We start from the raw sequence: 127,944 nt of genomic DNA, 5'->3' as shown, positions 1-127,944 counted from the left end.
TAAGAGAGATGTGAGTTCTTTGTAAATTATGCACTAATAAAGGTATTATGTTTCTGTGCTGATCTAAGTGCAATGAATACTGAAAGCATCGGAAGGTGTGGATGAGTCATGTTGGTTTTTAGAGTTTCAGAGTGATGGCTTGGAAGAATAGGGAAGAGTTAAAACTCAGCAGGTGTTTGTTTACTCTAGGTTGCTAAAAGCAGAGCTTGCTTCACAGCTGTTCTAGGCATTGCCTTCTGCTAGGATTTGAATGGTACATATGGTTCTCTGGACCAGGGAAGGACCCACCTGCCCCACTGTAATAGGGTCATGGTTTTCATATAGTGCCTTTATGGAGATCCTCAATGGTGTTTTTTTTTGTTTTTTGTTTTTGCGGTACGCGGGCCTCTTACTGTTGTGGCCTCTCCCGTTGCGAAGCACAGGCTCCGGATGCGCAGGCTCAGCGGCCATGGCCCATGGGCCCAGCCGCTCCGCGGCATGTGGGATCTTCCCGGACCGGGGCACGAACCCGCGTCCCCTGCATCGGCAGGTGGACTCTCAACCACTGCACCACCAGGGAAGCCCCATCTCAATGGTGTTTTTATGGTATTTCCATAAATAGAATTTCTAGTCTGTATGTATACACACACACGTATAACTGAATCACTGGAAACTAATACAACATTGTAAATCAACTATACTTCAATAAAAATTTAAAAAATAATAAAAAGACATTTCTAGTCTGTTGCTTCAGATGTGTTCATCTGACTCCTAAAAACATCTATTTGTAAAAATTTTCTCATGTTTATACAGTCGGTTCCACACATGCTTTACTGTAATTCCAAAGTCTGCAACATTCTGAAAACCAAAAATTTTGTTTCTAACTCATTTGGGTGGCAAAACCTGGCCTGACTTGCATCCATTTTGTGGCAAAGCCAGAGGCGACGCTATTTATAGTCTTTGTTAACTCAACCTAATGTTAATAGTCATGCATTTTACTGCAGAAACATAATTGTGTTTATTATGGGCTTGAGACCTGCATATACATATCAGATAATAAGAGTTTCCAACATTTTGTAGCTTCTAATAGAAAAATCTGGGTGATGTGTCTTTTTACTCTGAATATTATTTGGTTAGTGTGCTAGTGTGTTTAGCATAAGTGAGAATCATTATAGGGTACATGAATTGGACATATCAGAAGAGACAAGCCTGTTGCAGCAAAATGAACAAACAAAAACCCCACCAACCAATTTCATACATGCATTAAGATGCACGCACTTTTCGAAATGGTATGAATAATTATGTACATGTACTCATACCTGGTATATACTTAATTATATATATTTAAATAAACATAATACTTGTTTATTTTTAAATCCTTAAAAATCCAATTGTCTCATAGTTCCAGGAGTAGAAATACACACTAAATTTGTTTGTGAGAATGGAATATTTTCTAAATCTGTTAACCTGACCTCATATACCCTTTAGAAGAGGGACAAACTTACCATTTTCCTTTTTTGTGGCTTAGGTTGACTGAGCATTTCATTACGTTGTGTTCATTCATTATTATAGAAGGGCTTATTTATGGAGAAATTATTTGCAGAGGTAACTCATGGTGTCAACTTTGTAATCTGGTTATTGGCCCTGAGATCCTGTGAGACAGTGCTCCCCGTGACCCCAGAGCACCTTGTGGGTAGGGGAGGTAAGCACTCGACCAGGCATTCACAGTGTGGCTTTTTTATTTTATTGAAGTTTTGTGAATTCCAGACTGGGTTCCTCTGTATATGCCTGCGTGAAGTCCAGCATGTAAATAACTTCATGTTTGAATTTTAAATCTTCATCCCATACATGTTCTAAACAGCAAGGGCTGTGTACGACAGAAACGCCCCCACTGAAGGTAAGTCTTTCATCCTAATGTAAGAGGGCACCAATATCCTCCCTTCACACAGTCACCACTGCTGCTTTAGATGGAAGACAGAACTGAAATGCAGTTTGACCTCTGATAAAGAATGCCTTGAGGTGGGACTTGGGTGAGAGAAGTGCCTTGAGACTAAGTCTCTGAAAGCCTTGGAAAGAATTTGGAAATGGAGTAAAAGACTTGAATTCAAATATTGGCTCTGTTGATTTTGTAGCTGGATGTCCTTTTTTTTTTTTTTTTTGTCCTTTGATTTGCTTCTTAATTTCTCTAAATCACAGTTTACTTGGCTCCAAAATTAAAGCACTAACATCTACTCTGCATGGTTGTGAGAGAATTAACTTGGATACCATCCCCTCACCCCGAAAGCACCTAGTATCTAGCAGATCATCAATAAGTTAAGCTACTTTGGTTAATATGTTTCCAGAGTTTACAAGGTGTTAAGTTCTGGGCTCTTTGCTCTCAGGGTTGGGCAGAAGACAGGAAAGGAAGTGGAAGTATGGGAAATAAAATGAACAAGGAGATTGGTCATTCTCAGGTAATTCAAGTGGGAACACCACCATCTCTATGAAAAACAGTCAAAAACTGAGAAAAGAGGTGGTTTCTCCAAAGGCACAAAGAATACAGGAGTGATGGCAGAAGGATGGAATCAGGTCCAGGGACTTTTCCGGAGGAGAGGACTTCTGTGCCTGGTGTGGAAGGAGGAAGTGGATTGGCTGTGGGGAGGGTGGGGTTAGGGTACTCAAGCCGTGACTGGGGAAGGACCTCAATAAATGTCCCTGAGGGATATGGACCGGGAAGCTGGGAAGCTATATTGGAAGATAAAAAGTGTGAAAGGAGGAAGTTGCAGCTACTGGTGGAAAAAGGTGAGTGGTTTGTATAGTGAATATAATTGGAGCCTCTCTCCACACCCTCAAATGCCTCTGCCCACTGAATAACAGATATTGGCTAGACTGTTTCAATGGACTTTGGAAGGTTAAAAGAAAACAAAACCCAACTTTAAAAAGAGAAAGGTAACCCTTGTAAAACATTTGAACAAAAATTGAACAAATATGACCAAAAAAGATTATCTAATAATTCATGGCCCCAGAGGTAATCACTGCTGACATTTTGATGTATTTTCTTTCAGCTTTTAAACACATATTATATCACAGTTGTACACATTTTGTATTCTGCTTTTTTTTCCCCCAAACTCTCATGTTTTCCCATGTAAATGTCATTAGATACTCTTTTGAACATGTTTTTATAACTATTCCTTTGAACAGACTACATTCTAATTTATTGAATCAATAAACACTCTGTGATTTGGACATTAAAGTTGTTTCCTTTCCTGGATTAGCATCAGGAGTGTGGTGATTAATATTACCAAGATAATTTTCAAGTTCATAGAATCATAGACTCCTCTTTTCCAGGGGGGATTCCATCCTTTCATCCTCCTCAATTCAGCATAGTAAAGGACTCAGGACTTCAGGGAAGCTAGAGACAAGTTTCCAGAATGAACGACAAGGGAATTCCCTGGCACTCTCAGCATCTAGGGCCCCGGGTTCAATTCCTGGTCAGGGAACAACGATCCCACAAGTCTTGCATGTGGCAAAAAACAAACAAACAAACAAAAGCCAAAACCAAAAAACACAAAAACTAGGTGAGGAACTTGTGGGGTCCTGAGAGAATGCCTACTCAGATACTCCCCTACATAAAGGCCCTGCTGGGACGGGGAAGGGTGTCCTCTGGGCACTCAACCTTGCCAGGACCATGAAAAAGCACCGAGACCAGAGAGCTGACCTAGCCCATAGACAGGGCACAGAGACAGGAAACTCTTCTTTCTAAAGCAATCTGGGAAAATTCTCATCCATATGATGCTTTTTCTGCTGCCAGTAACTTTACAGACACATTTTTGATTCTGCCCTGCTGAAAGAACGGCAGGTCACTCAGAGGAGGGGTTGTTATCATTTTCAGTGTTTAGAAATCCTGCCCCACTCTCTTCTTCTCTTCTGCCCATTTTCTAGCTCAGTGGTTCTCAGCCACTCCCTAGGGAACAGTTTGAAGATTCGTGGGCTTTCTTTTTGTAATTACAGTGATGAGGGGGGAACTGTGGGCCCTTATGGGTAGGGTAGGGGAATAAGATACTCTTCAAAGCACAGCCTGAACAAATGAAGAACTGTCCCTCCTCCAGATTCTCAAATGTCCCCTAGGACATTCATGTAGGTGAAAACTTGTGTTTAATTATCGGAGCCTAGAATTTAATACAATTTTAAAAGTGGTTTTAATATACAATGAACTTTCTAGGAATGCAATTACGGTTCTACGTGAATTCAGGGAAGGCTGACTTTGCTATCAAGAGTTGTTCAACATTTCGTTAAGTCACCTCATTGATGGCGACGTGCTGGAGGTAGTTGAGTCACCAACTCAGCACCTGTATCATCCCGCATTTGTAGCAGTTCCAGCCCCGTAATTCTATGGATAAGTGCAAGTATCTGCCTACTTCATCATGACTTCAATACTCGTTAAAATACTGTTTATGTTCTTTTACTACAAATTACTTTTTTTCTTATGTCACAGACAGGGAATCATGTTGATTTTTTTAAAAGTTCTGTGTGTAGGTAGGTTATTTCCTCTATGAGCTTCAATTCAGCACAGTAAAGGAGTCATGACAAAATGTTTCAAGGGTTGAAGGTTGAGAACCTCAGTTCTAATCAGTCTCACAGCATTTGGCTTTTCCCCACCTCCTTCCCAGAACAAGCCAGACAGAAGCTTTTTGTTTTACCCCATCCTCCAGAAGGCGCCCTCTCTCTCCTCTGGCAGCCCAAACTCATTCCCATGAACAATATACACATGTGCATGCGCACGCACATACTCTCACTCTCTCTCTCTCTCTCTCTCTCTCTCTCTCTCTCTCTCTCACACACACACACACACACACACACACACACACACACACACACAGGCACACACCTTCCATCACCAGACAACAGCCTGGAGCCTCCGGAACTGTCAAAAGGCCTGCACTTCCCCCACTGTCTCTAGAGCTCCCAGTTCTTCCTTAGTCAAGAAATATTGATTGCTAGGCCCTGCTGGAGTAGAGATAATGCTGGCTTCTGCCCACTTGGAGGTTCTTTATTTCCTGGTCTTTTTCTTTCTTTCTTTCTTTTTTCCCCTCCTACTTCAATTTCTCTCCTTGATGCTACCCTCTCCATCTTTTGCTTCCCATCCTCTCTCCGCCTTCCCTCCCCGAAGCAGGCGAGTAGCATTGCTGCTGGACCCAAGGAGCAGCTCTGGTCTCCAGCTCTGCCTTCTCCACCCAACTCCTGTCGCGCTGAGGCGGCTCCCGGCCTTCACCCCCTCCCCTCCCCGCCCATCCCCTGTCTGACCCTGGCTTCTCCTTTCTCTCCCACCCGTCTCGTTCTCTTCCTGGCCCTCGGCCTCTGCCTCTCTCGTCTCACCCCGAACCAGGGCTGCCTTCTCTTTGTGCAGCCGTCTTTCTCCACCTGCATCCCAGATTCCCTGTCTCAGCGCCAGCTCCTCGGCCTTTGGCTCGGGCACCCTCGCCCCCACCTCAGCTTCCAGTGGTCTAGCCTGCGGGTCCCCGCGCGTGTGTGCTTGTGCACCGGCGTCCCTCTCCCCTACCTCGGAGCCCCGCTCCCTTGCCGCCCGCCCCCCGGCGCTGTGGGCGGTCCAGGGCGGGGCTGGGATCCGGGCGGCTCCCGGGGCTCGGGTTGTGGGAGGTGCCCTCTCCCCGGTCTCCCCCCGCCCTGTCTCCTCCCGCACCCTCCTTCTTCCCTCCGCCCGGGAGCTTTCCCCGGTCCCCGGCGCCGCCTCCTTCCCTCCCGGCTCCCCGCTCCCGCGGCCGCCGCTGCCCCGGGGAAGGAGAGACGGGGGTGGGGTTTGGGGGAGGTGAAAGAGGAGGAGAGACCCTGGCCGGCGAGGAGCCCGGATTCGCGGGGAGGAGGGTCGGGAGGAGGGGGAAGGTGGAAGAGAGAGGAGGGGGGAGCGGGGAGGAGCGGCGGGGCCTGGGGCCTTGAGGCCCGGGAGAGCCGGGGAGCTGGGCCGGAGCGCCGAGGTAAGAGCCAGGGCCCGGGGGAGGCAGTGCTTGGAGAGGGGCGCGCGGGGAGGGCCGAGCCGGGGGTCTGGGGGCCGCGGGAGAAGAGGAGCGGCGGGGAAGGAACCGGGAGCGGCGAGGCGGCCGATCCGGGGAGCGTGGGGAAGCCGGGCTCCGGCGAGCCGCGGGGGCCGGGGGAGAGGAGGTGGTGAGAGGTGGAGTCCCGGGAGGGTGGGGGGGGCCGAGGGAGGCAGGAGGAGGGTGGGGACAGGCTCTCTCTCCTCCTCTCCCCCCACCCCGCGCCGGGCTCCGCCCCCGCCTCCTCCACGGGGCGCTTTTCGGGTCCCCGGGCTGAGCCGGGTCGGAGCCCGGGAGGCGACCGGAGGGAGGCCGGGCCGCCTCCCGGGTCCGGGCCAGCGCCGGCGGGGCTCGGTCCGGTCCTCACGGCCGCCTCTCACTCAGATGCTGCTGCTGCTGCTGCTGCTGCCGCTGGCGCCACTCTTCCTCCGCCCCCCGGGCGCGGGCGGGGCGCAGACCCCCAACGCCACCTCGGAAGGTGCACCCTTCTCCGGCGACCTCGGGCACCCCTCCACTCCACTCCCCCTTTCCTCACATCCCCTCTACTATCCCGTCGGCCCTACGTAGCATCCCGGCCTGGCAGCCCCGTCTCCTCGGCCCCACTTTACTACTCCTGACCTCTTTTCCATCACCCCGCATTATTACCCAGCACCCGTTTCTCTGGCCCCCGGTTACCACACTAGGCCCCCTTCCTGTGACCCCGCATTATTCCCTCAACCCCGCCCCTCTTTCTGGGCCCCCCATTGCTACCTCAGTTCCGCCTTTTCCTTGGTCCCACCTTGCTGCCCAGGTGGCCTTGTAAGACCCCCCCCCATGCTAATTCAACTCAGATTCTCCTTTAGCCTTTCTTAGCAAACTCACTCGCATAGCATACCCTTTCACGATTTCTTAGTTACTTTTCTCCATTACCCCAACCAGCACCCTTCCCTTCCCACTTGTGAGCTCCTTGACCCTGCCTCATTCCGCTGTGTCCTTCCGCCCAGGGTCTGTACCCCTCCCCACTCTCACCCTCTCGCACCTCATCCCATCCCCTTTGTCCTCCACCTGCCCGTTGACCACGCCCTACCCTCCCCTGCCTCCCGCTGCTGACTCTGCCTTTTCCTTTTTCCCCACCATCCCTCTCTTTCCGCCTGCCTCTGGACTCACCCCCTCAGGTTGCCAGATCATACACCCGCCCTGGGAAGGGGGTATCAGGTACAGGGGCCTGACTCGAGACCAGGTGAAGGCTATCAACTTCCTGCCCGTGGACTATGAGATTGAGTATGTGTGCCGGGGGGAGCGCGAGGTCGTGGGGCCCAAGGTCCGCAAGTGCCTGGCCAACGGCTCCTGGACAGATATGGACACACCCAGCCGCTGTGGTGAGTAGCCTCTCAAAGCCCCTCTCCTCTTCAAGCGAATTCTTCTTCCTGTCTCAAACTTAGCATCATTGCTTGCAAGTCAGCACTTTAAATCCATTGTAACTAAATTCACAAGTACATTTATTGAACAACTACTACGTAAGAGGGGCTTTGCTGTGTGCAGTTGCAGGCAGCAAAGTTAGCAGCCTGCACATTTTATTTCATCCTCCCTTCATTAGGCCACTGCCCATTTGAGAAAATAACTTGGTTATTCATCTTGTGAGTTAGTCTCTTTGAGGATTATTAGTGGCAGATTATGCAAAAATATTCTAAAATGATTTCATCACATTTTCGAATACTTGTCTCCAACGGAGAGACCATATACCCCCAAACTAAAACCCAGTTTAACGTGAGTATAAGCCAACGATAATAAGGCAAATCTGACTGTGCATCTAAAGTTACATACATCCACACATTTCAAAGCCAAAGAACCGCCCACTGTAGCTGACTCTGAAGAGGTCCCATTTTATGTGCTTATAGCTCCATCTTGGGTTCCTAGGATGGAAATGCTTTTTCTTTTTCTTTTCTTTTTTTCTTTTTCTTTTTTTTGGAATGTGTGGATGCTTACAGGGTTAAGGGAGGAGTGGCAGCTAGAGAAGCTAATCCTTTTAACACCTGATTTCCTGCAGAGTAGGATGCTTGTGGACCCAAACTCAAATCTGAGCCCCCTCCCTGCTCCCTAGGGGGAAGGAGTCTTCTCCAACTCGCCTGTCTCTATTTTCCTGTCTCCACAGTCCGAATCTGCTCCAAGTCTTATTTGACCCTGGAAAATGGGAAGGTTTTCCTGACGGGTGGGGACCTCCCAGCTCTGGACGGAGCCCGGGTGGATTTCCGGTGTGACTCCGACTTCCATCTGGTGGGCAGCTCCCGGAGCATCTGTAGTCAGGGCCAGTGGAGCACCCCCAAGCCCCACTGCCAGGGTGAGGGGAACAGCTGCCTGCATGCAGCAGATGAGGACGCTTGTCAGAGGATGGGAGTGGGGTGGGAATGGATGGTGGGGAAAAATAGGGTGCTATACAAAATGGGGGGCATGGGGGAGGCAGAGGTGAATGCTTAACACTTTCCTCCATCCACCTGCCTCAAACTTGCTGCTGCAGTCCCCCGTGTCCACTTTATCTATGCTGGGGGCTTCCTTCCTTTACCTTTCTCTTTTTTAATATCTTCCCCGTGCTCCCAATCCTTGGGTCTCACATTTTCTCCTTTCCTGTGAATCTCTCCCTCCATCACCCTTCTTAAGGTTTAACTACTCCAGTTTTCCCCGGCCTCAGTTCCTTTCTCGAAACTTAGAACTTTCTATGCATAACCTTCTTCTAGAATTGATCCCTCTCCCTTCATTATATACCTGAATTATTGTAAAGACTCAGCAATAAATCATATATCATATTTAGAAAAATCGATAATATTGAAAAGGCTATCCGGGGTGGAAAATTATCAGGGTAAAAATTTAAAAGACTTAAAAGTGGGGGCAGAATTGTCAGAGTATTAAGGACTACCGAGGGATGGGGTGGGAAGAGGACAGTCCTTTTCTATACCTCCTGGACAACCTCCATCATTCCCCAAGGGAATCCGTCTTGTGTCCACCACCCCCTTTTTTTCCATCTAGTTCTGCAAACTTCCCCCTTTCCTGGGCACCCAGATTCTCCCTCTGCAGTCTTCTCTCCTGGGATGCAGGCATACTTCATGCTTCCTCTACCTTTGTAGACACTCTGCCTTTCAAGATCCTTGGACCTGGCTTTCCTCACTAATTATTCTGCTTGTAGTTTACCATTCCATTCTGGAAAGTGGGACTCCCAGCCAGGGGTGGATTTACTAAGAAGCTAATGAAGTTTAAGCTCCAGGGTTCCTCACTTATACAGGCCTCTTCTTGTGCTCGAATAATGTAGAAGGTTCTAATAATGTGTTCACATGGTCATAGGTTTTTGTAAAAATTGCAAAAGTAAGATATTTTAACAGCAATAGTTTAAAATCAATTGCATTTGTAATTTTTTTCGCTTAAAGAGAGACCCCCAAATTTTATAATATTTAGGCTCCACAAAACCAGGATCTACCCATGTTTTAGCTGTTGGCACACCTGTCTCAAATTCTGTTGTCCTATGAGAAATAAAAGAAGAAAACCAACAAGTCCTGACCCACAGCCCCACCTTGCTCTTATCCCCAGGCACCTTCCCCTCAGAAACGCAGGCTTCTGCTCCCCCCCCCCCACCCCGGTCTTCTTCGGCATGGACAGGTGTGGGAGGGGGCTGGGGATCAGGCCTGGGAAGCTGGGCACCACTGGTAACTCTTCTCTGATCCCCGTCTTTCCTGCTGCCAGTGAATCGAACGCCACACTCAGGTGAGATCGGAAACCCTCATCGCGTGCACAGCAATCCCCTTACCCTTCACTCTTCGCCCTCCACCCCCAGGGATTCTGCCCCTAGGCTCTGAGTTCTCATCCTTCCCATTCCTCCCCCACCTTCCCTCACCCACCCCAGTACGCGGCTGGCCCTTTCTTTCCCTACCTGTTTCCAGCCTCCAGTCCCGGTTTTCTGCGAGGCTGCGGTCCCTCCCATCTCCCCGCTTGGCTGCACGCCCCTCGGCTCCGCCTCCTCCCAGACTCCGCTTCGGCCTAATGGCAGAGCCCCAGCAGGGGGCGGCAGAGTGCTGGGAGACCCGGAGCTTCCACCTCGTCCTCCCCTGTGGGGTTCCTTCCGACCTTCTCTGCCTGCCCCCTTCCTAGGATTTCACCTGCTGACTCCATCAGCCTGGCCCAGCCATCTCACCCATTGCCAGGCCTCACTCTCCCTCCTTCAGCTCCTCCCCACATCCTTTCCTTCCCTACGCCCTTCCCCTTCTCTTTTATCTCAGTTCCTTCTCCCACCACCCTTTCTCAGCCTCTGTCCACCGAGCCCCGTGTTCCCTTCCTCTACCCCCATCACCTCCCCCTGTACCACAGCCCTCCCTCTTCCCCACCCAGCTCTCCCTCTCTCTCCAAAACCTTTCCCATCGCCCTCTCCCTCACCACCCTCAGTCCTTCACCCCAGCTATTCACACGCCCATTAAGACGCTTAGGCGCCAGCCCCTTTTCTCTCGCGTCCCACTCTCGTCCTCCCCTTCTCCATCGCTCGCCCCTCATGGCTTCAGCCTCCCGCGGCTCCCTCCGCCCACCCCGCCCTCCCGGCACGCCCCTTCGCCTCGTTCCTCCTCCACCAATGTTCCCTTAGGTGGGATCCTTCCCTTCCTCGTCCATCTCTTTCACCCTAGGGGTCGCATCCTCCCTCTCCTCCGCTCCTCTCACACTGGTTCCCACAGCGGCGCTCGCCTCCATCCCCGCCCGCTTCCTCCCTCCCTAACTCTGCCCCCCCACCCCGGCTGCCGCGCGCCGCCCTTGACGTCAGAGCCCCCTCCCAGCCCTGCATCTCCCTCCTCCTCCTCCCCTCGGTCGGTCAGTCAGTCCGCGAGGAGAGTCCGCGGTGGCGGTGGCGGTGGCGGGAGCTAGAGCCGTGGGGGCCGTACGAAGCCAACCCCCCCTGCTTCCCCGAGGCCCTATCCCCCTCCTCCGCACAAAACCAGGAATGGAGGCGCTTCCCCGACATCCCCTCAGCAGCCCTCCCCGGGAGAAGTGTCCCCCCTGAGCTCCTCCTCCTCCCCCAGCAGCCACCCCCGCCCCCTGCCATGGGTCCGGGGCTCCCCTCTCCCCAGCTGGGGTGGCCACTGCCTCTCCTGGTGGTGATGGCGGCGGGGGTGGCTCCGGTGTGGGCCTCCCACTCCCCTCATCTCCCGCGGCCTCACCCGCGGGTCCCCCCGCACCCCTCCTCAGAACGGCGCGCGGTGTACATCGGGGCGCTGTTTCCCATGAGCGGGGGCTGGCCGGGGGGCCAGGCCTGCCAGCCCGCGGTGGAGATGGCGCTGGAGGACGTGAACAGCCGCAGGGACATCCTGCCGGACTATGAGCTCAAGCTCATCCACCACGACAGCAAGGTAGCCCCGGACATGGGAGTGGGTGGGAGGTGGGGGGGGCAGGGGGCCAGCTGCATGTACCTTAGCGTGAGTCGCTCCTGGGGTTGCCAGGCAGACCCCTCCCATGTGTGACTAGCAGAAGACAGGCTGGGGGTGCGCGAGCTCGGGGAGAGTCTCAAGGGCTGGAGGTTCAAGATGAGGGTCTAGGGGTTCAAGGTGGTTAATCACGCTGCAAGGCTGACCCTTCTGCTCCCGGAGACCCTTGGAAGTGCCGGGGTGGGGGGTGGTTGGAGAAACTGGGGATGGGTTTGGGGTACGAGCTGATCCAGTTCCTCCAGAGAGTAAACTAACCCTGGGATGGGTTGGGGGATGGAGGGAATGAGGCGGGAGCTGGATCTGGGGTTTACATTTACCATGGTAACAAGGTAAATCTTGGCAGCAGGTTGGAGCTGGAAGGAATAGGGACCCAATGAGCAAAATTTGGAGGAACTTGAGCTCTCTAGTTTATTTATCACAACAAACAGCAAGGTAGCTGTGGTCCCTACCTGACTCTTTCTCATCCCTTCATCCCCAGCCCTGTCGCAGATTCCTGGATTGTGGGACTATATGGCATATTGTGGTTGGGGAAGGCTAATGGTCAAGGGATGGGCAGAGGCACTAGGAAAATGGTGGGATTACAGGTCCACACAGGAGCCCCCGCAGAGCATGGGGATGGTGAAGAGTCCGGACGCAAGGAAGAGAAAGAGAACAGGAAAGAATGGCAGTGGGGAAGGGGGACCAGGAGGAGGGCTGGGGACAGCGAGAGACCCTGGGGCATCGTGTGGAACTCGGCTCCTAAGTATCTTCCCTGCAGCACTGTGGCCTCTGAGATGTGAGAAGGGAAATGGGATGTAGGGTTAGGGGGGTGGGGAAGAGGGAGAGGGGGGAAAGTAAGAAAATTTGGGTCCAGGGGTAGTAGGGGATAGTCCTGCAAGATTCCTTTCCCACCCCTATCCCCTACATGAATGATTGGGAGTATGGGGGAAGGATGTGGCACATGGAAGGAAGGCGATTTGGGACCTCAAATCTATCTTCTCTCATAGGAGGCCCTGGAGACTTAAGGGATTGGGGGAGAGTGAAAGAGCACAGAGGGGAGCCCTTGGTGATCTAACACCTGGGGTGGACTGAGGATTTATATTCGTTCTTTAGAACAGCAATCTACACCTAGATATAGATATGTGAGGAAGGAGCGGGCAGAAGCGGGGTTGAAGATAGGGCGCTTGGGGAGAAGACGGCACAAGGACTCTTAGGGAACTTTGAATCCCTTCTGATGCTTTTACAGTGATTCTCAAACTTCAGTGTACCTAAGCATCCCCAGAGGAGTTTGTTAAAAATACAGGTTCTAAATCCTTGGTCAGGGATGAGTCCCAAGGATCTGTACTTTTTCCAGTCAAAATCCCATGAAGCTAACCCCAGGATGCCTATAGGAAGGGCCGCAGGGCACAGGAAAAGAATTAGTTAGGGTAGGAGAGGCAGGAAGAGAAAGAGGGTCAGATCCCTGGAGGAGTCAAGCTTAGGAGAGCAAGAGAGGTAACTGGCTATGGGGGTTGGGGGGAGTATGGGGAGAGGGACAGGGAGGGATGGGTGCAGGCTTTAGAACAGGGGATTGAAGGGAGCTAGGGGAGCCCTGGGTGTGAGCTCAAACTCATGCACCATGACAGGTGATTCCCTGGAGGTGTTGGGGAGCAGATGGGGACCCAAGAGAAGGGGGGCTGGAAGAGAAAATAGCAGAGGCAGCGAGGGGGAGATGGAAAGGCAGACAAACTGGAAAGTGTCGTTTCCTGCCTGCAAATCCGGATCCTTGCTCCTTGTGAGAGCAGCAGCGGAGGAAGTCTATTGGAGAGGGGGTGAGAATCACGCGGTGCAAGGGATGTGCGGTGATGAATAGGGCGTGGAAGGGGAAAGGGTGTAAGAGAAGGTCGGGAAGGAATGAGGAGACAGGAGAGACACTGGAGTAGCGTACATTGCCCTGTTTGCCTGTATCTTATGTGTTCTTATCTGTCCTCATTGTTTCTATTAACCTTCTCTTCAGACAAGAAAGAGAGGGCCACGGAGGGCCCTTGGGAGAAGCTGGGGGCAGGATCTGGAGTGATAGATGCGGGAAGGTGGGACGTGAGAATGGTAAAGATACACAAAGATGCCCAAGTGGGAGGGATGCAGAACCTTCCAAACACGCAGTGGAGCAGACACTGAACGCTGCCCTTAGCAGGGGTGTGGGTGGGCGGGCAGCAGGGAGCTGGTTCTTTGGGCCAGCCTCCCCTGGCTCCCCCTTCTCCAACTTCCCACCGTGTCCCAAATGTCAGGCCTCAGTGGGAAGCGAGGAGGCCCTAGGGGGCCTTCTTTATTTCCTTCTGCTTGCCCCCACCCCCATATCACCCTCCCCAGTCCCCTCTGTCTCCTGTCTGTCCCCTCTGCCCTGGCTCCCCACTGGCTTCCATTTCTTCCCCACTTCGTTTGGGGCTCCAGCAGCTTCTGAAATGTCATATTTCAGCAGGAGGGGAACAGGCAGTGGGAGCTCCATGGCTGGCTCTTCCTCCCCTCACTTCCCCTCCTCCCCTCCTCCCCTCCAGCGCCTTGTTTACTTTCCCAGCTCCATTCTTCTCTTTCAGGCACCCCTAAAAGCATCTGGTTTCTTGAGCATCCCATTCTATTTATTCTCCCCAGCTCTTCCCTCATCCTTGTTTCTCCCCACCCCCTTTTGCCCCTGAATGTCTTCTTTTTCTAATGCACCCGTCAAATGTCAGAGCCCAGCAGGAGGACATGGATCTGCTGAGCCAGGATCCCCTGGTGGTCTTGTCCCTGTTCTCTCCTGTTTATTTATCTCTAGCCCTGAAAAAAGAAGAGGGAGAAAAAATAGTAGGTGGGAGAGGGAGTTTGCAGAGGTGAGGGAGGACTCTTCATAATATGGCTTTGAGGAGGCTGTCTGGGGACTTGAGGAAAAATTTATTCATATTCCTGCAGACTCTTTTCTACTCACAGATGTTTGGAGCATAGAAACCTGGGGAAAGGCGGCGGGGTGATGGAGCGAAGGTGGGCTAGGGGATGTCTGAGGATGCGCTGAAAGGAGGGAAGGCAGTGTTTGCATACACACTGATGGCGGGTGTGCAGCAGAGGGTGTGGGTAAGGCGCCAGGTGGAAGACAGAGAAGGGTGTTTCACGAATGAGGGGAAAGGAGACTCAGGAAGGAGAAGAAATGGTGATAATGACAAAAGGGTTTCAGCAGAGGGTAGTGGGGGAAGTAACTAGGTTGTTGGGGGAAAGAAAAGAGTAGGTGTTGCAGGGAGGGTAGGAGCCCTGGGGGAGCTTCCCTCATCCCCTCCCTCCTCGTTCAGTGTGACCCAGGCCAAGCCACCAAGTACCTGTACGAGCTGCTCTACAATGACCCTATCAAGATCATCCTCATGCCTGGCTGCAGCTCCGTGTCCACGCTCGTGGCTGAGGCTGCCAGGATGTGGAACCTCATTGTGGTAAGCAAGGCCCTGGGGGCCAGAAGGTGGGGCTGTCCCCTGGGCTGTACTAAAGAGGGCGGGTATTGCAGACCACAGTGGGCCCACTTCCGAGATAGAGTCCTTTGCAGACCTGAGCTAGTTGGCCTCCTAGCAACACTGCCCTGCCAGGGCTGCAGCTGACCTGCTCTCCATTAGAAGGAGTGGAAGTCAGCTCAGTGAAAGGGCACCCTGATGGAGGGGGCTTTTGAGAATCACTTTTCCTTGGGCAGAGGTAGGGAGGCTTGGATAGAGAGAGAGAATCCCAGAGGCGGGGAGGGTTGAAGGAATTCTCGGCAGCTCTTAGTGAGGCCGCCATAAACACGTCACCCTGTCCCCATCTCTCGTAGCTTTCCTATGGCTCCAGTTCACCGGCCCTGTCAAACCGGCAACGCTTTCCTACGTTCTTCCGAACTCATCCATCAGCCACACTCCATAATCCTACCCGGGTGAAACTCTTCGAAAAGTGGGGCTGGAAGAAGATCGCCACCATCCAGCAGACCACTGAGGTCTTCACCTCGGTGAGGAGGCACAGGGTGAAGGGAGCCTTTGCTCAAATCCCAGCACAGAGAGATGTGACACGGGATTCGTTTGGGGGGCAAAGACCTTGATTCTTTATCAAAAGAGAACACATTCCGAGTGGGTTAAGTGCATGTTCTTCCTGTAGCCAGAGGAATGAACAAGTTGAGTTTCTGGGACCCTCTCCAACTTTCTGGTTTTAGGATTTTTTTTTTTTCCTGCTTTGAGGCTCTGTCCCGCAGACAGATTCCAAGTGACCCAGTTCTATTAAAGTAGGTTCACTCTAAAGTTGAGGCAAGATAAGGGAGAGAATATGAGATAAGAACCTATGGAAGTAGTAGATTCCAGAGGCACTCAAGGGGAGGTGGTGGGCGTGTGTGAAGGGAAGAGAGGGAATAGAGAGGGAGGACGGAGGGAGAAGGAGAGAAGAGAGAAGAAAGAGGCAGACAGACGTGTGCATGTACATGGTCTGGTAATTGATTCAGAGATGCGGACATGCAAGGAGAGGTGGAGGGGAAGAGGGAGACTTGTGGGGGAAGAAAGGAAACACCTGGCTCTGTACCCAGAGAAGACAGTCTGCTCCCTCTCTTTAGTTCTGTTCTTTGGGTCCTCTATTCACTCTCATGTTCAGTGGCTCTTTAATCCTCCCCCAACCTTCTCTCAGTGACTCAGGACATTCTTTGAGCCTTTGTCTGTCTGCCCACTTGCCTCTTGAGGTTGACATCATCCTGCCTGTACTAGACCCTGCCTTGTCTTTTCTGGTTCCTCTCTTTTCCTTTCCCCCATTTTGGCTGTCAGGTAGGAGTGGGGTGATGGGGTGACTTCCCTGGGCACAGATCCTCAGGAGGGGCTCACCAAGCACCTTCCCAGCTGGAAGCTACATCCTAAGACTCCAGATGCTTTCCTTCGAACTCTCCCCACCGGGGACAGGGCTGTTGAAGGGAGGTTCAGAACGGCTCTTCCTTTGCTCTGAGAACGCAGCCCCCTGTACTACCTCCGGTCTTTACTCTTTTGTGTACCCTGTGTCTTTTCTATTTGCTCCTCATCGCCACCCAAGACTCTGGACGACCTGGAGGAACGGGTAAAGGAGGCTGGAATCGAGATTACTTTCCGTCAGAGTTTCTTCTCAGATCCAGCTGTGCCCGTCAAAAACCTTAAGGTGGGATGGCAGGGGGTGATGTGCCCAGCCTGCAAGGGTCTGGGTGGGGAAAACAGTGGTGGGTTGGAAAGGAGAGTCACGCAGGGACAGGTTTTGTTTTTTGTTTTTTTTTTGGTATTGAGGTATAATTGACATATGACATTGCATAAGTTTAAGAAATACAATGTGTTGGAACCTCCCCGGAGGTTCAGGGGTTAAGACTCCGCGCTTCCAGTGCTCCCACTGCAGGGGGCGTGGTTTTGATCCCTGGTCAGGGAACTAAGGTCCCACAAGATCCCACATGCCTGCACGGCCAAAAAAAAAAAAGTACAATGTGTTGATTTGGTACATTAATCTATTGCAATTTATTACCGCTGTAGCATTAGCTAACACCTGCATCATGTCACAGAATTTCGATTCTGTGAGGCAGTAGCATCTCCTGGGGAAGTTTAGCTCCATCTTCTGGCTGACATTTATCTACTACCCCTTGAACGGAACCCTGCACTAAGCACTCTGGGACAGGAAATCAAAGCTGCGAAAGTGCTTGGCTTAGTCCCCTCCGGCGTCCCTCAGAAGCTCTGTTCTCTCTCCCTTCTGTAGCGCCAAGACGCCCGGATCATCGTGGGACTTTTCTATGAGACCGAAGCCCGGAAAGTTTTTTGTGAGGTGGAGTTGGAATCTGAGGATGGAGGGGCACTGGGTGGGCTCTTTGCCTTGGGTGTCTCCTGGGCTCTCCCCTCTGCATCTCTGAACGAATGATCGGAGGTGAGGATTAATACGAAATCCCTGTCTGTTGGCTCTGACTCCACCCCTTGTCTTCTCACACATGTGACACTCTCTCCAGGTCTTATTTTCCTATCGCTTTGTGTTTCTGGAGGAGCCTGTGAATCCCATCTTCCCTGTCTGGCTGGAAAAGACCACTTAAAAATAGAGGCTGGGGAGGCACTTAGAAGGAGGAGGAGTCCAGCCTTCCCTACTACCCCCAGACTTGTAGATTTCTTGTTTCAATTCTCTGTTCTTCTCTGAATCTGAAGAGGCTGCATAGTGTCAAGTGAGATAAGACAAAGAAACAAAACAAAGACCCAGCCCCCCTCCTCCTCTGCATTCAGGTGTACAAGGAGCGGCTCTTCGGGAAGAAGTACGTCTGGTTCCTCATCGGGTGGTATGCCGACAATTGGTTCAAGATCTATGACCCGTCCATCAACTGCACAGTGGACGAGATGACCGAGGCGGTGGAGGGCCACATCACCACTGAGATTGTCATGCTGAACCCTGCCAACACCCGCAGCATTTCCAACATGGTGAGTGTGTGAGGACTTGGAAGCTGGCACCTGGGCAGATGGAGGGGACTGAAGGGGTCTCTTAGGTGAGGGGAGCAGGTATGGAGTTTGGAGGTCTAGGAAGGCAAGGGGCCTCTGCCTACCCAGAACTTGTTTGCATCGTGTTTCCTGTGGATTCCACCTCTGCTGTGACTTCCTTGGGCAGAAAAGAGAGAGTTATGAGAGTGGTGTGTTCAGTGGGCCCCTGATGAGTTGCAGAGCTGTTACCATGGAAATAAGGAGCAGTCGGCAAGAAGTCAAATGAGGGAGAGGCGTTAATGACAATATAGATGCTGTATCTGCAAGCACACCTTTATAGGAGCGCTGTTCCTGGGCAAAAATTCGTTTTATTTTCTTGGTGACTTCAGAGCACTTTAGAGTTGCTTAATATTCACTCCTGACTGATACTCAATTAGCTTGGCTTCTGATGCTTTTTTAATGATTCTCTTTTAGAATTTTAGAAGTAGAGGGACTTTTTTTTTTTTTTTTTTTTTTTTTTTTTTTTTGTAGAGGGACTTTTGAAATCAGTTAGCTCCAGATAGCTGGTTAGTGACAGACCTGGAGCTAAAAGACACACCCTCTGGTGTGGGAATCAGCCTACAGGTGAGGGGCACAAGTGAGTAGGGTGTGGTGTGGCGGGGAGACCGCTTTCTTGCTCTGCACTGCATCTTAAAGAGTACGAGAATCTTGGGTGAGCTTGATAAGGGCAACCTATGTGTCTGCTTATTATTCCAAGTGTAGCCCCAGGTCTGGAATACCTGCTTTGGAGAGCATGCTAGGGGTGAGTGAATGACTGTAAAGCCACCCTAATATCTTATTTGTTAAAAGTTGTAGTAATAATCACTTTTATGTAGTAAACCAGGAGCTTAGATCCATGATTTCAGTGATCCTCATTGCAATACTCTGATGTAGACTTTCATTTCCATTTTATAGACCAGGAAATTGAGACTCAGAGAGGTTAAGTGATTTATTGCAGGTCACCAGCTACTGAGTGGTGAAGCTGGAATTGAATTCTAGTTCAATCTAACTCCAAACCCTCTGCTCTATCACCTCCCATGGAAAACCCTGAAGTCTCACTAACAAGCTTGTTATCAGCTAACACTGTTTAGCAGATGACAGTTTTTGAGCAAGGGAGAAATAAAATCCAGGAATTTTATTCTGCAGTGGATTGTGATGGAAAGGTCAGTTGCCACAGGTACTCTGATCATGGATACTGTCCTGGGACATTTCCAAGGGATCTTGGTTGAAAAATACGATGGAAAAATTCTGCAAGATCACTTCCCTGTAGAGCACCTGAGAAGTGAGTTGTCCTCGAGAACCTGTGAAGGTAGAGGAGCTGGTAATCAAAGCCAGAAAGGCTTGTTGGTACCCTGAGCCCAGGACCTGCCAATAGTGGCTTCTGCTCCATAGCAGGGAACTAGAGGAGCTCCTGATAGGACACAAGGATTTGGTTGGGGGTATAGGGGGACTTCTGGGCTTTTGAACAGGATGAGCTGGAGGGTCTCTTTCTGGCTCTTCATCTCTAGAGAAAGATGGTGTCTGCCTTTGAGGTCTAGAGCTACTGCTAGGCCTGCTCAGTAGCCTAAAATGCCAGGTGAAGAGGCCAAGATTTTTCAGAGGGTAGATGCCATCTTAACAATTGACTAGAGAAGAGGTTGTAGATGAATCAAATAGGATCAAGAGAAGTGGACCAGAAGCAAGGGTCGAGTCTATGGCCCAGAGCCAAGGAGATTTAGAAAAGAAGCAGAGTTGCCTTCACTCTGTAAGGATGGCCTTAATGTTTAGATCAGTAGTTCTCAAACTTTAGCTTCTGTCAGAACCACAACTGGGCTCTTCCCTTGGAAGTTCTGATTCAGTGGGTCTGGGGTGGGGACAGGGACTTCACATTTCAACGGGCTCCCTGGGGATGTAGATGCTACTGGTCTGGGGAACACACTTTGGGGACTCTTAGGGCGGTGGTTTTCAATCAGAGGTTGCAATGTTTAGGGACAATTTTGGTTGTCACAACTGGTATCTAATGAGTAGGCCAGGAATGCTTCTCATCAACCTACAATGCATAGGATCGTCCCTACGACAAAAGGTTATCCTGCTCAAAATGCCAGTAGTGCGGACATTGAGAAACTCTGGCTTAGAGAAAGCGTTTTTAGGAGCCAGATATGGGAGAGTGGATTAGAGTGGTTTTGGAGAAAAGTAGCTGTGGGTTGGAGCTGTACTAGAGATCAGGTGCGAGGCAGCACACCTGGGGGTGAGATCGTCAGTAGATTCTGGTTGGGATAGAGGTCCCGTCAGACCTGGGTATGATAGAAGATAAAACTCTACCTCAGGATACACATTTTAGATCACCGTTGGGCACCTATTCTCGTGCAGAGAGACAGCCAGACAGGGCTGTTAAAAATTTAGGGTCGCAAATTTGTACTTGGTCATTTCACTAATTTCTATGGGTTGCAGAATTTGTGTTGTTCAGTTTTCCTTAAGCCGCCTTGTAACATTTGCATTTGAAAATTTACAACCATCTTTGCTGACCCAAAGGGGAGAGATTTTTTGGTAATTTTAGTCATGGGTGGGGACAGTGGTGCCCCCAGTGGCCAAGTGTGTTAGTGGTGGTGACCTGGAGCCAGCAGAGAGTATGAGGATCCGGGCAGGGGACGACAACATGCGGAGCAGATGATTCTCTTCCCATCTGGGTGATTTTCGGATGCAGTGTTTACTTTGAACTGAAGGTCGGATGGACTTGGAGGCTGAAGCATGACTCAGAAAGTCTCAGGCTATCTGCTGTCTGTCAACGGGTGCTCTCGGAGAGAGACATTTCAGCTTACAGAGACAGTGTAGGGTAGTTGGAAGAGTAAGGACTTTGAATGGGTTTGAATCCCAGCTCTTCCACGTACTAGCAGTATAACCTCAGGCAAGTGAAACTGTTCTGTGTCTTAGTCTCCTTATCTCTTTCTAAAATGGGCATATAATAGTATTTACCTCATTGGATTATTTGAGAATTTAGTAAGTTGATATATGTAAGGCCAATATAAATGTTAGCTATTGTTATGATGAACATTATTCTGTTTAAGGATTGGTGATATTAATGAAACATTTCAACGAAAGAATTAAGAGGACTTGGAGATTTCAAAGAGTCTAAGGTGATTCTAAGGTTTCAGTCTTATAAACTGGGGAGTGTTGGAAAGATAGAGCTTATTCTTAGATACTTATAATTTCAGGTTACTGATTATATAGTTACAAATGCCTTAGAGACAGTTCGAGATTCAGGACTTGAAATACTGAGCTGGAATTATAGATTTCAATGTTAGTAACAAAAATGAAGTTGAAAGAGAAAATGTAACTTACTTCATACCCAGCATTTTATACATGTTGTTATTTCATCCTTATAATGACCCTTCAAGGTAGTTAATATTATTCCCATTTTAAAGCTGAATAACTGCATAGTGAGGTTTAATAACTTGTTTCAGATTATACAGCAGGTAGGTGGCTTAGTTAGAATTAGGAGCCATCCTTCCATTTATCCATCCAATGGACATTTTTCTTAAAGACAATTTTTTGGAAGCAGATTAAGTTCACAGCACCATTGAGAGGAAAGTACAGAGGTTTCCTGTCTGCTCCCTGCTTCACTCATTGATAGCTTCCCCCAACAGAGTGGTTATAGCTGATTAACCTACGGTGATATATCATTGACACTCAAAGTCCATTGCTTACATGAGGGCTCACTTGGTGTCGTACATTGGGTGGGTTTGGATAAATGTATAATGACATGTACCCACCAAACAGAGCATTTTCACTGCCCTAATCTATAGACACTTATTATTTGTCCAGAGTGGGCTGGGCATAGTGCTGGATGCTGAGGTTTAAGAGCAGAATGGAACCTGGTCCTGTCCTCAAGGGGAGTAGAGCCCAGGCCTGCCTGTCTTCAAAGCCCAGGCTGCTTCCACTGCACCACACTGCCCGTCCTTTGCATTTCCCACTCCCCTGTGTCTCCAGAAAGTTGAATAGAAGGAAAAGTGGGCAGGGCACCAGGAACAAAGATTTGTATGTATTCTTCATTCATCTATTCATTTCTTCATTAGAGTATGTTTGTATATTAATAAATTCCAAATCTAAACAGAGTTGTGTAGTGCCCCTGTGTATTACCTGTGCCATGCCAAGAGGTGGCCACTGAACCTTTCCTCGTACAGTTTCTGGGAGATAAAGAAGGGAGAAGTGATTTTCCCCATTATATGGAGGACATTTCCAAAAACTGAAGCAATTTACTTACAGTCATTTAGCTAAACAATGTTACTGCCAGGTATAGAAATTCAGGTCTCTTGATCCATTTCATGACAGAGCTAAAGGAGCTATTATTCTTTTTAGCTTTCTTGGAAAAAAAAGACGGAGGGTTGGGAAGGGTGTGGGTAAGGATTGAATAATTGACTTCAAATGTGTGAAGGGTGTTCCTGCAGTCCCAAGTCTTCTGAAAACCCTCCAAGAGACAGTGAACTGAAAGCACACGAGGTTGGCAGGAAGTTAGCATGCTAAAGAAAAATCTTCCTGGTTGACAGAGTGAGGAAGGCTGTGGTGTCACCTTTTCCGGGCTCTTTCAGAATTGGAGGAGCTGTTAGTTCCTGCGTCAGCTCTATTGGGAAAGTCTGAAGGCTGACAGAACACCAACGCTGCCACTCGTCACTGGCGTAGCCAGGTCTTTGCTTTGCCCTCTCTGCTTTCTATCCTTTGCTGTTCATTATGCAGAGCATCTATTTATTAAACTTCTCTGTTTGCAGTTCTGAGCTAGCAGCTGTGCACACTAAGGCCATCGGACCCAGCTAACTCCTGCTCTAGTCTAGTAGCTTCTGATCTGAGACAGACACGTGGGTATAGTTAAAGATGTTGAATGTGCATACTGTCAATCTGACAACATGCACGCAAACCATCCTTTCAAGTCGAAGTGCCGGAGCAGAATCAGAAGCCCACCCCCACTCCAATCCTTTCCTCCTGTTCTTCCCTCCCCAGACGTCCCAGGAGTTTGTGGAGAAACTGACCAAACGACTAAAAAGACACCCTGAGGAGACGGGAGGTTTCCAGGAGGCACCCCTGGCCTATGATGCCATCTGGGCCTTGGCATTGGCCCTGAACAAGACGTCTGGAGGGGGTGGCCGTTCAGGAGTGCGCCTGGAAGACTTCAACTACAACAACCAGACCATAACAGACCAAATCTACCGGGCAATGAACTCCTCGTCCTTCGAGGGTGTTTCCGTGAGTTACAGCAGCCCCTCACTTGCCTCTGTCCCCCCATCCAGAGAGACCCCTCCCAGCTCCTTCTCCTGGAGACATGCGTTCTGTCTTTCTCAGTTACCTCTCTGCAATAATCGGTCTCAGACCAGGGAAGTAGGAGCCCCCAAACCAGAAAGCCCCACGGAAGGCTAGAAGGGAAACGGTATATTCCGTTTCTTTCAACCTCTCCCCTCACTTCTCTTCAGTCCCGATATTTATGAGTCAGATGAAAATTATAGGATTTTAAAAGAGGAAACAGCCTGAAAGATCATCTACTTATTCCTTTTAAAGTGGGGGAAAACAGCGTCCAGAGGGATTTGGTAGCTTTCTCGGGTCACACAGCCAGAAGCCAGGTCCCCTGGTGCTCTATCTGGGGATTTTTCCCATTCAAATCTCCTGGGTGAAGCTTCTTTTCAAAAGAATAATGTTTCTAAAATCTAGGGTATAGGCATCTGGGGTATGTCCTATATGCAGGCAAATGCCATAAATAGAATTCATTCAGAAGCTCGATTACATCAAAAACATAAGGATTCAAAGAGTTCCTGATGTTCTTTTTTGCTCTTGCTTTTATCGCTTTGCCTTCCTCCACATGTTTCTCCCCCTCAGGGCCATGTGGTGTTTGATGCCAGTGGCTCTCGGATGGCGTGGACACTCATCGAGCAGCTACAGGGTGAGCACAGGGGGGTGAGGGAACGGGGAGGTCGGGGGCCAGGCTGGGGCTGGGCTAGGACACCGTCTGGGAGGAGAACACCAGGAGGAGACATCAAAAGATTGCCTTGGTGCCTCCCTACCTCCTGCCCGCTCCTCTAATTGTTTTCATCAAGCTTCTAAATAATAATAATAGTAATAATAATGATAATAAAAAGCTTAGCTATGGGTGGGTTTCTCTGAGTTGCGGTGATTGTGCATGCAGATTGAAAGCAGCCACTCTCCTTCCCCAGTGGCCCCCATTTTGATTTGAAAGATTTCCCTTCGGTGCTTGAGTTGAGGGGTTCATGAATTGTTAGTGGCGCACTCATGGACTCAAGAAAAGCCGAATCTGGGAAACCTGCTATTTTTAAAGGGAATCCATTGCATTTCCTTGATTTGTAAACAATTATTTCTAATTTTTCTGTAGTGTGTATAGTTTGGCTTTTCTAGATGGTATTTTCTTATACCTTAGCGCACTTCATGTATTTGCAAAACTTCTGAATTAGTTTTTCAACTCCACCCCCCTCTCAGCCTCTTAGAGCAGGGCCAAAAGAACCATTTCTTGGCCTCCTGTGAAAAGTTTCTTTCTTTCCTTCCCCCCACCTCCCACACCCTCTCAGATCTTCTTTGTAACCAGGACAAGAGGGAATAGACTTCAGTCATGGTCAAAGGGGTGTGAATTGGCTTTAGAAGGGAGAGTTATGGTAACTGGGGCAGCTCTAGAAATCTTAGGAGTGACTGAATTTCACTTCGTGGCTTTTTAAGAGGCAGATGCAACTTGTCTAAGGAATTAGAAGCCAAGTCAACGGAAGAGAAATTTCTAAAATTAAAATGAAAGCCTCTGGGAAAATAGATCCTGTGATTCTGTCTATCATGAGAGGGGGAATAAACAGAAACACTTGAAAGGTTTAGAAGCCAGAATCACAGTGAGAGACATCGTGCTGAGGTGTGAGCCTGTGGAATGGGTGGCAGACATACTGTACAGCCTTCTTCACTGAAGGGCTTTAAGCATATAAGGTATTCTTATTTGTTTGCGTTGCCTTGGAATCCACCCTATAGTGCTTTTAAGTCAGATTGCTGATTCAAGTGACCCCCAGGTCCTCCCAAGTATCCTTCAGGGGCTCAGGTGAAGGGAAAATCAGATACGACCATGGAGAACTCCTTTAGGGAAGTGGGAGGTTGAGAATGCCTGGGATCGGCTCTTCACCTACCTGTGGTCCCTCCTATGATCGTCCATCCAGGTGGCAGCTACAAGAAGATTGGCTATTATGACAGCACCAAGGATGACCTTTCCTGGTCCAAAACGGATAAGTGGATTGGTAAGTGGATCCTGTTTATATTTTCCTTCAACCCCTCTGAACAATTCAGAAAAATGGTGTTTGAATGAGGGTGGGGTGGTAGGTGCCATTAGGTTGAAATATGCCGGGAGATGGGCCAGGGGCTGGGTTTCAGAGAAAGGGAATAAAACCACCAAGACGTGGGTAGGGGAGACTGGTGTATTTGGAGAGGGAATAGGCGGTTGGTAGCAATGCACTCTTAAAAATAGTACATTGCTGGGATGACTGGGGATCAGAGGCAGGGGGTGGGAAATGGAAACTCCATTTGGGTTTCCCAGATGTTCTGGTGACTTGAGGTATCTAAACCAGCTACTTTAATCCTAGAGTTGCCTCTTCAGCTTTGATAGGAAAATGGTTGCTTAAACTGTAGGAGAGGCTGCAAAACCTCATTGAATTGTCTTCTGCTAAAATGTGCTTTTTAAAGAGAAAAAGGGAGCAATTATATTCTTTGTGTGCTTGGTGAGCTAAATGATAGGAAATGGGAAAGATACTCGAGGTGGGCGAAAGGAGGTCTCTATTGATCAAACAAAGGTTTGGCATCTTGAGGAGGGAGGGGAGACACAGCCGTGGAAGACAGCTGCCATCTGCCCTGCCCAGCTGAAATCTAGTAGTTCTCAGTACTGCTGGAGTTTGGAAATTTTTTTTATAATTTGAATTTAGGACAGTGTCTGTATTGCTATAAATGCTTCATGGCCTAAATTATGCTTTTTTTTAAAAAAGCTAAGCAAATTGAAATTAGTCTTTTTTTTTTTTCCTTTCTTTGAACTCTTTGACAAGTTTGAGCTTCCTTTTAATAATAACTGAAAAACACCGTTGGGAATATCACCCTGACAGCAGTAAAATCATGGATCAGTTTTTGAAAAAAATTTCCTCCTGAGGTTAGGAGGCCAGACTCGGTACTTTGAGGGACTTTAGCTTCATGATTCTATGATTGTCTTTTGCAGCTTTCGATTTGAGTTGTAAGAGACCTCATAAAATTTATTTCTCAGTATCCCCTTCTTTCCCCTCTGTTTTCCTTTGCCACAAGAAAGACAGAAAAACACAAAGAACAAACAGTAACGAAAAAAAAAAAGACTCTACAACTTCAGTGATACAGCTCAGCTTCTAGCTCCATCTTCTAGTCTCATTTCTGATTGTTTCCTAAGAGCCCCAGCATCAAAGAGCATTTGACCTGCAGCGGCCCCTATTCAGGGCAGTTAGGGCCTCCTGTCCTCAGAGCTAAGGCCTGGGTGCCCATCAGCAGCTTTGTCCTTCTTCCCTTTCTCCCGTCCCACCTTCATCCCTTTGTCCTCCCTCCTTTCTCGTCCCCCTCCCCTCCCCCTCCCCTGTGCCATGCAGGAGGGTCCCCCCCAGCTGACCAGACCTTGGTCATCAAGACGTTCCGCTTCCTGTCACAGAAACTCTTTATCTCCGTATCCGTTCTCTCCAGCCTGGGCATTGTCCTAGCTGTTGTCTGTCTGTCCTTTAACATCTATAACTCCCATGTCCGGTAAGTTTCTCTTCTGACATTTCCCTGTCCTTTCTGCTTCTCCAAGATAACAGTCATTTGCTTGAAGGGAGTGAGAAGGAAACTGTGTAGCTTCTGAGGCTGTGCATCCTTGAGGTTTCCACTCTGAATTATTGCTTTCCCAGTGACCAATGGGAACAAAAAAGGAGAAACCAGCTATAACTCCCATCCTTGCTCCAAAGCAACTAACGGAAAAAAAAAAAAAAAAGCCTTTGGGACCGGGTAGCACAGTGTGCAGCTCTAATAGATTGTGTATGGCGGGGTCCCGTGCAGGAAGCCCTCTGCAGCCCCGCCAAGACCCAGCTGGCTTTGTCTCTCGAGGCTCCGCTGCCTGGTCCAAGCCTGCCTTCCTCTGCCCCCGGCCCTGAGGTTGGGGTCAGGCCCTTGTAGGGCGTTTGGGGAGCTGAGCCTCCCTGGAGAGGAGGGGTAATTCTGCTCTTCTCCCTTTCCCACCCTCTGCCTCTGCCCTAGTTACATCCAGAACTCACAGCCCAACCTGAATAATCTGACTGCTGTGGGCTGCTCTCTGGCGTTAGCTGCCGTCTTCCCCCTCGGGCTGGATGGTTACCACATCGGGAGAAGCCAGTTCCCCTTCGTCTGCCAGGTGAGGAGGGGGTGGCAGGTCCCTTGCAGAGCATGGCTCTCCCGGCCCCTCAGGAGCGCCTTCTGTGATGCGCCATCCCCTGCCTGTCCTTCTCCTTGTCTTTCCCTGACCCTTGTTCCAGTTCCTTCTCCTGGCATCGCCCCTCTGGTCTCTGTCTGGCTCCGTCCCTTCTTTCTGTGCCTCCAGAAGTTTTCATTCTGGAGCTCGCTTGTCAGTTCCAAGGTTGCCATGGCATGTCTTGCAGAGAAGAGGGGGAAGGTATCGAAGGCGAAGGAAGGGGGTCTTGCGCAGAGAACCCTTGGACAATGGTGGGTGGCCTGTCTGTGGCATGGGGGCTGAGAACAAGAACTGGGGACTTCCCGTGGGAGCTTTAGTTGTGGTTCGGAAGGACGGAGGCGGGGGATCTGAACCAACAGCAAGGAGAGCTGGGGGAAGGGACCACTCTCACACAGGGAGGAGGCCTTGTGGGACTCTTGGTACGTGGAAGGTTCTGGGGCTGCTTCAGCAGCAATATTTGTTTGGTTCTCTCTTATGCTGTGGGAAACACCCACCCTTTTCCCTGCCCCTCCTTACTCCTCTCTCCTCTGCCCTGTGCCTGTCCTGATCATGCATCCATGCACATGGCATTCGTGCACACATACACCTACAGTTCCTCAGAGGCTCTCTGTCCCCAGTGAGACCTAATGCAGGGGGAGAGCAGACAGTTAGCTGCAGTGACATATGAGAGGCATCTGCTGTGGGAGCAAAGAGAAAGCAGCTCACTGTCAGAGTAGCCGGGCGGACCTCACCAAAGGCGGCATTTGAATAGTGCAGGATGCAGGGGATTTTGTCAGCTGGAGAAATAAAGGATGGTTACTCCAGGAGGAGAGGGAGCATCCTATGGGTAGCAAAGACTCAAGGGTGAGGGCGAGCAAATGAGCAGTTCAGCAGGGCTGGAGCACGGGGCAGGTGAGGGCCTGGGGGGAGAGGAGCCTGGGAATTTAGGTGGGACCGTGTTGTGAAAGGCCTCTTGCCACATCTGGAGGTGTTCAGGCTGCAACCTGTAGGCACTGGAGAACAGTCAGAAGTGACTAAAACCCAGTCTTTTAGCACGATCACCCAGGTGGCAAAGTAGCAAAGGTGGATGGGAGGAATTTATGAAAGGTAGGGAGACTTGCCGCCACCCCGCTGCTCCCCTTACCCCTGGCCCCCCTACCGGCTGCGTCCCGCCTGCCTTGTCATCTGTCACCTCCTACAGCCTGCCCCATCCTGGCACAGTCCCACCTGTTGCCCCGCCCTGTTCTTTCCTGCCCTCTCTCCTTTCCTAGGCCCGCCTCTGGCTCCTGGGTCTGGGCTTTAGCCTGGGCTACGGCTCCATGTTCACCAAGATCTGGTGGGTCCACACGGTCTTCACAAAGAAGGAGGAAAAGAAGGAGTGGAGGAAGGTGAGCTGCTTCCGATGCCTCGGTCCCTAGCGCCTTGGCTCTCGGGGTTTGGAGGACCCCCACCCCAACACGCCTGTACTCCATGTGTTCACCCAGACCCTGGAGCCCTGGAAGCTGTATGCCACGGTGGGCCTGCTGGTGGGCATGGACGTCCTCACCCTCGCCATCTGGCAGATCGTGGACCCTTTGCACCGGACCATTGAGGTACCGCTTGGGAGAAGGCCCTGTGGTCAGGAGGCCGAGGGGGGCTCAGTGGTGGAAGGGCCTCCGGCGCTGCGTGTGGTCTTGAGGAGAAGAGCCGCTCGTGGGAGGTGTTTTCCAGCCCAGTGCGTCTCAGCAGCTCTACCTCCTTCCTGGAGGGAGCTGCACCAGAGGCTCTGGATTCCTCTGAAGAAAGGAAGTGGTGGGGAGCTGGCAGGATGTGCAGACTTCAGATATCATGGAAGGTGGGGGAACAAGCACTTTTAAGGTGTTTAGGCAAGTGCTCCTGGGATCTGTCATCAGAATTGAGGATCTCATCAGAAAGAGGGGGCAGAGTTGGGAGTCAGGGATTGAGCAGAGGTGGGAAGGGGAGGATGGCAACCATCTTTGTTGTGGCCCTGTCTCTCCCTTAGACTTTTGCCAAGGAGGAACCGAAGGAAGATATCGACGTGTCTATTTTGCCCCAGCTGGAGCACTGCAGCTCCAAGAAGATGAATACATGGCTTGGTGTGTGGGACGTGGGGGAAGATGCCACTAAGGCAGGGGGTGGGGTGGGGCAGGGACAGTAGCTTTGGAGGGAGAAGTGTCTTTGGAAAAAGGCAGAGAGCTCATGTCCACCCAGTGCGAATGTCCTCCTGTTTGTCATTGCACTAATCTTTTCTGAGAATGGGGAGAGCTGGTCTTTTGCGTGAGGAGCTTAGGTCTAACGCAGGGATGAGGCAGAGCTTGTATTCATCAGAGGGATCAGTGATGATGCCTCACCCTCATCTCCAGACCTGACACCATCTCTGTCTGGTCAGCTCCCTGGAGTAAGACCGGGGCTGTGAGGGGTCAGGCCCCCTTTGGCCTTTTTAGCATCCCTCTGACCTGTAAGCACAAATGGCAAACCTACCCTCAGCGTGGAAAGCCGTCTTCCCACCTGGAGAATAAGGGAGTGAGACACTGTGTGAGTGAGGTCGGGGCGAGTTGGGTGGACAGTGGGGGCAGCGGACAGGGAGGGGTGTGCTAGGTCAGAATGGGTGGATTGGAGAGGAGGCCCCCTTTTCCTTGTGGGCGACCAGGAGGAGTAGCAGCAGGTAGAGAGCACAGAGAGCAGGGGAGTGAGTGCAGCCTGAAGGTCTGGTCGCCCGCGTGACCCTTTCCTGCCCTCCTAGGCATTTTCTATGGCTACAAGGGGCTCCTGCTGCTGCTGGGTATCTTTCTTGCTTATGAGACCAAGAGTGTGTCCACCGAGAAGATCAACGACCACCGGGCTGTGGGCATGGCCATCTACAATGTGGCGGTGAGCTCCCCAGACCCCTGGCATCGACCCTGGGGACGGACTATAGCAATCCAGGTGGAGTGGCCTGGGATGAATCAGGTGCCAGATGTGGGGTCAGCTGGGTGGAAGTCTTCAAACGTTTTTTAATGTCTCGGATTTGTTAAGCACTTTACAGTCTATAAAGCACACATTAATCTTCATACAGCCACCCAGTGAAGTGGATATTAGCATCCCCACTAGATAGATGAGGAAGCAGAAACAGGTGAAATTAGTTGTCTGTGGTTCACAGGCTGGAATCTGAGTCGAGATTTCCTGCCAGGGATGCCCAGGGACTGGCTCTCGGGGACTCTGATGTGTGTATAGAGGTCCTGGGAGCTCCTGCCTTGAGGGAGGGGTTGACCTAGAGCTGGAGCTGAGCTGGAACAGTTTGTTTGGCATTCTTCTCAATCTAGAGTTGAGGACGATCCTGACTTTGGGTCCTTTTCAAATGGAAACTTCCCCAGGAACCTGTCCCCATAGACTCTCTCCCGGGGAAAGAAGACCTCGGCTCTCGTCTGAGCTGGCAGATCTGCAACCCCAAACATGTTCTGCCCCCAGGTCCTGTGTCTCATCACGGCTCCGGTCACCATGATCCTGTCCAGCCAGCAGGATGCGGCCTTCGCCTTTGCCTCTCTTGCCATAGTTTTCTCCTCGTACATCACCCTGGTTGTGCTCTTCGTGCCCAAGGTGTGGTTCTGGGTGTCCTCCCACCCTCTCCAGCCCGTGTCCCCTCCATGCCTTCGTCGCATGTCCCCTCCTCCCACTTCATCCCTTGTTTCGGGCCCAGCTTGTTCCTCTTGTTTTCGTTCTTTTCAACTGCAAGCCACCGTCAGCTAAGCACTGACACTGTCCCTGCTCGGCCATCCATGCCCCTAACCTCCACCCCCAGATGCGCAGGCTGATCACCCGAGGGGAGTGGCAGTCAGAGGCGCAGGACACCATGAAGACGGGGTCCTCGACCAACAACAACGAGGAGGAGAAGTCCCGGCTGTTGGAGAAGGAGAACCGGGAACTGGAGAAGATCATTGCTGAGGTGTGCGGTGAAGGCAGGGCTGGTGGCGGGTCGGGGAGGCCCATGTCTCAGGTCCGGCTTCTGGAGGCAGAGTCTGAGATCAGCCTTCCGGAGCCTGTGGTTTACCAAGGGAGGGTCTCAGGAGACAAGCGGCCAGGGAGTGAGCAGAGGAGGATGGGGAAGGGGAAAGGGTGGAGCTGGCTTCAGGTAAAATCGGGTGCTGGCCTCGGCAGGTGGGGGCGGCTGTGGAGCACAGCTGCACGGTTGGCTTCACCTGCCGAGGAGCCGAGGGGGTGGCCCTGGGCTGGGGGTGGCTGGCTGCGGGCCTTGAGTGTACCCTCCAGTGAGAGGGGTCTGGGCAGGTCCCCAGGGTGTCCACTGTGCCCCCGCTGTAGCTAGAGGCCAGCGCAGTGTCAGGCTGGGGGGTGCTCAAGCTGGGTTGACACTAATCGGTGCGTGAGTTACTGGAAGCTGTGTGCATGGACCTGTGTCCCCTCCCCCCAGCCCCTGTGTCTCCCTGATCTCTTTCCTTCACCTGGTGCCCCACTGTGTTCTTTCGGCTCTCCCTGTTCTTTCCCCCATGCCTCGCGTTACTTTCTTCTGCCAGTCTGCCCCTGCGTCTCCCACACAGTTTCCTCTGCCTGTCTTTCCCTCCCCCAGCCCTTCCTGACTTCCTGTCTCCCACTCGCCCAATTGTTTTCTTCCTCCAGAAAGAGGAGCGAGTCTCTGAACTGCGCCATCAGCTCCAGTCCCGGCAGCAGCTCCGCTCCCGGCGTCACCCTCCGACACCCCCAGACCCCTCGGGGGCCCTGCCCAGGGGGCCCCCTGAGCCCCCCGACCGGCTTAGCTGTGATGGGAGTCGAGTCCACTTGCTTTACAAGTGAGGGCGGTGTAAGGGGAGACAGGCCAATAGGCGGAGGGAGAGGGAGAGGGAGAAGGGGAGGGGGGTTGGGAGGAAGCAGGGGATACCAGCCCCAGGTGGGAAGAACACTACTCCATCCCATCTCTTGTAAATACCTGCCCCTCTGCAAGCCCCGGGGTTTTCTGGGTCTCCAGTACTCCCGGAGCCAGGCCCTGTTCTCTCATTCGTTCGTATGATTTTCTATCTCTACTTCATAACCTAGTTTGTACCTGGCCTGAAGCTTCTCACTCACTGGCTCCTCAGCAGCCTCACTACGTACACCCTCTTCTTTTCCTCTGTCCCGTTGCCACGGCAACCCCACAGCTCCCTTGCCTTTGTGCTCTGCTCCCATCCAGCAGGGGTCTCCCCAGAGTGCTCTCTCTACCCTAACAGGGCCTGGCCATTCCTCGCACCATCCTAATCTCCTTCCAGCCCACTTGCCCCTCCACACATGCACACGTTTTGTTCCTCTTGAATTTTGCTGCTGCAGGGCACTCATTCTTGTTGCCAAGGCTCACATTCTCCTCTCTGCCAGACACACATTCATCCTCCCCTCCCCTGCTCGTCCCCACTGCACAGGCTCCTGTGTGCGCACGCGTTTCACACGTGCTTTCTCCACCCTTCCTGTGGCCGCATATGCTCCATTGTATTCCCTTCCCTCATGGCTGTGTGTGCCCCTCTCATGGTCATGGGTGTGTCCTTGTGAGGGCGTGTGTGGGTGGGCGTGTGCCATTTGTCTAGCATGTCTTCCCTGCGTGCACACATCCAAGCTTATCCATGCACTTTCCCTGTGTGCCCTCATGGTGCCTTGCATACCCTCTTCTTTCTGCACCTTAAAATCATTCTATTCTTCTAACAGAGTCGTACACACCCACCCTGGCCACTGTTACGCACTTTTCCCCAATTCATGTTTGGTGTGGCTGCCCACATCCTCTCTTTGTCACACTTGGTTTCCGCTCGCACTCTGCAGCCTCTCCTTTGCGCTCATGGACCACCCTCGGTCCACACTCACAATCGTCCTCTCCCAAGAGTGCTCCCTTTGGTTTTGTGTTTTTCTGGGGGAAAGAAAGGAGAAGAAATGGGGGCAGGTTTGGGGAGCTGCTTCCAGTGGATATTCGGTGAGAATCCTGACCAAAGGAAGGCACCCCTGACTGTTGAGATGGAAGATGGTCCTGTGGGGCGGGAGGTGGCGTCCCTTTTGCACTGTGGTGTCTCTTGGGGAAGGAGCTCCCCAAATCTCAATAAACTAGTGAACGGAGTGACTCAGCACCTTGTTCTTTACTGTGAACAGAGTGGGCTTCAGCCCAGGGAGGGAGGCTCGGGAGACTCCACGTTGATGAAAAGGCACTGCAGTGGAGGGAATGGAAAAAGGTGTTTTATTGATCCATTGAGGGCTTAGCAGGGCAAAGCAGGACACTATTAGGACTGAGATTAGTGAGGGATGACATTAGTGGTTAAAAGTGTGGGCACTGGAGTCTAACTACCCGAGCTTCAGATTCTACCACATGCAAAAAATTTCCTTTATTCTCCAAGTTCTCACTTAACGAAGATAAGACTCATCATCATCAGCACCATCTTCATCATCCAGCCCTCCGCAGGGTGGTTGCAAGGACAAGTGCTCACGATGGTTCTTGGCCCATGGAGCATGTTGGGTAAACACTAGCCACTGTTGCTACTGTTTAATGAGTTCTCTGACAGTGATGGGCAGGTGTGGGAGCCTGGAGCATTTGGCTGAACAGATGTGAGGAGTCTTCTTCCTAGGAATTAAGAATAACAAAAAAATATGACTGCTAGGAGGCAGCAGATGAGATGGCCCCTGAGTGCTTCCAGCCTTAAAAGTCTTTGTCTAAGAACTCTGAGCATCTTGGCAGGAACTGGATATCCACGTGAAAGAAAGTATTGAATGGCCAATGGAAAACAAAACAAAACATTGCTTGGGACTTTTGTAATTCTTTGGGTCCTCTTGGAGAAGTGCCTTTTTGAAGCTCACTTTTTCTCTTTCCCCATAGCACTGATGTTTTTAAAGCGATTTTCATTGTTTTGCAAAAGAGCTACAAGGATTGGATGGGCCCTCTCATTTCACCATCCTGTGGAAGACCCAAGTTCTGAAGTTCCCTGAGAGCATGGGTGGTTAAATCTTGGACCAGCAGTACTTGAAAACCATTCTACTGTGATTATCCACATTGGACCAGTAGGACTTGATTTGAGTTTCCCCTCTTCCCACAATAGAATATTCTCGAGAAAAGGGGAAGAATCCTGTGGATTAGGTAAGCCTTTAGTGTGGAAAGTGAACAGTTGGCTTCAGAAGCAGCAGCAGGAGCTATATCCCAGCCCTGGGCAGAACAGAAGAGACCAGAGTTACCACCTTGAACTTTCTTTGCACTTAGTGGAGCTGCAAATTACAGAGGGTCAGTTCTACTGTGCCAAGGTCAAGCCAGACCTTCTTTGCTGGCAGGAGCACAGACAGGGAGCAGGTCAAATGGTAGGGCCAGCAGAGGCTCCTGGTGTGATGAGGATGTGTTGCCGGGTGGTGCGACCACCACTCAGCAGTTCTGGGAGGAGCTGTTCCCTTGGCCTCTCCAGCCCTGCCTCGGTCAGGATGGGCTTCACCCTCAGGCTTCAGATCTCCTCCTGACTGTAGAGCACTGTGGGCTCTAGACTGCTTGCCAGGCCTCAGTGGCCCCAGCTCTGCCCTGACTTGGCCTCTTGCCTCCCTGCCCTAGTCATTTACTAACAGAAAGAATTTTGTGAACACTTTGCTACTATGTTAGTTTTGTTATTTTTTCAATCAATCAAAAGTTGTTTTTTTTTAATTTTTTGGCTGCATTGGGTCTTTTTTGCTGCGTGTAGGCTCTCTTCAGTCGCAGTGAGCGAGGCCTTCTGTAGTTGTGTTGCATGGGCACAGTAGTTGTGGCACACGGGCCTAGCCACTCCACAGCATGCAGGATCTTCCCAGACCAAGGATCGAACCTGTGTCCCTTGCATTGACAAACAGATTCTTAACCACTGCACCACCAGGGAAGTCCCAATCAACAACTTTTGTTGGGGAAGTTACTGTGGCAGGTGCTTCTAGGCCCTGGGGTAGAGCAGTGGACAAGATGGGCTTTCGTGGGATGTACATTCTCAAAGAGGGAAGATGAAGTAAGTAAGTAGGCAGGTGAAATAAATCAACAAGGTAGCCTGAGAGAACAGCCAGGAGTGTGGGCATCTTGCAGTCGTTACCTCTGCTGCTCCGGACAGTGCTGTGGGAAGGTGTTGTGCACTCATGTCTGTTACCTGGCAAGGAGACTGCAGCTAGGAGAGGAAGACTCTTGTCCAGGGTCACAGCTGATGAGGAGAGCCAGCATCCAGCCTGAGTGAATTATTGTCTGTTGCTGCACAACCTGTTACCGTAAAACACTGGCTTAAAACAATAATCATTTATTATCTCTCACGGTTTCGTGGGTCAGGAACTCGGGGGACAGTGGGGAGATTTGAAGGCTGGGGGCTGGAATCATCAGAAGGGTCTAAAGATGGGTGTTGGCTGAGACTTCAGTTGGAGCTGTCAGCTGGAACCCCTACCCCTAGCCTTTCCATGCAGCCTGGAATTTCTTGCAACATGGTGCCTGGGTTCCAAAGGCAACTGTCGAGAGAGAGAGACAGAGAGAGAGAGACAGAGACAGAGACAGAGACAGAGACAGAGACAGAGAGACAGAGAGAGAGAGAGACAGAGAGAGAGAGAGAGATCCCATTGGTTTGGGCAGTCACAAGGCTGTGCCCAGATTCAAGGAGAGGAAACGTGGACCTCACGTCATCGTGGGCTGAGCATCAGTCCCACTGTGAAAAGAACACGTGGGATGCAATAAATATGTTGCTGCAGCCTTCTTTGGAAAGAATGATCCACTGCATCTGGTCTGCCTGCTCCAAAGCGAGCGTTCACTGCACCTCGCACGCTGCTGTCTACCCTCGCAGGTCCATCACCCAGTCTTGTCTATTTGCTGACTTTCAGCCTCTTCCCAGGTCTTTGATTTCTTCTGGATGCTTCAAGGCCAGTGGTAGTCCCACACCTCGCCGTTTCTGCCAATTGTGGTTCCTCCCACGGTCCATTGTAATTTTAGGACACTCTGGATAGAGTTTATTCTCTCCGGTTTTTGAAGCAGGGAATTCTGTTACTTTGTACTTCAGGGTCCATTAACCTGAGGGGAATCGGAGGCTGGGCTTCATATCAGACAGCTTTCCCTCCCCCAAACAGGGGTGATATTCAAAATACTTAACCAATGAGGCATCCACTTACGCGGCCCGTGGGGCCGGGAAGGGAACACTAGAGACGGTCGTGGGAGACGAGACCTGTGTTGCTGCCGTGAACCGCACGGAGGCTTCCGCGAGGGGACGCTGTGCCGGAACTGCGACGTCGTGGGGAGAGGGAGCCGAGGGGCAGTAACACTAAGCAGCGCACAGAGTGTTCTCGGGGGTGGAGGGGAGGACAAATAACCTTTCTCCCCAACCCATCTTAGGTTCTTTATTTAGCTGGGGCCTTGCAAGTGGAGACCAGCAAAAGACAGATTAAAAAGAGAAAAACTGAAGTTTATTAACACGTGCATCGCGAATATGCTTGGGAATACTCAGTGCTGAGGAACTCGGAGGGGCGGCTAAAACTGGGGCTTATATACCATTTTGAGCTAAACAAAGGAAAAGGGGTTAAGGGGTTTGGGGCTTCTGGGTAGTGGAGGCCAGCTTTGGGAAGGTGATCAGGAAAAGTGTGGTAAATAGGGATTGTTTAGTAAGGTTTGTTATGCAGATTTGTCTGTGCCTTCTCCTTAGATAAGAGTTAAGAGTCCTCCTCTTCCTAGTACAGGAGAGGGAGACACCTTTAGAAAAGTAAATTTACAAAAAGAAAACTTGTGGCCTGTTTTAGAGGTTTTCTTGCAGCTGCTGGTTCTCAATGGGCCTTTAGCTTAAAATAATCCATATGCCAAAGAGACATATTTTGGGGTGGCATATCCTGGTACCCTTCAGGCATGAGTGACTAATTCTGCACAGGGGAAACAGAAGCTGGGCCCTGTGCTTCAGGGCCTATTCATGGTTCAGTGAGCCCTTCAGAAGTGAACTGATTACACCCGGAGGTTCTTGAATAATGTCCCCTTAAGTGCTTCCAACTCATGTGTTGTATTGGATAGGGAAGTGCCCACACTCACAGGACCTAAATCCTGTAGTCTTTAATCATCTGCAAGGGATCCACTTTTCCACTTGTATCCAATTCAGTAGCTTCTCTATATTTCTAAAATAATCCATATTTTCCCCTTAAACCATTTGGCTCCCTGGTGTAACTCCTTCCCCCACATCTTCCCATCTTAATGCACAACATATGTATGCCAGCTCTTTCCACACAGTAAATCAGCAAATATTTCATATCAATATTGTTCCCTCTGCTGTGTTTGAAACCTCAGGGAAGAATTCCCTGATGCCCACACCACCCAATGCTCGTACACTTTATTCTTTCATTCTCTATGCCTTTGGCCTCGTACTTGCCCCCAACTCAGTTGTGTAGTGGTTACTTATATTGGAATTGTGTCTCTGACCATCGTGATCTGCTTTGGACACTTTGAGGGTTGTGACTGAGTAAGCTTGTGCTGGGTTTCCCCCTAGGGTATCCAGTAGATAACTGTCCACATAGACTGAATGCATTCAGAATAAGATGTTAGTCCTAAAACCTCTGTTAATCCACTTATTCAACAAATCAGTTTTCATTAAAACAGATTGTTTACACTGCTTCATTTAATTCTCTGTTGTATTTCCCCTAGAGTCTGTCTAGAAAGGATTTTACTGTATGAGAACATTAGGGCCTCTGGGCACAGGGAGCTGATAAACAGGCCAAAAAGGTAGAGGTTTCCAGGTCCCAGTGAGAGAAAGAGGATAGAGGTGATCATGATAAAAATGTATTACATAAGTGATTTGAAAAGTAGAACTGGGGTTAGCATCTCTTGTAGGGTTGAGATTGGGATTATTAAATATAAAATAGGGGATCTACATTTAGTATAGGATACAATCAAATTAGGAGGTCAAGGAGGCAAGAAGATTTGTACATGAATGGCTAAAATGAAGATTAGGATTAAAATAGAGTTAATGCTGCTGTTCTGTGCTGATGCCAGAGTAAATGTTGAATCAAAGCCATTTTGTGTTGGGACTAGAATAAAACTAGGATTTCCCTTTTTCTTATTTCATCAGCATGTATCCGAGAGAATTTGGTATTGTTGCCACTGCCATGGGGAAAGCTGGGAGACAGCATCTGTGAGATTAGGACCCCACGAAACTTTACACATTTTTTGGAGATATTTATTCATTCATTCACTCACTCATTCATTCATTTATAGAACTAATTGGAGGCCAATTTTCTGCAACATTCTGGTCCTTGCTTCTATGAGTCTGAAATCCAGTGGGGGAGTTAAGCCAGGAACACACTACATGAATTACCAAAACTTCCTCCATGCAGCTATTGTTTCTTGTTCTCAGGGGATGCTTTGGAGCACCTGATAAACTCTTATTCCAGGGAAGCAAACCTCCTTCAGCTGGGGGGTCTAATAAATTAGACATATTTCTAGAGTGGGATGATTTCCTCAAAGTTTACTGAGAGATATGAGACTTCTCACCCGTGCTGGGGAGACACTATATGTATTCAAGCACAGGGTTAAGAGCCTGGAGACTTGAATCAGCCCTCCTGGGTCCAAATGCCTGAAATTGTTAAGCTGCTACTAAATTCTGTGTCTCAGTTTCTGCATCTGAAAAAGGATGGCGATATTACCTCTTTCATAGTGTTGTAATAGGGATTAAATGAGTCAATGTGTGAAAATTACTTTAAATGGTACCTGGGATATCATAATCACTATATAAATACCTAATAATAACAATATGATAAATCACCTTTCTGAGCAAGAGTACAAACCTGATGACCTTAGAGAGGTCTTCGGTCAGGAGTCTGGAATGCCAGTTGTAATACCACATACTGCCAGTCGATGGCACCAAAGCCCACATTGTTAAAACTGTCCTGCCGGCATAAACATTTTGAGGTCTCCCTCTCTGTCTGAGCTGTTTTCGATTTGTGGGTGCCGTAGAAGATGAAACACTAGAACTGAAGAAGTTAAGCTTTCTACTAAGGCTCTGTTCTGAATTCCTGCCTAAGGATACTGAAATATTTGACGACGGTATGAAAGCAACAGTGTGTATTTGAGAAGTTGCCTGATGGAAGTCACCAGGCCTGGGTTTTAGTCCTAACACTGCATGTCCTTGGGCGAGTTTCTGAACCCCTGGACTTCAACTTCCCCCCTTCCTTGCTGTCATTTGGGGCATAAAATAGAACAACAATGCAAAACAGACACTTAAGGAAGTGGAAAAAAAACCCGAGGGAGAAGTAAAGAAACTATGGTAGAAATGAGAAGTGGAGGTAAAGAAATTGTGATGATGTGACAAGGAGGTGAGTTGGAAATGGAAATGATAAAATTGGGGAGATCACCATGGAGGTGAAATGTATGAAATACAAAATAGAGAAAATATTAAATTTGATTCATATGTTTCATACAGAGATAAGTACTTCCCCTTAGCACATTTTCAATCTCTGTGTCTCTGTGTCTCTCTCTCTGTCACACACACACACTCACACTCACACTTGCATGCATGCACACACACGTGGCTGTCATCCATTTCTGTGACATGACGGATGTGAGGAGAGCAGAGGTGCGGGGAACACAGACTTCCTGACAAAACCATGAAGAAGTTGCTCTCACTTTTCACGCACATCAAGCAGTTCTCGCTCAGCTCTCCCTGGAGTCTTCGTCCTTCCCCAGCAGCCTACTGAGTGCTCTCTTTACCTTCTTGTTCCTCAGGGTGTATATGAGAGGGTTAAGTGAAGGAGTGCCCACTGAATAGAAGAGACCAAAGAACTTGCCCCTCTTCTGGGCATAGGGATTTTGGGGCTGGAGGTAAACGGAAATGACTAAACTGTAGAAGATGGTGACCACAGTGAGATGGGAGGAGCAGGTCCCCAAAGCCTTTCTCCATGCTATGGCAGAGTTAATCCTCAGCACTGCCCAGGCAATGGCACCGTAAGAGATAAGAATGAGGGCGAGTGGCATGACCAGGAAGATGACACTGGACACAGCTAACTGAATTTCATTGTAGGTGGTGTCTCCTCCTAACTACAATGAGGTACCACCTCACACCAGTCAGAATGGCCATCATTAAACAGTCTATAAATAACTAATGCTGGAGAGGGTGTGGAGAAAAGGGAATCCTCCTACACTGCTGGTGGAAAACAGTATGGAGGTTCCTGAGAAAACTAAAGAAAAACTGAATTACCATGTGATCCAACAATTCCACTCCTGGGCACATATCTGGACAAAACTATAATCAAAAAGATACATGCACCCCATGTTCATAGCAGCACTATTTACAATAGCCAAGACATGGAAACAACCTAAATGTCCATCAACAGATGAATGGCTAAAGATGATGTGGTACATATAAACAGCGGAAAACTACTCAGCCATAAAAAAAAAAGAAATTCTACACGTAACTTTACAGTCCGCCCTCCATATTCGCAGTTCTACATCCTCCCGCAGATCATGTAGTATGCAACAATTGAAGAAACTCTGCATGTAAGTGGACCCACATATTTCAAACCTGTGTTGTTCAATAGTCCACTGTATATTACTGCAGTGATGCTATCTATAGACTGTAGACAAGCGGTGACACCTAAAATAAGAGACTGGTATACACCTGGGTTTTTTCAGTGATCATACAACAGATATTTATTAAACATGAATCATATGTCACTGTGTTCTAGGGATAACTACAGTCCCTCGCTTCATAAAGCTCACATTCTAGCACAATGCTTCTCAAACCCTTTTCTCTTCTGTACCCTATACATTTACTCAAACATAAAGCCAAATATTTTATTCCCATTTTATCTCTGACCCTACTCTCACAACACCCTGTACCTGCTTCTATCACAGTATTCATCACACTGGACTGTTATCACAGATGTCCTAGTCTGTTTCCCCAACCAGACTGAAGTACCTTGAGGGCAGGAGCCAAACGTCCTTCAACTTTATATCTCTACTGCCCAGAATAATTATCTGGAACTAAAAATATATTCAACAAATGTTGTATGAATGAATGCATGAATTAAATGCATGAATAAATAAATGAATGAATTGTTTAGCATCTGCTCCAGATGTACAAGGGGCTGACAAGGAAAGCTGGCCCTATAATACTGAGGGCTGGCCTCTCCTCCCATAGATATATCAGGTATAATACAGCCCAATGTTCACTTAGTTCTATTTTTTTTAATATTCATATGTATAACAACTAAAAATCAGTTCTTGGTACCATAATTTCAAAGATATGCTCTGGCTCCTTTTCCACCAGAACTCACCTTATAAGCAGGATGACTGCTAGCTCCCCACCTCTCTTTTGCAGGACCCAAGAAAAAGGAGTGACGTTTTCAGGCTGGATGACTATGGGCCAATGTTGAATAACTGGTGAATCGAAAGCTGATGCCAAAATCTCACATGACAACCTCTGCCCTTCCTGGGTACTGGATGGAACCTAGATGTAGGAATGTCGTCAAAGGGAAAAGCAAAAGGGATTATTTACATGTTAAAATTAAAATCCTAGGTAAGATATGACAGAGCAATCTCTCTGGACTACAGAGAAAGGGAAAATCCAATTCTCGTTCCATTTTAGAAAAAGACAGAGGAGATGCACAGTCTTTCCTACAAAAGCATGCAACTTTAAAGACTATCAATACAGTCAATAACAAAGAGGTTAAGGAAGAAACTCAATTGAGGCACTTAGACAGTATTTTCTTTAGCCCTTAAGAAAACCACATCATTCACTGTTTCTCTTCCCTCGACAGTAGAAACACTGCCTCCTCTTACCCATTCTTCTCCATCCAGATCTCGCTCTTCATCTCCTATCACTACTGTGACCTTCTCTCTGCTAGGTGAATCATGTACCCACATCCAGTCCCATCTCTCTCCAGGTAGGACTTCCAGGGCCTGCTGCTCAGGACAGGTCTCCTCAAGGGGGCCAAACGCCTGGGAACACCCAACAGAAGTAACTGCCTTCTCCCAGTGACTGACATTTTGAGCCAACGGGCAGGAGCTGCTCTGCATTTTTTTGTCCATTGGCAGTATGGCTTTAGATATCAGTGAAGTTCAGTGGCTCCACTCTGCATTTTAGGTTACTGGCCTGAAAGAAAAGGGCAGGAAAAAAAGAGAGAGGGAGGGAGGGAAAGTCATGAATGGGAGTAGTACCACATCAACAAAAATCACAAAAGAACCAAGCAGCCCGACGGGGAAAGAAACTGGCAAAGAGGAAGGAAGTTAAAGCTCTGATGAGAGTTTCAGAATTCGTGAGAAAAGCCTAAAAGCACCATATCGTTTGGGTTTCCTCTTCTCACCTTACCAGCTACGCGACTGTGGGTAAGCTTTTAGCATATCTAGGCTTCAAGTTGCCTATCTAAAAAGTGGGGTAGTGATAGTACCTACCTCATTGGGTTGTTTGAGAATTAAACGAATGAATATCAATATGTATACTACACTTAGGACAAGCCCTGACCCAGAATTAGCGCTATATTCACCAGTTTGCCAAATAAAAAAACTTTAATTGTAATATTAAAGGATGGCCTAAAGAAGGAGGAGAAGGAGAGAAAAACAGATTAGAAGAGGTAAAGATAAAATATGCTCCAGCAGGCGGGCCCTCCTACGTCCCAACCCATCCAATCCCACCTCCGACCGCAGGCCCCGCCCCTCCCCAGAAGGCCAGCGAGGGGCTCCCGCCAGAACCCCGGGCAGGGCCTCAGAGACCTGCCCCGCAACCTCACCTTCTCCGCCGACCTTGCGGGTTCTGCCTTCTCCGCGGTGGGGCCGAAGGAGCGCAAAGGCCTCCTCAGGTGAGGTCCAAAACACCCCACCCGCACCTCAGAGACGAAGGGCTGAACTCCAAAGTGCAGACAGAACCTTTCTATTCCGCGGTCTCCATGGTAACGCGCGGCTCGCCCTTCTAGGACCCCCGGAGGACTCTTCTCTTTGGTCCAGCACTACAAACCCTGAGAAGCTGGACGGTTCCGGTCCCTGCTTGCTAGTTTGGACCTGTTGCCACATGGAGAACAGATGAGCTTGAATATGAAATTGATCTTCTTCAGCGTGTGAAGAGGGAAAACAACGACAGAAAATGGAAGCACGAGTTAATCAGAATTACGTGAACGTAAGCTCCACCACGCAGAGATCTTTAACTGTTTTGTTCATTCCTGTATCCCAAGCTCTTATAACAGTTGCTGAAGAAATTCTTGTTAAATGAATGAATTGAAACGATTCTGAAAAAATATTGCTGCAAAGCATCATTGACTAATATCAGTATTTGCCTCTGATCAGTAGCTTTATTTAAAAGAGAACTATGTGTCACATACATTTAAATATCTTATAATTTGGGGATTATGAAAACCCACAAGCATGCATTATAAGTAATGTATGCTGTATTTTCCAAAATATTATATTTCTAAAGTATTATATTTTTCTATAATATATTTTCAGTATGTTATATTTCAGTATAATGATTAGCAGTAGAAACGTGAAGTAATTAAGTTAATTACTTAAGTAATTAAGATAAGCACAAAAGATATATTTAAAAATTTGAGGAAGTGGCAAATACTTTTTAGATTATTCTTTCCTACACTAGAATATGAACTGGCTAGCATAAAATTATGGGACATAACCTTTTTAGGAGGGGAAACTCCAAGAAAATTATTTCAGAAAGACAGCCAATATAAACAAAATGAAATCCATAAACTCAAAGACAAAAAACAAATACTTGCTAAAGTTCTGAGTTGAACTGAAAAAATAATCAGAATAATGAACAAGGCTGTTGGAAGGAAAATGAAAAATACCTGTGACAGATAAGATGAATGAGCTAAGGATACATTTTTCATTAAGGATATATCTCAAAACCATGAAGTTGAGTATGTACAAAGTACCTAATAACCTCTATGAAGCATTCTTGCCAAAAATATTGAACCTAAATCAAATCAAGCCTTTCAAACTTAAATATGTACAGAGTGAAACTATTTGTATAAAATTAGGGAAACGTAAATTATACTATAAAATGTTTATGGCTACCCACATATGTACTAAAAATATATAAACATGCATCGGAATAATAACATCAATATCAAGATAGTAGTTAACCTGAGAAGGAAGAGGAGAGGAATTGGAGAGGAGTAGACAAGGGGATATAATTATATCTGTAATATTTATATCTTAAGATAGATGTTAAATGTTTTTTTTATTATTGTTTTGTATGCCTGAAATACTTGTTATTTTTTTAAAAAAGCCCCTGGAAATGAATTTGGTAATTTCAACAGACAGCAGAGGGGCCATAGAATTACTCAACACCAATCAGGCTTCTGTTTCTCCATCAAGGATCATGACCTTCAAATTGGGAATGGTAGGACAAACATCAATATGAGGAAATTAAATTTCAGGACATACAAGGAGATAGTAAAAGAGTAACTACTTGCCTTAAATGAGTGCAAGTCTTCGTACCCAGATAAAATTGCTTGAAGGATCCTGAATTTCAGGCAGATTAGCCACAGGGCCCCTGGAGGCCATTTTTAAGGAGTGTGACTCATGCCTAAGACTGGCAAATATCCAAATTTTCAAAAACTGAAAAAAGATGAACTGTGGAATTAGGCTGAAAAGCTTGACATGGATCCCTGGCAAAATTCCAGCATTAATTATTTTAGGAGATTATTTATGAGGTTTTATGAGATTGGGGTTAACCAAGAAAAATGTAAATAAATTATATCTCAATTGGACTAGATTATTAAAGTCATATACTAAGGATCTGCTGTGGAAGTAAAGTATCTTCAAATCAGCAAAGGTTATACCAAAGTCTCTCATAAATATACCCTGTGAGTATATGTGTACTGGACGCTAGTACTGTTAAGTAGATTGATATCAGGAAGAAAGACTACAGTCTGAAGAGTGGGTGACCATGCATAGCATCTTTCCTGCAGCCTCTTGCTCAGTGCCTTTGTGCAGTATTCACTGAATTCAGTTTCAGAATTAGGGACTTAGGGATCAGTCTAATCAAAACCCAATTTCCTTTAGAGGAGAAGAATACATTTGTATTAAATTGGAGGATTGAAGGAATTTTTTTTATATAATGATCATTATTTAGCAATTATTATGAGCCAGGCACTTTCATAAACCGTATATTGTACTTTCACTCTCACACTGAGCTGAGATTAAAGGATTTATTGTTACTGTTTTACAGATGCAGCAATTGAGATGCAAAGGAGTTAAATGACTTGACCAAAATATCAAGCTAGTGAGTGGCAGAGCCAGGAATCAGGTCTTCAGAACATAAGATTGATGAACTTTCCATAATACCATTTTATAACTAATGTGCCTAGTACTTTCTAACCTCTTTTGTTTTTGAATAAATAAAAGCCCTGATCAGGCTGGAGGGACTGCTTTTTATCAAAATAGCCCAAGTGTGAGATCCAAGACTCTGGAGTCATTAGTTTCTCTTCTAATCTTATCCTCCTTTGTAGTTTTAGACAATATTTTAATCTCTTGGCCCTCAGGTTTCTCAAGTGTGAAATGAACAAATTGTACTTGGTCATCACTGCGGTATCTTTCAGACTTGCAGTTCTATTATTTTAATGATGAAATTTGATGCCAGGTGATGTGTTAAATGATTTCTGTATATTGTCTCATTTAATCCTCATAACGACTCCGAAAATTAGGTATTCACCCTGGACCTATTTTACAGTTGGGGAAACTGGGGCACGATGTATACCTTGCTTAGGTTCTTATGCACACAGGTACCAAGTGGTTTAGCCTGTATTCAATCCCATAATTAATTTTATTTCATTTTGATAAGCTTTAAAAGAAGTTATGACCAGTCACAAAGCTATGCAATCACTCTTCCCTATGAAAGGAACCAGGACTCCTTGGAGAAATGGCTGATTCCAGGTCTGGAGCAGGAAATATACAAAATGAGCCTGAAATATCTTGTGCTGCCAGAAGGCAAGAAAACCATCAAAGACTCTTAGAGTTAGATGAAAAGGGCACAGGAAATAAAATAAAGGGACTCCCACTGGCCAAAGATGGAATCATTTGAACATCAAGAAGAAAAAGAAAAAAAAAAAGTGCAATTGATTAAGATTCCTTGAATGTTCTTTAAAAATCCATGAGTTAATGATGCTCAGAAAGAGGAAACAACAAAAAATATTAGTTACCAATTGCTGCATAACAAATTACCCCCAAATTTAGAATCAAATATTGAATATTTATTTTCTCACAGTCTCTACAGGTCAGGAATCTGAGAGCAGTTTAGGGGTTGGTTCTAGTTCTGTCTTAAGGTTGCAGCCAAGATGTTGACCCAGGCTGCAGTCAACTGAAGGCTTGACAGGGAGCTGACGGATCCACTTCTAGACTCACTCATATGGCTGTTGGCAGGAGGCTTTAGTTCCTCACCACCTGGGTCTCACTTTTCAACCTGGCAGCTGGCTTCCCCTAGAGTGAGTGATCTGAGAGAAAGGGAAAAAAAGAGAGACCAAGATAGAAGCCACAGTTTCTTTTTCTTCTTCTTTTTTTTTTATTGGGGTACAGTTGCTTTACAATGTTGTGTGTGTTTCTGCTGTATCAGCTGTGTATATACATATATCCCCTCTTTTTTGGATTTCCTTCCCATTTAGGTCACCACAGAGCATTGAGTAGAGTTCCCTGTGCTGTACAGTAGGTTGTCATTAGTTATCTAGTTTATACATAGTATCAATAGTGTAGATATGTCAATCCCAATCTCCCAATTCATCCCACCCCTCCTTTCCCCCCTTGATGTCCATACGTCTGTGTCTCTATTTCTGCTTTGCACATAGGTTCATCTGTACCATTTTTCTAGATTCCACATATATGCATTAATATACGATATCTGTTTTTCTGACTTACTTCACTCTGTATGACAGTCTCTAGTTCCATCCACGTCTCTGCAAATGGCACAATTTCGTTCTTTTTTATGGTTGAGTAATATTCCATCGTATATATGTACCACATCTTCTTTATGCACTCTTCTGTTGATGGACATTTGGGTTGCTTCCATGCCCTGGCTATTGTAAACAGTGCTTCAGTGAACACTGGGGTGCCACAGTTTCTTTTATTACCTAATATTAGAAGTAACATAACATCATTTCTGCCATACTCAATTGGTCACACAAACCAACACTGGTAAAATGTAGGAAGGAGATACACAAGAGTATGAATACTCGAAGACAGTGCTCATTGATGGCCATTTTGAAGAATGGCTAATGTGTCAGTGGCCTTGGCACCTAGGGCACAACTTTTTACCCTGAAAATTAGCAATTAAATAGAAAAGTAAACATTTATTTTGTCTTTCCTGTTTGAACTTACATTTCAGGATAACCAAATAACCCTGAATTGATAGGTTAATGAGATAAAATCCTTGTTTAAAAAGAAATTCCGGGCTTCCCTGGTGGCGCAGTGGTTGAGAGTCCACCTGCCGATGCAGGGGACACGGGTTCGTGCCCCGGTCCGGGAAGATCCCACATGCCGCGGAGCGGCTGGGCCCGTGAGCCATGGCCACTGAGCCTGCGCGTCCGGAGCCTGTGCTCCGCAACGGGAGAGGCCACAACAGTGAGAGGCCCGCGTACCGCAAAAAAAAATAAATAAAACAAAAAAAAAAGAAATTCCAACTCATAAATGTGAAAAAAATATTGAATTAGAACATCCCAGTTCTGCAATAAAATGGTTGATTCAGGCAAAGATCATCAGTGGATGAAACCACCAGATAAAAGGTTGATGAGGAGCTTTACATGGAGGGATCCAACTAGCAAGTGCTGATTCATTGATCAATCTTAGCATCACAAAGAGTGAAATAATGACATTATATGCCTCCTGATATAAAGCAAAAAGAAGTACGTAGCACCACGTAAGAATGCTTACCCATAAAGGTAAACCAAACTCTAAACCTTTAGAGCTAACATCTAGTTAACAAATACAAGGCTAGAGAAACAAATTAAATGAGGATGCAAACAGAGAAAGCCAGCATGTGGAACATTCAGGACAATTGACCCAATTTACTCAATGCGGGGAAAAGTGAAAGATGGAGGAGCTATTCTAGATCTAAATTTAAAGAGGATTAAGAGAAATAACCAAATAAAGTATGTAGACTTTAGATCTTGATTCAAAAACCCAGCGTATTTTATATATTTGGGAGATTTTAATATGGACTCAGTATTAGATGGTACCCAGGAATTATTTTAATTTTGTTAGGTGGGATAATGACATTGTGGTTCTGTTTTAAGAGATGCATTCTGAAGAACAGGAAATAACACGTTTCGGAGTCTGCGGAGGCTTTCTAGGGAAATTCCTCGACCAGCGAGTTGAGGTTTCCTAGAAAGTCACCGGAAATGATTATTGAAGGACTAGGAAGTGGAGCTAGGACAGGTTTCTCTATTTTCTCATTTTTAGAGGAGAATGTCGGCAGGAAGGTCTGTGTCTTCAGCCAGCGTGGGACGGGACTTTAGCCGAGGGGCTCCCAGGCTGCCACTGGTGTCTCCGAACCCGCCGAGGTGCGGCTGGGCGGACCCTGGCACCACCACCAGGTTCACTTAAATACACCCCTTCCCTGGGGCCGGGGACGGGGCGGGGCTTTGGAGCCCGGTCCGCCGGGAGCTGGGGACCGCCGCGGGTTCCTGCCAAACAAGGGCCTTTTCCTCCTGCATTCCTAACTCCCTCCCGCTCTTCTTGGCTCTCAGCAGCCTCTTACCCTTTTTTTTTTTTTCATTTATTTTCCTCCCCAGCATCCACTCGTACATTCATTCATTCAGCCAATTTCTAGCTGAGCGCCTACTGGTGCAGGCACTGTTTTAGAAGTTGGGAATACAGCAGTGAACAAAATAGACAAAAATCCCTGCCCTCAAAAGCCTGGGAGCCTGCATTTTAGTGAAGGGGAGATCTACAATAAACAATAGAAAGAATATAAGTTAACTTATGCACCATGTTGGAAAGTGATAAAGTGCTATATAGGAAGGTAAGGCATGTCAGGATTTGAAGGAGGGGGTAGGCTGTAATTTTAAATAGGGGACCTAGAGTAGGTTTCCTTGGGAGGATTATGTACAAGAAAACAGTTGAAGGAAGCAAGATTATTCATCGTGAGGGTAGCTTGAGGTGGAGGGGACAGCCAGTACAAAGGCCCTAAAATGGAAATGTGCCTAAAAAGGAAGAGAAAGGTCTGTGTGACTGAAGAGGGTTGAATGAGGGGAAGAATAGTAGGAGAGGTAATAGCACACCCTATAGACTTGTATGCCATTGTAAGGACTTAAGCTTTTATTTTGAATGAACAAGAGAGATTCAAAAGGCACATTCTTTAGGGCCTTTTATGTTACTCTTTATTTTGAGTAAGATGGACCCATTGAGGGGTTTTAAGCAGAGAGATGAAATAATCCAGCTTAAGTTTTAAATGGCCTACTCTGTTGTATTGAGGATAGAAGCAGGAGACCAGCTGGACGGCTAACGTAATACTGCAGGGCAATGCAGACAATGGTGGCTTGGGACAAGATAGTAGCAGTGGAGGTTGTATTCTGGATATATTATCATTTTCGGTTTATCTTCCCCTGCTCCCTCATCTCCCATAGATACCTCAGATTCTCAGTGATTCCTTCTTTTTGCTTTGGTCACATTCCTCTCTTTTCTCCTCCCTTCATCGAATATGCAGGAAAATAAGGTATGGGATTACCACTAGCTTAGTACTGCTGATGAACCCCAAATCCAGGGCAGTATTTGACACATCAAGCCAAAAAGCAGCTGCCCTGTGGGTCAGGAGAGGCCCTTTGGCTGGCACCACCAAGGCTTAAATCCCTGAAAGGAGGCTGGTATCCACTGGAGCCACTTCAAACTGGTCCAGGCAAAGCCACGATTGACTTTGGGAGCTGGATCCAACCAGCAGAGAAGAAACCGGGACAGTGTTAGAAGACTGGAAAAGAAAGCTGGGTAAAAAGATGCAGCAGGTAAAAAGAGGAGTGTCTGCAGTATATCACAAAGAGGAAGAACTGAGCCCAAGAAAGGAGGAAAGCAGTGGGAGTGTGGTGGGCCTGGATTGACCTTGTGGAAGTGTTCTCCTTCAAAATACTTTTTTTCCTGGATGGCCTGGTGATCATTTTACATTATAGAACAATTGGATGCCATTTCTGTTTTTCATAAGGTATATCAGGGACTGAGTCCCTGATTTTCTCACCGCTCTTGGTAGTTCTGGGAGTTGATTTCCATGAACAGAACTTCATAGTTGGTTGCAGCTTCCCCTACATTTTCCATCCCTCCATAACCTCTCCAAATGTATTCTTTTCCTTGCAATAGGTGGTGGTATCAGATGAGACTCCAGGACCATCAAACCAGCTCTGTATCCGTGATACCAAGCTCCTGCAGGAAAGAGGTAATGCACACAGGGTATTGTGACAGGAGTTATGGCAGCTGAAAATGGGGCAGGGACACAGACTAAGTGGGAGATGCTTCCTGGGACCTGGAAATATGCTCATTATTGAGTATTTATAGGAAATCTGTTATTTCTATACTAGGCTTGGCTCGGTATTGAGAGGAACTAAATTATTAGGTTTCTACCCTCATCTTAAACCAAATTTGGAAAAAAATAAAGATTCATAAAAAAAGATTCTTCAAAGCAATTTATGAAAGATATTGAATGTATTCATTCACTTATTATATGTACAACTTTATGTATGATAAGTAGCTTACATATGTGTACATGAATATTTGCACGTATAAAACTTGTGGTATAATACAGTAACTCCTCCCAACCACAATTTTACCAACATGTAAAATTTGAGTGTAGGTAATTTTATTTCTGTACCTGTGTTAACCCTGAGATTTTTAAATTAAGTATAGGTATACCTGAGAAATAGAAGATAAAGCCATGGCAAAAGAAGGAGAAAAGGTATTGTCATGAAGCTTTGAGAAGAATAAAGGAAGATGGGGAAATGTGGGGCTGGGCTTTAAAAATGCTCTTTGGTGGCATATATGAAGAGAAAAGTGGATAAGATTTGTATAGAAGTGGCTGATGGTATTTAACAATTCTGGAGTCATAAAATTAGACTCTGAAAGGCACAGACTTTTAGAGGACTAGGCCCCTGGACACCCCAAAAATAGGCTTTTAGTATGTATTACCTGCAAAGAAAAAATACGTAAAATGAATTTCTAAGCATATTATTGGAACTTCCAGAAGAGAAATCTTGAAATTTCCACTGTATAGGTAATCATAAATGAAAATTAATAATATAGGACATATTTATCACAAATTTAGGAGAGGTAGAAAATAATGAATATTGCTTAACTTCGTTGTTCATTTTATTTCATTTTTTAAAATATATATAATTTTATGGTTCACATCTGACCTGAGTATCCAAGTCCTCTTTTTCTCAAAAGATCTTGAATTCTCTTCCTATAGGTGATTTTCAGGGCCATAAAGTTTACAGTTACTTAACAAAATGTAAATGAGTTAATCTCGCCCTGGATAATATCTATACACTGCTTTAACAAATAGTTTTGTTATGGGCTGAATGTTTGTGTCCCCTCAAAATTCGTATGTTGAAGCTCTAACCCACCCCGCAATGTGATGATATTTAGAGGTGAGGCCTTTGAGAAGTAATCATGTTTAGATGAAGTCATAAGGGTGGGGACCCAGTGATGAGATTAGTGTCCTCAGAAATGGAAGAGACCAGAGCTTTCACTCTCTCCCACATGTGAATTCCTGCTAGGGAATTCCCCCAAGTTCATTTTTAACTTGAGGGCAGAAACTGACCTTTCAAATTCTGAGGCTAAAAAATAAAGTTTAAGAATCACTACAGTGGGGGGAATTCCCTGGCGGTCCAGTGGTTAGAACTTTTGCTGCCGTGGCCAGGTTTGCTTGGGGAACTAGGATCCCACAAGCCTCAGCGAGGCTAGGAAAAAAAAAATCACTGAAGTGGTTACCAGGGGCTCGGGAGAGGGAAAAATAAGGAGTTGTTGTTTAATGGGTATAGAGTTTCAGTTTCGCAAGATGAAAAAGTTCTGGAGATCTATTATGCAACATTGTGAATATTTTTAACACTATTGAGCTGTGCACTTAAAAATGGTTAAAATGGTAAATTTCATATTATATGTTTTTTACCACAATTAAAAACAGTTTTTAATGTGATGAACACTTAGGGGAAAAAAAGCCATGACAAGGTAACAAAACTTTCCTAATTTATGAAGAAGGTATGGTAAAAATCCAATTGGATGTATATGGAGGAGAGTTTGGGTTAGGGTGTGCTTTGTCAAAAATTTAAGACTTATACATTTTACTGTATGTAAATTTTACTTCAGAAGCAGGAATGTAAACAAATATTGAACTCTAGTTAATGATATGTATCATAAAGTGTTAGGGGTGAAGTATGCTGATGTCTTCAACTTACTTTGAAATGCAACAAAATATAAAATGAATTTATGGACAGAGACATGGATAGTTAGATGGACAGATATGTGATAAAGCAAATATTGCAAAATGTTAATTGTAGAATGTAAGTGGTGAGTATATGGATGTTTCCTCTACAATTCTTTCAACTTTTCTGTATATTTGAAAATGTTCATTATAAAATGTTGATTGAAAAAAACCCAATTAGGAGGTTTAAGTTTATTGATGTTATAAGGAAAAGAACTGTTATGGAACATTTGAGAGCAAAACATGTATCTGCTGTGAGCTCTGTGCCTTCCAGGTGGTTTGGGAACTTTTTGAGACAAAGAGTTATAAAGTAACAGGCTTTCAGAGGAGATAGTGAGAAAACTGTGTGGAACCCACAATGATTGAACACAGGCCTGTTCTTGATCAAAAGCTAAGGGTGGCCTAGACCAAAGAAAAGTCTTCTTGGCCTATTTCTGTGGAAAGAAGCCAGTTTACTCCTAAATTGAGGTTTTGGTAAAATTGAAATGATAGTTTTGGGGTCCTGAGGCCAAAGGGTTATCCTAGAGACTTACCAGTAGATGATTTCAGACCAGAAAGGAATGGTCTTGGACTTGGGAATATGTTGATGACTATCAAGAAAGATAAACCACCATAAACACTGAAGCTACAGAGAGGCTGAGCTGGATTGCAAGGAATAAAACAGGGCCCCATTAATCAGTAATGTGAAACTGTACTTCTTGCCCAATCCATATGAATTATACCTAGTCACGTGTACACTCTGAGAAAGTTTCTTTTGCATTTTAAAAGCTGTGTGTGCTCTGCTATGCTGGGAGGGCAGTTGGGGGGAAGCGGAATCACTTAATACTAGGGAATTAACAGGAAAGAGACTCAGAATCAAAGGGGGTAAGTGATTTTCTCTAAGAAGAACAAGGGAAAATTTTTTTCTAGTAAACTAACTTGAGTTTGACCAGCTATTAAGTTACCTAAAGAAAAAAGCTTTGGGCCTATCCCTGGATATTTCTGATCCATTCCTCTCCTTCATTCGTTTCCCTCCACCTCCACCCCAAGTCGTTTTGGACAAAATGACTTCAACGTTCTAATATAGGAAGCCAGGTTATCGTATAAGCTGGGAGTCAGTGATTTGGGCCATTTGGGGAGGGTGTAAGGTATTCTAGGATGAAGAGAGACCAGAGAAAAAGGTGTAGTAGGTGAGAGAGAAGAAGAACGCACTTACAGTCGGCTTGGCTGCTGGCCAGGGCCTGATACCCCAAACTGGAAACTGAGACTAGAGGAATAATGGAGAAGGAGGATACTGTAATGCAGTAGACTTAATCCCTAGGTTAGAGCTTCGGAAGCTTCTACATTTGGGGAGGAGAGGATGAAAGCAGAAGGTTTCAACACTGTGCTGAATTGACTCTTGGCTTATTTCTCTTCTCTCAGCTCTGCCATCTCCTCATTGTCCTGCCTTTGCCGAAGATGGAAGCCAAGGAAGCCTGCCAGGAGCAAAAATCATACTGATGAGCCAGTCTCAAGTGAGCTAAGACCCCTTCCTTCCCTCCTGGAAATATATCACTGCCTCCTAAATGTGGCCTTATTTTCACTGCCTTCCCTGGCTATGCACCTCCCAAGTCCACGTGCTCCCTCTCATAAGGGATACTTTGTTGGGTGACAAACCATTTGTGGATTGTTTCCTCTTTCGTTATTTTTTGCTATTGAAAGCTGATGCTACCTTTCACCTCATCCCCAAATATACACGAAACAGTAACAGCCTTTCACTTCTGTAAACCTCCCTACAAATTCCTTTCTTCTGCCTCTGTTTCCTGAGGGAACTATGGAGTTTTCTCCAGGACAGCAGGGACATATTGTTTCAGGAGGCAGTGACATTTGAGGATGTAGCTGTGAATTTCAGTAATGAGGAGTGGCAGTGTCTGACCCATGCTCAAAGGCACCTCTATAAAGATGTGATGTTGGAAAATTATGGAAACGTGGTATCACTTGGTAAGGACTTTCCCTGTACTTGGCTTAGTACTTTCTCCCTTCCTTTTTCTTTTAATTGCTTTATTTATTGATGTGTATGGGGTCTCATATTGAAAATCAGAGCTCTCATTCCATATCATCAATATCTTCCCCCAAATTAGTTTTGAGTTGCCCCTGTTACATAGCAAGATAATTTTCTGGCTAACCTAGTTGTTTTCTGATTCTTTGCAATGAAACTCTCCCTGGGTGAAAAGGAGACACTTAACGTCTGTTCTCCCTGGATTCTCGCCTCCTCAGTCCTCTCATTTTCCATTAAGTGCTCTGTATTCAGCTCTTAGTCATGAGCTCCTTCCTAGCGGCTGAAAACAGATTAACCTCCCTCTACAGACTCCCATCCTCCTAAAAAGAACAGGGAAAATACAACCAACTGACTATTTCCCAGAATCTCCTTCTTTGGCCTTCTGAGTATTGACTTTTCTGAGAAATTTCCTAGACCTGTTCATTTACATGTTACCAGACCCCTGAATAAACCCTTTTCTCTACCCAAATGGACATTTCTTTCCTGTTTCCATGTGCAAACAGCGGGGTCAAGGTAAGCGTTAGCACAGTTCTCTGTTGCTCTACACACTGTCTTCTTCCTTCTCTACAACCAGGATTTCCATTTCCTAAACCTCCTTTGATCTCCCATCTGGATCAAGAGGCAGAGCTCTGTGTTCAGGATGGACAGGACAGGGAGTTCCTGAGCTGCCCCCACCCAGGTGAGTGCCAGAGAAGCTGTCAGTCCCCTTTTGTGTTCCGTGTGACAGAGTGGTTATAGAATGTTCTTAGTGGTGGGTCATCCATCCTGAAGGGCCCAGAAGGAAATCTATTTAGGAAATCTTAAGTCAGAGAAGACAAACTGTTTGGATAATTATTCTGTCATTATCCAATTGGCTGTTTGCAACCTATCTAATACAGGCTTTTTGCAATTTAGTCCTCCAAAAAGGCTCAGACAATTCATCTCCCCTCTGTGTATCATTTACTCCAGTGCTCAGAGAGCATTGCCTTTCTGCCTCCAGTTGTTTTCTTTTTTCTTTTTAGGAACTTCCCCCATTTGGAGACCTGAGACTTTGACCCTTGCCTTTTCTATTCTCTCTTATTGTGAAGTTAGTTAGTTTCTCTCATGGCTTCAGCTCTTAGCTCTGATGCAGATGCCTGCCACATTGATAATGCTAACCTTTACCTCTTTCCTGGGCAGCAGTCTCATGTTTCTAACTCCTGGTTTTTATTTGAATATCCCATTGTCATCTGGAAAGCAACCGATCTAAAGTCAAATTCATCTCTCCCTCCAAGGCTGTCTCTTCATTAAGCTCTCCCTAGTTCTATATCTGGTTCTACCTCTTTCTTACTTTGTCTTTCCATTCCCTGAACCTCTTATCTAGTCAGTCATGAAATATTACCAGCTCTTCATTCAAGCTATTTTCTGTATTTGTCATTCAAAAAAAAACTTGTCCTTTGTTTCTAGGCCAACTCCAGCTGCTGTGTCCACAATGCCTACTCTTCCTTCCTCCCTTCTTTCCATCTAAAAAACATTTATTGAGCAACTATCATATGCCAGGTACATATGAGCAACTATCATATGCAGTCAGATAAGATATAGGCGAGCCCTGACTTACGGAAGCTTATTTTCTAGTGGGGAAGGCAGGTAAGTAAATAATTATATAGGACAGTATGGTGGGAGTTCTTGGGATATGTAGATAGGGATATGTACCTGGTATATACAAACATAGAGGAGAAGCACCTAAATCTGACCTGGGGACCAGAAGACTGCAGAAGGAATGACAACTGAATTAACTTATGTAGGATAAGTGAAGTCATTTAGTTGAAAGAGGGGCAGAGGGGAATAACAAGTAGGAAAGTATTGAGGAGTAAAAGAATGTGAACTGTGACTAGTTCAGTGTGACCAGAGCTAAGGACTTGGAGTAGCCAGTGGGAAAAGTACAGGAGCAGTAGACAGGGGCAAGATCATAATTGAATGAGCTTTTGATAAACTGCAGACCTTTAACTTTATTCTTATAATAACAGCTAAGATTGATTAAGTACTTATTTTGGTGTTGGAAGTGCTTTGCATACATTGACTCATTTAATTATTGTGGATAGTCTAGATCCCATTTTATAGATATAGCAACTGAGAGAAGTTACAACATCCTCCCAAGTTTGCACAGGTATTAGGTGTCAGAACTAAGATTTGAACCCAGACAGTGAGCTGGGGCTCTTGACTTTACACTTTACTTCCTTTCTGTCTGGTTAACTATGGAGTGCCATTGAAGTGTTTAAAGCTAAGGAGTGATGTGATTAGATTTGACTTTTAGAAGGAATAATCTAGAAGCGATGTAGAGGTTGGATTAGAGGGGAGGCAGACTAAAGGACATTTGAGGGTTATTAAAGTTAGCTGGTGAGAATGCACTGGCAGTAGAAGTAAAGGAGACGGGATAGAGTTAAGAGATAATAAGAAATTGATTTGGACTCTGGTTACCAACTGTAAAAAGTAACTCCAGCTAGCTTAACCAAAAGAAAAATAATTTATTATTCAGGGTGTGTCAGGGAACTTAAGGGCAGGTATACATGAGGCTCAAGAAGGGATTGGAATGCCATCAGGCCCCACTCTCCAGCTGTCTTCTCTGCTACACTGTGGGTCTGCTTCTTTCTCCTTTCTTAGCAGATGGATCTTCTCTGCTTCTCAGTCCCGATGGCAGAGCATTCCCTCCCCTACACGACATACCATCCCACCACCACTGGTTCTCAAATTTAAGTGCTAAAGCTCTAGCTCTCTTCAGAGCCTGGCCTTACCTGCTTTCACATCATGATTCCAAAGTTCATGAAGAGAGAATCTGTCCTGGTTTGGGTCAGGTCTTGCCCAGATCTAATCTGCCCTACCCAGATGGGTGGAGTTACACCACAGAAATATGGCTCTCCAGGCCCCACTCTCAGAAGCAAAGCAGACAGACCCCTAAAAAGGAGGCTGCGCTGGCACTTGAGCCCCTGCTTTGCAGCTCCCATCACAGGTTACCATTTATACAATGTTAGTGAGTACATATGAGAAGTTGAAGATGATTTCCGGTTTCCTATCTTAGGTGACTAGGTGTATGAAGTTGTCATTCACTAAACTAAGAGATTCTAGAGCATGAGTAGATTTGGAAGGATTTTTGTGAAGTTTACTCAGTTTTAAATATCCTAGTACTTTACAATAGTTCAGCCTATTTTGACCTTGCCATAATGTTAGTGATTTTTCAAGCATGGGAAAGTCAGTTACTCTTCCAACAGCTTAGCCATTGCTTCACCTCTGCCAGCCCACTTATTTCCTTTCCTCTGAACATCTGACATTTTAATTTTCTTGTTTAAGTATCAGCAGCCAAGACACGGCCTGAGAATGAGAAGGCAAGTTCAGAACAGGCAGTTTTTGAAAATGGAGAAGTCTGCTGGGTGAAATTTAAAAGTCTCCTAAAAGTTGTTTCCCAGGATCCAGAGGTTGGAGAAGTTTGTGTACAAGATGTCAAATTAGAGAATCAATGGGAAATACCTATGAGGGAGAAACTGAGAGAAGAGAAAGAACGCTGTGAGAAAGTGACCTTCAAGAAAGGAAAGAACCAGAAGGTACTTAGAAAAAACTCAAAATGTATTCCATATAGGGTTCTTACAGAAAAGAAACTCCATGAATGTGCCAGGTGTGACAAAAACTTCATCTGGCATTCTGACCTAATTCTCCATGAGCGAATTCACTCTTGCCAGAAACCCTATGTGTGTAATGAGTGTGGGAAAGCATTCAGGACGAAAAATCAGCTTTCTATGCACCAGATAATCCACACAGGGGAGAAACCCTTTAACTGTAGCCAGTGTGGGAAGGCCTTCAACAGTAGATCAGCTCTTTGCCGACATAAAAAAACGCACAGTGGGGAGAAGCCTCACCAGTGCAGCGACTGTGGGAAGGCCTTCAAGACCAGGAACCGTCTCAGGATGCATCAGATCATCCACACTGGGGAGAAGCCTTATGAGTGCAGTGGCTGTGGGAAGGCCTTTCAGTTTAAGCATTCCCTTATCATCCATGGCAGAAGCCACACTGGGGAGAAACCCTATGAGTGTGAGGAGTGCGGGAAGGCCTTCAGCGGGAGTTCAGACCTCATCAAACACACAAGAATCCACACTGGGGAGCGACCTTATGAGTGCAGTGAGTGTGGGAGGGCCTTCAGCCGAAGCTCAGACCTAAGCAAACACACAAGAATCCACACTCAGGAGAAACACTGTGGGTGCCCTCAGTGTGGAAAAGCCTTCAGCAGCAAGGCAGAGCTCACCAAACATAGAAGAATCCACACTGAAGAGAAGCCTTACAAGTGTAAGGAGTGTGGGAAAGCCTTTCGTCATAACTGTAAACGCAGGGCTCATGAACGAGAACACACTGGGGAGAAGCCCTATCGATGTGGGGATTGTGGGAAAACTTTTCAGGATCGGCACTGCCTTACCATCCATCAAAGAATCCACACTGGAGAGAAACCGTATAAATGTTCAGAGTGTGGTAGAGCTTTCAGTGGGAAATCAAACTTGACCAATCATCAAAGAATCCACACTGGAGAGAAGCCTTACAGATGTGAGGTGTGTGGAAAGGCCTTTCATCATAGTTCAGTCCTGAGGCAGCACAGAAGAATCCACACTGGTGAGAAGCCATATACCTGCAGTGAGTGTGGCACGTCTTTCCGTCAGAGCTCAGCTCTGATTGGACACAAGCGAGTTCATACTGGGGAGAAACCTTATGAATGTGAGGAGTGTGGAAAAGCTTTCAGAGTGAGCTCAAATCTTACTGGACATAAGAAAAGAAAACATAGAGTGTGGGGAACCCACAAACTTGATGAGAATGGGAAATCCCTCTCTCCGGTAACCTGTTCTCAGACTTTTTCATTCATCAATATTTTGACAACCAACACTTGAGGGTAGTGATTCTGGTGTTTACACTTTCTCATTTCTCCTTCTACTTCTTACACTGGTCCCTCTTGTCTCCTGTATTGGTTCTTCCTGGTTCCCTGACCCCCTAATTGTGAGACCCCACCAAGCCTTTGTCCTTGACCTTCCTATTCAGTGTCTCTTCAGTGAGCACATTCACTTCCAAGGCTTTGTCTGTCAATAATAGTACTGTAATATTAAATACTAGTGCTTGACACATGCCAGGCATTATTCTTTACAATTTTTAATCATTTAATCCATACAACATCCCTATGGGATGAGGAAATTGAGGCATAAAAAGATGAAGAAACCTGCTGTGGATCACTTAACTAGTAAATTCTGAACAAATGCCCACTGAATGCTTAGACTTACCTGAGCAATTTCCATTATCCTGCACCACATCTCTCGGATATGAAGCTATACCTCAGTTCAGCACAGAACATTTTTTTAATTGATAAACATTGATCATCTTTAGCAAGTTTTGCTCTAACTTAAAGCCTGAATGGTACTTCTCCTTAACGGATCAGAATTGCTGAGATTCAGTGGGGGAACGGAGGCAGGGCAAGGGCAGATTTTAAAATTACAGATAAGCAGAAGTCAGGTATACACTGCCGAAGCAGCAGTGTACGTATGGAAAAAGCATGAAGCCTGACCCACTTTGTTATAAATACACTAAAAGGTCTTCAAGATGTTGATTTCTTAAATATTTGCTGTATCTGTTTGCATGATATATGAAATGCTCTTTCAAATAGATTAGTAAATTTATATCTGTCTTTTCAAGTCTTTCAGTGTCTAACATCTATCCTTTCTCTTGCAAATGTTACAGGTCCTTACTTCAGACAGAATTAAATTAAATACCCACATGCAATAAGGCTGTTAAAATAGAAATTGAAAATCCTAGAAGAGGATGCAAATGTGTGTCAACTTAATTAACATAATGACCATAATTGCGAATTAAATTTAGTTCAAAGTTCCCTGACTGGTAAAGAGATGAGCAATGGGTTCCCCAGCATTTGTCAAAAGTGTTTTACAAGCTAATGTTTTTAAAAAATAATAAGTTTGAGAAATGCTGGCTAGGTGGGGGTATTTATTCCCTTAAAGACTTCTCAGGGTTTATACTATGCTAATGTCCTGTCTGAGTCTTAAACAAAGGAACTGTAAGAAGCATTGCTTTCCCAAAGTGATGGACGAAAGAATTCTGTTTGGAGGAGCACCTTCATGGACTCTTGTTTCACAGAAAACATCTTGGGAAATGGTTACACATTATCTAATATGGGCAAGGAGTCCAAGATACACAATTTTCTAGTAACAAATTCCAAAGGGAATTACATGACTTATTATACAAAAGACAGATTAAACATTGTTTCTTATGTTCAGTTTCTACAGGAAATTAGAGCACGTCCTTTATATGGCCATTTCTTATATATTTTTTTGAAGAAAACCAAGATGAAAACATTTAGGATATAACTCTAAAATTGTCTCTGTGGAGGATGACACTCTGTATATGTGGCTTTTGGATGATATAACGTGACTTAAGGGCAGAGTTTAGGATATGTCTGGAGAATTGGCAGTGCTTTTCCAATCTTTTTTGACTGCAAGGACCCCTTATTTGATGATCAATAAATTTTACCGACACTCTCTCCCCCATGCATACACACACTACAGGTAGTTTTACTTTAATGCTCGATGGCAAAATGTTGTCATGTTCTCCTAGAAAATCTGAGGTTTTGTTAATTACAACAGCATGTATATGCTTTTGGAAAATGTATACACATGTTCAGGATGTTTTTTTACCCACAGGCCATGAGGTTCATTTGGATTTTGGACTCAAAGTCCTTAGCCCATCATGAGAACCCTCCAGTGCATCCTTTCAAGTCACTTCTTCAGTCAGTCTTTTAACAGAATCTGGCAAGATTTCAATTCCAGTTTAAATTCTGGACAGTCCTGGAGTGTTGATGTTTTGTGTTATTGATCAGGGAGTCATGTTCTTCAGACACCAGTTAACTGGAAGGGGTGGCAAGCCTGACATTCCTCTGTGAAAGTTGAGAAGCCTCTGTACTGAGCCCAAATAGAAGACTTTTAGACTTCATCCTCACCAGTCCATCTTCAACATGACCATTGTCTCCCTAAAATATTCCTATGATCTTGACACCTGCTTTTTTAAAAAATTTTATTTATTTTTATTGAAGTATAGCTGATTTACAATATTTTGGTTGTTTTAGGTGTACAGCTGCTTTTAAAACTCCCAACTGACTCTCAGTCCTGCAGTAAGAAATCCCAAATTACTATCTTGAACTCCAGGAATCTTTTGATACTTCCTGGACACTTAAAATGAACATCATGAAAAAAAACATTGAAGGAGTTTCAGATATTTTACCTGTGGAAAAAATCATTTAGAAGGGATCCTAAGGTGGAATAGACTCTGCTATACAGTTGTAAGTTTGGTAGACAGGCATAATGTAGAAGGAATTCAAAGATCAGATGCATAGTTGAATAATCAAACATGTTAGTGTTTCTTGAAACCCTAAGATTCTTGTAGTTATAATTGTGAAGTTACTAAAACAAGAGTTGTTGATTTAGTTATTTCTTAGAAAAATCACCAGATAAAACTCACTTTTTTAAGCCTAATTAATTCTAAATGGAAAGACAGAAAAATTTCACCATGAACATTGATACCATGAGATTGTTTTCACTTTACCTGTACAGAAGAAGTAAAGAATGCCCATTTCACTCAGTTTTTAAAAGGGTGATAAAATACAGATTTCCGAATTAGAACCACAAATGTACAGAAGTGTCTTTCTTAGCTCCTACCTATGGACTGTAGTTCTATGCCCTGGGATAATTGCAGAGTAAGATTAACCCATTGCTCACAAGGTAGTCCTTCAAAAATTTCAAGACAAAAGCTTCTCTTTCCACTAGGTAAAATATCTGAAATTTCTTCATTGCCTTTTCACAATGTTCATTCTAAATGTTCAGGAAATATCATAAGATTCCTGGAGTTCAATTTAGGGTTTCTTACTATGGGATTGAGAGTTAATGGAGAGTTTTTAAAGCTGGTGTCAGGATCATAGCAATAGGAAGACAATGATCATATTGAAGATGGGTTGGTGAGGGTGGAGTCTAGACATCTTGGCCTTTGTTCCATTGGTCTATTGTCTAGCCCTACACCAATGCAAAACTGCTTAATTACTATAGCTTTAAAGTATCTTGACATCTGTAGGGTAAGTCCTACTGCTTTGTTACTATTTTTCAAGACTGACTTGGCTATTTTTGTCTAAGACTATACTTCTTCATGGATTGGAAGACTCAGTGTTATAAAGATGTCAGTTCTCCCCAAAATTGATCTATACATTCATTGCAACCTAAGTAAAAATCCCAAGGGTGGGTTTTTATGGTAATTGACAAATTGATTCTAAAATTTATGTTGAAATGCAATATAATTCTTGGCCAAGGCGGGAAGAGTGGGGGAAAGGGATAGTTAGGGAGTTTGGGATTGACATGTACACACTGCTATATTTAAAATGGATAACCAACAAGGACCTACTGTGTAGCACAGGGAACTCTGCTCATTATTATGTAACAACCTAAATGGAAAAATGTATAACTGAATCACTTTGCTGTACACCAGAAACCACCACAAGATTGTTAATCAACTATGCTCCAATATAAAATAAAAAGTTTAATTAAAAAATATATGTAATTCTTGGCCAAGAATAGCCAAGACTGTAAAAGGTAAAATTTTGTCTTTTACAAGTAAGTTTTGGAAAATATTTGTATGCCCTCAGGTCAAGAAAATATTTCTCGAACAAGACACCAAAAAAAGGTTAATTTTAAGGAAAGTAATTTAATTTTCTGATAAATTCAACTAGATTAAAATGAAGAATTATTTTTTCAAAATCACCATAAGGAAAGTGAAAATACAATTTTCTCATGAAATGAAAAAGATACTTGGAACAAATATACTTGGCAAATTATTATCTAAAATATTTTATGTTGAATCCCATGAATTGCCAAAGAGGTTGAATAGTGGCAATTTAACATGTTTCAACTTAATATAAACACTCCTATGAGTCAATAAGCAAAAGACAACCCAAAAATAGGCAAAAAGCATGAAGTATTTCACAGAAAACTGAAAAACGATGATGACCAAACACAGAAAAATTGTCCAGTCTCAGTAATTAAGGAGTTTTGACCACAATGATATGCTGTGAGATACCTACTAGGTTGACAAATTCTCTTAAATCTGGAACTTCATTCAAAGTCCTCACATAGAGAACTTTTTTTTTTGGTAGAGACTCAACCATATTTGGGCAATAACTTATCTATTACATGAACCCCACTACGCTGTAAGTTCCATGAAGGCAAGGAACTTGGAGCTGGCAGGAGGGAGAGGGGGAGATAGGGCGGAAACAATTTCCAAGCTAAGTCCTGGAGGATGAGAAAGAGACACGAGGATCTGCTCAGAGCAAAGAGAGCGCCCACCCCAAGCCACAGAGGTGTTGGATGCAGCTGAACTCGAAACCGCCCAGAGGGGCGAAGTCACCTAGCGCTGGTGCGATGTGTCCGGCAGCTGCGGGACGAGGTGCTGGCGCTTTCCAGAGCCTCTTCTCGCGTCTGAATAACTAGGGTTCCAAACACAAAGTGCGCTGCAGAGAGGCTGGAGGAAGAACAGTGATTATTTTGAACATAAATTATTCCTTCGGAGGCACTGGCAGGATTTGTATTGAATTACAAGGGCTTTCCCAGGAATCTGACATCTATTCATTTGTTTGTAATAAAGACTGTATGCATAAAAGCACTTTTTGTTCGTGTTACTTGATTCCTGCATCCGCAGGGCCTAGAATATACTGGCTGCTGAAATAGACAAATAGATTATTTGAGCGGTTATTTTCGGTTGAGCATTGTTCTAGGGCAGTTATCTATGGCCCCTGGGTAAACAGAAGTCAAAAGAGGGGAAGATAGGGACCGACTTTGTAGTATGTTAGAACTGTCCACATTGGGCGTGAAGAAAGGACGTCTAACACTAGGAAGTTTTAAGAAAAATACACACTTGGCAGCGGTGGGATTCGAACCCACGCCCCCGAAGAGACTGGAGCCTTAATCCAGCGCCTTAGACCGCTCGGCCACGCTACCACTTCCGGCTTGCTCTTCTTTCCACATTTTCCCTAGGAGTGAAAGTCCTCCCCTTCCAACTCCCGCATACGTTTCCCACCCGGGACTCTTTTCTGGCGTTCTTCCCACTAATACTTCCATAGAACTTATGCTTGGTGTTCAGCCACCACCCATCCTGACCCCTGACACCCTGCTTCCCCACAGCTGGGATTAGGGCGGGAGGAAACCAGGGCATCCGAGACTCCCGCCCCTTTGGGCCGCGGGGCCCGGGTGGGTTTCAGGTCCGCCGTGGATGGGGATGTCCAGCCCGAGCCGCGACACAGCTGAGCGAGTCCGGGAGTGGTTTGGGCTCCTCCCGAGGGGACTCTAGGAAAGGAAGGCAACCCGACGAAAGGCGCAGAGAGCACAGTCCTCAGGAGGACCACGGTCTCTGCAGAAGGGCCCCTAGGACCAAAGGCGTTGGGCGGTTCATTTTGAAACGCCAAGATTCGAATCATTTAAAAGTATAGTTGCGGTCGGGCCGCGAAGGTGGCAAGAAGAATCCCCTGAAGCAGCCCAAGAAGCAAGCTAAGGAGGTGGACGAGGAAAATAAGGCATTCAAGCAGAAACAAGAGGAGGAGCAGAAGAAACTCGAGGAGCTAAAAGCGAAGGCCGTGGGGAGAGGCCCCCCCTGGCCACAGGTGGAATTAAGAAGTCTGGCAGAAAGTAAGCTGTTCCTTGTGTCTGAGGCTATGATGATCCTTAATTCCATTCCTGTTTAAACATCTGGATTCCCTGCCATAACATCTGTTGCCACCTTTAGCTAGAATGAAGCGTTGTCTTGGAACCTACTGTACATTTAAGAATAAACTTTTGTAAAAAAAAAAAAAATCATACAGTGGCTCATCTTGTCTTTCGTTCTTCTCAGCCATTGCTGCCTTAGCTATGAAATCTGCATAAACCCAGCCCAGAATCCTGCCAAAGTGTGTTCTTAAGTCTTTGTTCTACCCTGAATTCTGTTCCACCTGGAATTAAACCAACTCATTTGAAATGGCAAAATATATATACATAGTTGCCGTCATAACATAATGCAATACATTGATAAAGTTGCTGTCTTAGGGCAGACGGTGGGGCGTGTGTGTCCCTGACTTAAAAGTTTTGGCTCAGACAAGGGTGTCATAAAACAAGAACACATTGTGCAGATTATGTCAAAAATAATATCTCGATAGAAAAAGTTAGCTAACTCTGGAGTTTCTGTTTGTTTTGGCATTCATCTCCAAGAAAGTCAATGCTGATAGTGTATTTATCCACTATTCCAATGAAAACTAGGCTTTCTTACAAATTCCTATACTAGAGTTGCTCATATGGAGTTTATTGCATAGTGCATGGGTGTTCATTTCCTGTGCCTACTGTAACAAATTAGCACAAACTGTGTGACTTAAAACAACAGAAATTTATTCTCTCACAATTCTGGAGGCCAGAAGTCCAATCTGTATCACCTCCCAAATCAAGGTGTCCTCAGAGCCAACCTTCCTCTGGAGACTCTAGGGGAAAATCTGTTTCCTTGACTCTTTCAAATTCAGGTGGCTGCTGGCATTCCTTGGTTTGTGGCCACATCTCTCCAATCTTCAAAGTTGGCATCTACGAATCTCTCTCTCTCTGCTTTGTCTTCAATGGCCTTCTCTTTCTAAGAAAATAAAAAGTAAAAAATTGATTTAGTAGTATCTCATTATCCTTAGCTGCAATACTTTAGCAATTACCAGTGTTATTTCCTAAGGAGATTACCTTAGGAAAATCACTAAGAAAAAGGATTCTCAAGAGAGTAAAAGCAACATAGTTACCCCTACGCTTGCTAAAGCCTCACTTTCCCCAGTTTCTCCATATATCCCAAGCTAGGAGCCTCTTTTCTCACCCGCTGTGTTATTCTGAGCCCTCTCCCTGGTTCTCTCTCTCAGTTCCTCACAACAGCAGTCTCCTCCCCACTATAAGACTATGTACTCCCACCAGTTCTGGATCTCTGAGGGCAAGATGGACAGAGTTTGATGGAAACTGACCACTTTGTGACAACTTTAACCCTCAGAGACACAGAATGGTACCCTCCCGCTAGGTGCTAACTGGTTCAATGCTTCATCCGCGTCATCTTGATCCATCGAAGGCATCAATTCAGAGACCAATTTTCTCTTTCTAGTGCTCACATTCCTACATGATAAACCAAGAGGGGGGAAACAGAAAAATAAAGAAATAAATTGAGATAAAGTGACTATATCAAGGAGTGGGCATCAGGAGTCCACTCATTCATTCAACAAGTATTGACCAAGTGCCTACTGGGTACCTGGGCACTAAGCTGTGCACTGGATATTCAGCAGAAACACCTGACCATTGCTGTCCTCACCCTCAGAGCTACCAGGGAAGGCAAACATTCATCTAGTCATTACAACTCAGTGTTGTGAATGAAGGAGGGCTGGGTTCGCACTTGGCTGAAGGAGCTAACTTAGTTCTGGAAAGGCCTGCTTGGAGGAATTTACGAATACGCGGAGGAATGCGGGGGCTGGAGTGAGACAAGCCTGGCGAGAAGCCTAACAAGGAAAAGTTTGGGTGGAGGGCGGCTGGGGTCGGGATTGCACCTGCAACCCCTTCCGCACCCCACAGGCCCGCTCCCGGAGGGAAGACACAGATTCCTGAAGGAGCCAGGGGTGAAAAGTGGAAGAAAGGAGAAAGAGGAGAAGGAGAATGAAAAGAAGAGGAGGGCTTCTCCCAAAGCCCCCACGGTCCGGTTCGGGTGATGGTGGTGAGGCCCCCGTCAGCTGCCGCTACCTGACGGTTTCCGGATCTATGATTCTAACATTCCGAGAAATAATGAGCCCAACCGTGGTCCTCAGGTGACAATCCCTGCAAGGACTAAAGGCCTACGCCACACAGAACAAAGAATCTAAACGGTATACAAATATATCCCTCTTCCTGGTCCCTGGAGAGGCACTTTCTAGTACCCTCTATCCAACTGTCCCCTCAGTGTGTACTCTCTAGGAAGCGGGGAGGACTGCCTCTCTCGCTGGTTCTAGTTCAGTCTTGGGGAACCCACAGCTTCAGTCCGACAGTTGGGTAGGCCGGGCGTCAGAGTGAGATTTGGAACCACCCTCACAGGTTCCTGGAAGTCGAACAGGGAACTCTGATGACCTTCTCTTTAGAGACTAAATTGATGGGAAAGCATTTAAAATTAGTTCCTCAGGACCGACCGACTTGAGAAAATGTCTGGGAAGCAACTCTGCACCTTTAGGAGGTGGACTTGTCAGCAATTGCCATCGGAACATATATAGAAGTGTAATTCTAGCTTCACCGGGTATGGCCAGAAAGCTTGACATTGAAAACCTATGCCATCCCATCAGCAGCAGAGAATTTCCAAATTTTAGTTCAGAATTCAAAGAGTTCGGATTTCAAAGTCCTGAACGATCCAGGAGCTTTCACAATTCCTCGCTTTGCTTCCCCTGATCCCTTGTCCTGGAATGCCGGTCTCCTCCTCATTCACTCACAGAAACCTTGCTCATTCTTCAAAGCCCACTTCAAATAAGTCAGTTCTCCACCCTGCCTCCGAATCTCTCTCCCTCTCTGTCTCTCTGTCTCTGTCTCTGTCTCTGTCTCTCTCTCTCTCTCACACACACACACACACACACACCACCGTGATTTTCCACACTTTTTTTTCTTAGCAGATTACTCTTTCTGCCCATTGGAAAACTTGTTCACAATATCTGTCTCCTCCACTCAGCCTAAGCACCACAAATGTAATAAAAATAATAATAATAAAATCACATGGATTAGGATATAGTATGGCTGAGCACTTTTTGCGCATTACTCCCCATAACAAATCTATGAGGTAGATTTTTTTTTTTCTGAGGTACACGTGTCTCTCACTGTTGTGGCCTCTCCCGTTGCGGAGCACAGGCTCTGTACGCTCAGGCTTAGCGGCCATGGCTCACGAGCCGAGCCGCTCCACGACATGTGGGATTTTTCCGGACGGGGGCCCGAACCCGTGTTCCCCGCATGGGCAGGCGGACTCTCAACCACTGCGCCCCAGGGAAGCCCTATACAGTAGATTTTTTATTCCCCTTTTACAGATGGGAAAACTGGGGTTTAGGGATGTTAATTGAGAGATAGGAGCGTGCCTTGCTCATTTTTCATCTTCCATAGGGACTAGTGTAGTGCAAACCTACCTTGGCCCTTAAGATTGATTTACTGACCCCCAACTGTTGTCCTTTTTCTTATAGTCATTCAAGTTCTCCCTCTTTCCTCTTGTACTTATGTGGATTTTGGTTTTGTTATATTTTTGCCATTTTCTCTCTGAGTTGACAAGTAATTAGGTAGCAGTATCATGAGCACAGAACCTACTGTGCTAAAATACAGATTAGAGATTCCCCCCCCCCCATGGAGAATAAGTAATAGCTCATAACAGAAGAATAAAAAAAGAAGTCACATCACTTTCGAAGAAGAATCCTTTGTCTCTAATCCAATTAGGTTTGTGTAGGAAAGTTTTAAAATTTAGAAAACGATTAAACACATTCAGGGGTTCTACCCAGACTCCTCCCTAAAAACAGACATATAAAACTAAATGAAGCAAAGGATTCTTGCTGCATATAGAGGAGACAAAATATGACATCATTAAAAGAGGATGTTGTTCAGGAGTGATTGCCATCAGCCCTATAAGGTTGATTTCCTGTGAAACACTAAGCAGAAAGAAACAGAACAGCTTCAGTATATACAGAAATTTGACAAACTATACTACTTTTATACTTATGGCAAAACAAAATTTCTTAGACAAATTGATCTTACATAGGTGTCAAAGTGTATTAACTCAAGGAGAGTATTGGCAAGATGACAAAGGAGTGTCCCATCTCAAAGAGGTTTTGGAATTTGTGAATTTATATATGGGGGGGGAGAGCAGGGAATGTGCAATTAGTTAGAAAAAGAGTATTACTGCTTCATTTAACATGATCATAAAAACATCGTGTCCCCATCTGTTGGTAGAGTAAGATCAGGGTCACCATGATCTTTGTTTGGAAGCTTGTGGAGAATTCATATGTGCATTGAACTTTTATAAGAAATGAGAAGGAAATAATAAGTAATACTTCTGTGGCTGCTATTTAGACAAACTATGTAACAAAGATTCGTGCCCCAATACCGTCAGACAGGAGCGAATTAGCACAAAGGCATCAAACCTTGTCAAAAGTCAGAAGGATAACAGAATCTGCTTTTTCTCAAGTAGCTGTCAGTAAATTTCTCAGGTGCGCATTCAGAGATGCTGAATACATCGTTTGCCTGTTTCTTAGTTTTTTGACAGCAGTTTTCCGTTAATAATATGGCCTTCCCCTATTTCCTCTCTTAGAAAACCCCAGACAGATTGTAAATTCAAAGCAGAAAACAGGTGGAGGCGCTGGGGAGATCAGGCAGTCCGGAGACCGCCTTGATCCAAGATTAAGTTACCGTGTCAGTATTTCTAGGCCGATCCCCCTTCTCCCAGCTGGATAAGTGAAACTAGAAAACCCGCCGGAGAGAGTGGGTTTCACAATTCCAGCCGCTTTCGGGAATTCAGAAACTCGCCCACAACCAGCCAAGGCAAACTTCCAGGAAATAACTTCCCGATTTCTTCCGTCTCATCTTCATTCGTAACTCTCTTTACAAAGTGTTATGCTAATCTCAACCAACTCCTAAAGCTAATCAGTTGCCTCCAAAATTTCCTGCTCACTGGACCATCCAACTGAATAATTAAAATTTTGAAGCATTCAGGATAGTGGCGAGCTTTTTGGTCAATGTCAGGTAGCGTGCTCATTAACAAAATTTTGTAAATAACTGAAATTTACATCATTTGTGATTTTGCGGTTGAATATCAAAAACGTTGCAGAGTTTCTAGGCAGAAAATGCCTCATGAAAATTAAACTTGTATACACTTCAACTTTTAGTCTTATTTACAAGTTTCCCCCTTGGTTTCGCGAAAGCCGAGAGGAAAAAACATTTTCCCTGACCGGGAATCGAACCCGGGCCGCGGCGGTGAGAGCGCCGAATCCTAACCACTAGACCACCAGGGAAGTTAGTGAAGCGCTCTCAAAATAATGCTACAAAGCTAATGCTCCATACGTATGCATGCGTCACTCCTTTTCTGAATATTCAATAAGGCAATGCAAGATCCCATTCGTTTTATACATGAACCTCCTGTTCCGCACCAACCAATAAAATCTGGACAAGGGGAAGATGTGGCAACGCCCAAGAAGGAGTAATCGGGGCCACGTAGCTGCATAGAGTCTCCTTCCCTGCTCCAGACGTGTGGATTTACTCAGGAATAAATTGTAGATTTAACTAAGTCGTTACGGCAGTTCTTATGACATTAATTTGTAACTGTCTTCTTATCTTTCTCCTTATAAATTGGTGAGCCATTCGAGGATGAAAACCGTTTTTAAATTTATCTTTGGTTTCCTCAAAGTGTTTATGATGATGCTTATCAAATTCTTTATATTTAGTGAATAAAAAGACAGAGGATAAAGTCATAAGACATTATTTGAAGATGTAGTGGGCGGAGTCGAAGTAGCTCAGCTGGGCGAGCGTTAGGCTGGAGATATAGAGGTTCGTGGTTCGACCGCGGGTTTCGGCGTGACTCTTTTCGCAAACCACATTAAAACGCTGATTAAACAAATTGCAAGCAAGAACATACCAAAACACGACGCAACTTTTTTCTCAAATTCATAAAAGAAGACAGAGGGTTGTGCAATAAAACGATTCTTCCAGTCAGAGTAGCCTAGGGATGGGCTTCTACATCTCACAAAATAAAAGAGGTAGATCCAAACGTGCAGAAGGAAAGCTACTTTCCCTTCTTTGTAATATTTAGTGTGTGTCTTCTTTCTTGGTTCGGGCTCTGTTCCACTCATACTATGTTCCTCTTTCTTCAAACCTATCCCTTCTTCATTCCCATGGAATTATTCCAACAACCGTAAGCCAAAGTCAAGAGACCCCAAAGTACTCCTCTTTCTCCTGTTCATTTCTACTTCATGATCTCCCTTTCCCCCAATCTTATTCTCTGCCAGCTTCTAATGCAAAGGAGACAGGTCATCCAGATAGATATGGAAAAGAGAAGTTTAATATGAGGAATACCAATTGCATTTTATTCTCGACGTCATGTTCCTTCAATAAATATTTATTAAGTGGACTCCTAGGCAAGTCTAAAGAGAAAGAGAGAGGCATGGCAGGAGAACTGAAGGAAAGATTCCTGGAAAATGAACTCATCTGAGTTGAATTGAAGAGGTGGCTCCTGGCTGGAAGGGCGGTGGCGGGGCGGCGTGCAGGGTGCATGGTAAACTGAGCCTGAGCCTTGAAGGAGAGAAGAGAGTCATGATATTCCTGTAGCTCCCTTTTTCCCTACCTCCTAATTTGGTAGTTCTTCACATATCCCAACCTCTTCCTTCCTACTCAGAGGAAAATTTTCCCTCATTTCCAAGGCTAATGGATATTCCATCTGAGCTTTTGACCCTTCTCCCGATTCCATTCTGCCCTCGTGTCTTTGATTCTCCCTCTTACCTGCCTCTCCTCAAACTACAGAATGCCTGCATGTCCATCTTCAGACAACAAAAAAAAGAACACATGCCCTCCTGTCCGGCCCTCATGCTTCTTCCCCAGAATCTTTCCTTCCAGCCACCACCAAACTTGTTAAAGGAACAGTATTTGCCTCCACTTCCTTGCCTCATCAGTTACTTGCCAGCTGAGGTCTGCCTTCCAAACCTAGGAAACCATTACCATCAACTTCCCAAGTTTCTAATGCTTTGTCTCTTTTTTTGGCCCTAAACTTAATTCTGTGCAGGACACAAACTATTGACAACTCATCCTTCCTGAATCAGTCTTCCTTGGACGTTTTCTTCTCTGTACTCTCCAGCTGTTCTGTTTCCATCTTCCCTCTCCCCCACTTCTAAGGACTCTTTAGAAATGGCTGCATCTCAGTGTCCTGACCTCTGTCTTTTTTTAATTCAATTTTTAAATTATGCATAATTGTAGATTCACCTGCAATTTTAAGAAATAATACAGAAATATCTCATGTACCCTTTACTGAGTTGCCCCCAATGGTGACATCTTGCAAAACTATAATGCAATATCAGGAGCAGGGTATTGATATTGATAAAGTCAAGATACAGAACATTTCCATCACCACTAGGATCCTCATGTTGCCCTTTTATAGCCACAGCCACTTTCCTCCTGCCCCCCCCCAACATCTGGCCACCACTAGTCTGTTGTCCATTTCTATAATTTTGTAATTTCAACAATGTTATATAAATGGAAACATATAGTATGTAACCTATTGGGATTGGCTTTTTGCACTCACTGTAATTCTTTGGAAATTCATCCAGGTTGTTGAGTGCTTCAATAGTTCATTCCTTTTTATTACTGAATGCTATTCTGTGGTATGAGTTTACCACAGTTTGAACATTCCCCATTAAAGGACACTTGGGTTGTTTCCAGCTTTTTACTATTATGAATAAATCTGCTATAAATATTTGAGGATAGGTTTTTGTATAAACATCAGTCTTCATTTCTCTGGGTTGAATGTCCAGGAGTGCAACTTCTGGGTGGCATGGTACTTGCATGTTTAGTTTTTAAAGAAACTGTCAAAGTGTTTCCCAGAGTGACTGCACCATTTTACATTCCCACTAGCAATGTATATAGCCTCATCAACACTTGGCATTGTTACTAGTTTTAGTTTAGCCATTCTGATAGGTATACAGTGACATCTCATTGTGGTTGTAATTTGCATTTCCTCAGTGGCTAATGATGTTGAAAACCTCTCCATGTGCTTATTTGCCATCCATATATCTGCTTTGGTGAAATGTCTCTTTAGGTCTTTTGTCCAATCCAGGAAGAACATTTGTGTACAGGTTTTTGAGTGAGAAGTTCCTGAAAAAACTTGGAAGTTCAGACCTGTGGCAAATCTGTCTTGGATTATACAATTGTCATGCGATGCAATATAATGCAGCAGTATTTACAAAACTCAGTACAGCCTTACTGTTTTGGGAAAGGCTGATTGCAGGGTGGAGAAATCCCCAGGATAATAAGTCACTAAGAAGAGCTTCTTCCAGTGTGGACTGACTACACCACCCTTTTGCACACCCTTTGTGTGCAAAACCTAAAGATAAAGTATACACTAGTGTTAAAAAAAAAAAAAAAAAGACAGGCCCAAAATGGAGTCATTTATGCTAAGCCTCATTGTCACCAAACCTAGACCTAAGTAGGGCCTCTGCCCCCTAGAAATGTAATCTAAAACCATTCAATCAGGAATCACCTGATCAGCACTACTAGTTAGGTTATCTGTCTGATAGACTCCTGCCACCCCCCTAAAGGAAAGTAACCTAGCAATAGCCAACCTGCTTTTTTGCCTAGTATAACTTCCTTGTTCCTGCTCCCTTCTGCCTACTAAAGTCTTTCATTTTGTAGGGCTCCTCGGAACTCCTTCCTACCTGCTAGATTGGATGCTGCTCGATTGGAATCGATTTTTGCTCAAGTAAAATGTTAAAAATTTTAATATGCCTCAGTTTATCTTTTAACAGTAGTATGTACGCCGCCCCGTGTACTCCGTGAAGTTAGGTGGTCTGCTGTGTGCAAAAATAATACTGGGGAAAAACGAGTCTTCAAAAAGAGAATCCAGGGAAGATTAAACAAAAGAGACCGGGTCTCGTCGGATGTCCGGGCAGAACTGCAGGCACTGCTCGCAGGCGCGGTCCCACCGCCGCCCAACACGGGGAGTTTGACCTGCTCCGTGTCCGGCCTGGGCCGGGTCCCCCCCTCCTTAGACAACCTGGTACCCCCGGGCTCCCCCGGGAGCCCCATGTTGGTGCCAGGCCCGGTGCGGACGCCCGCTCTACACAGCGCGGTAGTCCCGAACCCCCGGGCACCCACGATCCGCCGACCTCAGCCTCCCGGGAAGCTGGGATTACAGGCGCGCGCCACCGTGCCCGGCGCGGGGAGATGCGGCGCCGCGGGCCTGGAGGCTGCGGCCGGCGGCCCTGCCGTGCTGCGCGGCGCGACCCGCGCGGCGACTCCCCTGTGCGCAGCCCACTACCCACTCTAGATTGCTAGAAGGGGCTGATAGAACCGAGCTCAGAAGACGCAGAAAGCCCTGGCAGAGATGTGAATAAGCTCGGTTTATCGTGTTGTCCTCGGAATCTTTGCAAAAAGGTCTGTTAAACAAATGGCCGTAAATTTAATAAAGGAAAGGGTGAAGGACTGTATTGAGGGTCGTGTTCTTCGCAAACTTCCATACGCATACAAAATCACGGGGGCGGGGGGTCTCGCTAAAATGCAGGTTCTAATGCTGTAGGTCTGGGGTGAGGTCTGAGAGTCTGCATTTCTAAGAAACTACCAGGTTAAGCCAATCAGCGGTCCGTGCTGCAAGTGACAAGGCTGTTGACGCTTTGGAACCAGATGTCTACACATTTTCATTTATTTTAACAGTGGCAGCGTTGTGATATTAGGACATTAAAGAGAAAAATAAAAAGATACCCACAGTTCCAACTGATTATGGGCATTTCCCTTCCTTTTTAGTTCCCGCCCTCATGCATACATAATTTTGTGCATGGTTGAAACCAGGACATTTGTACAATGTCATGTTGGGTACATTTTCGTTTTGTGGTAAGTAATAAATATATGCAGAGAATTGTTCAATTACTGCTCTGTCAGCCAACATTTACTGAGACCCTTCTTTGTGCCATCTATACTAGGTCCGTCTGGGGAATCGGAGAGTACAAAATGCACTCTTCTGAGGAGCTTATGGCCTGATTTTTTAAAAATACAGACAAGTAAGTCAGTGAGAATTAAGACACACTCGTATTCTTCCATAGATGTAAGGGCAGGATGTTGTGTAGAGAAAATCATCATTACGGGCACCTAACCTAAGATGGGGATGGTTTACTGGAGGAGATGATAGCGGAAGTGTGTCTTAAAGATGAGCTATAATTAGGCGGGTAAGGAAGATGTGATCGTTGTGATTTATAATAAATCTTATTTGGCCTTCCTCACACTTCTGGCACACAGTTCCTAAAACACTGAGACTTTCCTAACTGTTGAGAGCCCTAAAGGTGCCTTTTGTTATGTTAATGAGGAGACTTTGGGAAAGCCCCAGAGATCTCCTAAGGGTGGGCACAGGTTGCCAGGGGCACTAACCGTGTGATTGGAGGGTTGAAATTTTCAGTCCCACCTCCTACCTCCTGGGAGGGAGAGGAGCTGGAGATTAAGTTAAATTACTGATGGCCTACATTTAATGAATTGTGCCTATACAATGAAGCCTCCATAAAAACCAAAAAGGACAGGGTTTGAAGAGTTTCTGGGCTGGTGAACACTTGCAGATGTGGGGACAGTGACCAGCTCAGAGAAGGCATGGAAATTCCATCCTCCCTTTACTCATACCTTGCCCTTTGCATCTCTTCCATCTAGCTGTTCCTGAGTGATAGCCTCTTACAATAAACCAGTAATCTAGTACATAAAATGTTTCTCTGAGTTCTGTGAGCTGCTCTAGCAAATTAATTGAACCCAAGGAGGGGAGTCTGTGAAAATTCCCATCTCTAGTCAGTCGATCAGATGCACAGCTGACGACCTGGACTCATGTTTGGAGTCTGTGGGCAGTCTTGTGGAGCTGAGCCCTTAAGTGGCAAAATCTGATGCTACTTCTGGCTAGGTAGTGTCAGAACTGAGTTGAACTGTAGGACACCCAGCTGGTGTAAAGAATTGCTTGGTGGTGTGGGGGAAATCCCACACGTTGGAATTGTGTCAGTTTTATAGGGCATGGGAAGATTCTCGCCATAAAGCATCAACAGGTGCAAAGCTGAAAAGGTGTGAAAATCCCTAGTTCCTAGTTCCATTAGGCCTGAGCAGAGCATCAACGGTGCATGGGCCAAGAGGAATAAGATTAAGATGAAGATTAAGATGAAGATTAAGATGAAGCTGCAGATGAAAAAAGAGTTACCTTGTGTGGTAGCTAGTCTCCCAGAACTGACCCCAGTGTAGCAGGTCTCTCAGTAATCACACCTTTGTGTAGCACATTCCCACAGTGAATCTTGGTTGACCAAGTAGAACTTCATTGAAGTGACACTTTGCCAGTTCCAGGCCTGCCTGAGTCATAAGAACCCTGGCAGCTTCTGACTGGGTTTCTTGGAATGCTCAATCTGGAAAGCTCCCTCTCAGAACCCAGTCACTGTACTGTGAGAAGTCCAAGCCACATGGGAAGGTCACAGCCAGGCACTCTGGACAGCAGCCTCAACAGAGCTCCTAGCTGGTCACAAACACTAACTGTCACCACCAGTCACGTGAGCAAGCCATCCTGGAGAGCTCAGCCCAGTCAAGTCCTCAGAGGTCTGGAGTTCTTGCTGACACCACACGGAGCAAAATTGCCCAGGTGAGCCCAGTGAACCCACAGAATCAAGAGAGATAACAAAATGGTTTTCTATTGCTATCACAGCAACCTTAGTGGCTTTAAAAAACACAAATTTATTATCTTAGAATTTTTCAGGTCAGAAGTGATGGGTATGGTGTCACCATGCTGGAAGCAAGGTATTCGCAGCCTGCATGCCTTTCTGGAGGCTCTAAGGGAGAATCTATTTCCCGCTTCACACTGTTTATAGAGTTTGTTTCTTTGTGGTTGTGTGACTGAAGTCTCTGTTTTCTGCTGGCTTGAGCTAATGGCCACTCCTGGCTTCTAAAGACCGCTACATTCCTTGGTTCTTCAAAGCCATGAATGATGGGTCAAGTCCTCAAATCACATCCCTTTACCTACTCTTCTGCTTCCTCTGCCACTTGTAAGGACTCTTGTGATTAGGATCATCTCCCCATCTCATGGTCCTCAATCTTAATCACATCTGTGAAGTCCCTTTTACCATGTAAGGTAACATTCACAGTTTCCAAAATTAGAGAGTCTTTTGGAATGTCCATTATTCTGCGTACCACAAGTCACTGTGCTTTGGAATTCTCTGTTACATATTAGTAGATAATGAGAACACATTGCGAGCTGTATCTTCAATGACTTTGAACTTTACCTCGAAGGCTTTGGAAAGACAAAGAAGTACCCTTCTGAACAGAAAGGCCAGTGTAACTGGTATCTTTTGCAAGCTTGTCCTGACTGTACTGCAGAAGTGGGGCCTCAGCTAGCACACAGAGTTCCTTTGTGCAAATTATGTAATAACGACTCATATTGGTGGATGAATAACAGAAAGGCAACCCTCGGGGCTGATAAAGTACAAAAAAAGGAAAATGTCACCTCTGTCCAAGGCTCATGGCTTGACTCTCAGAACTCAGGTCAGACTTCAGCTCCTATATACCTTCTCCACAAGTGTCTTTTATAGGGCACCTGTGTATGACAGCCCTGTGTAGACAAACAATGGGAGACAAGCAAGGTTAGAAGCCCAGAAACCAGATTGGAGGCCACTGCTGTAGCAGAGGAAAGACACGGAGGCAGGATGAGGAGAAAGAAAAAGTAAAACAGTGGTAGTAATCTGGTATGGAATAAAGGAGAGTGATTCAGGAAGTACCAAGGAGGTAGAATTCACGGGACTTGGAAGCTGGTAGAATGTGAGTAAAAGAGAGGAAGGGATTAAAAAGGATGCAAATGTGATGATGCCATTCACCTGCTGTTGGAGGAGAAGCAGGTCTTCGCCAAGGTGATACTTTTCTTACGGAGAAGTGGGATTTGAAAAACAGGGAGGAAACAATGAGAATGACAGGCCTTGAGTCTGGTGCCGTAACACAGTTGTTCATGTAGATGAAGAAATGCTATTGCATGCTAAAATATTTTGAAGCCCTCAAGGTCAGCAAGACTGGATGGAGTTGAAAGAAACGAGGGCTACAGAGCTGATGAGGATATTTTAATGAGAATCTTCTCATACTTGAAGAGAATTGACTCAGAATTTAGAGATCTCAGAAACTGAGGATGAGATAGGAGAATGGGGAGAAAATGTATCCTCTTCCTCCTCACGTCTTTACTTCCCTCTTTCCACAGCTTAGATTTCATGATTAATTACCAGCATTACGAGCTTGTATAACCTTCATCTCCTGTGCCCCACTCTCCACCCTAGGTCAAATCAAACACACCACCACTTTCTCCAAACCTGAATCTGAATAGCTGAATGGATAGAGCATACCCCAAACTGTGCTCCTCCATTTAAGCCACTCTAAACCAAACTTTTATCCCCTCTAACTCCACTGAAACTCCCTTGTCGAGTCCCAGCAACCTCCATCTTGCAAATTCCAATGGTCAATTCTCAGTCTTCAATTTGCTCAGCTTCTCAGTAACACTTGGCCCAGCTGATACTCCCTCTTTATGGAAACACATTCACTTGATTTCTGGAACACCACTCTCTCTTGGTTTTTTTGTTTGTTTGTTTGTTTGGGTTTTTTTTCCCCACTTAAATGTAGTTCCTTCTTTATTTCCTCCCAGTCTCTAAATTTTGGAGTTCTCTAGGGTCCTGACCTGAGTCCTCATGTATTCCCTACATACACCCTCTCTCTACCTGAGCTCACTTGATCACCTGGCTTTCAATACCATCTATACCCTGAGAAGTCCCAGACTTAAACTTTCAACCTCATCTCTCCATTGAGCAGATCAAATTACATGACTGACATCTCCACTGAATGTCTAAAAGGCATCGCAAACTTAACATGTTCAAAGATCTCTTGATTTCTTACCCATCCCCCAAACCTGCTCCTTGCTCAGTTCTCATCTTGATAAAAAGCACAGCAGTAATTTAAACTTGTGAAATAAAACTTGGATTCCAAATAAGTTATACTTTCAGCAAATAAGTTAAGAAAGTCGTGTTTAACTTGACTACTTGGCTGTTCCTTTCTGGTATTATTATTAATTATTATTATTGTTGTTATTATTATTATTTTGTTCTGAAGCAGTCACATTTTCCCCCAAATAAATCATTTTTTTAGTGTATGAGTTTTTGTCCCAATCTACATAACATCAAACAATATTGGAGAAAGAGCATATATACATTTCTGTTTTACCATAGTACTTTTCTCCATTCCCATCCTCAAAGTATTTCCAAATTAGATAAGGACATTCCTTTTACCCCACACTTTGAAAATAAAGATTTTACAGCAGGCCAATATTTTAAAGTATTTTCTATGGCCAGCAACAGTGATAGCCACCTTGTAGGCATATGCCTAAAGAGGCTATCTCATTCCATTTCTGTGAAGTAAAAGAATCTCAGTAAGTGCTTCTGCACATTTTGAAGAAAATAAAAACTGACCATAAACCTCAATAAACCATGAAAGCCTCAATATCATGAGTAAGCAAACCACAATCCTTTAAAGCAATGTCTGTGTACAAGGAGTGCAGGACATTTAGCAGATAAGATCTTTTTATTTTCTTTGGTAAGGCTAAACGGAATTTGCCAAAATTTACTTTTGCACTGTTGCCAAATGTGCAGATAGATGAGCATGGCCTAGTTTGTATCTGAACAAAATATCAACAATCTTCTGTTTTATGTATCTAGTGGTTTTATTAAATCTACACACAAATCAAGAAGATGATTTTTCGACACCATGTTTCAAATTAAAGTCGTAGGAGCTAGGGGAAACATTTTTTCTTGCCTAACTTGACACATCGTTTGAAGTTGTTATATTGTAGAGAACAAGGTCATCCGACAGAATCGGCTTCACAGTACAAGAGGCCAATACACGGTATCGAAATTTCCCTTTTTGTTTGCCCTCGGGATGCAACCTTTGAATCAGGAAATAGAGAATGCGAGTTCTTTTCAAGTATTATACCCAACACTATTTTTGACTGAGCATTGGTGTCATTTAGAGAAGAAGAAAAACCTCTGATTCGAAAGTTCTCGCCCGTCTTAATCCAGACTTGGGAGATTCAGTCTCCCCTTGTACTGTCACACCTCCTTCTCCACTATGCCCAAATCCAAATCCTTTTCTACATATTGTGCAGTACTCTGTTTTGGTAATTTACCTCCCTAATCCAGTTATATGTGTTCTTCCATCTGCCATTTAGACTTTTTCGGTGAGGTCTGGGTCATGCTGGCATTCACATGGTAGTCGTTTGTTCTCATTTTCATTATCTAGACTCAGGACATATGGTCGAAATATCCACAATGTTAAAAATTAAGCTAACATTATTTCGATAAAAAGCACAACAGTTAATCTACAGGCAGACCTATTTCGCATATTTAGGTTACAGCACTCAGAGAGATGCAACACTGGACTGCCCATTATTGCGAACCAAAAATTCCGGTTGCCCTCATCAGCGGCCAGGGGAAAAACAGAGGTTGGAACTACAGAAGTCGAATAATATGTGCCGCCTCAATTTGGCAATAAAATCAGTGTTCCTCTCAGCCCTCCAGGGGCGGGGGCGTCAGTGGAGGTAAAGGTGTCATAGGGTGTTTTTGGTACTTTGCCCAGCCGTCCGCAACCCATCTCTGAAACCCTGACTCTTCTCAGCCCGGGAAGAGGTTTCCCAGGAGTTGCGGCTTTCCCAAGACATTCCCGGGGCAAACCAGGAGACTGGGTAAGCCAAGCTTTTCACCTGTTCCTGTTTCTGTAACTACAGCTCTCTCATACCAGCAGATTCCCAAGAGTTTGCACCAAGGACACCTTATTCTTTAAAGCATCAAGTCCCATATGTCCAGGAACCCCCTTTGGACTTCTTCGGGACGGAGCAGTGGTCAGGGAAGATTGTAGTCTGTTGAGAAACTGATGGGACTTGGGGAGGTGTTTTCTTAAAATGAGGACAGACCGCTTTATGGGAAATTTGCCTGCGAAGGGGCATAAACGAAATAGAGCGACAGCCTGAGACAGAGGCGTCGAGTCAAAGGAAGTGTTTTGTTATTTAAGATAATAAACACTTTAACGTGTTTAAAGTACTGATGAGAAGAATCGGGTATGGAAAGACAGAGGGAGAGTGAGAGAGGAAGTGGGCCGTTTTCCTCTTCCCTAGAGACCACAGGGATGGACGCCGGTATAGGTTAAGTGCAGGTATCTGGGCAAGAAGTTAAGGAAACTCTCCTTCTGTTGTGAGAGGTGAGGGTCATCAGTTCAGAACGAGGGGAGCAAAGGCAGTGGCATCGACAACGACTTTCCTCATCTGATTCAGGTTGTAGAAGTTGTTGCACTTTTAAGCCGTTGCAGGGGAGCATTTCATTTTCAGATTTTAAAGTAAAGGAACTACAGAGCAAGACAGAAGTTTAAGCAAGGTAAATTCCAGTGCTAAAGATATTTGATGAGGACACTCGGCCGCCTGCCTCCTTAGCGCAGTAGGCAGCGCGTCAGTCTCATAATCTGAAGGTCCTGAGTTCGAACCTCAGAGGGGGCAGCTTGATTTTTGCCCTCGCCCTCCACCAACCAGTTACCGCCTTCGTCTGGCAAAAGTCTACTTCCTAGTGACTGGGCCAGTTGTGTGCTGGTCAAAGAGCTCAAGCCTAAGCTTTCTTCCTCCTGATTGGTAGGTGCAAAAATATGGAAAGATGTTATTTATGTGTAATGACTTGTTATCTTCAGCTCCTTCCAGTGGACAACCTCTTGTCCAAGTTCCTCTGATTGCTATTTCTTCTTGGAACAGTATCCTATTGGCGCAATCTAATTTATTGGGGAAAAAAATTGAATGGACAGATATATGAAAATCTGACATTCAGTTTTCTCAGTAAGTCTTCTTGTTTCCTCTTCATATATACATGCCATCTCCTTGCCCTGGCCTCCCTATCTAATCTGGTCCTAACTGGTTTCCCATCTGTACTACACTGAATATTGTTCCACAAAAATGTATGCCCGCCCACCCAGAACCTCAGAACGCGACCTTATTTGGAAATAGAGTCTTTGCAGATGTCATTAGTTAAATTTACATGAGATCATACTGGATGGGGGTGGGGGTGGGGCTTAAATTCAGTGGCTAGTGTCCTAAGAAGTATGTCTGTTTTATCCACTCCTGTATTTCCAGTGCCTAGCACAGTATCAGACAAACAATAAACACTTGTCAAATAAGTCAGTGAATTAATTAGCATATTTAACGTTACTTTGTTTTTGTTTTGGGTTTTTTTTTGCCATATTCCCTACCGCTATATTACTCCCGGCGGTCAACATCTCAAATTTGGATTTTTGCAGTAATCCCCACAGGAGTCACACCTACTGAAGTTCATCCTGCAGGCATACTTCTCTGGCCCAGTCCGTGCTGGAAAAAGAGAGGGCAATACTTAGGCTGCTCCTGCTAAATATCTGGACCTGTATTTCAGGATAGTTCTCTCAACAGTTCATTCTGGTGCAGAATGAAAAAGGTATATACTAGGGAACATCTTAACAGTGTCTTCTAGACCCTCAGCCTCTGATTCCAGGAGCCTACATCTGCTACAGTTTAAGAGCTGCAGTTAAGCACTGTAGAGACGCCAAATAGCTGGATGGTCTGGCTGTTCGGGCCGTTCCTTAGAGAATCTTGATTCTTGTTGGAGCCACTATTCTGAATCTGTTCCTCCTCTTTGTAGAATCAGAAACTAGTTTTTAATTCACCCAGATTTTTCCAGGCTTACAGGACTGACTCGCAATAACCAAATGTCAGAGACGTTCCAAGCCAGAGTATGAACATATTATAGCCGCACTGATGGTTGACCAGCATATTCTTTCCCTTGTAAAATAAACTCTATAGTGGGAAGCAAAGAACATTAGAAGATTGCTCTGTGAACCTATAATCAGAGTAAGGAAGTAATAAAATATTAATGACTATGATATTAGGCAATGATGGTCTGGCGCATTCACCACCAAAAAGCCAACCAAGCCAAGCTGTGGGTTGGCTGCCTCTGGGAAGAGATGGAATTCTGATCATAGTATATTTCTAAATAAAGTTACATTATCATTGGTTAGATATTCTTGTTACCTTTATGGCACTTTGATGTCCAGAAAAACCTCCTCAGCCACTCATTTACCAACTCTTACTTCACACTTAGGAAATTATTTGGTTCTGGTACAAAGCCATGTACTCTAAGGCTCTCCTTAAATGCTAGCTCCCTTCATCTTACAGTAAAGGTCCCATCTATTCACCTCGGCGTTGGCGTTTGCCTGAGTCACTTACACATACCGTGTAAAGAGATGGATGGTTTGCAAGGGTGGAGTCAGAACTGGATGGTAAAAGTCAAAAGCGACGCCTGAACAGGGACTTGAACCCTAGACCCTTAGATTAAAAGTCTGATGCTCTACCGAGTGAACTACCCAGTCCCCTTTTGTTGCAGCATGTTTCCTGTACATCCTAATGTGAAGAAAAGTACATGAACAAAGTTCCAATTCTGTTCATGTTCCTTTCCTTTATTCCTAATTCCATTCCTGCCTCTTTGAATATGGCTCACAACTACTTCTGCCCCCAGGTCATAAGAAAAAGATAACGCTCATATTTGAGTAATATAAACAATTACTTCTAAAAGTTGTATGTTACTAGAGATGTAATCACCTGGACCGTCTTGTGCTTCATCTTCACAATTTGTGTTCCAGTCTCCCCCCAGACCTTAAGAATGCCTAGCAGAAAAAGCTCTTAACAACTAGGTTTTGAGAACTTACTCTGAGCAAGGAGCTCTGCTTTGCCCCTGGTTTACAGCAGTGGAAAGCCACCACCTCAGCCTTCATGGAGTTTACCCTTTAGAAGGGAGAGTCAGCCTTTTAAACAATGAATTACACCATAAATGTTTAAACAGCCATTGTGATAAATGTTCTTAGGAAAAAGTACAGGTTACTGAGGTTTGTAGAGAAACAAACAAGTATAATCTCATGACCAGAGTTTCCAAATTAAATGAGATAATACACGTAAACTTTTGGAATAGTGTCTGGGTCATGCTAACAGTTCAATGAAAGTTAGGTGTTATCATCATTATTATTTTTATTATAAAATAGATGAATTAGAAAATCATATTTAATTGGTTGGTTGTGCCACCTTAGACAAATTACTTAATCTCTCATCCACTTTCCTCCCTTAAATCCTGCAACAGAAATTTCTTCCTCAAAGGTTGGGTTTACCACAATGGTACGTAGTACATTTCTAACTTATGTATTTATTCATGCCACTATTCAAAATAGATTTGAGGTGGTCTACACAACTTCACTGTAATAAGATAAAATGGAAAATGTTAATAGACTTAAGTAGGGATAAAGGGAGCATAGAGGTAGAAAATTAAGGTAAACGTATGCAAGCTATAGGTGTCCCCCACCCCATATCTCCAAGACAGTGGATTATAGAGGGAGGTGACCTCTTCCAGGGGGTAAGAGAAGACTTTTCCCAAGACATGATGTTTAAACTGAGAACCAACAGTTTAATAGTAATAGATTAGACAAAAACATGACTCCAGCATTTTAGGAAGAGCAAAAAAGCAGAATACTTTCAGAGAACTTAAAGAAGGCCTGAGGTGCTTGAGTGCAGATATCTTGGGACAATACTGATGGAGGTGGGGGGCAAGGTAAACAGAAAGGCAGGGACAGATGAGAGACAGACAGGCTCAGAGGTTACGGCTAGGAGTGCAGAGTACAAACTTCATCCTTGCAGCAATATAAAGTCACTGGGGATTTTAAGCAGAGAGGAGCAACATGGTCAGAGATGATTTCAAAAAGATTATGTTGGTTTCATGTAAAGAAATGTGTCAGCGTGAGGCAAGAGATGATAGGAAAACACAAATTAGGTTACTGTGTAGCCATGTAGACTTGACCTACTGACTATTTGGCAGTGTTGGGGAATGGTGCAGAGACTGGGAACATTTGGAAAGAAGCAGAAGACTTGGGCCCAGACTCTTCCTGGGCACCTAGAGAGGAAGTGGTGTCAAACTAATTCATTTCTCTCAGTAGGGCATTGCCTTAATAAACCCTTTACTTGGAAAGGCAGCAATAAAGCAGAATAAGAAAGGGCACTTTGGATCTTTTGAGAATTCTTTGGAAAGCATGGAGTGTTTGCTCCGTTCTTGATCTGACTTGTGGATACCTGAGGGTACTGCTGCCAGTTCTGATCAGCAGGCAATCCGTGAGTGATCAGACAAAAAAAGGAGAATCTTGGGAGGAAGTGACCTTCCCCACAATAGTCAATATGAGATAACTGGATATGTGCAGAGGGGTTCCAAAAACTTGTTCAGCTGATTGCATTCAGATCTGATCTCCTGAGCTTGCTGTTAAAAATTCAGATTTGCAGTCTACCATGTCCCACTCAAACATAGTAAAGTCCATGAGATCAGGAGCAATTTCTGTTGTGTACAGTGTGGTATCCCTAGCCCCTATGTATCAGTCAAGGTCTAGTTCAGAAACAACACCAGGTATTTCAACTGAGAACACTGTGGTAACCCAGAGATAATAACTATGGAAAGTAGTTACCACCTTCTAGGGAGGAGGGGAAAAACGGGTAGGGGTTGGGCCTCTGAGGAAGAGCACAAAGAGAATGGTGGTTGGAATCAACTACCATTGTTGGAGCATCCCTGACTGGAATAGCAAAATTCAGAAGACAGTTCCTCTTCTCTTCTCCTGCCTCCCCGGCTCCTTCTAGTTCCTCTTATTGACAGAACCTAAGAGAAAGCCAACTGACAAAGTTTTAGATATGTAATTTGCAGATGGCCAGAGCCAACATCACAGAAGAGAGTGAATTTGAAGCTGAGCGGGAATGGATTAATAGTAAGGGACACAGCTTTGAACAGTGCTTGGCACATAGTAGGTGCTCAATAAATATCTGTTCAATACCTCCCACTCAACAAGCTGAGATGTTAAGAGCTGGATATTAAATATCAATCTTGCTTTTTTAAAATTAATTTTTATTGGAGTATAGTTGCTTTAAAATGTTATGTTAGTTTCCACTGTACAGCAAGGTGAATCAGCTATACATATACATATATTCTCTCTTTTTTGGATTTTCTTCCCGTTTAGGTCACCACAGAGCACTGAGTTCCCTGTGCTATACAGTAGGTTCTCATTAGTTACCTATTTTATACATAGTAGTGTATATATATCAATCCCAAGCTCCCAGTTCATCCCACCCTCCCTTCCCCCCTTGGTATCTATACGTTTGTTCTCTGTGTCCTTATTTCTGCTTTGATTCTTGCTTGTTTTTATTTGAGCCAGGTGCTTATCCTGTCTCTCTAAATATCACTTCTTCTTTCTTCGTTTCCTGTTTCTCTTGTTACTCTTTCCTATATTTTGCAGTTTGGATGACCTAGAGACGCAGTCAAGAACACTGGAAGCAGGAAAAGAAGTCCAATGCAGAGACTGAAGGGGGGGAAATGTTTTCTTTTTCATGTAGGATGGCGTTTGTGATCTGGTGGTAATTCCAGAAGAATGGCAGAAGATAATCAATAATTAATAGAAATGTTTTGCACATCATACTACATCTTCCACATCCCCAGTGTAACCCTCCATCCCCTTCTCCCTCTCAACCAGTAAGTTTCTTGACCTTAATGTTTTTGTAACAAGTCAGTCTAAAAGTCTCCTAGCTCCATCTACAATTGGTATAAAAATACTTTTGGAGTATTTAATCTTACTGAAAATTACTATTTTGTATCTGAACAGTACATGGTTCTGTTAAACAAAAAAATTCTCGTTTAGTTTCATCAAAGCAATTTCCTCCGAATTTTCCTTTTTTTGTACGCAAACGGAAGAAAAACTTGACGTTGCCCCCTCTGAGGTTCGAACTCAGGACCTTCAGATTATGAGACTGACGCGCTGCCTACTGCGCTAAGGAGGCAACTGCGACTGCTACTTCTACAACACATCTACCAACTTTATTAAAGGAATCATTTTTAGAATTCTCTGAATCACAGTGTTTCAAAGGAAGGCGGAACCATGGTTTAATTCGCCTCTAAAATATTCGAAGTTTGGATGGCAAAGCGACACAGAACAAGGTAAGGGCTCGACTACCGGCCCAGCCCCGTTTCCCCTGCAAACTTTCCTGCGAAGACTTTAGGGGCGGTGAGGGCAACTGAGTGCGGACTTTGCAGAAGTTCTGCTCGGGTATGACCGGGGCCTGTGGAGATGGGCTACCTTCTGAAAGGCAAACAAGACTTAAATAACAAGGACCGTACTCTTTGCCTCCCTCGTGAGGTTCCATGGAGGAGCTTGGTCTCCTGAGATAGATGAAGGAGGGTGAGGAAGGGAGGGGGCCTCAAGATTCTTTCCTCATTTCTCCTTGGCGGCTCCCGGGCTCAAGCCAAACGCCCAGACTTGCTGACTCCTGAAGTCCGGGGGCTTACTCCCTGAAGTCCAAGTGGATCTGGAACCCACAGCATCCACTGGAACTGTCAGTCTGCGTGACTCCTTTTTCCTATGCTGATGACAGACGAGGCAGGAGCCTCCTCCCGCGCCACCTGCGCCGTCGCCGTTCACGGTGAACCTGGGAGCCATGAGAAAGCAAAGTGTCAGGGGTCAGGGGGTTCTCGGGTTGTGCTGGGAGTGGAGAGGGGAACGCTGGAGGAAGGGCCCGCGGAGACAGCTCAGAGTGGCGGGGGCACGGGTGAGGTGGGGGGGAGAGAAAAAGGACCTGAAACGGGCGCAGTTTGGGTCAGATGACATGTATGTAAAACCGCATCTTGTAGAAGGTAGCGTGGCCGAGCGGTCTAAGGCGCTGGATTAAGGCTCCAGTCTCTTCGGGGGCGTGGGTTCGAATCCCACCGCTGCCAGTGACCTTTTTCCCCTCACCGTTGTCTGAGTAGGTACTCTTTCATGTCCAATATACACAGTTCTCACAGGCTCCAAGTTCAGGTAGGTTCCTCTCCTACCACTTCTGCTTTTCCCAGAGGCCAGAGGTAACACCCATATGCACTGTCCCCCAAAACAGTGTTCATCACATGACAGGCCTTCAACTGATTATTTCAATTAACAAAAAGTTAATGAGCATCTACTCTGCGTGGTACTTACTCCGTTATTGTAGTTTCATCACCCAATAGTTTCGAACGTATAACAGACCTTCATTTAATTCATTCGTTTATGTAAAAAAAAAAAAGAAAAGAAAAGAAATCAGCTCCTACTATGTGTTACCTACTAGGTACTTAGGCCCCGTAGATACAGTTCTTACTTATTACCTTATTCAATAAATGGTGGAACAGTGAGTAGCTGTCAGTCTCCCTGAATCCACTTGCAACTGGAGACAGGTCCTGCCCGGCCGCGGTTCTCAGCATCCCCGAAGCCTTCTCATTTCACATTTTGAATCCTAATTATGCTGATCTGAGCTGTGGCGACTCTACGCAAGGCGCCTCGCCTTGCCACTCAACTGCCTCTCAGGTCACACGGTCTAGAGGCGCTTCCCCCCTCACTGCGCGCGTCTCTGCGTCTTCCATTGGGCGCCCTCAGTCTCTGCTCCAAGCAATTCTCTCTGCCCTCAAAGCTTCTTATCCTCTACACCTCAGCAAGGTAGTTGCTCTCTCCTGGAAGCCTCCCTTGATCTCTCCCTCCAGAATTACAATTAGGCACTGAGGATCCGGAAGGAAACAAAGGAGAGGGTCCCTGCCCTGGTGCAGTGTAGAGAAGACAAGCATTAGACGCATAAAGCCCCAAGATGATACAATTTCTACGGTAAAGAATGCAACTGAACTATGAATGACATTGTAGATATATAGTTACCAAAATAAAGGACAGTACAACAGTACAATGTATAGAAGAACACACTTCAATGTTTCCAGTGATAACAGTGTCAGAGGATAGGGAAGGGGGAGATTATAAATTCTACTTTAGGCACTTTTGTTTGAGTTGTTAGGATGAGTAGATATTTATTTCATAAGTCGAATAAGTGAATCCACGAGTCCACAAATGAATTGTTCAAAAAAATCCCAGTCTGATAAATACTGCGAAAGAGAAATGGAACATGCTGGGGAGCCTGTAGCAGGCCTCAGCTTAGCCATCCCTTCTTTGGCAGGCTTTCCTCATTGCTACCTGCCCTTAATTGGGTATTCCTGTTGGTATGCTTTGGCCATGCTCTGTTATCACTTGATCCATCACTTATTTTAGCATTTATCATAACTTTGGGAAATTTTTGTGTAATCATCTGCTTTTCCCCATGCGTCATAAGCTTTGTCAGATATAGAACCATATTTCTCTCACTTCCCCACATCATGAAAACTAAATAGATATTTGTAGTAAGTATCAGTGAATAAATATATAAATATATGAAAGAATATCTTTCTAATTGTGAAATGAGCAAGGTACACAGAGCTGAGGATCCCGGAAGACGTTGAGGTCTTCAGTTTGAGGTAGAGTCATGTGTTCTGAAGCCCCATTTCTACAGGACACTCCAGCTAAACTTGGTTCTTGACTCTGATTACGCCACACTGACTTGCTCTTTCTGGATTCAGCTCTGCTACCAGGTTACTGCAAATCATTCTTGCGCAGATTGCCAGGGATCACATTACTTCTGTATTGTGGGTCCCAGTCATCTCTTCCCCCAGTCATCCCCCTCAGCAGTCTTTGTTTGCATTCACCTTGCAATATTTATGAACCAACCATGAGCGATTCCAAGAAAAAAGTGTAGTCTTCTGAACTCCACACTCACAAATAAATAAACCAACCCACGGCCATCTGTACTATCTTCCAGCTCTATACTCCCTACCCTTTCCTGGGATATAAATGTGCTAAGACTGAAAAACATTCATTTATACCGCTTCTGCCTTGTCTATCCTCAGAGAGCAGTTTAAAGCTTATAACTGAATAGTGGGCTTTTGAGGTTCTGGTGTAATTTTAAAACCAATGGACATTTTTCTTTAAGAAATAAGCTTGTGGCTCATGGAATAAAAAATGTGCCACCTATACTGCGGAAGAAAGACTTGGTCCATTATTCAGCTGGATCTGAGATAACTTAGACCGTCTTTTAAGGCTAGGAGACTCAAGAAGATAGAACGGAGAGTTTATGTGCATGGAGGGAAGGAATAGACACTTAGGAGAACTCTATGGTGACCTGGCCAAAAGTCTTTGAATTTCACTGCTTCCCTCTCCACCTTCCAAAAGATATATGCACTTCAACCCATATTTATTGAGTAGCTATTTCTTGACAGGCACCTTGCTTGGATGGAGTTACAACAAAAGGATGAAAGCCAGAAAATGATTCAGGGATTCCTAAGCAATTCAGCCTTGGGAGACTACCAGAGGCACATGAAGAATGACTGGCCAGTAATTAATATTTAGACTGACTAAAGTAGTAATTTATACCTGAGTGTTTCTTCCAGTGATGCTACCTACATGTATGATCTCTTTATTATATGTTGTTCTTAACAGTTAAATAATCATGCTATGTTAATAAAGTTAAAGTTTAGAGAAATAAATGACTATACCCAGCACTATGACATCCTCTCTTGGCCATCCACATTCGAGGACATATTTGTGTGGCCATATGAACACTGGAATGTCCACCTGGGAGCTAGGACCTGGAAAGGAACCCCTCACCCCCAAAAAAGAAACAATCATGCCCTTTAGACTTGTCAGATTTAGCCTATGGAGAGAAGGAAAAAGAAACATTCAAAAAAGTCCAGCGCTGGGCTACCTGATTATTTATTCACTCGTTCGTTCATTCATGCATGCATTCATTCATTCCACCTTTCATCTAGGCATTCATACAACTAGCCATTGATTAAGCTTCTACTATGTACCAGACCTTAGGGTGTTAAAGAGGAATGAGAACCGGTCCTGCACTTAAGGCATCTCGGAGAGGGAGGACAGATTTTAAAATGGCAAGCCCATGATTACAGCTAAGCAGGAAGCACCAAGAAACTCCAAGTTGCTCTGGAGGCAAGTATCCTAGAATGAATAAGCGAAGCTGTAGAAAAAAGATGTTAATGTTTTTCTCCCTTTTGAACGACAAGATTAAAATCCAATTTGCCTTTGCGTGGGTCGGAAATGAAGGCAAAATCAAAACCTCCAGAGGTATCCATTTTCTTGGATCAGGATCCTGCCCTGACCCTGACATCAAGGGATAGAAATCTGGGAAGCAGGCTCGGTGGAAACAATCAGTGAAAGTCCCCTCCCACCCACCTCCCATCCTTGCTTTTGGCTTCTCCGTCGCCCTTCGGCTGAAAGAGCAGAGATTTTCCATCCCTCCAAAAAACGCCCCCGTAAATGAAAACAAACAACCAAATCAATTAGGAAGAAGAGGCAGAGCTTTCGGTTAAACTGGCACGTTTCATTTTAAATTGTTTTCCAAACATCTCTCTCATCAAAAAAATTTTTTTAATTAAACAGCACAAGGATAAAATAATTTTAAATGAAGTACAATCTATAACAATTTTGAATCACTATGTTGTATACCTGAAACGAATATAGTATTGTAAATCAACTATACCTCAATTGAAGAAAAAAAAAAAAAAACTAGAAAGCACAAGGAAAGAGATATCAGATGGACAGTGTAGAAACGTTGATGCAACAGGGGTTCCATGGTGTAATGGTTAGCACTCTGGACTCTGAATCCAGCGATCCGAGTTCAAATCTCGGTGGAACCTTTACTTTTCTTTTCACAACCCAATCCTGTAACAGACTGAACCACGCTGCTTTCAATTTCCGCACTTTAATTTTTGATGGGTTCGGGCAGTGAGAAAGGACATGAGACTACGATCCTAATGGCCCGTGAGCTCAGGAGCAGCCTATAATCACCGAGTCTGTGTACATGTCTTTCTGTTCCCACCAGACTCATTTTTCTCCCAGGACTCCCCAGGGTTAACGAGCGTTTAGTAAAAGCGCCTTTAATGAACAAACCAGAGTGCAGAGCAAAACGTGATCCGTGATAAGTAGCAACCAAAACGGAAAAGAAAGAGTCTTTCTTTTCCTAATTGAGGGTCCGTCGTTAGGACTGTAAAAGGGAAAGTAGAGAGAAGAATGAATGGAAACAAAAAATGGCTGAGAAAGTGGTAGTGGTTGCTTTTAGAGCAGGAGGAAAAACAGTCTGTCAGAAGTGGGATTCGAACCCACGCCCCCATTCGGGGACCAGAAACCTCTCTGGAAGGAAGCTTGAAGATTACAGCTTGAGTCTGGCGCCTTAGACCACTCGGCCATCCTGACAGCCCAGCGCCTCTATCCCAAATGAGTAAAATCTGCAATTGTGATGAAAGTGCACTCACCAAGGGCTGTTAAATTCTTTTGCAGTCTAGGGTTTATCCGAAAAAATGGGAATGTAAATCCTTAAAAATTAACTGAACCTTCTTTCTCAGTAGAGCCAGCAACTTTGACTGAACTCGCGAGGCTTTCCTCTCAGTCCGGGCTATAATTTGGCATTTCTCTCCTCTCCCTTCTTTCTGCCGTTCCCTGCAAGCCCCGGGGCACTGTGGCTCAAGGATCCTAACAACCCGGAACCGACCCCCGACTGGACAAGAGAGAACTCCCTTTATTCATTCCCAGAAAGGACACAGAGCACGGGCTCTGTTCCCGAGAAGATGCCTGGCAAACCAACCGAACTGGCGGGAGCTCAGCGGGGAAGTGAGCGAGCCAGTGTAGACCTGGGGAGAAAACCGGCGAGTTAGTATAGACCAAAAAGGGGCATGGTGAGTGCGGTTTAGGGGCCTAGAGCATGAAGACTGGATGTGGATGTGAGTTGCAGAAAGTAGTAACCAAAAAAAAAAAAAAAGTTGATGAAGTGGAATTAATCAAAACTAAAAACTTCTGTTCATCAAAAAGCGCCATTAAAGCTCTTTCTTCACGACTCCATCTTCGCGGTAGTGGCAGTGGTGCCCACGGTTCAGTGGCCGACATGCAGTTCTGTGTCTTCGCCCAGGAGCTACACACTCTCGAGGTGACGGGTCAGGAGACAGTCGCCCAAATCAAGGCTCATGTAGCTTCCCTGGAGGGCATCCCTCAAGTCGTGCTCCTGGCAGGAGCATCCTCATCCTGGAGGATGATGCTACCGTGGGTCAGTGTGGGGTGGAGGCTCTGAGCACTCTGGAAGTAGCCAGCCACGTGCTTAGAGGTGAAGTCCACGGTTCCCTGGCCGGTGCTGGGAAAGTAAGAGGTCAGACTCCCAAGGTGGCCAAACAGGAGAAAAAGAAGATGGGCCGGGCCAAGAGGTGTATGCAGTACAACTAGGGCTTTGTAAATATTGTGCTCACCTTTCGCACGAAGAAAGGCCCCAATACCAACGCTCAAGTCCTTTGTAATCCGGGCTTTCTCTAGTAAAGTCACTTAGCCCAATCAAACAACTACAACAACAACAACAAACACCATTAAAAACGTGTACAGGAAAGGCCCTGTGAGAACACAGAGACAAGGTGGCTGTCTGTACGTCAAAGAGAGAGGCTTCAGGAGAAACCACCCCTGCTGACACCTTGACCTTGGACTTCCAGTCTCCAGAAAATATACCGAAAAAATTAATTTGTGTTGTTTGAGCCACACAGCCTCGTCTTTTGTTATGGCAGCCAGAGCAGACTAATACAAATGTCTTCCATGGTGGCTGAGGACTCTTAAGAGTCCAAGGCAGAAGATGTCAGTCCTCTTGTAGGCCAGGCCCAGCATCAGTGTAGAATCATTCTGCCATACTCTCTTGGTCAGAGCATTCTAGGCAAGTCCAGATTCAAGGCAAGAATAAGTTGTACCTCTCAATGATGCATGTCACATGCATATGGAGAGGAAGGAAACTGATGGTGACCATGCTGGAAGTAGCTACCATCCCTGCCCCCACCTAGCCCCAGTGGCCTGGAAACTTCATAAGGGCAGGAAGCAGAGGGTATTTACCAGGCACCCTCCGCTCATATCAAAGTGCTGGTATTCAACGAAATCCCCCAAACCCTTGTTGTTTGAAAGAATGGGTCAGATTAGCTTTTCCCCCCACTGTCTCCAAAGATTTTATCCTCAGGAAATGGAAGACAGTTAAATGTCAGTAAGCTACTTGCCAATTCAAAAAGAAATAATATTCAGGGAATTCCCTGGCAGTCCAGTGGTTAGGACTTGGTGCTTTCACTGCTGGGGCCCAGTTTGATCCCTGGTCTTGGAATTAAGATCCTGCAAGTCGCACGGTGCAGCCAAGAAAAAAAAATTTTAATGACTAAAGATAATCACATTTTTCAGTGACAGCATTACCTGAGTATGCCTTGAATTCTTCTATCCTGTATCGTGTCTTAGATTGCTCTTTAATCTAGGACACTTTACACTGGTCACTAAAGTAATAACCTACACCAGGGAATGTTGTTATGAGAATTAAACGAACTCAGCAATACTGGTATCTGATTAAACAAAAAAGGTTGTCTAGCAGAGACCTGGGTCAGATAGAGAGGCCACTTACTGTAGTGGTTAGAGCTTAGACTCTGGAGCCAGTCTACCTGGATTCTAGTCTTGGCTCTGTCTTTCACTGACTCTGTGACCTTAGACAATTTAGTTAACAATTTCCCCAGCCATAAAATAGAGATCATGATACTAGCACTACCTTGTAGGATCTAGAAAGATTTTGTGCTTTAATGAACAGAGCCCAGTATATACTAGCTTCTAAATAGGTACTTACTAAATGAAACACCCATCTCTCCTTCTCCATCAACCTGAAGGAATAAGAGGAAGAATATGCAAATCAATCATTCTTAAAAGTTTCCTGATTTTTTCCCTCTCCTCTTTATTCTCAGTCCTCCTTTAGATCCATAGTAGTCCATCCTGAGAGTTTTCCCTATGGGTTCTGTTTCAGTGGGGTTGCTGGGAGCTGGTCAGAAAACTACAGAGCCACACCTGTTCAGAAGGAGATCTCTTCCCAAAGTGCAAGCAAATTCCTCTCCTTTATCAGACGTCTTACTCTCTCTCTCTGCTTCCTGCTCACTTCATGACTGCACACCTCTTAATTTCTCTGTTTTAAGATGACTCTCTCCTCCTTGCCTGTTTCAGCTTCATTCTCCATAGAAATAGCTGAGAATGGCACTGAGTATCCTGATTTTTTTCCTGCTTACCTGCCCATTCCTGTGTTTCTATTAGCTCTTACCCCACTAATGTCCTCTTGTGTCATTATTGCAATAGCCCCCAAATCGATCCTCCTGGTTGGTATTGCCTTTACTATGGCTTGCACCATCAATACGTCACTCCTATGCTCACAAAGCTTCAATGGAACCTCCCTCCTATAAGGGTTGAGGACGCAGAGTCTGTCCTCCACAAGCAATTTTATCGCCATTGCTTTGTTTTCATGAATTTATGTAGCCAAATTTATCAGCACTGCCTGTCCAAATTTTCTTCCACGTAGTCACTCCTAAACTTATTCCAAAACAGATTCTCTCACGGCTTGTCAATATCCTCCCAATAGTTTACTTATTAATGTTCTTATAGGTGCCACAAAGGATTTGAGGTAGTTGAAAAGAGTATTAACCATACAATAAAGTATTAGAGTTTTAAACTTTGAAAGAAAAAAAATGTCCGAGAGCATATGCCTTGAGTTCTTTGCTTGTAACCCTTTGTAGTCTCTTGCCTAGCTCTCTATAACTACCCCTCCTTTTTGGTAACTTTTAAATTATCTGTACTGTATTTTCTGCTAACAAAATAATATGTGCTTTTAGTAAAAAAAAATAATAATATGTGCTTTTAGTAAAACTAAAATATGTATTGCAGAAATGTATAACCTAAAAAGTAGGGAATTCCCTGGTGGTCCATTGGTTAGGACTCCCTAAGATTCCACAAGCCACATGGCGCAGCCAAAAAAAAAAAACCTAGACAGTAAAAAAGTCACTCATAATCTATCCTCTCCTCCCAGTCTTTCCAGCACACCACACACTTATTAGTTTTGTTTATATTCCTCTGGTATTGTTTCAGTATTTACATTAGTATATTATTATTTTACAAAAAATTAATTTATTCTACATAACGTACTGCAACTTGTTTTAACGTGACAACATAAGTTGGATATCTTTTCACATCAGTATACACATTTGTTAAAATGACATATAATGACAATAACATTGTAGCATGTACCATATTTTTTAAATTAATTTTTTGGACAATTTTTTTCTTTGCTGTTTTCTTTATAACAACTTTGCATCTCACCCCTTGTTTTTCTCACATAGTCTCAACTAGACCAATACCTAGATTTGAATAGTAAATATATTTTAAAATAGCAAGATAAATGCTGTCTTAGAATGGAAAATTTCAGAAGATGTGGAATGAACAGACCACTATCTCAAAATGAGATACTTTATGCTTTTTTACTGTTAAAAGAAATTTCAGACCTTATTTATAAATGAGCCAATATTCCTCAAAATCAAAAAGTAAATTTCTGAAACAAAAGTCATTCTTCTGATCAAGCAAAACCATTTTAAATATTTAAAATTTAAAACAGAATATCCATTTCTCTGTGCAGAAAAAAGTAATTTAAATACTTGAGAATTCACTTGTGTCCTTATTTCTTAATTAGTTTGTTTTGCATAATTAAGGCATGCACATGGTATAAACTTCAAAAGGTAGAAAAGATCCACCCACTTTTCACCCCAAAGCAGAAAGGCCTCCATATTACTGGGAGTCCTTTGATCACTTCTCTCCAGCGTTCTTTAATTGTGGATGTAGTGATACCCTCCATTTTGCTTTCTGCATCCCCCTCCCCAGCCATCCATCATCTCCAAGTCAATGAGAGAGCAAAAAACAGCAAGACGCTGAAAAGGAAGGGAATATGGTGTTTCCTACTTCGTCTCCTTTCACAAGCTACCCTGAAATGCTCTTCCAAGCTGGGATAAAATGAATGACGAACAGCAGGCTTTTACTTATACTAATGATGAAATAAAATTCATATTTTATGGCAAGACAAGAAAAATGTAAACATAAAACTTTTCTCTGCCTGTTTGGGCCTCCTCCCTCCCCTTTAGTGTATATAGTGCATCTGCATTAACCAGACCTCCTCAGGAGGTAACATTCCTTCTTAATCTTGTAAAGGCTCAAGATGACCCTCTACTCGCTTTGTACATGCAGATCTGGATTATGTAAACTGTCAGTATGTCATCTGATGTATAACTCTTTGTCTCAAAAATGTATATAACTGTACTTTGACCTCTAACCGGTGGTCCTCAGAGCTTTCTGAGAGACTCTGGGGTTATAATCTTCAGGTTGGCTCAAATAAAATTTTCTATTGCTTTCTTAGATTGACTATTAACTTTTTGTCAACACTAAGTTTGAGACAGTTCTAATATTATTATTATTATTTATTATTATTATTAATTTTTTTGCGGTACGCGGGCCTCTCACTGTTGTGGCCTCTCCCGTTGCTGAGCACAGGCTCTGGAGGCAAAGGCTCAGCGGCCGTGGCTCACGGGCCTAGCCGCTCCGCGGCATGTGGGATCTTCCCGGACCGGGGCACGAAACAGTGTCTCCTGCATTGGCAGGCTGACTCTCAACCACTGCGCTGCCAGGGAAGCCCCAACTCTAATATTTTTATGAAGGTTTTATCATCCTGCGTTCTTGGTATTTGTGTAGTCAGGAATTTGGCCTCATCTAAAGAGACGTCTGGCCTTTGTCTTCTTCTGGGAGGTAACTTCTAAACACTAGGAATTTCCCTAGTGATAGGAGTATTATTCCTGGTGGTCCCCTCAGAACACAACTGAGAGTTTAGCTCATGAGATGACTCAGCATGGGGCATACACATACTTCTCAGGTCTGTTTCACAGGGACTTTTGGCTTTTGACTGAGGGAAGATGTTGGAAAATGAAGGACAGAGGGAAAGGATGAGGGCCAAGGAGGGTTTGGCCCTGGCCATGTTTCACATGATGTCTAGGACAGCATCGTTCCCTCTCACTATATTTGAATCAAAGTGCTGGGCTAGGAGAAACATAGCCCTGACCAAGTGGGACTATTTTTAAGTTACGCTCGTAAATAAAAAGCTATTGTGGAATAGAAGAACCTTCTGAATAGGACAGCCTTCAAAGACACAGTGATGATTTGCCTTGATTTATCTGGGATACTTCCTATTTCCACCTGTTGTCTTTGTACAATTATTAAGAGCACCCACTGTCTCTCTCAAAGGTGTTCAAGTTTGGACAATGAATTAAATGGCCACCATTTTAAAAAAGAGGGTTCAGTTATTTGGGACAAGTGACATTTTGTCCTTTCTCCATCCTGTCTGGATTATGAAACTCCAGCAGCCATCTTGGACTATGACACGATCTTGAGGGTTAGGTACCATGCCCAAGAATGATGGAGCAGAAAAACAGAAAGTGACTAAACCACTAAGGATGATGAATCTGCCATACTAGCCCTGAATTGCCTTCTTCTGGTCTTCTTTTACATGAGGGAGATAAAAACCCCTTTTTGGGCTTTCCTATCATATGCAGGAGAACCTAATTGTAAAGGATATAGGGCCCAAGTGACTAAACAGTCAGAATAGGAGAAGGTGATGTAGCAGATCTTGTGGATGTTTCACCAGCATCCAGTCTAGTCCACTGCATAGTACCCAGGAGGTCTGCAGAGTTTTGACTTCAAGGATGGGTCTCGGCTGGCATTGACCTGTGAGTATCATCTTAGCCCCCTTGCCACATTAACTGGTTCAGGGGTGGGTAGTAAAAGCCAAATGTAAGCCAAGCAGCCCATAGTGTTCCTTTAAACACAGGGCTTTGTTTGACTGGAAAAAGACAAGACATGGAAGTTGTGATGTGCAGAAAATTTTAAAAACTTTTTATTCTGAGATTATTGTAGATTCACATATAGTTGTAAGAATAATAGAAACCCAGTATACTCTTCACCTAATCTCCTCCAATGTTATTATCTTACATAAGCATAGTACACTATCACAATCAGGAAATTGACATTGATATCATCCACCAACCTTATTCAGATTTCACTTGTTTTTATACGCACTTGTGTGTGTGTGTGTGTATTTAGTTCTATGAAGTTTCATCATGTGTAGATATCACATGTGATTAACACCACAGTTAAGATACAGAACTCTTCCATCACAAGGATCCCTTTTATAGTCACAGACACCTCCCTTCCCCCTTCTCAATAAACCATAAACCACTACTCTGTTCTCTATATCTATCATTTTGTCACTTCAAGAATGCTATAAATGGAATCATACAGAATATAACATTTCGAGACTGACCTTCTTGACTCAGTATAATTCCCTTGAGATCCATCCAAGTTGTGTATTTCAATAGTTCATTCCTTTTCATTGCTGAAAAGTATTCCATGATACGGATGTGCCACAATTCGTTTAACCACTCATTATGGAAGACTGTTTCCAAGTTTGGCTATTATGAATAATGCTTTATGCAAACTTTTGGTGTGAATGTTAAGTTTTCATTTCTCTGGGTTAAATGTCCAATGACATATAGATTTGCGACTCTAAACTGCAGCAGCCATTTGGCTACCTCATCAGAGAAACCTCCTCTGACCACCCAGTATAAAGTAATGCCCCAATCACTCTTCATCCTCCATATCCTGATTCATTTTTCTTCATGGATCTTTCATACTACGTATTTATTTCTTAGCTTGCCTATTATCCATATTTCTCCCTAGAAAGCAAATCCATGAGCCCAGGAACTTTGTTTTGTTCCCTGCTGTATCCTGGAGCCTAAAAGAGAGCCATGGTACACCCTCAACAAACACTTAAATGAATGAATGAATGGATGGATGAACGAATGAATAAATCTCAGACATCTTTCCATATTAGTACATATAGATCTAACTCATTCTTTTTGGTCCCTGCATAGTATTCCATTGTAAGACTGAATAGTATTTTCATTAACCTGTCCCCTATTGAAGCATATTTATATTGGTTCCAGCATTTTACAAATGCAAACAATGCTATAATGACAATCCTTATACAATCATCTTTTTTTTAATAAATTTATTTATTTTTGGCTGCTTTGGGTCTTTGTTGCTGCACACAGGCTTTCTCTAGTTGCAGTGAATGGGGGCTACTCTTCCTTGCGGTGCACAGGCTTCTCATTGCAGTGACTTCTCTTGTTGTGGAGCATGGGCTCTAGGCACGTGGGCTTCAGTAGCTGTGGCGTGCGGGCTCAGTAGTTGTGGCTCGCGGGCTCTAGAGCACAGGCTCAGTAGTTGTGGCGCACAGGCTTAGTTGCTCCGTGGCATGTGGGATCTTCCCAGACCAGGGCTGGAACCCATGTCCCCTGCATTGGCAGGAGGATTCTTAACCACTGTGCCACCAGGGAAGTCCAATCAATCATCTTTGTACAGATGGGAGAGAAGAGGAGTAGACGGTTCAAAGAGTATATGCATTAAAATTGTTTTTCTTAAGCTATTACTAAGTTGCTCTCAACAATGTTCTCCAAATTTACCCTCTCATGGTATACTGGAATGCCTGTTTCCTCATGTTCTCACCAATACTGAGTATTGTTGAGCTTTTTAGTCTTTACTCATTTCATAAATTAAAAGCAACACCACATTAATTTATTAATAGTGAGTTAAACTTCTTTCCACATGTTTATTAACTTGTTCTTTTCCCCTGTGAAACAAGGCAGGACCTGTGGGGCCCTCCCTGGTACAAACCCTTCCTGTGTCCATAGACTTTATTCAGCCTCCTTGAGCTTCCCTGAGTTCTAAAGAGCAGATTCAAACAGTTGCTAATCAGGGAAGGGAGGGAATGAAGAAGGAAAGGAAGAGCAGTCACGAAACAATAGTGCACCCTTGGGGCAGGGTCCTGGTTCCTCCTCAAGGAATATATATGACAACATATATATTGAGTTCTTCTGCCAGAACTAAGGTCCTCACCCAGGTGGAGGATGGTAACTTCAAGCTGAACACAAGATTTCTGGAGCACTGCCTGTCCTGTTACCTCACCACCAACCAATCAGAAGAAAGTCACACACCCTGCAGGCCTCACCCCAAATTTTGCCTATTAAAGACTTCTCCTCCAAAACCATTGGGGAGTTTAGGGGTTTTAAGCACGAGCCACCCATTCTCCTTGCTTGGTCCTGCAATATAAACCTTTCCCTGCTCCAAACTCTGACATTTTGGTTTGTTTAGCCTCACTGTTCGTCAGGCACAGGAACTTGGGTTTGAGAACAAGATTTGGGTTTATTTCTCGGTTCCCAGTCTATTCTATTGATCTATCAGCTTATTCTTACTTTAATTATTGTAGCCTTGTGTTTTTCCTATTTTTTATTTTTATATTTCCAGACTAACTTTAGCATCACTTGGTAAAGACAGATAAAAGAGGAGAGGGTGGAAGCAGAAATATCTTAGGCCTTATCAGGTTCTCCTCAGTTTGGTGCTTGGAAGAATGGTCCAAGGAGAAAGGGGTCAACAGTGTCAAATGCCTCAGGAACATTAATATAAAGGCTGAAGAGTATCCTCTGGATTTAGCCAATACTAACAGAAATTACTGGCACCCTGAGGGCAGATAGGTTGTGTTGATAGGGAATTTATTTTTAAATAGGTGGGAATTTATTTTAAAATAAAACACTTTATTAATAAAAATTGTATTTATTAGTTAGGTTTAGTTTCCGTTGCATATGCAGACAATCCAAATAGGTGGCTTAAACAGGACAGTTGCTTTAGTCTCTCTTACATATATAATTAGATGCAGGCACTCTGCAGTGAATAAGGACCCAGGCTTCTTTACCTTTTACTATATCATCTTAGTGCAGGCTTCCATCCTCAAGATTGTCTCATGGTCCAGGACAGCTGGTCAACCTCCTACCATCACGTGCACATTCCAGGCTGGAAGAATTAGGAAGGGGGAATGTTAAAAGGGTATGCTTTGCAGCTGAGTAGTCTTCGTTTAAGAAGCATTCTCAGAATGACCAGCCAAAACCTTCCACATAGATATCACTAGCCACCTACAATCTCAGGGCCATGTTGAAGTGTGAAAGAAGCGCTAGGTGAGTTGGTGTACCTGAGCACATCCATAACCAGCTGGACAAGATTTCATACAGCAGAGCTGCCTTCATGAATATACCATGGTATTGGCAGTAAAGGCACCTGGAAAGTATCTTTCAGCTGGGCATATTGCTACCTGGAATAAAACTTTAAGGAAGGAGTGGAGATTGGCTATAAAGTAGTCAATGACAGTCCCTTCCATATTGTGTTAAGGTTGAAAAGCACTTATTAAAATAAATAGCTGTACCAGAAGTCCCAAACTGGAGGTGAGGAGGTCAATTTCATCTTGCAGAGATGATTTTTACCATTTTTAGTTCGTTTCCAACACTTGAAAGTCAATCAATTTCACATAAATCTCTAGATTTCTGCCTTCTCTTGAAAATCAAAGATTTGGCAACATGCTGGGCTCACATTCTCAATAAGAAGCAGCTGCCTCATCTGCCCTCCAGTTATTCGCTGTCCCCATCTTTCCCTGTTGTGACCCTGGACTGGCCTGCTCATTTAAATTACCTTCTTGTCTCCAGTAGGCATTTGTGTTTGCACCCTTTACAAATGAATAACTGTGATAAAGATAAGAAGTACGCATAAAATGTGACAGTAGAATCATTAAGTTAATTGATTATTAGTCTAATAATTCAACAAGTGTTGAAGTCCTTTCACGTGATTAAATCTATGTGCAAGGCATAATGGAGATCATAGAAGGTCTGGAGAGAAGTTTCTGTCCTCATGGAGTTACTAAAGCATCTGATCTCAGTTTATTTATGTATACTTTATACTTGACATATAAAGTATGCTGGACTATGTGAGAGCACACATCACTTCCTATTCTAAAAGTGTGCCCCGAATTAGAACCTTGACAGACATGTAAGAGTTATTGAAGTGTTACGTAAATAGGTTAGAGAAAAAGACTAGAAACAGGGAAACTGGTGGAATTGGTCACATTCAACCAGTCACTAACTCATTTAAAACACATTTGCAAACTGACATTGTTGAAATCATTTAGGTCAAAGTATAGTAATGTAAATTAAATCAACACAGGCAAGCCTGCCCAAATTCAATTAAATCTAGAGGAAGGACAATACTGAGAAAATAGCAAAGGAAACGAGGAAACACCAAGGTAGGGATGAGGGAACAACGCAAAATTTTTTTAAGTTTACTGGATAATGAAAAGAGCCTGTGTCACCCACAGGATTCCCAATCTCCCTATACTTCAGGAAGGAGCAAGCATGTTTAGGTTCTATTCAACACAGCTCTTTGCAGTGGGTACTTTATTATTTTAATGGATAAGCATACTTAGGGTTTAAAAAGTAAAAGTTGTAAGGAAGTCTCCCTCCTTGCTGGGGTATAATTATTACCATTTCATCAGAGAGGAAACTGAAGCTCAGAATAGTAAACCAGTTTGCTTAGGCACAATAGGAAGCAGCAGAACTGGGCTTGTCTGTTTCTGTCACAGAAATGTTGCCGCCTGATAATTAAGCCTTTCTTTTTCGAAACAGAATTGCGAGCGCCTGTAAATGGGGTTTGTTTGAGAAAGCTCCTCACAGGCCGGGTGGGGCTCAGTCTGCAACCCTCATCCCTCCGGCCTCCCGGGGAGGCCAGATGTCTCTTCTTACCACACCAACACAAAGCTAGCTTTCTCTCGCCTTTGCTGAGGCGTGGGCACCAGACAGGAAACCCAACAAAAGACCAGGGATCCGGGCCCAGGGCCGCCGAAGCTCGGCGGCGGGCCCGGAGCGTGCAGGCAGGGGATACCCTGTCCCCGCCGCACCCCGCGGACACCGCCTGCCTCCGTAACCGGTATCCAAGGCTCCCGCGCCCGCGCGTTCCGCCCCAGGGCGGGCAGCTAGGCCTCCGCGGACCTCTGCGGAGGAAATCATCCAGGCCTGAATCCAGGAAATCTTGCCGTGCGCAGGAGGCCTGAGCCAAGCCCCGCCCTCGAGCCGCCCCTTCCGCTCGCGCCGGGGTGAGGTCTGCGGGGCTGCCGGGATCCGCTCGGACGCGGCCACGTTGTCCTGAGCCTTCTGAGCGCCTGGCTCTGCGAGTCCAACCGGCGGCGCCCGACCAGCTGCCCCCTCGCATAGCCGCTGGGCTAGGTGGGGTCGCAATATCCCCACGCTCCCTCGGCCGGGCGCAGCGGCGCCGGGTTCCAGCGCGCGGGCGCGTCTGGGATCAGGGCCGGGGAGGAGCCGCCCTCCGGCAGCCGGGCTCGCCTCCCGGCGCCGCCCAGAAGCAGCGAACGGGAGGGAGCGCGGTACAGCTGGGCTCCGCGCAGGGCTGGGCGCCGGGGCCCATGCCCGTGCGCCCCTGCGGGCCCGCGCCATGGCCTCCGGGAGCGTGGCCGAGTGCTTACAGCAGGAGACCACCTGCCCCGTGTGCCTGCAGTACTTTGTCGAGCCCATGATGCTCGACTGCGGCCACAACATCTGTTGCGCCTGCCTCGCCCGCTGCTGGGGCGCGGCGGAGACCAATGTGTCGTGCCCCCAGTGCCGGGAGACCTTCCCGCAGCGGCACATGCGGCCCAACCGGCACCTGGCCAACGTGACCCAGCTGGTGAAGCAGTTGCGCACCGAGCGGCCGTCGGGGCCCGGAGGCGAGATGGGCGTGTGTGAGAAACACCGCGAGCCCCTGAAGTTGTACTGCGAGGAGGACCAGATGCCCATCTGCGTGGTGTGCGACCGCTCCCGCGAGCACCGCGGCCACAGCGTGCTGCCGCTCGAGGAGGCGGTGGAGGGCTTCAAGGTGAGGGCCGGGCGTGCGGGGCGGGGAGGGGCCGGAGCGCGAGTCGGACAAAGGGAGGAGAGAGCCAAAGGGGCTTCCTTTTTTCCGCCTAGAAAATGGCTGAGCCGGACGTGTGGTTCACAGCCGTCATTTCCTCTCTGTCCGCTCCAGAGCCTCGGCACTCAGATTTGGGAGGAAAACCTGTAGCTGGTGAGGAAGCCAGAAGTCTCCCCACCCCCACTCTCATTTCCTTATGTGCCTCTATGTTCACCCGCTCACGGGCACATTATACATAAAGACGGCCCATGGAGACCCCTCTTGACGGTATAAAAGATATGCGTAAAACCACGTCCACAACGACAAGCTTCAGAGACGCTCGCACTCCTGTCGGCTCCTAGATGATCTGAGACAAAACACAGTCGGACGTTAACTGGCTGTATACACATCAAGCAGAGGCCCATCACCCCTCCATTCCCCAGCACTTCCCTGTGCTCCGTCCTCTTCTAGAAGCTCACGGAAAAGAACGAGCTCCTTACTACCTAAGTCATTTAACCACCGTGAGACTCATAGGAGATAACACAGTTATGAAGATTGAGTGAAATAAAATGATGTGTGGATCCCTTTGTGAACTCTTGAACCAACAGACTGGCACAGCTAAACAATAACGTGGAAACAAAGTATTAAATATAAAACAGTTGTAAGGCAACATTCAAGGAGTGCATGATCTGTGTGTTTGAGGACTGCAGGAATATGTACACAATTATGTACATGTTTAAATGTGAGTACATTCATGCAAAATTATTCACTTAACATTTATGGTGCTTTCAAAAATATTCTTTTACTCACACTGGTGATAACCCTCTAGTAGGTTGAGAAGGTGGTGTTTGCCCATGTCACACCAGAGGAAAATAAGAGAAGTTAAGTCATTTTCTCAGTACGCGTCTGTGAAAGAGCGACAACTTAAAGCCTCCTAGTCCATTCACCTTTCCACTAAGCCATGCAGTATCCTTCCAAGGGCAGGTAGGTGACCCACCATTTAAGATACAAACTACCAAAGGAGAGGTCTGGTGACCCCTGTGCCCTGGTGATGGCAGTATGGTCCAAGGATAGGCTCTAACCAGGAACTTGGCATCAGGAATGTGGGTTGCACGTGTGATAAGCAGAATAGCCATATTGATGGTATGGTCTGCCTAATCTTGAACTGCCCACCTGTTTTTGCTTTTCTTAGGAGCAAATCCAGAACCAGCTGGACCACCTAAAAAGAGTGAAAGACCTAAAGAAGAGGCGTCGGGCACAGGGGGAACAGGCACGAGCTGAGCTCTTGGTAAGGTTCTTTGGAATTCACAGGTAATATCAGTTCTGCCTGTCACCCTCTTTTTTTTTGTGAGGCTGTTAAGCTCCCCTTAACCTTGTGCAGTCACGTTGCCCAGAACTTCTAGGTGTGGGTGGAACAACCTTATATGGCAGTTGGGAATTCACCTGGAGAACCAAGGGATTCCCTCCCACATTTTGGGGGAAAGGATGGAATAGCTGAGTTTAGAACCCCTAGAGATCTGACCTATCAAAAGTTTAATCTGTTAGCTTTGTGCAGATCAAGGTTGATCCCTGACAAAGCTAATACAGGTGAGATTCTTGGGCACAGTTAGCCTCCTTTGTACCATTCTGCAGACAGTTGCTGACAGTGGCTTTCTGTAAGCCTGCCTGTTGCTTCTTGCTGGAATGTTCCTTTTCTTGACAGTTCAGTTCTAAACTTTTCAGTTTGTTCCCTTCCCCTAGTCTCCCAAAGCCTTAGCAAGTGACTAATGTGCTGATTTGTGATAGGGATATTTGGGGGGGTTTGTTCTGGAAAAAAAAATAGAGACTTTTATAATATATACTTATATGTCTACCATCTAAGTGTTTAAGCCTCTTTTGAACAATAAATCAAATATTACAAATTCCCATCCATTAGAGGTATTTGCATCGAAAAGCAAACTCTTAGACTAGTAGTGTCTAGCACCATCTTGTGAGAAATTTTGTCAGTCCTGGCCAGGGCGTAGTATAGAACTTTTGGACTGGGAACTTATTCCCATGATGCCGTAAGATCCCACCACTTGTTCTGCTCACAGAATCCACTGAGACCTCAGCTGCCTTTGCTTGAAAATAGGTCTGACTGAAGGAGAATCTTCTAGTGAGCCTGGGTGGACTTAAATCATTAAGCACACCACTGCATCCTCTTTGGGGGGGATTGTCAAAGGGGGGAAACAGCCCTTCTTTGAGAATCAGGGCACCTGGACATACTTCTTGGCTCTGTCAGTAGCCAGTTGAATAGATGGAGAGAGTAATACTACCTCTCTAGGCCTCAGTTTCCTCACTTGTGAAATAGGTAGGTTGGACTAGACTTTTGGTTCTTCAGCGAGGTGAGTACTGCCCTCTCCTCCTCTCCGTGGTGTGTGGGTGTTTGGTTGGAGTGATTGGGGAGGGTTGGGCAAGGATGCTAAATGTCCTGCAATGCAAAGAACAGTCCCATGCAGGCAGAATTGCACCCCCCCCCACCAGGGTGCCAATGGCATTCTCTTTGCAAAGCACTGAATTAGTTGAGCTTTAAGGACTCTTTCATTTCTAAGATTATATTGTCTTGTTTATGCATTGAAAGACTTGTCCCTTTCAGGAGAAGTATAAGTTCGTGAAAAGGATTTATAAGCAAGGTGCGTGTGCATCACTGTTGCACAGTAAATAGTATACCTGAATGAAATGATGAGGTCTTGGGGTGGATAGCCAGGGGAGAAATATGAAGGGCTCTAGAAGTAGCCTTTCCTCTCTTCACTGCCCTTGCCTGTCATCCACACAGAGCCTGACCCAGATGGAGAGGGAGAAGATCGTTTGGGAGTTTGAGCAGCTGTATCACTCCTTGAAGGAGCATGAGTATCGCCTCCTGGCCCGTCTCGAGGAGCTAGACTTGGCCATCTACAACAGTATCAATGGTGCCATCACTCAGTTCTCTTGCAACATCTCCCACCTCAGCAACCTGATCGCCCAGCTGGAAGAGAAGCAGCAGCAGCCCACCAGGGAGCTCCTGCAGGTGAGGCTTAGCGTGCCCTGCCAAGACAGCTCCTGCTAAAAGGTCTCCCTTCTCTCTTTGCCAAGCAGTATCCAGGACCCCCAACTGCCTTGCCAACTCTGTGGGAGTAGCAGGGGCTTGCCAAGCTCTCTGTTGGGCATGTTGGAGGGGAAATGTACAATAGAGGACCTGGTTGACACAGCTTGGGTCAGTCAGTTGCACTGTCTCATGGAAAGGGTAAAAGGGAGGCCTAATGCCCAGGCCTGTCCTGCACTGATAAGTGGTCTGATCACAGGCTCTTGACCTCTCTGGGCCTCAGTGACCTCACCTACTCATTATGTAATGAGGGGTTTGGCCCACATGTCATTTAAAGACCCTCCTCACTCCAATTACCCTGTAATTTTAACATGTATGTGTGCATTACCACAGCTACAAAACAAAGAAACGCTTGAGTGGGAGTGGTCAGCCCAAGCAGTCTTGTGATTTAATCTTGGTAGTGCAGGTGATAAAGCTGCAATGCACCCAACCCAGGAAGACCACTGGAAATGAGCTGATGCCTGACTGTCATTTGTTCATTCAATGCATATGAATTGTCTATTCTGGGTCAGGCACTAGTCTAGGCACCGGAATTAAGTGGTGAATAAGCTCTGCTGAAATTTAAATTCTAATGTTGAAATCATATGATAAAGAAGTGAGCAAACAAGTATCATTGGTGTTGATAAACGCCCTTAAAAAGGGGCTGATAGGGTAGGGTTAGGGTCAGCAAATTATGGCCCGCCACCTGTTTTTGTATGTTCTGCAAGCTAAGTATTCTTTTCACAGTTTTGAATGGTTGGGGAAAAATCAGAAGGATGTTATTTCATGATATGTGAAATTATATAAAATTTGAATTTCATTATCCATACTTTTTATTGGAACACAGCCACGCCCATTCATTTATGTATTGTCTGTCGCAGCAGAGTTGAGAAGTTGTGACAGAGACTGTATGGCCTTTTCCTTAGAAGAAGTTCACTGACTCCTGCTTTAGATTAAAACGAGAAGTCTTAATCTTGAGCCTTAACTAACACCAGTATTTAATTGCCAGGGAGACAAGGAAGAGCTTGCAAAGCGAACAGTTGACCAGAGAATGTGGCAAGGGAGGAAGAATGTTTCAGGAAGGAGGGAGTGGACAACAGAATCTAGTGCAGTTGAGGTGAAATAATATAAGGGCTGAGATACATTTGGTTTAAAAACATGGGCATCATTGATAATCTTGATAATAATCATTATCATCTCAATGATTTTCATCTCAGATAATCATTGATATTCTGCCACGGTGGAATAATTTGGTCAGGAGCCACATGAGGGAGAGTTGTGGTGACAGAGGGTGAATGGAAACTGGAAGAGTAAATGACTATTTCAAGAAGTAAGACTGTGAAGGAGATATTTAAAAAAATACTCGGAGATGAGGTAGGATTGTGGGGCTTTATGGGGAGGGGATGCTTAAAGAAACTAGCTAAACATATTTTAAAAGAAAATATGGAAAGGAGCACCTATGTTGTAAGGATTCAGGTGAAGAAAATTACTGAAGCTATAAGGATGAACTAATCACTAATGTGCTGTTTCTGAGAAGGCAGAAGGGAAAGGTGACTAAAGCATATGTGTGGGACTTAGTTTTGGAAGATCCCCTGTTGTATGGGAAGAAAGGACGGTGGGGGCAGATAGATGCAGGCATGTTGTGCACTTTGGTAGCTAAAACCCGTTGGCTTTTTTTTAAATAAATTTATTTTATTTATTTATTTTGGCTGCATTTGTGTCTCCATTGCTGCGTGAGGGCTTTCTCTAGTTGCAGTGAGTGGGGGCTACTCTTCGTTACGGTGCGCGGGCTTCTCGTTGTGGTGGCTTCTCTTTGTTGCAGAGCACGGGCTCTAGGTACACGGCTTCAGTAGCTGTGGCTCGCGGGCTGTAGAGCACAGGCTCAGTAGTTGTGGCGCACAGGCTTAGTTGCTCCGTGGCCTGTGGGATCTTCCCGGACCAGGGCTCGAACCCGAGTCCCCGCCATTGGAAGGCGGATTAACCACTGCGCCACCAGGGAAGTCCCCCGTTGGCTCTTACTCTCTTTTGAAGTTAGAAAAGCAGGACCATCTGCTCCCATTGAGCAGGGATTAGAGAAAATATGAGCTTTGAAGAATGTGGGAAAGTTCTGAAATTATTGTTTCAGAGTATGGGAAAGCCATCTGGTTTGTGAGATGTATTAGAATTACTTGGTCAGTGGACGTCAGTTTATACTGGGACTTGTCTGCTCAGTTGTGTGACCTTTTTCTTGTCCCTGCTTTTTCAGACTGTTACTGCTCTGGTGCCAGGCATAGGGAGAGCAGGTAGTTGGGCTCATCCAGGATTAGGGCTTTGCAAGATTTGAGCTTTTTGTTTTGTTGTTTTTTGGTTTTTTGATTGTGATAAAATATACATAACCTAAATTCACCATTTTAATCATTTCAAAGTGTACAACTTAGTACATTTAGTACATTTAGTAAACTCAGTGTTGTGCAACCATCACAGCTATGTAATTCCAGAACACTTTCATTACCTCGAAAGGAGACCTCGTACCCATTAAACAGTCATTCTTCATTCCTTTCTACCCAGTGGCAACCACTAATTTGTGTCTTTATGGGTTTGCCCATTTTTTTAAGGTAGAAGGTATTTGTGAGAATATTTTTGAACACATGGACCGTGAAATCAAAACTGGGTGATAGGGACTTCACTGGTGGCGCAGTGGTTAAGAATCCACCTGCCAATGCAGGGAACACAGCTTCGAGCCCTCGTCCGGGAAGATCCCACATGCCGCGGAGCGACTGCACCTAAGCCCGTGAGCCACAACTACTGAGCCTGTCCTCTGGAGCCCGTGAGCCACAACTACTGAGCCTGCATGCCACAACTACTGAAGCCTGTGCGCCTAGAGCCTGTGCTCCACAACAATGAGAAGCCCGCACACCGCAACAAAGAGTAGACGCCACTCGCCATGACTAGAGAAAGCCCGTGTGCAGCAACTAAAACCCAACACAGCCAAAAATAAATAAATAAATTTATTTATTAAAAAAAAAACTGGATGATAAGTAGAAGTAGAGAAAAAAGAGGGGTTGTGGGCTCCATGGGGAAGAGGGGTCATGGTAGTAGTCATTTGAAAAGTAAGCTGAATCTTACTTAATGCGGGAAAATTAGAGCATTCCCACTGAGGTCAGGAAGTGGGCAAGATGTTCACTATTGTCTACCTGTATTTAACATTGTACATATGTATACTCACACAGGAATATTAGGCAACTGTAAAAAAGAAATATACCTATGAACTGATACAGAGTGGTTTCTATAATATATTGGTAAGTGAAAAAAATCAAAGTGCAAAATATAGAGTGTGCTACTTTTTGTGTAAGAAAGATGAGATAATTGGAAAATACATGTATCTGTTTATTTTTGCAAAGGGAAGACTGGAAGGATAAATCAGAAAATAATGGGAATGGGGAGAATGTGATGAGAGGAGTTACGAGAGTGACAGACTCTCCCTGGCCACATCTCGGATATTTTGAGCACCAATATAAATAAGAACAGTGATGGATTATAACCCATTGAATAAAGTACGAATTGATGGGTCCATACAAATAATAAATAAGGGAAAATTCTTCCTTCCAGTAGAATGTTGACTAAGTAATGTAGAAGGAATCTTTAAAATTTATTTATTTATTTATTTTTGGCTGCGTTGGGTCTTCGTTGTTGCACGTGGGCTTTCTCTAGTTGCTGCGAGCAGGGGCTACTCTTTGTTGTGGTACGCGGGCTTCTAATTGCAGTGGCTTCTGTTACGGCACACGGGCTCTAGGCCTGTGGGCTTCAGTAGTTGTGGCAGTAGTTGTGGCCCATGGGCTTAGTTGCTCTGTGGCATGAGGGATCTTGCCAGACCAGGGATCAAACGGTGACCCCTGCATTGGGAGGCGGATTCTTAACCACTGCACCACCAGGGAAGCGCTAGAAGGAATTTTTTTTTTTTTTTTTGCTAGAAGGAATTTTGAAGGTGGAAAATGATCATTTGGCAACTATCATATTAAAAGTTAATTTAGACAATAATTATCGACAGATGCTAAACCTAAGGGGAGGGGGAGTTTGATAGGGACTGGCATATTAACATAATTTCAAAGTATCACTTTTAGATTACTTGTTAATTACAAAAGGAAAAATAGTAGCTATAAAATATCACCAATAAGGGACAAGTGAATATCATGTTTATTTAGAAGCAAACAGCATACACTAGTCAAAGACGGTACAGCTTGAGGACTTCCTGAGTGGTGCAGAGGTTAAGAATCCGCCTGCCAGTGCAGGGGACACACATTCGAGTCCTGGTCTGGGAAGATCCCACATGCCGCGGAGCAACTAAGCCCATGCACCACAACTACTGAGCCCGCTCACCTAGAGCCCGTGCTCCGCAACAAGAGAAGCCACCTGCAGTGAGAAGCCCACACACCACAACAGAGTAGCCCCCGCTCGCCGCAACTAAAGAAGACCCGCGTGCAGCAAAGACCCAACACAGCCAAAAATAAATAATAAATAAATAAATGAAGTAAAAAGAAAAAAAGACAGTACACTTTAGTTTAATCATGACAGCAATATCTGGGAAACCCAAATAGAGAGATATTCTATAAAATAATTAGCCAGTGTTAAGGCAATGTGTCACAAAAGCCACTCCAGACTCATAGACACATGTCATCATAAAAATGCAATGAACGGGGCTTCCCTGGTGGCGCAGTGGTTGGGAGTCCGCGTGCCGATGCAGGGGACACGGGTTTGTGCCCCGGTCCGGGAGGATCCCACATGCCGCAGGGCGGCTGGGCCTGTGAGCCATGGCTGCTGGGCCTGCGCGTCCGGAGCCTGTGCTCCGCAACGGGAGAGGCCGCAGCAGTGAGAGGCCCGTATACCACAAAAAAAAAAAAAAAAAAAAAATGCAATGAACGATCCTGGATTACCTGAGTGGGGAGGGGAGTAGCTGTAAAGAATATTAATAAGACAATTAAATTAGGTTATGGACTGTTGATTATACAAATGTATCAATATTCAGCTTCCTGAGTTTGATAACTGTACTATAGTTATATAAGAAAATGTACTTGCTCTTAGGAGGTACAGAATCATAAAGGGGTAAAGGGATATAATATAAACAATGACCTCTCAAATGATTCTAAAGATAAATATGTCTGGGAAAAAGAGTATACAGGAGCTCTTTGTGCTAGCAGCTTTTCTGTGTATTTGAAATGATTTCACAGTAATATGTCAAAGAAATCAAGCTAGACAGGCAGGCAGCTGTGGTCCAAGGGTGGGATGCTTGAGTCAGTAAATTTGAAATCTTGAGATCCTCGACCAGTGTGCAGGAGGAGAGTGCAGGAAGTGCTAGAATAGCGAATAGTGTGCAGCCCAGTTTCCTCTGCCCAGTTTTTAGCTCCTGGACCGTGAGTTGTGCTCCTTGTCTCCCTGGTTTCTCCCAGGAGAGCCACCCCATAAGTTGGGTTTTCAACAAACATCTGTGAGAGAAAATGGAAGTTAGGAATGATTTCTCATGCTTATCCTTTTCCTTTCTCTTATAGGACATCGGAGACACGTTGAACAGGTACAGTTTTCTCTCTCCCCCGTGCTAAATCAAGCCTGAAAAGATTTTCCCTCATACTTAGAAATTCTGGAAGGAGCCCAGAGCCTGAGGACATCTTACCAAGTTGACACATGTCCCGCCTGTCCCTGAACCGAGTCACTAGTGTGCAAAGAACTAGATGGAGTGCAGCTCTTCTCAGTAAAACTCAGGAATTATTGACAAATTATGAGGATAAGGGGTGGAGTAGGGGGTCCATTTAGGAGGGTGCTGGTGATTTATGAGGACACGTCTATGGAGAGGGTAGAGACTTACAGGGACTTAGGCAAAGTGCAAGGGTATTTTATAGTTTTTGTTTCCTAAACATTTCAGAATCGTTTCTTTTTTGTTATCTCTGTCTCTCTGTGTCTCTGTTTCTGACTCTTTCTTTTTTCTGTAATGGGGGAAATATGGTCTAAGAAAAGGGAGACCAGCTCAGAGTTATATAATGAGTGATGAGTTACCTGGATTCTGGCTCTTGTTCTCATTATTTCTCTACTGTATCATCAGATGGAAAGTGAGGAAGAGCTACCAGGGAATTGGGACATGACCGAGCAGGAGAAGCCCAGAATGTGCAAGAAGCCAAGATTAAATTATGTTTTCAGGGTTGGATGGCAAGGACAAATGGGATAGGCCTTGGGGGGCATAATGTTTGGTACCTACTGGGGCGGAGCCTGACTTTGAGGGAACTGAACTTTGAAGCTAATTAAAACCCTGAAGGGTGAAATCCCTCCAGAGGAAATGCAGCTTGATTATGCGGGAGCATTGGAGGAGATATGGGAGGGTGGCACATAGATGGGGTTGGATGGCTGGGAGGGCTGTGTGGACAGAACTGTTGATAGAACTGAGCTTTCTGAGGCCTGCTGAGATGGGATGGTGATGAGCTGGAACTTGTACTAGTCCCTGCCAAGTGACCCCAACAAATACTCCCTTCACTTTTACTACTACTTTAACTTTTTGGTACCAGTCTAGCTCTGAACGAACAGGGAGATAGATCCTTTAGATTCTAGCATTTTGGGACGTTAAGGTTTGGGTTTGGCTCTCTGAGTTAGGAAACCCAAAATTTCATTGGCTTAAGGCTTAAACATAGTTTTAAAATTTTGTCACCATTAAAAATGTGCAAGTAGGTAGCCCAGGGCTGGTTTGGTGGCTCCAGTGATCATCAGACTCTGAGGTTTCTTTCCATTTACCCTTCTGCCATCTGTAAGATACAGTCCTCATTCTTACAGTCCAAGATAGTTCCTAGAATGCTAACCAGCAGGAAGAAGATAAGTCACATCACATACCTTTTTATTTTATTTTATTATTTTATATAACCAGAAACCTTTTTTAAAAAAAATAATAAATTTATTTATTTATTTTTGGCTGCATTGGGTCTTTGTTGCTGCGCTCGGGCTTTCTCTAGTTGTGGCGAGTGGGGGCTACTCTTCGTTGCGGTGCACAGGCTTCTCATTGTGGTGGCTTCTCTTGTTGCAGAGCACGGGCTCTAGGCACGTGGGCTTCAGTAGTTGCAGCACGTGGGCTCAGTAGTTGTGGCTCACGGGCTCTAGAGCACAGGCTCAGTAGTTGTGGCGCATGGGCTTAGTTGCTCCGTGGCATGTGGGATCTTCCCGGACCAGGGCTCGAACCCGTGTCCCCTAGCATTGGCAGGCGGATTCTTAACCACTGAGCCGCCAGGGAAGCACCACATTCCTTTTTATGCAGACTTCTCAAATTACCACAAGATACTTCTTACCTCTCATTGGCCAGAACTGAGTCACAAGGTCAAATTTAGACCAGTCAGGCATGAACCCAGTAAAATTTGGAAGATGGGAGAAGGCATATTGGGTGGGCAACTAGCAGTCAGTCTTTGCCATAGACCCCTTGAGGGGGGTGGTGGGTAACTGGGTATTGTCCAGAGAGTACCTGTCTGTCTGAAGATGTCATTCTCTCCATATTTGGGAACCTGAGGATTTGGGGTCATTGCCCACCACAAATATCAAGGACTTTATCATGGAATCTAGTGCTTTCTGGCAAGGTCAGGCTTATATTCAGTTTAATTCAGTAAATCTTAGAGGACACGCCATGTGAAAAGCCAGAAGCTAGTACTGTGGGGGAATAAGAAGGTGAATAAGATGTCTCTCCTATTCTGGTCCAGAGGATCATAGTCTAGAAGGAGAATAGGAAAAAGACTAGAGTGGCTGCTTTTAAAGATTGTCCACCTGTGTTGGCCAGTTTAGCCAGGTTTGTCCTGGACCCTGAAAGGTTGTGGAGTTGGGGGAGGGATTCACTTGTTTTTTTGTTGCTTTTTTTTTTAAACTTAGGGCTGAAAGAATCAGGATCCCTGAACCCTGGATCACACCTCCAGATCTGCAAGAGAAAATCCACATTTTTGCCCAGAAGTGTCTGTTCTTGACTGAGAGTCTAAAGCAGTTCACAGGTAACGTAAGAAGAGGGATCCATGAGGGTTTATGCTCTCAGTAACTATATTGCCTGAGAGGATGTATTTTCCAGCCAGATAATGGGATGCAAACTAAACATCTTCTTTTCTCTCCTTAGAAAAAATGCAGTCAGATATGGAGAAAATCCAAGGTAAATTTATCTACTTAATGGGCTTTTGACGTTGAAGTTTCCTGGGAAGATGAACGCTAAAGTGTGGGAAAATGGGAAATGCGCGATACCCGCTGGCCGGCCTCCCCTGATATTTTACATCTTCCTTTTTGCTTTGTTAATTTTTTCAATTAATAGCCTCTTGTTTCACTTTGAAGCCTTTTAACTATATGCACTCATTTCTTTTTTTTTTTTTTTTTTTTGCGGTACGCGGGCCTCTCACCGTTATGGCCTCTCCCGCTGCGGAGCACAGGCTCCAGACGCGCAGGCTCAGCGGCCATGGCTCACGGGCCCAGCCGCTCTGCGGCATGTGGGATCCTCCCGGACCGGGGCACGAACCCGTTTCCCCCGCATCGGTAGGCAGACTCCCAACCACTGTGCCACCAGGGAAGCCCTGCACTCATTTCTTAATCTATATTAATGGAGGAGAAAAATATACAATAATTAATCCAGAATTAGTTTGATTATTTAAAATTATTTTTAATTGAGAAAGAGAATGAACAGAAACTATCCTAGCTACATTTCATTTGAGCTAGTGTTTGTGGTTATAATTTATAGAGTTTCTGCTGCGTGTAGGCACTGGTGCTGACCAGGACAGGAGGAATCAAACAGCACTGATTGAGGCAGAACCTCGAGGGAAGTGGTTAGGAACAGGGATTCAGGAGTCCGGCTGCCTGGGTCCTGCGCCCAGCTCTGCCACTTGATAAGGATTCTACACTATAATTTCCTCATCTGTAAAATGAGGAGGATAGTAGCTCTTACCTCACAGGGTTGTAAGGATTAAGTTAAATTAGTTACCATTTCTAAAGCCTTTTAGAATGGACACGTAATAAACCCTACATTTATGTTTATTAAATAAAATGTTCAAGGTATTTAAGGGATGCTCTTCCTAATACAAAATTTTCTGCTCGTGATCACATATGAGCATACAGCACATATGGCTATATACTAAATGCTAAAATTCTAGGCAGCCTGGTAGAATTTGAAATCCTTATATGTAGGTAATCCCTTTTCTCATTTAGTACAAATTACAAATCCCCATAATTCTGATAATTTCCTGTATATGCTAAAACTTTATTTGCATTGTATCTTTTCAGATACATACTTTTTTCACATCTAGCAATGTAGACTTAGGGAATGCTCACAAGCAAAACAGGGAGAAACTCCACTTAATACCAGAAGCTCAGACATGACGTTCCTTGATCTGACTCATTTATTTTTCCTACTCTTCTCCTGTCACTTAAAAGGCTCACTGAGAACGTGTCTATGAAAATGCTTTTTCAACTGTAAAAGCATTTTACTGCAAGTGGTCTTGTTTGCTCCAGCTTGGTAGTGGATGTCACTTGAACCACTCATCCCCTAGAACAGGTTGCTTATGAAAGCCAAGAGTTATCTATGATGCGGACTTAGAACCTCCATCTCCCCCTGCAGAGCCAGCTGGCCCACTGGAGGGTGGAATCCTTAATCTTGGCTCAGTTTGGCCCCATATGCTACCAATCTCGGGCATGTCGTTATTCTTCTGCCCAAAGTTTCCAACCCCTCTTCCCTTTGAGCTCTGGGCTGGAAGATGGAGTCATACACTGTATGAAGAAATCAGTGCATGAGTGACAACAGGGGTTCTGGGGTGTCTAATGGAAACCATTGCTTTATGATGACTCTAACCAAAGCTCCATCTCTTAGGTATTCCTGGAAATATTCAGATGACTTCTGTAACTTCTTTCTCTTTTGTTTTTTAGAATTGAGAGAGGCCCAGTTATATTCAGGTGGGTGATAGGAGACAAAACCATTTGGAAAAAGGAGTAAAAATCCTTATCAACGTAACTACTATTGTGAATGATTTTGGAAAGTGCCTAATTAGGATCCTTTAGGTTACATGTATGAAAAATGATAATAATCACAAAAATACATCAGTTGTTTCTATGTGTTTGTAATATCTTTGCTTCAGAGCTGAAACCATGGACCTTTGAATAGGAGGAAATCAAACTCAGGAGCTATGAAGGATTATAGAGGTGAAACTACAGTTTCCAAAAAGTAGAGCACTGCCACTGCTAGTACACTGGTATGCTGCTCTACCCACTTAGCCTTGGGCAGTGTGTGGTTTACAAAAGGCAGTCATCCTTCCAAAACTACTGAGCTCACCTCTTATTCTGAGTGCTAGGGACAGTCTAAGAGGAATCTGCTGTCATCCCTTCTCTGTGCCTCAGAGCAAGAGTCGAAACTCTCCCTCTCCTTGACCATCACCAACACCTCAGGTTCAGAGACACTGGGTAAATCTGTGACCTCATAGGTACTCAGAACTGAGGTTTGTACTTTCCACAGTCACAGGACCGCCTTCTGTTTCATGAGATCCTCCTCATGAACAGAGGGACTCTACATACAACGGGTCTTCTTTCATGGATATCCCCTGGCTGTAATCCATAGTTAATTCTTTCAACAAGTATTACTTGATTACTTTGCTTATGTCTTACATTTCCTAATGTTGCGCAGGGTACTGTAGAGGGAACAAAAGAGCATAAGACACTGACCTATCCTTGGAGTTAAATGTCTGGTTGGAGGTGTGAGGTATACCCATGACATGAGGCAAAAAATGGGCAACTGTTGTGAACAGATTTTTGAACCAGAAACCAAGCGTCTGGGGTTCTTGGTCACTTCCACCAGTTGCCTGTCATCAGTCTTTTGTGGGAATCAGTCAACCTAGCTGAGCTTTGGTTCAGAGAGAGAATGTTTGGGAGTCTTCCTTCTGAACCAGGTATGAAGAGCAAATGAGAGAATATATGCCAGTGATTTTAAAACAGGAAACCACCACATGATTGTAAGATGCATGTGGGACTAGTGTCTTTATCCGATGTAATGTGAACATTCGTATGTTTCACAGCAGATCTGTTGATATTTGGTTGTAGAGTGCTGTACCACACCCTGTCTATCTAAATTCTGTATTCTGTGAAACTCCTGGTCCCCAAGACTTTTAGATTAAGGGATTGGACATACATGTAAGAAAATCTCAAATTCAGCTTAATAATGGATATTGTGGTTTAAGATGTGAAAAAGCAAATAGAGGTAAAAATTTCAGTACTTTCAATATATCCTAGCTAAAAGAAGTAAACTAGCTAATCCAAACAGTAACTTTTGGAATGTCAATTTCAGGATGTAATTGAGTGTAAGATGAATGTGCCTTTGTTGGAGAGCTCATATTCTCTTCTTAGGGGGTAGGAGAAAAGCTGGGTGTTCAGAGTGGGCTTTCCTGGCTCTCGGCTGACCTTCCTCTGCCCTTCTGTTCCTCTGCAGTGGATGTGACTCTGGATCCAGACACGGCCTACCCCAGCCTGATCCTCTCTGATAACCTGCGGCAAGTGCGGTACAGTTACCTCCAGCAGGACCTGCCTGACAACCCTGAGCGGTTCAATCTGTTTCCCTGTGTCTTGGGCTCTCCATGCTTCATCGCTGGGAGACATTATTGGGAGGTAGAGGTGGGAGATAAAGCCAAGTGGACCATAGGTGTCTGTGAAGACTCAGTGTGCAGAAAAGGCGGAGTAACCTCGGCCCCCCAGAATGGATTCTGGGCAGTGTCCTTGTGGTATGGGAAAGAGTACTGGGCTCTTACCTCCCCAATGACTGCCCTCCCCCTGCGGACCCCTCTCCAACGGGTGGGGATTTTTTTGGACTATGATGCTGGCGAGGTCTCCTTCTACAATGTGACAGAGAGGTGTCACACCTTTACTTTCTCTCATGCTACCTTCTGTGGGCCTGTCCGGCCCTACTTCAGTCTGAGTTACTCGGGAGGGAAGAGCGCAGCTCCTCTGATCATCTGCCCCATGAGTGGGATCGATGGGTTTTCTGGCCATGTTGGGAATCATGGTCATTCCATGGAGACCTCCCCTTGAGGAGGTGAACTCAGGCTAAAAGGGCCATTGACCATACTCCTACCCCAGGCATAAGGCATCCTGTTGCCTTGACACTTCCTGCCCATCACAGCTGGATGTCCTTACCACTTTCCGAGCCCTGCAGTGCAAGACAGGATGTCCATGTTCTCTGCCATCCCCTCCCTTCCCACGAAAATTGTGAGATGTAATGAGAAGTATTAAGATTGCCCGGAAATAAAAACCACATGTCCACCTCCAGAGTTCCACACTTCTTGGTCTCACACATTACTGGAGGGGATAAAGAATATGAATAATCTTGGGTTCGGAGAGCCATTCAAGATATTTAACACCTTGGCTCAGCCCCACATAGTGATCATGGGTATTTGCTGTCATTTCTGAACTAGGGCTTCTTTCTAAGAACCTAGAGCTGGACTAGAAAGTCCTGTCAGCATGGCTCCCTTTTGTCCCAGTTTTTCCTCCTGGGAATAGTACCTCTACCCCTGATTCCCAATTGGCCGTAGTTTTATTTATTAACTCCATTAAAGAGGTCTATATGTGTTTTGATTAGTTACTGTTATTTTACAATAATGGTGGGAAATGGTCCCACCTCTGTTATGAGATAATGTTCTAATCAATGTGCTCTTTTCTGTCTTTTTGAGGGCTTTGTCAGCTCCCTTCATTCTAATGAAAAGTCTCTCCAGGTGCTGGATGCACGTCATCCAGGATAATTTTCTGCCCAGCACCATCCATTGTTCCTACATCCCCTCCCACTCACATTTGTGGACTGATGGTCAGTCATACACTATCCCTGGAAGGATTCCGGGGCAGTATGCCAGGGATTCATTGACTTTTGTCTCCTTTTCTCCCATCTCCTTTGAGGGATGGGGGGATTTACCTTTCTAATATGTGTACCATCAAGGGGCACTTCCATCCCCATGGCCATTGGATCACGAGGTGTTCTGAGGTCAGAAGACCAAGGCAGATCACTTTGAGCAAAAGCTCCCACAGTGGCTCTGAGTCCCGCTTCTCTTTGGGTACATGCTCCTCTGTTTGAAAATAAAGTGAGTATGGATGTTGTTTACACTGTTGTTGTCTTCTGGGTCTTGGTAGGATTGGGTTCATATGGGTCCAGAATCCCATTCTGGCCAGTATTTTACTTCCAACTGGATGGTAAGAACAGTACCATGTTACTGTTTTCTAATGGTGCTGGGAAAGTAGTGTTGGACATCCACAGCCTGCAGCTTTGTTAATCCTGTCACTTCACTGGGAAAGTGTTCTTTCAGGTCCTTTTTTATAACAGTGGGGTAATGCAGCAGTGCTCGGTGTAGATCAAAGAGCCCAGAACTTGCTTCCCAACTCAGAAGCAGCAGCCTAAGCCCTTGGGGGCATGGAGGTCACCACGTCCTAAGGAGGAAAGATAGGCTGAGAGAACAGCTCCTTTCCAGGGTATTTGGATCTTTCCTGCTTCTGGACATGGCCTCAGAAGACAAGATTTTGTGGTCTTACTTAGTCCTGTACCCAGCATTGTGGTTCATGGCTGAAGATCATGAATTGGTGGTATGTCCTAATTCATTCATTTATTCATCGGGTTTTAAGAGAAATAACCAGGAGCTAAAGAGAGGGGCTTCCATGAGGCTAGGTTAGCTTTGGCTGAATGCTCTCAATAGATATAAATACATATGATAACATATATTATGTATGTATATAAAATACTACACAGATACAGAGCAGTGCTTAGCACATAATATGAAGTGCTTTATGCACAAGGGCTTATTTAATGCTCATAACAACCCTGCAAAGTGGGTACTATTGCCTTTATTTTACACAAGGAAACTGAAGCACAGAGAGGATAGTAATTTATCCAAGGTGCACAGCTAGGAAGCAGCAGGGCCAGAATTCATACTGAGGTGGAACACATGACCATATGCATCATATCCTGCCTCACAATATCTATGGATTATGCTTTTCCACATGGGAAGGCAGAGCAGAAACTGAAGGCTTGGAGTGCCAGTCTGTTGACCTGGGACGTTAACAATAACTCTGTCTACTCTAGACTCAGGATTTGCGACTGGAAAACTAGGTGAAGAGACCCAGTCAGAATCGCATTCCAGTTTCACTTAATGTAGTACATTGGGGCAGGGAGGAAAGATAAGAGCCCACAAAGAGGGCACTTTGCTTGTACCAGTCCAAGAAAATGTGCCCCTAGGATAGACTCCCTGGTCCTTGCTGCTGGACTGATGGAGCTGTCTCCAGGCTAACTTAAAGGGTCTCACATTGGGTCTGCTTCATCTCCAGTAGACCCAGTGCTTTAGGAGCAGCATCTTGAATTTTTATTAACAGCAGCACCTGGAGCAGTGATAAGCAGCCTTGTTGGATTCAGCAAAGCTACTTCCAATTTGAACTGGGATCTACTACAATAGTGAATCTTAATGCTGAGTGAAAAAAATGTCTTAAAAAACTCTACCTTGGGCTTCCCTGGTGGCGCAGTGGTTGAGAGCTCGCCTGCCGATGCAGGGGCCACGGGTTCGTGCCCCGGTCCGGGAAGATCCCACATGCCGCGGAGCGGCTGGGCCCGTGAGCCATGGCCGCTGAGCCTGCGCGTCCGGAGTCAGTGCTCCGCAACGGGAGAGGCCCCAACAGTGAGAGGCCCGCGTACAGCAAAAAAAAAACAAAAACAGAAAACTGTAACTTACGATACCCTTCTTATAATATGAATAAAAGGACTGTGGTTACCAATGAGGTGTGTGGGAGGATGGGATAGAGGAGGAGGATGTGTGTGGACGTGTTTCGTGCTGTTTATCATCTGATTCTTTTGGGGTGGGTTTAGAGTTATTAAAAACAATTTTTTTAACCTGCCATTTTGAATGAAGTTAAATGAACCTTGTAAATGATTCTAAATTTACTCATCTGCAGAAAGGTAAGCATTTGAATTAGTATAGTCACAATATGGACCCGTTTAGGCAAACATGGGCCCAGTAGCATTCTTTGGCTCCTCTCTGGTTCTTTCCTCAGAACATTTGAAGTTGTTAATTACACATTAGGCCTTCAACAGCTCATTCTTTTGTTCTTTTGCGGCCCGGGAAAACTGTGTTTGTCTTCAGCTGCTCTAGTTTTTTCTGATACTGACCCAGCAGGTACAGAAGAGCATCTACCCCAAGAGCAGACAAGACCTAGAAGGGACATGTTCAGAGAATGAAAGGGAACTGGGCATGGCCCCTGCCATCCAGGATATGCAGTTGAGAAGATGAGAGAATACACATGACAAAGGCAACACTTAAAAGCACTAAGAAATTAAGAGCAAAGCTAGCATATAGTAAATAGATCCATTTGTTAATACCTTCAGTTATCTGTGATCCTGACCGAAGTATGGATGGAAGTCGCACATCTCTCAGCAAAATAAAAAACAACTCGAAAGCTTAGTGTACCAATGGTGGGTGGATTGCTTCTTCACAAATGTGAGACAATGATTCTTTGATTCAAATACACAATTAACCAGTGTTAATTGTGCCCCGGCTGAACTTGACTATTGAGAATACAAGAGAACATGACCCTGTCCTTGGAAAAGTTAATAAAGTCAATTAAGAGGAGAAAAAATAACATGAAAAAGTAGAGATCGACAAAAGACCATTTGCGGATAAGTAAAACATTGTGTGCTGTAGGAGACCTCATTGTGGACCACGGTAGTGGGAAGAAGCTGAACACTTAGGTCTAATTTCTTCTTCAGTGCGCTTTTTCTTGAGGCTGAGAGGCTGGTACCTAGTAACTTGGTCCTGCAATAAATTTTGACTTGATCATGTAATTAAATCACTACACTCCTGAACCTCCTTTAACCCAGCAGTTTTTCTTTTGACAATCCATTTGTTTAATTTTTTTAAACATCTTTATTGGATTATAACTGCTTTACAATGGTGTGTTAGTTTCTGCTGTATAACAAAGTGAATCAGCTATATATATACATATATCCCCATATCCCCTCCCTCTTGCGTCTCCCTCCCACCCTTCCTATCCCACCCCTCTAGGTCACAAAGCACCGAGCTGATCTCCCTGTGCTATGTGGCTGCTTCCCACTAGCTATCTATTTTACATTTGGTAGTGTATATATGTCCATGCCACCCTCTCACTTCGTCCCAGCTTACTCTTTCCCCTCCCCGTGTCCTCAAGTCCATTCTCTACGTCTGCGTCTTTATTCCTGTCCTGCCCCTAGGTTCTTCAGAACCATTTTTTGGTGTTTTTTTTTCAGATTCCATATATATGTGTTAGCATATGGTATTTGTTTTTCTCTTTCTGACTCACTTCACTCTGTATGACAGACTCTAGGTCCATCCACCTCACTACAAATAATTTCGTTTCTTTTTATGGCTGAGTAATATTCCATTTTATGGCTGAGTAATTTCTATGTGAGGTCTTTGTGAAGAATAATGAGAAAGCTCAACCAAACCAGTGTAGATTATTCTAGGGGAAGTGACTTTGCTAGGATATTAACAAAGTAGCTTAGATTTCATATTGTGCAAACAATACATGAATATGACAATATTGCCCCAGGTACAGTTCCACATAAAACAGTCAAGAGATTCATTTCAAGGTTGGAAATTAAAGCCTGTTATTTGGGACTTCCCTGGTGCGCAATGGTTAAGAATCTGTCTGCTAATTCAAGGATACACGGGTTCGAGCCCTAGTTCGGGAAGATCCCATATGCCCACCACAAGTACTGAGCCTGCACTCTAGATAGAGCCCACGAGCTACAACTACTCAGCCTGCGTGCTGCGACTACTGACGCCGGAGTGCCTAGAGCCCGTGCTCCGCAACAAGAGGAAACACCGCAATAGGAAGTCTGCGCATCACCAAGAAGAGTAGCCCCCCCCCCCCACGCAACAACAAAGACCCAGTGCAGCCAAAAATAAACAAACTGCACTTACCAAAATTGAAAAAACAAATAATTTTTAAAAACTGGATAAACTGATCTAGTGATTCCACTTCTAGAAATAATTATGGATATTTGAAAATATTTATGCAAGGATGTTCTTTGGAGTATGTCTCATGAAAATGAAAAAAAAATCGTATGTTCAACAATATCCATTCGACATGGGATAATTGCAGTACTTTGCAATTTAAAAAATTATAAATTTTTAAGAAGTTACAGTCGCCTCGTCGGGAATCACTTGCGGGACAATTATAGCTTATGAAAGAAAACAGAGCAAATCTCAAATCTTGAGGGGAGGGAAATTAGGAAACTATTTTCCCCTATACTTCTCACTCCCCATTTTCTCTATCAAAAATAGCATATGAAACCAAGGGAGTCTAGAAATCTCAGGTTCTACCGAAATTAAAACTATTTCTTTTTATGCAGAAAACAGAACTAACGTTTGCCATACATAAAGAAAAAGGAAAACCTTTGTGTATCAATAAACACAAAAGGTAACCTATCGGGACAAAATCTACTTAAAATTCCCAAATCTATGTTTCTACTGTCTGAACTTCACAGCCCAAACACAGCAGTTGAAACAAGTGAGTCAAATATACTTGTTGAGTTCCTACCATGTATGCCAGGCACGGTCCTGGGCAGGCACTGGGCCTACAAAGGTTATTTTCGCAGTTTCCCTGACCCCTAAGGACTCTCAATCTAGTTGGAGGAATGATTTCTTATTTTTTAGTCTCAGGATTTCATTAAAATATGTGACCTTCCAGACTCAGAGCTCAGATTACTTTGCACAAAGCTGAGAAAGCTGGAAAAGTCTGAGTCAGGAGATGTGGCACGTCCCTCATTTTCTCCCCGCTATCCCCCTTAAAAATCGCCATTTTATCCACGACCTGGCAACGGACGCCGTGGAGACTTTCACTCCGGAATATCTGTGAGTGACCTGGAAGGTCAGGAAGCAAGCGTGTCGCTCCCAGAGTTTCTCTGGACCTAGGACAGGTCAATCCCTTGGGGCAGAAACTGGCTTTGTCAAGTCTACACCGGCGGGAGCTGTCGCGCCCTACAAGGATTTTCTCAGGCTGTTCCTCGGCTGTCACTTTCGGAGCCCAAAACAAACACTTCTCGAGTGGCAAGGCAGATCTGGGGACGAAAAGGAACCTAATAGAGAAGATAAAATGGTTCATGCCCTAGAATCGGGGTCTTTTGCTACATTTTTGGTGATGTTCCTCACTGTCTTCAAAAGAAAGCAAGCCTAGGGCGAGGCTAACTACGCTCAACATTTCGGTAAAGATTAGAGGCTGGAGAACCCACCAAGCGACCTGAGCTAAATGATGTTCTTTTTTCCCTTCCCTCCCGAAATATGAGCTGTCTTCCTTTTCAGTCCACAGGTGGCCTTTTATTCTCGGAGCGTTAGCCGGCGACTCGGACGTAAACCCTTCTCTGGAGTATACGTCACAGAGACGCTGCTGTTTGTGTCTATTTCAATAGAAAATCTCGCCGCTTTCGTAGGGTGTCAGGATGGCCGAGTGGTCTAAGGCGCCAGACTCAAGCTGAAGCTTCCCTACGTTGGGGATTCTGGTCTCCGTATGGAGGCGTGGGTTCGAATCCCACTTCTGACACACTTTTTTTCCCTTCCCCTAATTTCCAAAACAAAAATACTGACAAGAGCAATATGTATAAGCAATTTATCAACTCACTGTGTTAAAAACTGACTTTCAAAAATTTCTCACAGGTACTGTTAACGCCAAAAATATTAAAAGCTGAAGCATCGCGATATTTTTTGGAAGCCACGCTATTTGGAGCGAAAACGCGTAATAAAGACCGGAGAGTATTACAAGAGGTTGGTTTTTCTGAGGCATCGCGAGATAATCTAGAAACAGCGAGTTTTGGGAACCCAGATAGTTCCCTTCGCTTTGGTGCTGGAGGAGAAAGGGGGCAATGGTCCGGTACCCTGCCTGCTTATTTATCCGGCTCATCCACTTTGTTGCAGACCCAGGCCCTGCCCTGAATACTTCCTGTAGCACTTTGCTACCAACCCCACTCCCCTCTGGCTCATGGCAGTGCTGTCTGCAAAGAAATCTTATATAGATCCTCCGGTCTCTTCTCCATTTTCAAAAGTCATGTACTAGTTCTCAAACATTTCCTTTGTAAATTATGCACATTCACACTCACGTTGGCGTCTGATAATTATTTTGTTTCCTCAGTCAAAACTGAGTGCCGTTGTAACTCCTGAATTAAATGTGGAAGTTATACTTTCCTCCTCCAAATCTAACCACCATCAGTATTTTACTATATTTCTTACACTCCTGTTTTCTCTGCATTCGTGTATATATATTCATAAATATTTTGTTCGTTTTTACAGAAATGCAGTCACACGAAACATACCATTCTCTCACACATTATTTCGCTTAATAGATCTTGAGCTCTTTCCACGTGAACACTTAATCTTTTTCCTTACAAAGGAAATGTTGCAAATCATTCCACAGGATAGGTAGATCCTATTTCATTTATCTACTTTTTTTTTTCTCAACGTTCGCTGTATTTATAATTACCATTCTTTCAACAAATATTTAATGAGTGCTTATTATGTACCAAGGGATGCGGCCCTGGTGCTGTGGCAGTAGAATAGAATAGGGTAGGATAGGATAGAATTAAATTTTAATTTAATGTTAAAGACAGTAAAATAAGTTTATACCCTGTGTTGCTTATATTCCAGTCAAATGACTGATTCTGCCTCAGGAACACCACATTCCAAGATTCCCTTATCTCTCAGGAGAAGAATATACACATCCCAGATCTTGAGACTAAGTATTTAATGCCAGCTATTGAAGATTCATATATACATGACCATGTATTTCTCTGTCATTATGACCACTCATGACTACTCATT

The 127,944-nt window shown here is 45.0% G+C and overlaps 3 protein-coding genes, 2 long non-coding RNA genes, 8 other non-coding genes and 2 pseudogenes across 14 annotated transcripts; 9 read left to right on the top strand and 6 right to left on the bottom strand.

The window, feature by feature from the left end:
• The first annotated feature begins 5,802 nt into the window (after nucleotides 1-5,802).
• On the top strand, nucleotides 5,803-33,333 carry GABBR1 (gamma-aminobutyric acid type B receptor subunit 1). Of its 2 annotated transcripts, XM_067752247.1 has the most exons (23): nucleotides 5,803-5,951; nucleotides 6,393-6,486; nucleotides 7,163-7,366; nucleotides 8,140-8,325; nucleotides 9,717-9,737; nucleotides 11,202-11,362; nucleotides 14,713-14,847; nucleotides 15,216-15,386; nucleotides 16,442-16,543; nucleotides 17,123-17,188; nucleotides 17,632-17,823; nucleotides 22,831-23,073; nucleotides 23,698-23,761; nucleotides 25,023-25,100; nucleotides 26,457-26,607; nucleotides 27,097-27,229; nucleotides 28,537-28,653; nucleotides 28,750-28,857; nucleotides 29,268-29,361; nucleotides 30,009-30,136; nucleotides 30,713-30,841; nucleotides 31,044-31,187; nucleotides 31,877-33,333. In XM_067752247.1, exons 2-23 carry the CDS (start codon nucleotides 6,393-6,395, stop codon nucleotides 32,048-32,050), a joined length of 2,895 nt encoding a protein of 964 aa, XP_067608348.1. In that variant the 5' UTR covers nucleotides 5,803-5,951; the 3' UTR covers nucleotides 32,051-33,333. The 2 variants fall into 2 exon arrangements, with proteins under 2 accessions (XP_067608348.1, XP_067608349.1); XM_067752248.1 differs by lacking the exon at nucleotides 8,140-8,325.
• Nucleotides 33,334-43,178: 9,845 nt separating this feature from the next.
• Nucleotides 43,179-64,312, top strand: ZNF311 (zinc finger protein 311). Its single transcript, XM_067752258.1, has 6 exons — nucleotides 43,179-43,308; nucleotides 50,478-50,553; nucleotides 53,995-54,086; nucleotides 54,426-54,552; nucleotides 55,185-55,289; nucleotides 57,914-64,312. The coding sequence occupies exons 1-6, from the start codon at nucleotides 43,276-43,278 to the stop codon at nucleotides 59,488-59,490; spliced, it is 2,010 nt and encodes a 669-aa protein (XP_067608359.1). The 5' UTR covers nucleotides 43,179-43,275; the 3' UTR covers nucleotides 59,491-64,312.
• Nucleotides 64,313-64,553: 241 nt separating this feature from the next.
• On the bottom strand, nucleotides 64,554-64,635 carry TRNAL-AAG (transfer RNA leucine (anticodon AAG)). Its single transcript has one exon. It is a non-coding gene; the product is annotated as a tRNA-Leu (tRNA).
• A 271-nt stretch (nucleotides 64,636-64,906) lies between these two features.
• Nucleotides 64,907-65,484, top strand: LOC137232873 (translation machinery-associated protein 7-like; annotated as a pseudogene).
• A 543-nt stretch (nucleotides 65,485-66,027) lies between these two features.
• LOC137231743 (uncharacterized) lies at nucleotides 66,028-67,588 on the bottom strand. The gene is made up of 2 exons (XR_010946716.1): nucleotides 67,408-67,588; nucleotides 66,028-66,280 (listed from the first exon to the last, which is right to left on the bottom strand). It is a non-coding gene; the product is annotated as an uncharacterized lncRNA (long non-coding RNA).
• A 3,007-nt stretch (nucleotides 67,589-70,595) lies between these two features.
• On the bottom strand, nucleotides 70,596-70,667 carry TRNAE-CUC (transfer RNA glutamic acid (anticodon CUC)). Its single transcript has one exon. It is a non-coding gene; the product is annotated as a tRNA-Glu (tRNA).
• An 11,185-nt stretch (nucleotides 70,668-81,852) lies between these two features.
• TRNAM-CAU (transfer RNA methionine (anticodon CAU)) lies at nucleotides 81,853-81,925 on the top strand. Its single transcript has one exon. It is a non-coding gene; the product is annotated as a tRNA-Met (tRNA).
• A 5,294-nt stretch (nucleotides 81,926-87,219) lies between these two features.
• Nucleotides 87,220-87,292, bottom strand: TRNAM-CAU (transfer RNA methionine (anticodon CAU)). Its single transcript has one exon. It is a non-coding gene; the product is annotated as a tRNA-Met (tRNA).
• Nucleotides 87,293-88,141: 849 nt separating this feature from the next.
• TRNAL-AAG (transfer RNA leucine (anticodon AAG)) lies at nucleotides 88,142-88,223 on the top strand. Its single transcript has one exon. It is a non-coding gene; the product is annotated as a tRNA-Leu (tRNA).
• A 3,729-nt stretch (nucleotides 88,224-91,952) lies between these two features.
• TRNAQ-CUG (transfer RNA glutamine (anticodon CUG)) lies at nucleotides 91,953-92,024 on the top strand. The gene has a single exon. It is a non-coding gene; the product is annotated as a tRNA-Gln (tRNA).
• Nucleotides 92,025-92,465: 441 nt separating this feature from the next.
• Nucleotides 92,466-92,580, bottom strand: TRNAL-CAA (transfer RNA leucine (anticodon CAA)). Its single transcript has 2 exons — nucleotides 92,543-92,580; nucleotides 92,466-92,511 (listed from the first exon to the last, which is right to left on the bottom strand). It is a non-coding gene; the product is annotated as a tRNA-Leu (tRNA).
• A 276-nt stretch (nucleotides 92,581-92,856) lies between these two features.
• Nucleotides 92,857-93,684, top strand: LOC137232872 (ubiquitin-like FUBI-ribosomal protein eS30 fusion protein; annotated as a pseudogene).
• A 5,421-nt stretch (nucleotides 93,685-99,105) lies between these two features.
• LOC137231744 (uncharacterized) lies at nucleotides 99,106-103,904 on the bottom strand. The gene is made up of 3 exons (XR_010946717.1): nucleotides 103,653-103,904; nucleotides 102,041-102,138; nucleotides 99,106-100,643 (listed from the first exon to the last, which is right to left on the bottom strand). It is a non-coding gene; the product is annotated as an uncharacterized lncRNA (long non-coding RNA).
• A 431-nt stretch (nucleotides 103,905-104,335) lies between these two features.
• Nucleotides 104,336-121,220, top strand: TRIM27 (tripartite motif containing 27). The gene is made up of 8 exons (XM_067752283.1): nucleotides 104,336-105,036; nucleotides 106,244-106,339; nucleotides 107,846-108,076; nucleotides 113,653-113,675; nucleotides 115,994-116,109; nucleotides 116,229-116,261; nucleotides 118,016-118,042; nucleotides 119,565-121,220. Exons 1-8 carry the CDS (start codon nucleotides 104,617-104,619, stop codon nucleotides 120,158-120,160), a joined length of 1,542 nt encoding a protein of 513 aa, XP_067608384.1. The 5' UTR covers nucleotides 104,336-104,616; the 3' UTR covers nucleotides 120,161-121,220.
• Nucleotides 121,221-126,566: 5,346 nt separating this feature from the next.
• TRNAL-CAA (transfer RNA leucine (anticodon CAA)) lies at nucleotides 126,567-126,673 on the top strand. Its single transcript has 2 exons — nucleotides 126,567-126,604; nucleotides 126,628-126,673. It is a non-coding gene; the product is annotated as a tRNA-Leu (tRNA).
• Nucleotides 126,674-127,944: the final 1,271 nt, after the last annotated feature.

This window comes from Pseudorca crassidens, chromosome 10 (assembly GCF_039906515.1).
Source record: "Pseudorca crassidens isolate mPseCra1 chromosome 10, mPseCra1.hap1, whole genome shotgun sequence".
Lineage (NCBI taxonomy): Eukaryota > Metazoa > Chordata > Mammalia > Artiodactyla > Delphinidae > Pseudorca > Pseudorca crassidens.
This window is presented reverse-complemented; position numbering and strand designations above follow the sequence as displayed.

Bases quoted from the DNA above. Each gene is read 5' to 3' on its own strand.
- GABBR1 (XM_067752247.1), top strand. From the start codon at position 6,393: ATGCTGCTGCTGCTGCTGCTGCTGCCGCTGGCGCCACTCTTCCTCCGC. The intron at 23,762-25,022 runs GTGAGCACAGGG...TCGTCCATCCAG, and splicing joins ACTCATCGAGCAGCTACAGG to GTGGCAGCTACAAGAAGATT. The intron at 26,608-27,096 runs GTAAGTTTCTCT...CCTCTGCCCTAG, and splicing joins ATCTATAACTCCCATGTCCG to TTACATCCAGAACTCACAGC.
- ZNF311 (XM_067752258.1), top strand. From the start codon at position 43,276: ATGGAAGCACGAGTTAATCAGAATTACGTGAAC. The intron at 50,554-53,994 runs GTAATGCACACA...CTCTTCTCTCAG, and splicing joins CAAGCTCCTGCAGGAAAGAG to CTCTGCCATCTCCTCATTGT. The intron at 54,087-54,425 runs GTGAGCTAAGAC...ATATTGTTTCAG, and splicing joins TACTGATGAGCCAGTCTCAA to GAGGCAGTGACATTTGAGGA.
- TRIM27 (XM_067752283.1), top strand. From the start codon at position 104,617: ATGGCCTCCGGGAGCGTGGCCGAGTGCTTACAGCAGGAGACCACCTGC. The intron at 108,077-113,652 runs GTGAGGCTTAGC...TTTCTCTTATAG, and splicing joins CCACCAGGGAGCTCCTGCAG to GACATCGGAGACACGTTGAA. The intron at 113,676-115,993 runs GTACAGTTTTCT...TTTTAAACTTAG, and splicing joins ATCGGAGACACGTTGAACAG to GGCTGAAAGAATCAGGATCC.